This window comes from Taudactylus pleione, unplaced genomic scaffold (assembly GCF_031769625.1).
Source record: "Taudactylus pleione unplaced genomic scaffold, aTauple2 ptg000391l, whole genome shotgun sequence".
Taxonomy (NCBI): Eukaryota; Metazoa; Chordata; class Amphibia; order Anura; family Myobatrachidae; genus Taudactylus; species Taudactylus pleione.
In genome coordinates, this window is record NW_028284792.1 from 16,254,345 (window position 1) to 16,397,148 (window position 142,804).

Genomic DNA, 142,804 nt, shown 5'->3' on the forward strand with positions numbered 1-142,804 from the left:
GGAATCAGAGGCGAGGGGCATGAATGTCCTCATCCACAGAGATTGGACATTGATAAGACCTGATCAAAGGTGCAGAGTCTAACCTGCCGGCAGGTCTTCCCCAGTGACCCCTACCTACGGGATATGGGTTTTGTTGCACCCAGCAAGCAAGTCGCATTCCTTTGACCAGGTGTTCAACTCCTGTGGGAATAGAGACTCACACATATGGTAGCCCGAGGAATGTGTCTCTGGAGAAACATTATGGTGTCAGAAGATGGTACTTGAGGTACCAACAGGTTGTGATAGAGAGCACACTGTATTGCACTATTGCAATACAGAAGAAGTGGCACGGAGTGTACACAGGCTAAGGTGGATTATCGCACTGTTGCACTGAGATGTGGCATGGAGTAGTACACAGGCAGAGGTGGAATGCTGCACCGTTGCACCGAGAAGTGGCATGGAGGTGCACACAGGCAGAGATGGAAAGACGCACTGTTGCACCGAGAAGTGGCACTGAGTTGTACACAGGCAGAGGTGGAATGAAGCACTGTTGCACTGAGAAGTAGCACTGAGTTGTACACAGGCAGAGGTGGAATGATGCACTATTGCACCGAGAAGTGGCACTGAGTTGTACATAGGCAGAGGTGGAATGACTCACTGTTGCACCGAGAAGTGGCACTGAGCTGTACACAGACTCAAGGTAGTCACAAAGGAACCTGGAATGAAGACACCACTAGTATACACTAGGAATGACAAACGTTGTTCAGGCAACTTCCTGGAGTTCTGGAGCCGGATATATACCCATAGGTAGCAGCTAATAGGAGAACAATGTCAGCTGACCAAAACCTTGCTACCATTGGTAGAGATACTGTCACATGAGAAAGGACTGTCATGGTGGCGCCCATGATGGAAACTCCCATCTGCGAACCACAGGGCCTCCCATGGAATCCTATAGCACCTAAGGCAGAATTCTCAGCGTGTCCCCTGCTGCTGCACCAGGCATCTGACCACACGCTGGTGCGAAGGTAAGAGACGGCCAATTCTAGGCTGAACCCTGACTCTTAGTTGCAGACAGACATAAAATTGGCAATATGCCTTTCACCACATGAAGTGGCAAGGAAAGGCTAAGGTCTTGGCCTTTATTTATGACTGGTGGTTCTGCCTCTTATGATGATGTAAGCCCTTCTCCCAGTAGAATTTCAACATTTTTTAAATTATTAAGGCACAGGAACCAACTGTGCGCTAAGAAATGTCACAAATCCATGAGGAGAGTCTAAGTGTGTTAGCGGATGCCATATGTGAGCCTGACCTTTCCAAAACTGTACTCAAAGAGAAGCCTCCTTCCACCACTTGTGTGTCCTCTGCAAATGTGGGGATGAGCAGCACAAGTCAACATGCTGACATATAAATCAAGGATGCTTCTGTGGAAGTGCACCAGGATGAGGAGGATATTTGTGTAGCTGACGCTAATAAGGATGTTGATGATGAGAATGCTGATGATGAGGATGTTGTTGATGAGGATGTTCTTTGTATCAATCAGGCTCCAGTGGAAACAGTTGTTACCCATGATAAGGAAAAGCCCATTGTCATGAAAGGGCATAAAACAAAAAAATCCACTTCTTATGTGTGGAATCATTTCTACCCAAATCCAGACAACAATTGTCAAGCCATCTGTACCCATTGTCATGCCAGAGTAAGTAGAGGTAGGGACCTTAACCATCTAGCAATCTCCTCCCTATTATGTCATCTACAGTGCATCCATCCAAACTGTTTGCAAAATTCAGAAACTTCGTCAAAAAAGTAACAACAAGCAGTCCAGCATCAGCTAGCTCCATTTTCTCTGCTAGATCCAAGCACCTGGCATCTTCACCACCAACACCTTCATCAACAATATCCTCAATCATGATAGGAACTAGTTCTGCATCCAATTTGATATGGCTAATTCAGTCCTCCCTTATCATGTATTCCTCAGAAGAATCCTGCTATGCCTGCTGCTGCTGCCACTGCTTGGAGTGGATCTTCATCCCAGAAGGGGACCAGGAAGACTACTAGTAGTAGTTAAAAAAAAACAATTGACACACAATCCTTTGCAAGGGGGAGCAAGTATGACAGCAGTCACCCAGTTGCACAACGGATCACTGATGCCATAACATATATGCTGGTATTAGATGTGCGTCCGATATTTGCCATTAGTGCAGTGGGTTTTAGACAGTTAATTGAGGTACTGTGTCCCCACTACCAAATCCCATCTAGGTTCCACTTCACTAGAAGAGCAATTCCCAGCCTGTACAGGGACGTTAAAAAAACTTAATTAGTGTCCTCCAAAATGCCGTTTTACCCACTGTCCACGTAACCACAGATAGGTTTACAAATGGAACAGGGCAAATGCAAGATTACGTGACTGTAACAGCCCATTGGGTGGGTGTATTGCCTTCAGCGGCAAAAACAGCAACAGCAGCATCTAAGAAACAGCAGCTCATTCAAAGGCAGCCTTCTCTGTGTATCACCGATTTTACTAAGAGGCATACCGCTGACAACCTTTTAGAAAAACTCAGGGAAGTCATTGCAAAAGGCTTACCCCGCTTGGACTCTTCTTGGAATTTTGTGATTTCTGACGCCACCAATATTATGAGAGCATTACAGCAGGGTGAATTCCAACATGTCCCATGTTTTGCTAACACAACCAACTTGGTGATGCAAATTTGTTTTAAAAATGACAGGGCCATGCAGGAGATGCTCTCTGTGGCCCGCAAAATTTCTGGACATTTTTGCCATTCAGCAGGTGCATGTAGAAGATTGTAACACCTGCAAGAAATGTTGAATTTGCCCTGTCACCAGCTGAAGCAAGAGGCAGTTACAAGGTGGAATTCCACCCTTTATAAGTTTATATGCTGCAGGGGATGGAGGAACAGCAAAAAGCCATCCAAAGGTACACAACTAACTATGACATAGGAAGAGGAGGGGGAATGTATCTTACTCAAGCTCAGTAGAAAATACTTTCCATGTTGTGCAAAGTGCTGAAACCCTTCGAAGTAGTCTCCTGTGAAGTGAGTTCAGACACTGCCAGCTTGAGTCTGGTAATTCCCCTAATTAAACTTTTGGAAAAGCAGCTTGAGAAATTGAAGGAGGAGTTCAAACGAATCAATTCTGCTAAGTATGTCGGACTTGTAGATCAAGTCCTTTGTTCGCTTCGCCAGGATCCAAGGGTTGTCAGGATCTTACAATCGGATCAATACATTTTGGCGACCATGCTGGATCCTAGGTTTAAGTCATGAGTAGTGTATTTCTTCCCAGCGGACACAGATCTGAAGAGATGCAAAGAGCTGTTGGTAAGGAAATTATCAGCTCAAGCGGAACGCAATGAAGCGATGGCTCTTCCTTCAGTTTTTCCAGCAAGTGCGGCTGCCAGGAAAAAAGTAAACTTTCCCAAAAAAACGATCCATTGGTGATGCAGATGAGTCAACACAATCAAGTTTTGACATCTGGTCGGATCTAAAAGAATTGCTTACAATTAATGAGATCTCTACCATGACGCCATCTGATACGATCACCCTTCAAAGAATGATTGAGGACTATTTTAATGATAGTGTCCAAATAGGCATGCTAGACAGTCGGTTTCACTACTGGCAGGAAAAAAAGGCAATTTGGAGGCCCTTGCACAAACTCACTTTGCTTTACTTGAGCTGCCCACCCTCCAGTGTGTACTTTCAGCACAGCCGGGAACCTTGTCAGCGAACAGCGTAGGAGGCTACTTCCTCAAAATATGGAAAAGATGATGATCATCAAAAAATGAACTACAAACTTCCTGAGGAAGACCTTTACCACCAATTGCATCCAAAATTTACAGAGGCACCTGAGGCTGTAATGGTGGATTCCAGCGGGGACGAATTAATATTGTGTGAAGATGATGTGCACACTGATGAGGGTGATGAATCAGATAATGATGTCGACAATATCCTGCCTCTGTAAAGGCAGTTTGTGCATGGAGAGATCATTGCCAGCAATGTCAACTGCCCGTTGGTAGCTTGTTTTGTTGGGACCCAAACAAACCAATCGCTTCAGCCACAATTGGCAGTCCCTGTTGCTGAAGTGAGTGGTTTGATAAACTGTGCATGTCCTGTTTACTATATACAACATAAGGGTGGGTGGAAGGCCCCAAGGATAATTCTATCTTGCACCTCTTTTCTTTGCATTATGTGCTGTTTGGGTCATTGCTGCCTGACATTTTCAATTGCATACTTTATTAAACTGCCATCCTGTCTACCACTACAGTGCCACTCTGTGCCATGTTGGAAGCTGAACTTCCAAGTTAGTGCTGCCCACTGCTGTCGCTTAGCTTATTCAGCCAGCTAGCTCGATGCAACCCTTTGGCCTAAACTGGATTAAATCAATATTGTGAGTTGTGAAGTGGTGAAAATTTACTGGAAATAAATGTTATTGAGTTTAATAGTACCGTAGGAATAAAAACAGGCCCAATTGTGTGATTTCAGATGTTTTTATGATTTTTTAGAAAAAATCCAGATCCAAAACCAAAACCAAAACACAAAGGATGGTTTTGTAAAACCAAATCCAGATCCAAAACTTTGAAGGAGATACAGATCCAAAACCAAAAGTAAAACACGGGGGTAGGCACACATCCCTAGTTTTTTTTAAACTGTTAAAAATATTTTTTCCAAAAAATGTCTGCAAAATGGTTGTTTTTTTTATATTACATTGCATAAAATTGGCTATTTAAACTTCTTTGTCATTTTATTAACAAATCAGCATATTTATTTAAAAAAAAAATTACTCAATCGTTATTCACATAATTTGATACTAAAAAATCAACAATTTTGGGGACATTTTTAGAAAAAAAATATGTCAGTTAAATGGTTAAAAGGGTGGATGCCACTGGATTGCTACACAGCTAATCACTCACTACTTTCAATTAAGAAATTGCTATTTTACTTTATTTGTACAGCATTTTTCCATTACTGATGTCTGTCTTTTCATTTATAAGCCAGTGCAGCCACCTAGTGGTTTATTTGAATAATTACAGATTACGTTTTTTCTGAGTGTGGCAGGGTGGAAATCTCCCTCATTTCAATAAAGAGTTAACCTCCTGTGATTCAGGAGAGAACCAGACCCGTCTTCATTTAAGAGCAGTTAAGGTATATAAACCTGCTTGTGTGGGTCATTCAGGGAGAGAGATAGGAGGATGTGCACCTTTGATGACCCTCAGTGTACTGGATGTTGTATACGCTGACCTACAATATTGCTGTTCTCCTGTGAAGCAATACTGCTGTTTGTACTCCGGTGTAAAGCTGGGTACCCACTTAGAGATTTTTAAACGATTTGCCCGATTCCGACGGATCGGGACGGCAAATCGTTAAAATCGCTAAGTGTGTACCCACTATGTTGTGCGATGTGCGCTCCTGTGGGGTTCGTCAGCCGCATCATCAGATTGGCCGTACATGCAGCTCAACCGGACGATGTGGCTGACGAACCCATGCAGTGGGATGCAGCAGGGGCCAACATAACAGGCGGTCATCTAGTGTGTACCGGCTACCCGATATGTTTGCCCATCAGCAGGGTGGTTGCCAGTTGCATCGCTGGGTATACACATCATTTAGTGTGTACCCAGCTTAAGAAGCTATTGCACTGGCTGTACCTTTCTGCTGGAATAAAAGCCTATTTGTTTTGAAGCATTTCAGTCTCAAGCGGTCACTTGAATCTACCTGCTACATTTTATATATGCTCTCTATTATCTGCATTCTTCTTTATTCAGCTGTACTGTCTTTTTTTATAGGCAGTATGTCATTCCTGTTGATTGGTTTGTGTATGTTTTACTATTGTTGAGTCTCCCAATTATCCTTGTTACTATAGTTTATGAGAAATCTGTGTAAAATATAGCTCACTTTCTTCACTTTCAATATTGCTGATGACTCCACCTAGCAGCCTATTTCTGTGGCAATTCTGACAATTTCTGCTACTTCATTTCATTGGCAGTTTCCTAGTGCTACTTCTACATTCACATTCAATTATGAGGCTTTTTTAAGGCAATGTGGGAGTGTATTCTTTAAGCCTCTTTTTACTATAAATAGAGGCTTAATAACACCCCCACATCAACGTAAAAAGACTAATAATAATTGAAAAATGTTGGCGGCAGATGGGGCATTTTCTATCCTGTTACCAGAGTGTGGACGGGAACCATCCTTAAAAATGTGGTCAAACCTCTGAACTTGTCGTTCTCGGAGGTTTGACCGCATTCCACAAATGCATCAAGCTCCAGAAAACACAACCTCCCTAAGCTTGTTACCGATAGACAACACCATCTCTAGACTGCGTTCCCTAATAGAAGCCTATGGGCTTCTTTTTCTGAGACTTCCTCCGAGATTGATCCAATAGGAGCCTTCCCAGGGTCCCCCACGGCTCACAAATGTGCTGTCCGACGGCATGCACAAAAGGACTCCCAGGTCATAAACCCGAAAGTCCCATTGACGCAAAGGACAGCTCTTATCGGAAGAGCTGCCCTTTGCTTAAATCTTTATGCAGACAGAGTTACTAAATGGTTCTAAATCATCGTCGTATTTTGTTTTTGAAATTGACAAAACCACCCTCAAGCGTTTTGGTTCAATTTCGGATTTCTTTAAAAATTTATAAAAATAGCTAAAACCATGCAACGTGGAGCTGTTTTTGTTCCTATAGTATTAGTAACATCAATAATATTAATTTCCAGTCATTTCCAGTCAGTGGCATAAGTTCATCTCAGTCACCTGGAGGCAAGTTATAGTTTGGCGCCGCCCCAAGAAAAAAAGGGAAAATAAATGTTGTGTATCTGTACAGTATCTATCTATCTATATGCACAAACACATTAAAATAGAATTTGTGGGGGGCGTGGCTTGGATGTGGAGGAAGGAAGACGCAGATAATTTGGCTCTGTCTAGGGAGACTGTTAAGAGGAGAATTTAGGAGGAATTGGGCGGTTTGAATATAGCAATCTCGGGCTGTGATGGCCGCCTGAAGCCTGCTGCACTAGACGAACCATCTCCTGAACTTCCCACCCGCTGTTTAGCGGTAAGGCCTAGCGCTGAGGTCAAAGCCGCGGCCTCAATATTCTCATATTTGCCAATGATCTGGAAGAACATCGCCGGCAAGTAAAGGAGGTTCTTGAACATCTCCGTTCCAATCATCTCTACTGCAAATTGGAGAAGTGTGTCGTCGAGGTCAAGTCTATTCCCTTCCTGGGGTATGTCATTTCAGGTTCTGGTCTCAAACTGGACCCAGAAAAGCTCCATGGAAATTCAGGAATGGCCACTTCCTAATATGCTCAGGACTGTTCAGCCCTTCCTTTGCGAACTACTATCACATATTCTTAAAGAACTTTTCCACCATCATTGCACCTATTACCGCTCTTACCCGGAAAGGTGCCAATCCATTCTGATGGTCAGAGGAAGCAAAGGAAGCCTTCCAAAAAATCAAACAGAAGTTAATTTCAGTTCCTGTTCTTCGTCAACCTGATGTCACACAGCCATTCATCTTGGAAGTTGATGCTTCTTCTGTAGGAGTCAGAGTTGTGCTCTCTCAACGCACTCCTGATTATCTTCTCCACCCCTGTGGATTTTTCGGCAGAAGATTAAATTAAATCTGGCTGAGTGCAACTACTCTATTGGAGATCAAGAACTTCTCGCTATTAAGTTAGTGCCACTCCTCTAAGGCTATCTTTTGGAAGGAGCTGTGTATCCAATTTCCATTCTCACAGACCACAAAAACCTCTTATATCTTAAGACAGCCCATTGTTTGATTGCGAGGCATGCCAGATGGCCTCTCTTCTTCTCACAATTTAATTTCAAATTGTCTTTTCGTCCATGGGTCCAGAACCGAAAGGCTTATGCCCTTTCTCACTCCATGGAGCAAAAAAATTAGACTACATCCACTGAGATGCATCTCATCGTTGATCCAGTAGCTTTCTCTGCAGTCGGAGTAGAATCCTCACCACCTGTTGGGAAAACTCTTGTCAAGCCTGCATTATGCAAGAAACTTCTACATTGAGCTCATGCTTCCTGCTTCATAGGTCATGCAGGCTTACAAAAAACTTTAGAGTTCATTTCCAGGTCTTACTGGTGGCCCTCTCTCAGAAAAGACATTCAAGACTTTATTGCCTCTTGTAACAAGTGCTCCCAGCATAAAATGCTTCGACAGTCTCCAGCTGGACAATTACTTCCTCTCTCTGTTCTGCATCAACCGTGGTCACATCTGTTGAAGGACATCATTACTGACCTCCCAGTTTCAAACAGATTCAACACCATCTAGGTGGTAGTTGACCTGTTCACCAAGATGGCTCACATAATACTCCTCACCGGTCTTCCATCAGCTCCCAAGTTGGCTCAATTATTCATACAAGAAAACTTCAGACTCCATTGACAACCTCTGGAAATCATCTCTGCCAAGTTTTGGCATTCCTTGTGTTCTTCACTTCAAGTCAAGCTCAATTTCTCCACTGCCTACCACCCACAGTCTAATGGCCAGATGGAAATAATCAACCAAGATCTGGGGTCTTTTCTTTGTTTATAGGTATCCTCCTCTCAGAACAACTGCTTCCCTGGGTGGAATTTTGTCACAACAATCAGTAAAGTTCTTCATCTGGTTCCATGCCCTTTTATGCCACTTATGGCCTCCACCCTCAAGTTCCTGAGTTTCAGCCACTTCCTGCCTCACAGGTTCCAGCAGCTGACCGCACCTTGCAGCACTTCTCCAAGATTTGGAGAAAACTTCCGCTGCTCCCTTGTGATGGCTTCTGAGTGGTACAAGACATTTGCTGATAGGAAGAGAAGAGCAGTTCTCAGGACCTCATTCAGAGTTGGTCGTTGCGTCCGCACAGTCGTAAGGTAAAAGGGGCCGGATATGCAAATGATGCACTCGCAAGTTGCGTCGTTAAGATGGGATCGTTAGCTGGACAAGCAAGGGGAGGATGCGGTCGTAAGACTAAAAAAACACCCCCTTCTCGTTCGCATTACACGTCATCTCCGGGCATATAAGGATTAATCGAGACCATCGGAAACCATCGGAGCTGGTCGTAGAGCTTAAGGTTGACCATACCCTCTCTTAAGCACTACGATCATGTCAGTGTAAAAACCGCCCATGTCACGTGTGCTATGACACTACTTTGTTAATTATGCACTCCCATAAAACGCCATTTGCATAGTCAGGCACGCCTGCATTCGGATCTCCACTCCCCGGTCACAAGCACCTTCCCATGTTACCACCCACAAACGCCTCATCCTGTCACTCAAACTAACGACCTGGCCAAGTTCAAGGAGAGAGATATTTCCAATCGTGACAGCTAGTTTGCGCACGCGCATTGCAAATTTTACGCATGCGCAGTTTAGCAAACATCGGTGGCGTACGACCGTGCGGCCGCAGCGACCGACTCTGAATGAGGTCCTCAGTCTCAAGGAAGGTGGCGGAATTTGGCTCTCTACACGAAATCTGCGGTTAAGAGTGCCATCCATGAAATTTGCACCCCACTACATTGGGCCATTCACCATTGAGCATGTAATAAACCCAATTTCATTCAAACTCAAGCTTCCTCCCTTTCTGAGTTATTCTGGACTCTCAAATCCAGTATGGTTGTCTCCAATACTTAATCGACTGGAAGGGCTATGGCCCAGAAGAACGTTCCTGGACTTTTGCCTCTGATGTCCACGCTCCTAAGTTTCATGCCAAGTTTCCACAAAAGCCTAGGAGGTGTCCTGGGACCACCCATCAAGGGAGGGAGTGCTGTCATGCTCCAGACTATTTAAACCACTTTCTTACCACTCCAGTGCCTGTCCAGGATAGCACAGAGGTCCGCTTACGCTGCACATTGCTCCTGGCTGGTGCTGTGGTCTGTCTGTGCTGCTCCTGCCCTATCCGCTCAGTGTCCTGTTACTGAGCATGGAGATGGCTCTCCACAGCCTCTTGCTCACCGCATGTTTGGCACTCTTTCACCTGACGTTCTTCCTCCACTCAAAGTGCTGCTCCCAGACCACCTGATCATAGCATCCAATCCCTGGGGTCCCCCCCCCTATAAATTCCATTTCCAGACTGTCCTCTGTTGCCAGTACAATGTCGCTTCTTACTGAAGTTACAGCTCAGTTCTGAGCTCCCAGGTACTCTGGGTCTGATTCAGACCCAGTCGCTATGACAGAGCGCTCGCTCTGTATCAGGGCCGGATTATTTTTTTTTTAGAACGGCCTCCTGGCTGCTCGCATAGCTGTGGGTGACCACCCACAGCTACAGCGAGCGGCCATGATGATGGTCGAGATGGTCAAGACCATCGCGACCATCGGGCTTGCGATGAGACCCTTGTGGTAGGGTCGCGTGGCCACAAGCCCCAGAGAGAATTGTGGCTCTAAAAACTCGTGATGTCAGTGGGGCCGCCCCCAAACGACAGGCGTTCTCATGGGAACACCTCCGTTTGGGCAGCCACCGCCCTGGCCCGCCCACCAAAGGGGGCGAGCTGTCATTCAACATCAACAGCTCGCCCCCTTTGTTGCGAGACCCGGAGCGACGGAGTGCCCGTTGCTAGCCGGGTCTCGTGCATGCGCACGATGGAGCCGGCTCTGTCGTGCGCATGCGCTGTGGGCCACCATCGACCCGGTTGCGAGCGCTCCGCGCTTGCGACCGGGTCTGAATCAGGCCCTCTGTATCTTAAACAGTCCCAGGGCCTTATTGAACAAGGATCGCAACTGCGAGACCAATGTTGATGATTTCAAGAACTTGATGGATTTGAATCCGATGTTGAAGAATTAATTAACTTAATCGGTTTGAGACCGATGTTGAAGAATTGATTAACTTAATTGATATGAGTCCGATAATGAATTCATGAACTTGAACGGTTGGGACCAATGTTGATGAATTGAAGAACTTATTTAATATGAGTCCAATGTTGGAAGCAATCGGATGAGACCAATGGTTTCAGGTATCAGCCGAAACCGATGGTGGCTGTAAGAACAAGTCTCAGAGGTAAAAGCCAGACTGGTGTGCAAGATGGTATAGGATACTTGTTTACCAGATATAGGAACTGGATATAATGGTCTGGGGGCCTGAATCACTACAGATCGCAACTGCGAATGCAATAGCGATTATGCACGCAGTCTCACTGCAAAGATATGCTAATCCTCTGCGATCACTATGCCATCGCAGCACAACATAAAGATGCCCACCTTACCTTACACACATCTGTAATACTTAACAAGACTGTGAAACCATTGGTAACATCGAGTATAATCGCAGCCTCACACACACTTGCACAAGGTCTGACTTACTCAGGAATTGCTAACCACAATGCACGCAGTGAGTACACAAGCCGCGTATGGCATCGCAGTGGATAATTTATGCACACCCCTGCAACGGCGTGCGAACGCACTGGCACGCCTGCGTTTCTACGACCATCCCCCCATCACCACCCACAAATGGTGCTTCCTGTCAATCAATCTGCGAAGGGTCTGCGTAGCGTCTGCGATCGCAGTCCCAATCCCAATAGCTAGTTTGCGCACTGCGATGCATGTGCACAATACAACAATAGCCCAATTGCATGCATAATCGCAGTTGTGTACGGTAGTGAACCAAGCCCATAGCATACTTGCCTACCCTCCCGATTCGGACGGGAGCCTCCTGAAAATCGGGTGCTGCTCCAGGCTCCCCGGAAAGGCAGGCAAGCCTCCTGTCCCTGGTGACACCATGACCCCCCCTGCAGTTCCACAATAAACCCCGGCAGCAGGGGGACCCGTGACACGTCATCATGGCCCGCCCCCTGCTTCACATTGCCATTAACAGTGGCATTGTGAAAAGGGGGCGGGGCCATAATGATGCAATATCACAGTCACGTCCCATGTCCCGCCCCTTTTGCTGTGACACCCCTGCTGTGAAAGACTGACAGCTAAAAGTCGGTAAGTATGGCCCATAGTCCTTACTTAAAAATAATGTTCAGATTCCTTTTCTGAAGATGTTACTGTTATCCAAAGTCCATAACAGTAGTCGTTAACCAAAGTTACAAAATGTCACCACAAAATGGCTTCCAGTAGCTAGGCATCCTTTATTTAGGACTGTGACCAGCATTGTGACATCACAATGGTTGCAATCAGCAACTAGAGGTGGCAGAAGCTTAGATTAGCTCTGGGTCCAGATGCAATGCAGCCAGAGGTGTATCTAGAGGTCCAAGCACCCCTGAAAAATAAGGGACAGGCACCCCCCCATAAAAGCAAAAAATAAAGGGGCATGGCCGCATGGGAAAGGGGCGTGACCACACATTAGTGCCAATTCAAATCACACCACACAGTAGTGCCCCTAATTCACATTGCACCACGCAGTAGTGTCTGTTATTCACATTATACCAGACAGTAGTCCCATTAATCACGTTATGTCATACAGTAGTATCCCTTATAGACGTAACATCACACAGTAGTACTCCTTATACATGTAATGTCACACATGCTCTGTAGACCCCATATCAGGTGCAGCCCCCTATGATGTGATGCTCTGCAGGCCCCATACCAGGGGCAGCCCTCTCTATGATATGATGCTCTGCAGAATGCATATCAGGTGCAGCCCCCCCTATGATGTGATGCTCTGCAGGCCCCATATCAGGTGCAGCCCCCCCTATGATGTGATGCTCTGTAGACCCCTTTTCAGGTGCAGCCTCCCCCCATGGTGTGATGCTCTGCAGATGCAGGCTCAATTAGTGCCGTGGGGGTCTCACATGCGCAGAGCACACTGAGTCAGCACTGGGCTGCCGGTTCTTATCTTCCTGCCCATTGCTGTTTCCTTCCCCTATTAGCTGTGCACAGAGCCTGGGATGGGCCAGCACTTGCTGGAGGAGGTTGGGGCAGCGCTCACCTTTCACAGGTACAGCCTGGAGACCACTGCCCCTTTCCTGCAGACGGAGCCACATCGCATCCCAGGGCCCATGGGGGGAAAGCACTTCTCCAAGCTTCTGCTGAACATGCGCCTCTGTCAGCAGTGCCAGCTGCCAATTGGTGTGCACCACCTTCAGTCATCAAAAAGAGAGGGGGCTGGATTTGGTGGTGGCTGATTGGCTGTCACTGCCATCATTCAGGCAAGCTGAGAGGGAGAATGGGAGTAGCGATTATTGGCTGGCCCAAGGAGCTGTCACTCAGGAGGCAGGACTGGGGTATCCAAGTCATTGGCCGGTCCAGTGGGAACTGTCCGAGTGGACTACTACTGCATGTGATTCTACTCCCCGGCCGCGGGTGCCAACTCCCTCGGCCGGCACCCCAGGCATGTGCCATCCTGGCCAAGGGGTAGATGCGCCCCTGCCTGCAGCAGCACTCTGGTGCTCACAATGCATGCAGGCAGCACCTGGTGATGAGTGTAGCTTAGATCAGCTCTGGGCTCAGATGTCCTGCTGCAGCACTCTGGTGACAATTGAAAAGCCAGGGCTCAGGAGATGGCAGTTTATCTCAGTGCAGGGAGAGGGCCAAGCCACAGAGCCGGCCTGGCCCTGAAGCAGCCCCACTCTTTGCACCTACTAAAGCTATGCACTTGTCTATGAATGGGAGCTAGTCTGCCAAAGATTGGAAGATTATGGCCCTGATTCAGACCCACTCGCAAGCGGCTGTCCGCTCGCAAGTGGGTTGATGTTGTGCACTGAGCATGCGCACGACGGCGGGAGCTCCGTCGTGCGCATGCGCCAGACGCGACGAGCGAAGGACTTTCCTTCGCTCGTTGTGTCTGATCAAAGGGGGCGTGCTGTCAATGTTGATTGACAGCACACCCCCTTTGGTGGGCGTGCCGGGGGCGTGCCTCCCTGACGGGGGCGTTCCCAAGGGAACGCCTACCATCAGAAGCCGGCCCACTAGTGATGTCAGTGGGAGTGATTTTGGCTCTGATAGAGCCAAAATCACTCCGGGCCTTGCGGTTGAAAAACTCAACCGCAGGCTCCGTCTCGCAGTGGCGATGGTCGCGATGGTCAAGACCATCGTGGCCATCAAACTGCACGCTCGTATAGGCTGTGGGTGGTGACCCACAGCTATACGAGCGTCCAGGAGGACGCTCCATAATTATGGAGGCCGGCCCTCATTCAGAGCGTGCGCTCTGCTCAGAGCGTACGGCTCTGAATGAGAGCCAATGTACGGTGACAAAGGGGTCTCTTTACTAAGCCTTGGATGGAGATAAAGTGAACCGAGATAAGGTGCCAGCCAATCAGCTCCTAACTGCCATGTCACAGGCTGTGTTTAAAAAATGACAGTTAGGAGCTGATTGGCTTATTATCTCCGTTCATCTTATCTCCATCCAAAGCTTAGTAAATCGACCCCAAAATCCTTTTACTATATTATTTTAGCAGATGCAGATCTACTGCAAAGTTATACAGGTGTGGAGAAAAAAGGATTGAGGTGTCTAAAAGGGTAAGGCTGAAGGCAAAAATTTGTTGTATACTGTATTGAGATAGCAAAATGGCTACTGACAGCCATTTCTATTCATGGTTCTTATGTGTGTATCAGACATGAAGTGGTATCAGGCATGAAATGGTACAGGAATGTGGAAAGCAGACAGGCCATAAATCCTTTAGGCGTTGTCTACTGCGATGTACGCTTGCGTTAAGTTTTAGAAGTCCTTATCAGTAGTTAACCAATAAAGTAGTTTGAAGTACGTTTATGCCCATATTAGTAGAGTTAGATGGGTATGACAAGTAGGATACTATATAAGCGAAGAACAATGAAGCTTCCAGTGGCCTGCCCTATGCCTGGACCAGAGACTGCAGCTGGTGGCTATGATATTGTTTGTTCCAGCTCTATTCTGAGAGGAGGCTCCTGGATCATGTAACCATCTTATATTCCGAAGCTAAGTAACTATTATTCTTCCATATCTTGTTATCTGTTGTAATAAATTATATCTTTTTTCAAGATACTGGTTTGTGTGGCTTAATTAACCTTCTGTATCCAAGAACCTTATCTCGTTCCACCGGGAACATTGAAGTGGTGTCAGAAGTGGGATACAGAGAGGTAATAGTCATAAATCTGCTTGGAATGTGTAGTCGATTGTTTTAGCATTGTTGTGCAAACGTAGTGTTGTGCAAATGCAGGGTTGTGCAAACCCATGTAAAAAATCCTCTGTCTCATGAGTAAATGAGGGAGGTGTGACCTGATCAGTCACAGAGTGTATACTGTACATCACAGTATATCTGTATGTTGTCTGTTTACTGTCTTTGTGTTTGTGTTGTTGAAACAAACAAGACTAATGCATTTTAAGATTTTCAAGAAATATGCAAATATGTTGAAAAATGAATTGGGATTTCAGCTGGCTGATTTCCAGAAAAAGCATAATGTTGGGTTTTCACTGCCTGTTATTGATAAAAGTAAAAATAGTGAAATTTTGCGTAGACCAATATATGTTGAAAGAAGTGTAAAATCTGTTGAGAAGAATACAGTGATAACAAAGCCTGTCTCACAGACAGAGAGAGTAAGCCTGAATTCACATTGTCCCAGAAATTCCATAGGGGGGGGGAGTGAATCCCCACAAGTAAGAGCTGAGATGTCAGCTAGCGCAGAAATAAGTGCTGATTTATTACACACAGAAAGTGTAGAAATTAGTGAGTTTGAGATACACAGAGAAGTGTGTCAGAAAGAACTTGAAACAGAAAATTTGATTGATCAGAAAAGTCATTGTGTGATGGAAATGTCTGCTGATTTGACAAAATGTGAACAAAATGTTGAAATCCATGAATTCAGGGAATATGTCCAAAAATCAGAATCAAATTTGAATGCAAATGAGGTTTCTGATAGCATGCCATTGATTTGTTGTGATACTTCTGTGCTGAATGATGGTATGTCTGACTTGTCCAGGAGTGTTCCGCCTGCCATGCAATTTGAACTGATTGAAAAAAAAGATGTGTTTGCATGGCCATTCAGAGGGGTGTCGCTAAGTGAAGGGGTGGTGATGATGCCTTTTGCCTTGCCCAATGAGACAAAATGCAATGGGTGGAAGATAGAAGGTATTTCAGTAAATGACCATGCCCCTGAGACTGAAGACTTCCCCCATGACAACATTAAATTTACATGGCATGATCAACGTGTCATTGTTGAGTTTAACAATGCAAAAAGTGAACAAGATGTGTTTTCTGATGAAACATCCATTGCAAATGATGTTCATGGTCTACTTGCTCATTGTGAAGGAGGGGTTGGTGGGTACACACTGATTAACGACAAGGGGCATACATGCAGTACAGACACACTGATTATGGGTTTGTGTAGTGACAAAGTTGCAGATTTTGTGTTTGGTAATGAAATTCGCATCCCAGTGTATTTCCTTACAAAGCCTTACCAGCCAAAGATTTTGAAGCAGCTGGAAGACACACAGTTGCTAATGACAACGGCACAAATTCTCATGCTAATTGAGGAGATCAAAGCACTACTGGCTGGCCGAGTGAAATTTAAACCAATGTTTGAACTGTCCATATTGGATTCCTTTATGATCGCAGCTCCACGGTGGTGGGAAGATTTCCAAGACAGAGAGCATTATTGGTTCATGGACTATGGTGCTACCTGCACCCATACACGATTGTTGTGGATTTTTGCTGAAGCAAAGCAGCCATCTTTACAAGCTGACAGCCGAAAGCCAGAAGAAGGGGCTAGCGAACTTGTTGCATCTATGACTGTTTTCCAAGTCACTGACAAGACTGGATGCCCTGTAAGTCTTCACACTGAGAAATGGACATTTGACACAAAGTCTACATGGGCTGCTGTCCAAAGCTGGAAGAACGACGTGGGACATGCTGATACACACACTTACAGCTTCAATGGTGTGTGCACAAGTGAACTGAGCACAGAACATGGTGTGCAATTCACCGCAAAGACAGCACTGATGGTGCTAGGAGAACTGTTAAGCCATGACGGAGCTGACGCTGCATTCGAGCATGCTCAAATCAAAGGGATTCCTTATATCCAAACCATGGTCAGAGACATTGCAAAAACCTGTTACATTTGCCAACAGATGGAACTGTGGCCTACCTTGCTTGCTACTGAAAAAGGCCTCATATACTATGAAATGACTGTACAAGTCTGGCTATTTTAATTCATTGTTTGCCACCCTAGAAGATGGAGGACGAGTGTTGTACTGAACAGCTACAGAACACTGTCATTCAGGAGTGAAGTTGTCTTAAGCAGAGTGATACAAGATAAGAGACTTTCCTGAAGATGTGACACAGACTGATTTGTTGATATTATGGGATGTCCAAGAAGATTCAAGCAGACAAAGACACCCTTTTTACAGAAACAACATGGAGTATATTGGGTTTTCTATGCTTCATACCATTCACAAAACTGACATCAGTATGATTGAATGAGTGAATGTGTTGTTTAGGAAACAGGGTGGTAAAAGGTTGAACTTTTAAGTAAGATATGTGATGCTTAGACACAAACAATTATGATAAGGTTGTTGTGAAGAAATGTTTAGTAGGAAGAGAAATAGAGACAGGTAGAAGAGATAATTGCAGCAGGATAAGTAAATGCTTATTTTTCTTTGTTGTTATGGTTTATCTCACACTGTTTCTTTGTTTAAGCCAACAGGTTGGTAGTTGGAGCAGGAGGTGAGAGAACAGCGCTGGAGGTGTTCCTGAGATGGCGATGGCCTGAGAGTGATTTCTTATACAGGAGAGAGAGATCCAGGAGGACAAAAGAGTTATAAGATCTGACAGCACAACCATTACATACATTTATGTGTATTCTGCAAGACTGAACTTGTGCCTTATATTGGTTGGATCCACACTCACCAATATTCTGAAAACTTTTTCAAGATTTCACTGAACTGAGTTTTACTTTGCTGATATTATCTTATAAGTAACTGATATATTTGATATAATCATATGTATCATTCACTGTTTTATTAGAGTACTCACATATAAAAGGGGATTGTTTATGTTTGAGTGCATGGTGGGTAGGAAGATATTTTAAATACGGGATGTAGGAGCTAATTTGGTTAATACTGCCAGGGAATGGTGGGCTCTGTTAAACATTACACGTAATTGTAGTGATACCCCAGACATGATGCAATTAACACCTGATCCTGATAAGAGCAGAGATCTTTTGGCCAATGTATACACTGTGGTGGCTAATATTCCATATATTCTTCCAGATGATTTGTATTACCTTTCTGGGAGAAAAGCCTACAAATGGTGGCCCTATGGGGGATTTGGTAATTGTACATTGGGACGTTTGATACCCACCACATTCTTTACAGATGGGAATCAAGTTATACCAAGCAGATTCCACATCATTTGTTAACCAAGAGAGCAGTGCGGCCTTTAAAACAGTATTATGAGGAAAGTTGGTTACAGTGGTTCAACCCTGTTCAGAAATAGGGGGTTGGTTCACTGGTTTACTGCATATGCTTATTTATGGAATTATGATCATAATATGTATGTATCTTGGGATCAAGGTATTATTTCTTTGTGCAGGGAAACGTTTTAACACGCTGGATTTTGCTACATTGATGCCGATTAGGAGGAAAGATCCCTATGAAATCATGATATACATGTCTTCCACACCATAAGCCCAAGGGTGGATTGTATTGGGATAGCAAAATGGCTACTGACAGCCATTTCTATTCATGGTTCTTATGTGTGTATCAGACATGAAGTGGTATCAGGCATGAAATGGTACAGGAATGTGGAAAGCAGACAGGCCATAAATCCTTTAGGCATTGTCTACTGCGATGTACGCTTGCGTTAAGTTTTATAAGTCCTTATCAGTAGTTAACCAATAAAGTAGTTTGAAGTAGGTTTATGCCCATATTAGTAGAGTTAGATGGGTATGACAAGTAGGATACTATATAAGCGAAGAACAATGAACCTTCCAGTGGCCTGCCCTATGCCTGGACCAGAGACTGCAGCTGGTGGCTATGATATTGTTCGTTCCAGCTCTATTCTGAGAGGAGGCTCCTGGATCATGTAACCATCTTATATTCCGAAGCTAAGTAACTATTATTCTTCCATATCTTGTTATCTGTTGTAATAAATTATATATTTTTTCAAGATACTGGTTTGTGTGGCTTAATTAACCTTCTCTATCCAAGAACCTTCTCTCGTTCCACCGGGAACATATACTTCTTACCTGAAGATGTTATTCAGATTCTTTTTCTGATGATGTTGCTGTTCAGGACCTTATTGGAAGTTGTAATCCAAAGTCTATAGAAGTAGTCAATATCCAATGTTGCTTAAATAAAGCAGGAGCTGGACTTCCGGTGGGTGGGGCATCCAGCATGGCCGCATTTTAATGGGGCTCCCATAGATGGTCTGCTAATCCATCCTAATCCTCCCTTTACAAACCTATTTTGGTGGAACAAAGTGGATAACTCGCCTTCTATCATCTAGGAGAGATGATCGTGACCTATATTGTGTGGCAGTATATCTTTATTCCCCGGAGTCCAGTCATCGGGACTGATGACAATCTTGTTCTGAAACACCCACGTGGAGAGGCTCTGTATGGCAGTGGCAGACTAACTCTATTTGGTATACCACTTACCTTTTGCACTGCAACATGGTGAGCGCCCAGTCTTGGAAACTCACAAAAAACAACCGGCCCTGTTCTCACAGTGAGCTGCGGTCATTTGGCAACCTCTTCTCTGGTCCCCACGAAACCTCCACCCAGCATCTGAGACTTCTGGTGATATCAGTGGCCGTGGTGCAGTCCCTTATGCTCATCTAAGTGTGACTGCACTTCTCCACCCAGTTTCACCTGTATAATCTCCTGGATATTGCTGGCCTGTCAGCAGTGGTGGTCCATCGAGTCCGCTGTGCTGCCGGGTAGTGGTGTCTACTGGTGCCTCCCTGTTTGGATCCGTTGTCTTCCCATCCAGTGTTGCATGCTACAGGGACAGTAGTGATCGCTGGCTTACAGCTTGTTGAAAATCACTCAGGGGGAGCTGCATCTGCAGAGAACTACAGTTCCTGTTCTCCTGTCTGCAAAGGTGGCCAGTGTTGTTCAAGGGGCATTGGAGTGAAGGAGCATTTGCAGCAAAGTGGACTCAGGACTTTTCCACTGCTATTAGTGGAGGGTGCCGACAGAAGAATTTACTTCTGTGTGAGATCCTTAGAGCTGCTGTGTCTCTCCCCTGTTCATGCTCACCCCTTTCTCTACTTATTCTACCTTCCCTTATGTGTCCTACTCCTAACCCTTATGTTTAGTCCCACTAGTCCACTTCCTAACCCTTTCTTTTTTCTACTTTTCTCACTTCCGTGCTTTATACATTTGCTCAACTGCTGAAGGTAGAGAGATCATTTATAGATTTAATATCTGTATCTAGCACTCACTTAATTTTAGTGAGATTCACTATTTAGATTGAATTTTAGTGTAAATGTTCATCACTACTCAGATAGTTATAAAACTAATCAGATAGTTCTAAAACAGTCAGGGGAAGTTTAAGAGAGGAGGGGGCCCGTGTGCAGCCTCCGTTTGGACCCCCTTCTCTCTGTCTAGTCAACAAGACTTAAAATAATGGTTCTCTGGGAGGACGGGGTGGGGGCTGCTGATCTGGTTATGAGGATGTAAAGAGGATGTTGCCTCGGGACGGGACCCTATCTGTGCAGCGGCTGCTCACCTGAAGAACCACCACTGCCGGGAATGATCTGCCATGGTCCGGATCCTGAAGAACTGTCAGCTGCTGCTGGGAAGGACCTACCTACTGAACTGCCGCCGAGTACTGCTGGAAGAGCCGGAGGACCCTAAAGGAAGACGCCATCGGCTGAGGGCTGCCAGGAGGAGTGCCCGCAGAAGAGAAGACCCTCGGAGGAGACGTGTGCTGCCGGAACTTGAAGAGGAGCCTTCCCAGCAAAAAGTTCCCCTTGAGGGATCCCCGTCAAGAGGAAGACCCCACACATAAGACAAACCAGACTGCTGGCCAGCCGCAGGCAATGAAGGGGACAGCCCCAGAAGAGGAGAGAAGATCACCACCCACCGCCGGGAGTGCTGCTGCAGAGAGCCGAGCCTCCCCCGGGATGCAGAGCAGCACTCAGAAGACTGTTGAGAGGTAAGTATAAAATAAATATAGGTGCAGGGTGTGCACCCTGCACCCATTACAAATAAGCCCCTGAAAACAGTAATTATAGCTTTTTATGTGGCCTGCACAATCTTAGAGGAGAAATTCTGTTGCTGACGAATGCTGCCATCTAGTGGTGGTTAATTAAAATTACTACACAGTCTTTGAAGGTTTCTGTAAAGGGGCACACCCACTAGCAGACTTTGAAACGACTGCACGATTACGACACTGTAATTGTGCAGTCGTTTCACAGTCTGTGCTGTGCCTACACTAAATGTTCAGTCGTTCAGTGTAGGCACATCAATCATCCCCTGACATGCTCAACCTGACGTTATCGTCAGGATTACCAGCATGTTCGAGCGATGATTGATGTCAGAAACTACCAGCGGAAGCGCGCATCGCTGGTCATTTCCAACATTAATGTCCCAGATTGATGCACGATTCATGAGCGATTGAATGATAACGATATCGTTATCGTTCAAAGAAATTGGCAAGTGGATGTGCGCCTTAAATATGTATCTTCACAGTATCTATCATTTAGAATTTTTTTGTGCAAATGTGGGGGAATTTATCATTAACTATATAATTGCTGATATCTAGTGGTGATTTGTAGCCTATACCCTTACTGGTGATATAGCTACCTACTGTAATTTTTCCCAGGACTGGGACTAATTTCATACATTGTACTGAGATCATTATGCTAGATGCTCTTTAAACTAAATCTGTAATTGTGTAATTTTACTGGATATTAAGTTCAGAACTTTCTCATGTAACCACATATTTGAATATTTCTTATTCTACACTTTTAATAGAAAAGTTCATCACTAACTATATAATTATATGATTACATTTCTATGTTTTCATAATTGTATGACGGCACTATCTAATCCTGTAACAGTCCATTGCGGACGTCTAGTGGTGGTTGGTTAATATCACACTAGATAAGTGCTGTAATTATTCTCTATTTTCATTGGAGATTGACTCATCCAGGAAATTCTGACAGAACAATGTAATTTGTATTTTCTATAGGGACACTGCCCACGGGGATCACTTATATGATTATATAAGAAATCTAAACACCCCTGCCCAGGAGCCCAATTCTATTTTCAGTAACCATTAGGTAATGCCTTCGCAATATTTTCTGAGTACTTCAGGGCATGGACAATTATATTGCCAAAACCATGCCACCAAAACAGCATAACCCCTCGAATAAACAGGGGAAAACTAAGGCGCCATCCCAAAAATCTGCCCCATCTTCTCCAACACGTTCTGATCTGGGTACCTCAGAATCTTCTAAAGATATAACTTCCACCTTAACTGCTAAAGAGATCTCTGACTTTATGATGCCACTACAGGATAAGAAATTTGCCGACCTCCAGATCCGTTTAGATGCAGGTCTGCTCGAATTGATTCTCATGCCTCTTGCATTACAGCATTAGAATCGAGGGTTAGTGATACAGAAGATCGTTTGCAATCTTGTCAAACGCATGATAGGCTCACACAACAACTTCAGGGATTCCCGAGTCAATCACAGGGTCAAATTTAACCACTTTTCAGACTTGCCCACAGTAATGGGGATCCTGGATGATATCAAAGTTCCACATATTGAGAGAGCTCATAGGATTGGAGCTGAACGCAAAGGCGCTCGTCAAAGATCTCGCCCAATGATTGCACGATATTGAGATTATAGAACCAAGTAAAGTGGAAAATGGTTCTCAACTGTTCTTCACAGATCCAGCTCCTGAAAAATCACAATTCATGACCAATAGGTCGCCTCCTCGTTCCTCAAACAGATGAGACATTTGTAAGATCTATTTTCGAAGTTAATGGTTGATGGGGAATGTCCTCCTGGGCAGGGAATTACAACACTTCTGTTATATCTCCATGTGGGTTAGACTCCCGACAGTTTTTTTTTATTCCTTTTATTCCTTTTTTGTTGTTGTTTATGTGCACCTCTAAACCTAGATGGTGCCCACTACTTTTTTGGTTAATGAGAAAAAATTTGAAAATGGCGTTATGAGGCATTGTAGATTACATTTAATGATTGTACACTGTAACTGCGATTCTATTTATAGTTTCTATTTTCATTTTTTTACTCATCTTGTTATTGTATTGGATAGTTATTATTCAGGTCAAGGAGCCTGGTGGGAAACTGCCATTTATACATGTGCAAATGAATCGAATGAGGACGTTTTTGCATTATGTCTTCTCCTGGTTGGAGAGTGAGTAGCCATGTTGTCTTCTAATACCACTACTTCTACTCCTCTTCCCCCTAGGCCATTGCAAATAATTTCCTGGAGTGTTGATGGACTGAACATGCCTATAAAGTATAAACCCATCTTAAAAGATGAAGGGGTCCGGTTACTAAGCAGTGTTAGGAGACAAAGTGAAAAGTGATAAGGTGCCAGCCAATCCACTCCCAACTGTCATTTTTCAAACACAGCCTGTGAGATGACAGTTGGGAGCTGATTGGCTGGCACCTTATCACTTTTCACTCTGTCTCCTAACACTGCTTAGTAAATAGACCCCTCAATCCAGATGTGATATTTCTTAAAGAGACCCATTGGATCTCTAGTTACGGGCACCTTGGATAGGTTCTTGTATCTCTGCCCCTTTCCATAGAAAAGCTAGAGGTGGTGGCCATACTTTTTAGAAGAGACTTAATGATTTTCATATTATCACAGACAATTGATCCGGATGTACGTTATATTATAATGGATGTTGAGGTATTCCATACAAGATACACCTTGGTTAACCTATATGCCCCTAATACAAATTCCCATGCATATATTCAGAATTTAGGTCACCTCCTTTAGAGTCAAACTAATTACCTGCTTGTTGTAGGGGGAGACTTTAATATGGTAGTGGATCCTTTGGTAGACAAGTCCCCACCTGCACCTAGATTATCTTCTGCACATTGTCAATTACTTTGCTCTTTTGCAATTAATTTAAGTTTAGCAGCCCCTTGGAGATTATTAAATCTGACAGATAGGACATGCACCCATCTTTCCATGGTACATGGATCCCTCTCGCAGATCGACAAAATTCTAATATCGGATGAGTTGATGACTCATATTAATCTGGTAAATATCCATGATATAATTGTGTCGGATCATGCCCCTGTCTCAGTAGCCCTGTCTCATCCACACATGCGCCAGACAGACTGAGTTTGGCGATTCCCATGTTATTTAGCTAATTCGGAAGACTTTAAATCATATCTCACTTATCATTGGACTAACTATGTTGATGACAATTTAGAATATTGGGACCACCCAATTCTTTTTTGGGATGCCCCTAAGGCAGTCATGAGGGGCCATATTAACAGTTATGTGTCGCATAAAAAGAAAGAAGCCAAGGTGGAGTATAACTCCCTTAGATCCGCTACGATTGACTCTTTTCAGGCTTACTCTGCACATCCATCTGAGGAAGCAAAGAATGCCTTTAAGCAAGCACGCCAACTACTAGAGACCAATTTGGTGACACATGCGAAACATTCATTAGACTACATAAAAAATAAATCTTATCGATGGGGGAATAGGGCTTCTAGCTAAAATCATGGTGTTCCGGCTCCAAACTATACTTCATTCTGTTTTAAATGAACACCAATTAGGCTTTATACAAGGTAGACACACATTAAAGGCGTTACGTACAGCAGCGGCAGCAATAGTGGCTGCTCATATTTCTCCCACGCAGCAGAATATGCTATTAAGCCTAGATGCTCACAAGTCTTTTGACACGGAGCAGTGGCCACATTTATTTAAGGTATTGGAGGGGCGGGGCTTTGGGTACAGTTCATAGATCTGATACGCAATTTTTACAACAACTCCTCCACCTCTTTGCTAATTAATGGGATTATAGGATCTCGGTTTTTTTTCTGGAGAGGGGTACCCATCAGTGTTGCCCTCTATCTCTTTTACAATTTAATCTAGCGTGAGACACCCCTACTGAGAACACTCCAAAACTGGGCAGTGTTTCTTGGCATTGGGGTAGGCCGCAAGGAAATTAAAATTTCGGCGTTTGCAGATGATATCCTTCTATATATAGCTAATCCTGATCAGTCTCTTTCTCAAATATTTAATAAGATAGATTTATTTGGCTCCATCTCAGGTTTCCGTGTTAATATGGAAAAATCTACTGCAATGATACTCTATGGTAAGAATATACAGTATGTCCTTCCTGGGCTACTAGGTTTCCTTTACAATGGGACAAAACTCACATACCATATCTGGTAATAGTTCTGCAACGCAATCCCACAGATTTATATAGGCTTAACATAGGTCGGGCTATACGTACCCTTACAAATGATGTAAAGGGTTGGGAACGCTTACCACTGTCCTTCCTAGGGAGAGCTAATTTGCTTAAAATGGAGGCAGTGCCTCGCCTGCTATATCCTCTACAATCACTCTCTATAATCTTGACTAAAGCAGATGTACAACTGATAAATGCCCTGTTTCGTAAATTTATCTGGAAGTGGGACTGTTCACGAATTGCCTTAATAAAACTTTGCCAGCCAAAATCAAATGGAGGCATTAATTTCCCAGACATGGAAACTTACAATCACGCGGCCCTCTTAAGGCATTTGCGTGACTGGCTTCATAAAACTTCTGTTTACACTAACACTTCACTGGAACAGGAATTTGTGGATGACATAGACCTCGTTTGTTTTCTCCATCAACATGACCAGGAAACACCAGATAATCTGAAACTGAATCCTCTTTTGTGGATGACCAGGAAAATTTGGCATATCCTCAGACATAAAGTGGGCTTAATGCTTTCCACTCCCTATACTTACCCTTACTCCGAAACCCTAATTTTCTGGATGGCATGGCTGCTCATCCTTTCACTTTGTGGAGACTAGCTGGGATATACAATATTGGATCTTTGGTATCCACAGAAAACAAACACTTACTAAGCAATACACAGGTTTCTTCAAATTTTGCAATGGTTAGCCCTTATTCTTTTAGCTTTCCTACAAACCCATTTTTACTAGGGATGAGCGGGTTCGGATTTCTGAAATCCGAACCCCCCCGAGCCCCCCCGATCCGAGTCGTATCCGAGTCAGGCTCGACTTTTCCCGCCTGACTCGGATCTGAAATCGAGGCAAAATGTCATCATCCCGCCTTCTGGATCTTGCGGGTTTTGTATTCTATAAAAGGTCCCCACGTCGGCACCATTTCTCACTCCTGCTGTGGACAGTGAAGAGGGAGGGTGGGAGCTAGGGCTGGCTGGGCTGTGTTGTGCTGCTGTTGTCCATAGCGGCTGACTGGGCTGTGTTGTGCTGCTGTTGTCCATAGGGGCTGGCTGGGCTGTGTTGTGCAGTCAGTTGCAGTCATAGGGGCTCCACTCCAAAGTCTATAGGGACTGGCTGGACTGTGTTGTGCAGTGTCCCATAAAGGCTGTAGTCCTAGAGGGGTGCTGTAGTGTTGTCCAGGGGGTGATCTGTGCATCAGGGATGCTCCCCCAAAGTGCACTCCAAAAAAAATTAATTTTTTTTTGTGTTTGTGAATTGTGTGCGCAGTAGCCGCACGTGCATCAACAAAGTAACGCCAAGCATGCGCCTGTGTCATAAGTATAGGGCCGGCTGGCTTGACCATTAAAGGGTGCTGTAACCCCCATAGTGCACTCCAAACAAAATAAAAAATTATTTTCTGTGTTTGTGAATTGTGTGCACTGTAGCCGTACGTGCATCAACAAAGTAGCGCCAAGCGTGTGCCTGTGTCATAAGTAAAGGGCCGACTGGCTCATCTGTTAAAGGGTGGTGTAACCTCCAAAGTGCACTCCAAACAAAATAAAAAAATATTTTCTGTGTTTGTGAATTGTGTACACTGTGGCTGCACGTGCATCAACAAAGGAGCAGTGCCAAGCATGCGCCTGTGTACCCTAAGTAAGGGGCCGGCTGGCTTGTCCGTTAAAGGGTGCTGTAACCCCCAAAGTGCACTCCAAAAAAAAAATATATATATATTTTTTTGTGTTTGTGAATTGTGTGCACAGTAGCCGCAGGTGTATCAAAAAAGTAGACGTTAACCACCTAGGAACATCCTCCCTTATACGTCACCTGCAGCGCGTTCATAAAAAGTTACTGTCAAGTTCAGAAACTTTGGCTAAGACCGTAAGCAGTCCAGGGACACCTAAATCCCTTTGTCCTGTTGTATCCAAGCGCCTGCAAACCACACCGTCAACTCCCTCCTTGTCAATTTCCTCCTTAGTCAGGATCGGAAGTAGTCCTGCAGGCCATGTCACTGGCATGACTGACTCTCCTATCCGGGATTCCTCCGGAGGATCCTGCATTGCTACGCCTACTGCTGCCGCTGTTGCTGTTGCTGCTGGGAGTCGTTCATCATCCCAGAGAGGAAGTAGGAACACCACTACTTTTACTAAACAATTGACCCTCCAACAGTCCCTAGCGATGAGGATGAAGTACGACAGCAGTCATCCTGAAGCAAAATGTATAACTGAGGCCTTGACTGCTATGTTGGTGTTAGACGTGCGTCCGGTATGCGCCATTAGTGCAGTGGGATTTAGACAATTGATGGAGGTAGTGTGTCCCCGGTTCCAAATCCCGTCTAGATTCCACTTCACTAGACAGGCGATACCGAGACTGTACAGAAACGTCAGAAAGTGTTCTCAGTGTCCTGAAAAATGCGGTTGTACCCAATGTCCACTTAACCACAGACATGTGGACAAGTGGAACAGGGCAGGCTAAGGACTATATGACTGTGACAGCCCACTGGGTAGATGTATCACCTTATGCAGCAACAACAGCAGCGTCACCAGTAGCAGCATCTCAGAAACGCCAGCTCGTTCCAAGGCAGGCTACGCTGTGTATCACCGGTTTCAGTAAGAGGCACACCACCGACAACCTCTTAAAAAGGGGAATCATCGCCCAGTGGCTTACCCCACTTAGACTCTCCTGGGGATTTGTGATATCTGACAACGCCACCAATATTGTGCGGGCATTACATCTGGGCAAATTCCAGCATGTCCCATGTTTTGCTCACACAATAAACTTGGTGGTGCAGAATTTTCTGAAAAGTGACAGGGGCGTGCAGGAGACGCTAAGGGTGACCCGAAAAATTTCTGGCCACTTTCGCCATTCAGCGACTGCGTGCCAAAGACTGGAGTGCCAGCAAACACTCTTGAACCTGCCCCGCCATCACCTGAAGCAAGAGGTTGTGACGCGGTGCAACTCAACCTTCTATATGCTTCAGAGGATGGAGGAGCAGCAAAAGGCCATTCAAGCCTATACATCCACCTATGACATAGGCAAAGGAAGGGGTATGCACCTGACTCAAGCGCAGTGGAGAATGATTTCCGTGTTGTGCAAGGTTCTCCAGCCCTTCAAACTTGCCACACATGAAGTCAGTTCAGACACTGCCAGCTTGAGTCAGGTCATTTCCCTCATCAGGCTTTTGCAGAAGCAGCTGGAGAAAGTGAAGGAGGAGCTAAGACGGAGCGATTCCCCTCAGCATGTGGGACTTGTGGATGAAGCCCTTCATTCGCTTTGCCAGGATTCCAGGGTGGTCAATCTGTTTAAATCAGACCACTACATTTTGGCCACCGTGCTCGATCCTAGGATTAAAGCCTATGTGGTGTCTCTCTTTCTGGCCAACACAAGCCTGCAGAGGTGCAAAGACCTGCTGGTGAAAACACTGTCAGCTGAAGCGGAACGTGACACGTCAATAGCTCCTTCTTCATGTTCTCCAGCAACTGGGGCTGCCAGGAAAAAACTTAGGTATCCTAAGCAATCCGCTGGTGGTGATGCAGGGCAGGTAGGACCAAGTTTGGACATCTGGTCCGGACTGAAGGACCTGGCAACAATTTCTGACATGTCTACTGTCACTGCATATGATACTTTCACCATTGACAGAATGGTGGAGGATTACATCGGTGACAGCATCCAAGTAGGCATGTCAGACAGTCCGTACCTGTACTGGCAGGAAAAAGAGGCAATTTGGAGGCCCTTGTACAAACTGGCTCTATTTTACCTGAGTTGCCCCCCCTCCAGTGTGTACTCCGAATGAGTGTTTAGTGCAGCCGGGAACCTTGTCAGCGAAAGGCATAGGAGGTTGCTTCCACAAAATGTGGAGATGATGTTCATAAAAATTAATTATCAACTCTTCCAGGGAGACCAGCCTCCAGAACGTACAGAGGGACCTGTGGTGGTGGATTCCAGCGGGGACGAATTCATACTCTGTGAGGATGAGGATGTACACAACACTGAAGAGGGTGAGGAATCGGTGAATAAGGAAGATGAGGATGACATCTTGCCTCTGTAGAGCCAGTTTGTGCAGAGACAGATTAATTGCCAGCTTGTTTTGTGGGGGCCCAAACGAACCAATCATTTCAGCCACAGTCGTGTGGCAGACCCTGGCGCTGAAATGATTGGTTTGTTGAAGTGTGCATGTCCTGTTTATACAACATAAGGGTGGGTGGGAGGGCACAAGGACAATTCCATCTTGCACCTCTTTTTTTTCTTTGCATTATGTACTGTTTGGAGCCTAGTTTTTCAAACTGCCATCCTGTCTGCAACTGCAGTGTCACTCCTAGATGGGCCACGTGTTTGTGCTACCCACTCGTGTCGCTTAGCATAGTCATCCAGCTACCTCGGTGCAACCTTTTGGACATAAAAACACTATTGTGAGGTGTTCAGAATAGACTGGAAATGAGTGGAAATTAAGGTTATTGAGGTTAATAATAGCATAGGAGCAGAAAAACCCACAAATTCTGTGATTTTAGCTGTTTTTATGCTTTTTTTAAAAAAGATACAGATCCAAAACACAAAACCCAGAACCCAAAACACGGAAGGGTGGTTTTGGCAAAACCAATCCAGATCGAAAACACGAAGAAAGATCCAGATCCAAAACCAAAACACAAAACACGAAAAGTGGCCGGTGCACACCCCTAATTTTCACATAACACATGTTATTGGTCATTTTTCAAATGGAGATTGAGATAGTACTTTGGATTGCTTTTTAAAGCAACCTGTACCTAACCACAAGGTGATATCTGTCCATTATACATTTTTGATTGACATTTTGGACCATACTAAGATAACTGGGGTTATGGCTGGATGGTTGACCCACTTCCCTACTTTAACTATGTCAACACTGGAAAAGGCCTTTTTGTTTTCCAGGAAAACACTACCATCCATCATGTACACTGAACTCTTTCTCAATATATATCATAATACCTATCTATCCCCACTCCAACGTTTCTGAATGGGGACCTCGGAAAGTTGTGCTTGTCCAAAATGTCATCAGGAAGGGGCTGATACATACAGAGGAGTAGCGTGAACCATGCCGCCTGGAGAAAGTGCATGTGGGGTATGGCCAGCCTGCGGGGGAATATTGAAGTGAAGAGAAAACAGCAAACAGTGGCAGCATCACACTGTGCATCGAGGTCCCATTGGGGGAATGGAATGCTTCGGTGATGCACTATCTGACGTAGCTGCTTTGGCGCTGCTTTATTTATGTATAGCACCTAGGATCTGACTTTTATCTCCTTTGAATCATTGTTATTAGTTAATGGAGGAGATTGTATTTTATATTCTGATCATTTTACTTAAATTGACAGAGTACATGTGCTAGAGTGAGATTCCACAGGGTGCACAGCTTATGACTGCAATTACTGCCCCAAACAGCTTTCACTGGAGTGGGAACATCTATGGGAAGCTCCCTTCTCAGCTATGCTCCTGCTTAGCAAATATACATTGCACATATATTAATGTGAGTACTACTAACCATGTCATGTTCTGTCTACCACCATTATTATTATTCCAGGTTGCCTAATATTTTTTAAAAGACCTTTCAAATAACACTTTGTGGTTATGCTTGCTTGGGAACACCTCCATTACTTTAAATATAAAAGCTATGACTTTTTTTAAACTCATACCTTATACTTGAAGTTTAGGACTTTACCTCAGATATTTCACTTAAGTCCATTGAAGCACAATGAATAAATGAGAGGAGGGAGGGGATCAAAAAGGAGAGGGGAGAGGAAAGTGCTGATCATAGAGGGGATGTGACAAAGGCCAATAAGAAAGAAGGGGGGAGGGGAAAAGCCAATCAGAGAGGGGCAGTGCCAGAAGCCAATAAAAAAAGGAGAGGAGAGGGGTGGTGACAGAAGCCAATAAGAAAGGAGAGTAGATCAGAGAGGGGTGGTGACAGAAGCCAATAAGAAAGGAGAGGGGAGGGGTAAAGAGTCGATCAGAGAGGGGTGGTGACAGAAGCCAATAAGAAAAGAGTGGACAGGGAGAGCCGATTGCAGGGTAGAGAGGGGAGGGAATTAAAGAGGTGAGAAGTGAATGTAATCAATCTGACAAGAAACTGGAGGTGACAGAAGATGACCACAGAAGAGGTAGGGCCGGAGGGGAGGCAATCTGGGCAGCTTGAGGGAGCATGAAATGTAGAAATGGATCTCAGATCCGTAACTTATTTAGGATATAGAGAAAAACAAACCTAGATAAAACTAACAGGCAGCCATCATACTGTGCAGCGCCCCATGAATTTGGAAACCCTGGATGGTGCCCTCTGTCCATGTTGGCACCCAAAGCTCATACTCCACTGGAAACACCCTCGCTACACCCCTGGATACATGTCATTGCCTCTGGGCCTGCCCCATAATCCAATATTTTTGGCACCTTATTCACCGCTATGTAGAAGCGAAACCTGTAAATTTTGTGCCTTTTACCCCGGAATGGGCAATCTTAGGTTTATTTGATTCTAATATAAGAATGACTATGGCAAGTAGGAAACTTTTATTAGCTATCAGTGCTGGAAAGAAACCAATTTTGCAGGGCTGGATAGGCAGTACATCTCCTCAAATACCTCTAATCCTGAACAAACTTTATTTTCTGTTCAGGATGGACTGGATGGAAACACATCTATATAAAGAAAAATACGTGGAACGTTTCTTTATGGTATGGGAGTTGTACATAGGGAATCAGTATGATTTACCGCCTGCTGCAAATCCCGACAACAGCAGCCAGGCAAGGGTGGAAATCCTGATGGTTAATTAAGGTGACTATCGCCAACTTTCTCCCCCCCTAACCCTAACCCTCCCTTAGGGGTGCCTAACCCTAACCTACCCCCCAAGTGCCTAACCCTAATCCCCTCTAAGTGCCTAAACCTAACCCCCCCTTCTCCGCACCTGGCTTACCTTCGATTTGGATGCCGGGCATCGGGCTCCCGTCGTAGGTAAAATAACAGGCGTCAGGATTTCGACACCTGTCATTAAACCCGTGCCGGGTTTAGACAGTCGGGATGCCGACGGTCGGCATTCAGACCGTCGGCATCCCGACTACATACCGTATATAGGTAGTCTCCCACTCCAACTAGGAAATAAATCCATTATAGCTTTGATAATACCATGTGGTATCTTTCCAGGTTAGTGGCACAAGACAAGACCCACATATTTTTTTAATTTAATCGATAAGGAATTCAATAGGTTCCTTCCCAAGACTTCTATTATAGTGTTGCAGAATCGCGGCTGCAGTTGCTCCTGATTACTGTTTATATTTGTTTTTTTCCTTTTTCGTTTGTTTAATTTATTTTATTTATGTTGACAGTCTGTATGTTACAATGTCACGTGAGTTATGCTGCCCATCCACTAGGCGATTAAACCTAGCGATGGAGCGATCGCTTGGTAATCGTCCGCAAATCGGGCAGTAAAAGGTTAAAAACAACCAGCGATGCGCGCGCCCGCTGGTCGTTTTTAACATCAATCATCGCCCGAACATGACGGTCAACCTGACGACCGCTGTCAGGTTGCCATGTTCGGGGATGATTGATCTGCATACACTGAATGTCTGAACGTGTAATGGATGGGCAGCTTTATTCTTACACTATCAATATTATATATTTTTGTCTATGTATGATTTTCTAATGTGCCCACATTTATTCAGACTCTATTGTATATTGTATTTATTATATATATTTTGCGATACCATATTTGTTAATATTTGTTCTATGATGTCTCAATAAAAAATTGTTTAAAAAAATAAATAAAGCAGGAATGCATGTAAGAAACATTGTAACTACAAAATGGCTGCCAGTAGCTGGGCATCCTTTATATAGGGCTGTGACTTGCACTGTGACATCACAATGCATGCAGCAGCAGCAGCAGCTAGAGATGGCTGTAGCTCTAGACCCAGATGCCCTGCAGCAACACTCTGGTGAGAATTGAAAAGCCGGGGCACAAGAGATGGCAGTGTAACTTGGTGCAGGGAGAGGGCCAGGCCCCAGAGCAGCCCCATTCGCTACATCTATTATAGCTAAGTCCTATGAGTGGGATCTGGTCTGTCTAAGATTGGAAGAGTGTTTATGGTGACAAAATTCTTTTAGCAGCTTGTTCTAGCAGCTTGTTCTAGCAGATTGTTTTAGCAGATTGTTTTAGCAGATGCAGATCTGATATCTACTGCAAAATTAGACCAGTGTGGAGATAAAATGGAGGGAGGTGTCTGAAAGGGTAAGGGTGATAGACCAATATTTGTTATAATGATCGCTTTTGCAACGCAATTAGGGCATGCCAGTAACGCCAAGAGACTCCGGATAGCTGCCGGCCAGTGCAGTGGGTGCTGCGCATGCGCAGTCCCGCGAACTGCACATGCACATCCGCCATAGCCGGGGAGAATTCCGGTGAATCCCTCCGCCAGCTAATTATGCGCGGTGTAGCCCATGGGCTACAGCGGCTAACGTCATCTTCAGATGGCGTTAGCTGAGGGGGCCAATATCAGGATTGCATTGCATTCCTGATATTGGTAAATTTGGCAGGATCGCAGCCCCCATAGAAACCTATGGGGGATGTGGCTGTAATGGAGGGATCACAGCAGTTTCGGAGATACAGTATCTGCTGCGGCCCCTCCTTAATACATATGGGGGATACTTAATATTTGAGGTAAATGCCCGAAAACTGGTGTTTTCGGGGATTATACCTCAAATATACTTTGATAAATGGGCCCCATAGTCCTTACCTAAAGATGTTATTCAGATTCTTTTCTGAAGATGTAGCTGTTCACAGAGCCGTAACTAGACTTTTTGGTGCCCTGTGCCAGAAAGAGCATTGGCGCCCCCCTCATTTTCAAAGGGACATATTGCACCCAAAAAAGGGCCATGGCTTCATGGGGAAGGGCCAGGGAAGAGATAGGGAAGGCCAGGAGATGCTGGGGATGAAATAAGAGGAAGCTACAAGCAAGAATGATAATAAATAGAAATTTGACAGGCCCAAACAGCGCCCCCTGACCTGTGGTGCCCTATGCGATGACACCGGCCGCACTACCCTAGCTACGGCCTGGCTGTTCAGGACCTTATTGAAGTTGTAATCCAAAGTCTATATCTGTAGTCGTTATCCAATGTACCTTAAATGAAGCAAGAACTACTCAGAGATGATCAATGTAGGACAAAATGTCCCCAGAAGTGGCCTAGGCCTCATAGCAGCCCCATTCTCTGCACCTACTATAGCTATGCCCTTACCTGTGCCTGGCATCTGGTCTGCCAAAGATTGGATGAGTGTGTATAGTGACACAATCCTTTTAGCAGAATGTTTTAGCAGATGCAGATCTGAGATCTGCTGCAAAATTAGAAAGGTGTGTAGGCATATATTGGGTGTTGAATTTGTGTCCAGGTCTCCAGTAGGATTGAGTCAAGAGTCTGGTCTGGATTTGGGTCTGCAGAGGATTGGACAGGTGTGTACCCATCTTAAGTAATGCAGTGTCATATCAGATGAATAAAATTGCTTTATCCATTGTTTCTAAATGAATAACTGCAGATAAAGGACCTCATTCAGAGTCGGTCGTTGCGGCCGCACGGTCGCACGCCACCGATGTTCGCTAAACTGCGAATGCGTAACGTTCGCAATATGCGTGTGCAAACTAGCTGTTACGATCAGAAATTTCTCTCTCCTTGAACACAGCCAGGTCGTTAGTTTGAATGACAGAATGAACCGTTTGTGGGTGGTAACTGGGGAAGGTGCTTGAAAACGGGGAGTGGAGATCCGAACGCAGGCGTGCCTAATTATGCGAACGGCGTTTAATGGGAGTGCATAATTAACAAAGTAGTGTCATAGCACACGTGACATTGGAGGTTTTTACACTGACATGATCGTAGTGCTTAAGAGAGGGTATGGTCAACCTTAAGCTCTACGACCAGTTTCGATGGTTGCCGATGGTCTCAATTAGTACTTATATGCCCTGACATGACGTGTAATGCGTACGAGAAGGGAGCGTATTTTTTTGTCTTACGGCCGCATCCTCCCCTTGGTCGTCCAGCTACCGATCCGATCTTGAGGACGCAACTTACAAGTGCATCATTTGCATATCCGGCCCCTTTTCCCTTACGACTGTGCGGCCGCAACGACCAAATCTGAATGAGGTCCAAAATGTGTACAGTGACACAATCCTTTTAGTAGATTTTTTAGCAGATGCAGATCTGATATCTACTGCAAAATTAGACCAGTGTGGAGATAAAATGGAGGGAGGTGTATGAAAGGGTAAGGGTGACAGGCCAAAATTTGTTATAATGATCGCTTTTGCAACGCAATTAGGGCATGCCAGTAACGCCAAGAGACTCCGGATAGCTGCCGGCCAGTGCAGTGGGTGACAGGCCAAAATTTGCTATATAGTCCTTACCTGACGATGTTATTTAGATTCTTTTTCTGAAGATCTTATTGGAAGATGTAATCCAAAATCCATATTAGTAGTTGTCACCAAAAGTTGCTTAAGTAAAGCAGGAACTACTGAAAGAGTATCAATGTAGGACAAAATGTCACCACAAAATGGCTGCCAGTAGCTGGACATCCTTTATATAGTGACATCACAATGCATGCAGGCAGCAGCTAGAGATGGCTGTAGCTTAGATCAGCTCTGGGCCCATATAACCTCAAACACATTCATGTCACGCTCATTCACACTAATGCAATCACACACCCCTTCAGCCGCCAGATCTTGCAACAATGGGCATCGTCTCTGTAGCTAGTATGCACCGGCTGCTTCTACACACTGCAGCACGAACCAGACACCTCTTTCCAATCCATAAGGTATTCACAGGCCTATTCATCATCAGAGGCCATATGGCCTCCGATGACGAAGTATTGAACTCGCTGTGAGGGATACTTAAGTATCCAACTCGCAGCAGGGAAAGCGTGACACCAAAGCAATTCATCATTGCTCCGGTGCGGGGACAGCTGCTCCGTAAAACCTCGGTTAGTATCGCAGCTACAGAAGTAGCTGCGTTACTTACCTCTTCCCCGTCATCACGGCTACGCATGCGTTACCTGAGGTCACGCATTCACAAAGCCGCCGGGGAGGTAGTGAGGAGGCGGCGGATCCCTCTTCGCACCCCCAGAACTCCTTCCCATAGGAAGGAGCGGGGATTCGAGAACAAGCGCCATCTGAAGATGACGCTTGTCCTCGGCAGCAAACTGAATATCAGGCGGCCCATTTGGGACCCCTAATGATGAATAGCCGGGTAACCTAAATATGCAGAAACTAGTATTTCTGCATGGTTACCAGGCCATTTATCGGTTGATGAATAGGCCCCTCAGTCTTCACCCCTTGTTATAAGGGTTATCAGACCACTGACTTTTCTATTCAGATCCAGCGCTGTCAGTTTGTTTGCTATTGTAGGAGGACACTTTGCCCCCTCTAGGCAGCCCCAAATGGACAATCAGGGGCTTCTAGGTGCGACACGGAAGTAAATTCATGGTTGTACCATTAAGACTTGACTCAGGTTTTCTACCCCGGGCAAAATTCCCGGGAAAAACCCTGGTCAATAGCAGGGATGCCGACCAGAGACTGTGATCCTGGGTTGGTGCGATTCAGACATAAGCGAGTCCCAGGTACTTTGGCCAAGCCCCAGCAAAAAGCCGGGAGCCTCGATATGTCTGAAAGGAGTTTTATTTGCCTTGATCTAGTGTGATGTGAATCAGTGAAAGAGTTTCATAGGTTGCTTGTATCAAGTATGGTCTGGAAAACATTCTCTTTAACACAATCAGGCAAATAGGGGTCATGTCTGTGCTCAGTAAGTGAAGAATGTAAGAGATGAACACATTTAGGCTGTGTCTGTTTGATAAGAAGCAATCATGTGTCTGTGAGACTAGTACATTGGTCACGTTCTAATCTTAATGTTCTGATTTAACCTATTGGCAATGTTTTAATAATGTATTCAGTATTTTAAATGAATAGATATAACACAATGGGGGATACGTATCAACAGATTTTTCAGAAAAAAAAGTGATAAAAAGGGGAATGTAAGAAAGTCTATCGCTATAAATGTCGCTATTTTTTTCGTTAAACTTTGATTCTCGCTTTTTTTTCTATTGAAAATGGATGAGACCCTTATGTATCATTAAACAAAAACAAATATGTATGATAATACTCAGTCCTTTATAATATTTCAGAGTGTATATTCCTTCATGAAGTTTGTTGTAGCTGTTGAAATCCCTTGTATAAGATTCAGACCATCCTGATATCCTCCATGGTGTATATAGGAAATAAACACATAAAAACAAGAATGTTCTTGGGGATTGTTCATATATTGAAATAGTGTTTAGACAGATTATACTTTAAATCCTACAGTAGTCTCCAGGTATTATAAAGCTAGCGTACCCCAACTCACACAATAGCGTGTGGGAGCAGGGGCGCCGAGAGGGGGGGGTCGGGTACAGATTACCGGGGCCCGGGCTTCCTGAGGGGCCCGGCGGGGGCCCGGATCCTGCACCGCTCCCCCTCCCTCACAGCAGCCCAGCACACAGCGTGTGCTGAGCTGCAGTGGGAGACTGCTCATGGTTGCTGAGCATCAGCCACAGCAGTCTCCTATGCCTGTGGGGGGGAGCGATCACACTGATCACGCCCCCCCTGGCTTTGAGCAGGGCAGAGGAGGCCCAGAGCGCCCCCCTCCAGCGGCGCTGCAAATCTTTTTTTGTTTTTTTTTTCAGGAAGGGGGCGTGGCCACGCCTCCCGCGATTAGGCCACGCCACCTATTACCCAGGCCCGCCGCGGCACTCAGCGGGCCTGTGTGGGAGTAATCAATTTTTTTATCGGAATATGAAAAAATCAGCTATGCAACTTTTTTCCCATTATCTAATTCGAAAACTAAAATGTGAAAATGATCACAATTCAGGGGGTTTATCACATTCCCATTTTTGCCCAAAAATACATGATACATAAGATGATAAAAAAAGCGAAAAGATGGTGATAAATACACGATGTCTGACGGAAAGAAACAGGATCTTTTCAAATTTTTTGGTACATCAGCCCCAATGTGATCTAATATAAATAGCATCATGTAACATTTAAATATAGATTTGGCATACTACCCCACATGACAAGTTTTGTGTGCTGCTACTGATGACTCTTTAGATCAGCTCTGTGTCCTACCTCCCATATAATGGGCTTGAGTTAGCTAATGCAATCGCAGCTGTGATCCCACATCCAGCTTGCTTTGCGAAAATATGCAAATGCTTTAGCCGCCAGGTTATATTTTGAGACACCCACTAGGGCCATCGCAAATCCAAGCAACTGCATACAGATACGCAGCCATCATCGGATCCACTTTATCTGCGTACGGGATCGCAGATGTGGAAATGGCCGGGACACGCCTGCATTTTTAGCCACTACCATTACTGCTCCCAAACGGTCCCTGACTGTCAATCAATCACATTGCGAGTAAATCCTCACTTTGAGCAGCTTCACTAAGGTACCTTGGTGCAAGCATAGTGCGACCGTGATGCATGCGCAGTCGACCAATATTGGCAACTGCGTAAATATCGGCATTGCGTCCACATCTGAATCAGGCCCAATCATCTTCTCACAAGTGTAAAACAGTTAACAATTTGTGAAGGCAGTGGGAAATTACATGGTCGTGGCAATTATTGATATCGCACCAATAACTTGTTTTGCAGATCTACTGATTATCATCTCAGTCCAGCTGTTGTGCCCAGACATTTCACCAGTCATCTAAGTTCCTCCATTGGTGATCTCCACAACCTTCCTGGTGGTAGCAGCAGCTGCTGCCATAACCTCTGCAATAAGGGGAAACAAGTGTTATGCTGCTGTATCCATCAGTGAGCATGATTCCCAATACATATAACAGGTACAAGCTATTGCAAGCTGGCAGATAAGAGGGCCTGATTCTGAGTTGGACGCAGCGGCGTCCCTGTGTAAATTTTTTGCCGGTCGCACATCTGTGACTTTATACTAATACCTCTACAAGCCCTTCCCTTGTGTACATTTGTGTGTATGAATGTGCAAGGACTGAGACGCACACTTCCAGCATCTCCAAATGCTGCAAACGTGCTTGGTGTGTCTTTGGCCACCATTAGTATCACCATCAAAACTTGCACCAGCCCCACGGTACGTGTATAATGCTCAATCTGGATATGGCCTCCAATGTGACACAAACACTTTACACTCCCATAACACACCGCTAGATGGACCATCTCTGTGCAGCTAGATAGCCAGCCCCCATTTACCGCTCAGGAAAGCACAATATACTTTCAATACACTTCTCCGTGCGTATGTCTGAAATCGCGACTGCGATTCTGTACAAACACAATCGGGACTCATGCACAGTGCAACTTAGACGCCTACGCAGTAGAAAACAAATGCTCAGTTACGTTTGACAACAACATAGCGTGCAATTCAGAATCAGACCCAACAGATCACGGAACATCGATGGCTGCTGGTCAGCATTTCCAACTGGGGGATCAGCGTTTCCGATCCCACCGCAGGATCCGGCAATCTGTCGGTTAGTGTATAGGCCCCCAGACTCAAAATTAGGCCCACTGTCCAAAGACTTCACCAATGCAGAGAGGGGACTTTGAAAGAAAACATTGGTAGACCAATGTTTTTAACAATGGTCATACAACATTGTTCATTCCTAAACATTGGTTCAGGAACATTGATGGTTTCTGATGTTAGCTGTTGTTTCTACTTGTTTGAAGTAAGCTAGCCACTTAACAACACTCTAAGCAAGGAATTTGAACACAAAGGGGTTATATAATAGCCTGCGAGATGAAGGCATCAGCTCGATTCCGGCAACTTTCCCAAAGTTTTAAAACTTGATTCATTTATAGAGCATCATATTCATACACTTATCTTGTGAGCTATCAGTAATAGTGCAATTTATGTGCAACTTAAATCCCTCTGTAATTAAAACACACAATGCTCAGCATGCCATGCAGGAGACTTGAGCACCCAACTTCATGTACTACAGTCAGACACTTAACACATGCCATTTAATCCTATATATTAAGCCATACTTGCCTACCCTCCCGATTTGGTCGGGAGCCTCCCGAAAATCGGGTGCCGCTCCCGACCTCCCGGGAAGGCAGGCATTCCTCCCGGCCCCGGCGATGTGCCCGCACCCCCCCGCACTTTTAGGTAAAAACACCGGCAGCAGGGGGGCCGGTGACGCGATTCGCGCTGAATCGCGTCATCGTGGCTCCGTCCCCGGCTGCACAATGCCATTAATCATGGCATTGTGCAGAGGGGGCGGGGCCACGATGAAGCGATCGTGCTGTCACGCCCCATGCTCCGCCCCCAACAACAAGTCAGGTGCCGGGCCCCGCCCCCTTTTGCCACGTCACGCCCCCAGCCCTGTAAGCCCGACAGCTCCCTCCCGGAAGGAGCGAGCTAAAGGTCGGCAAGCCTGTATTAAGCTAGTTATAATTGTTCATTTAAACCACTGCAGCTAAACTGGTCTATTTAGCGTGCAGCCACACACGCATAGCTGTTGAGAGTAGGGATGGATATCAGAGGCCAATGGTTAGCAACCATCGATCTTTCTCATTAGATGGAAATACTTTTTCCATCGAATACCGGGAATTCATGGTTGCCAGCCATCGGATGCAGCTTTCTGATGCTCATCCGATGGCTGGCTGTTGGGGGGGAGCAGCAGGAGAATAGATGCCGTGCGCATGCACACGAGATCTATTCACAATGTAGGGGGAGCCTGGGGGAAGCCCAGCATCTCGGAGAGTGCTGGGCATGACCCCACAGTGACGTGGATAGGGGAGCATTTTGCGTGCCAGTATTACCATCATGATAGTTATACTATTGAATTGTTGCGATGTGATGGCTACTTGCCATTGCATCGCATGATTTGATAAAAGCTCGGCAACTATTCGATGCTAGGCTTCCGATGTCCATACCTAGTTGAGAGCTCAGGCAGATCCGGGTATGGGTGCGGGGTCAAATCTAAGAAGTGTGAGGAGCATTGCGAAAGGAGCCGTGCCTCAGCATCCTGCATGCTGCCCCCATGTTCTAATAACGTTTTTTATTTGTCAAGAATGGAGCGGGTGCCATGGGGAATTCTGACGGGCACATGTTCAGATTCACTGCAAGCGCCGGTCAGAAGCCGAAAGAGGGAGAGTGCACTTCAGCAGACAGGTAATTTACCACTCTCCCTCTTCTGCTAGATGTTAATACATTCTGCCATTGCAGGGACCTGCTTTGTCATGCTCTATAGCCAAAGCAGTCCTTCCAAATAACAGGAGATAGGGGGGTAATGGTACATCGCCCCCTTTATGCCCAATACCTGCTTGAGCCAGGCTATATACAAATTGTTTTATGTAAGTGACCCTTTCTGACATTTGTTGCTGCATGTCATTTGTGTGCACCATGATTTCCTCAATCTACAACACTAAATAATAAGTTGGAGCTTTCTATAGAGAATATTATTATTATTATTATTATTATTAGTAGTAGTAGTAGTAGTAGTAATAATAATTTACACTGTCGTATTATGGGCCCAAAAACTGTAGTAAATTTTTCAAATTGGTAAAAATACTCTCTCTACTTGGTAACATGATTTGACAGATACACTCTTCTGGGCTAGATTAAAAGCAAGTGAGTTACCTGTGTAGACCCTTTGCCGCCTGACACATACACCCCTTTCATACTACAAGCAATAACCCGTGTTATTGCACTTGAACGCGCAGCAACCCGGGTCACTGTGAAAAGGACAGTTTGAAACAAGCCGGGTCCAGAGACCCGTCATTTCGACCCTGGTCAGGAGAAGGGTTGAAGACCCGTCATTTCGACCCTGGTCAGGAGAAGGGTTGAACGCATTTTCAACCGGCTCGCGGTGCAGTGTGAATCGGTAATCCAGATTGATATGACCCGGGTCCTGTTCACTGCATAGGAAGAACCGGCGCTTGGAGATATGACCATTTCCAAGCACCAGCTCACCACGTGATGGTGGTGACGTCATCGACCCGGCATTAGTCCAGGTCGGGCCACCAGACTGATAGGGGTCTCAGCCAGGCCACACCTGGGATGTGCGTGAACAAAATCCCAGGTGCGACACGGCATACCGATGTGAAATGGGTAATAATGATAACATATAGGGGGTATTCAATTAGGAGCAAGGTTTTCTCCGCAAAAAATCATTTGGACCTCGGGCCCAATTTTGGAATACCGTGGGTATGCGCAGTCCCTACACCCGCGGTATTTAATTAAAATATGCATGCAGGGTATTCAGCACTGAAAAGCTTGCGGTGCGAGAAAAACAAGGAAAAACTACTTACCTCTCCGGTGGTCTCCTCGGCTCCCGGATATCTCCCCTCCATCTTTGCACTGGGGAGGGGGCTGCTGGGAGGGGAGGTGGCTGCTGGGAAATGTAGGTCTCCCTGCTGTTACCTCCGCAAGGGGGGCTCACACACACACGGGGGTCACACAGACACTCACACACAATCACACATACTTACACACACTGCTGCTGCAGAAGACTGGGTCCCGACACTGGAGGGAGAAGTTACCGCCTTCGGAAGGTGAGTACTGACTAATTAAGCTATTTGGAAACTTCCAGTTGCTTAATTAGTCATTAGTTGGGGTGCCACGGGGGTCCTAGAGCAAGTCCTGACCTTTTTTCATAAAAATATGGATTTTAGGAGAAATTGGTCGTGCTCTGGAGATGCGTAAAGAAAAACTCCCGCCGCTCAAAAAATGAAACACTTCACACCTAATTGAATAGCAGGTGTGGGATTTTTGCTATTCTCACACCTAATTGAAAATCCCCCATAGCGGCACTAAGCTAAATAAAAGTGGATAGTATGTAAGGGACTCACCTCTGTGGGTTTCCACTGTCAAATAGCTGCTCCCAGTTGTTTAAAGCCACATATCTACTACACGACTTATGAATGATTGAACGATAACGACATAGTTATCGTTCGTTATATTGTGCAGTGGACATTGAGGGTCTGATTCAGAGCCGGACTCTCTGACCAGAGCGACCATCGGGCTTGCGACGAGACCCTACGGTAGGGTCTCGCTGCCGCAAGCCCAGGAGTGATTTGGCCAAAATAACTCCCACTGACATCACTACTGATGTCAGTGGGGACGGACTCAGATGGTAGGCGTTTCCGTGGGAACGCCTCCTTCTGGATAGTATGTAAGGGACTCACCTCTGTGGGTTTCCACTGTCAAATAGCTGCTCCCAGTTGTTTAAAGCCACATATCTACTACACGACTTATGAATGATTGAACGATAACGACATAGTTATCGTTCGTTATATTGTGCAGTGGACATTGAGGGCCTGATTCAGAGCCGGACTCTCAAGACCATCGCGACCATCGGGCTTGCGACGAGACCCTACGGTAGGGTCTCGCTGCCGCAAGCCCAGGAGTGATTTGGCCAAAATAACTCCCACTGACATCACTACTGATGTCAGTGGGGACGGACTCAGATGGTAGGCGTTTCCGTGGGAACGCCTCCTTCTGACAGCCACGCCCCCGGCACGCCCACCAAAGGGGGCGTGCTGTCACTCACCATCGACAGCACGCCCCCTTTGGTGCGAGACCCATAACAACGGCTTGGCCGTCGTTATTCGGGTCTCGCGCATGCGCACGACGGAGCTCCCTCCGTCGTGCGCATGCGCATTCGGGCACCATCGACCCGCTTGCGAGCGTCCTGCGCTCACGAGCGGGTCTGAATCAGCCCCTGAGCCCACACTGAACGATATATCGTTCAGTGTGGGCACCCTCCATCATCCCCGAACCTGCACAATTTGACGATATCGTCAAGTTGGACAGCAGGTTCAGGCATGTCCCTTCATGACAGATGCCGACAACGACCAGCGGGAGCGTGCATCACTGGTCGTTGGCGGCATATTCACTGCACGATTAATGATTGATTGATTGAATGATAACAATGTCATTATCGTTCAATCGTTCATTTATATTGTGTAGTGGATATGCACCTTAAGGCCGTATCCATCAGGCGATTTGTTGGGTGATATATCGTCCTGAAGCAGATCGGAACGATATATCACTGTGTACCCTTAATTGCACATTCACATGTGTCATTAGCATAGTGGTTCCATCTGATGTGCTGCACGTCAGAAGGGCTGCCCACATGCAGGTCATCGTGGTGTGTGCACGGTTTCTTATATAATGTGCGTACCAGGGGCGTTTCTAGAGAGGAGGGGCCCGTGTGCAGTCTCCGACATGGGCCCCCTCCTCTCTGCCCAGCAGCTGGCAGCGCACTGAGCTGTGTGCAGCCAGCGCCGGAGTTATAGACTCTGGGCACTAGAGTGCGCCCAGAGTCTATAGACTATGCGCAGGTGACCGGAAAAATGGGCGTGGCAGCCATTTTCCCTGTACTGCGCATGTGCAAACGACGGGAAAATGTCCGCCGCGGCAATTTTCCAGTTTTTTTCTCAGCGCCGGACCCCCTCGCCGACGTGAGACTCCGGAGAGGTAAGTAACCTTATGGGTGCAGGGTGTGCACACCTTGCACCCATTATAGATACGCCCCTGGTGCATACACACGATACAATTAAAATGCACAATATGAATAATAACGATATCAATCATATCGTTATCGTTCATAACTTGCATTTTTCGGTACCTCCAACCCACCAACGACCTGCGACGCGCGGGCATGTATGGACAATAATGATATTGTCCATAGCCCATGCACGCAGGCCAACCTGGTCGATATATCGACCAGGTCACTATAAGGACCCGCGATCGTTGAACGCAGGTCGTTGGCCATCGTTGGTGGGTTGGTGGTGTGCTGGATGATAGCTCGTCCCGTGTGTATGCACCAATAGCCTTCCATCCAGTGGCGTAAGTTCATCCCAGACACCCGGAGGCAAGTTATAATTTGGTGCCCACCCCCTCCCCCTCCCCCCCCTAAGAAGAGGGGAAAATAAATATGGTGCATATCTATCTATCTATATGCACAAAAATAATATAGAATATGTGAATTTGTTTCTATTATTATTTACTCAGTTGCTGGAGCCCCAGGACCCTGCCTCCTGTGCCCTTTTACTCGCAGCTCCATCTGGTGCATCCTTGTTGACATCCAGCTCCTGGAAGATCTGCAGCCGCACTTAGGCTTGGGCCTGCCGCACAGGTCCGCAGCTAGAGCTGCCACCAGGGAGGAGTGGGATGGGGAGTTGTGGGTGAGGGGGGGTGCCAGAGTCACACTGGCATGAGAAGATGTTGAGGAGCAGTGACATCGATGAGCGGGAACAGGCTATAGACGGAAGTGGCATCTGATGGTCTGACACGGAGCCCTCCACTAGTATATGGTTATGGTAGCTTCTCAGATGCCGGGATGAGGTGCCATGTATAGAGCGGCTGTGACGGTACACTTCGGGTACATATTTAATGCCCTAAGTGGGGTGAATATATTGTAGGCAATGAAGGAGTTGCCCCTTCAGTGCTGGCACCCGGTGGCAGGCGCCTCCATTTTCTCCCATAGTTCTGCCCCTGCTTGCATCGGGTGTCAGGTCAGCTAGGATACACGCCGTACTGATTCGTACCCAAGCCTAAGCTGTGGATAAATCATTTTAATTAACTGTTTAAATTGGTCATAAATGAATCTTGTGTCACCTTCACCATGTTACATCATGTGCCAAGCCCCTGTAGCTCCAGGATAAATACGTACTGTCCTGACAACATTACAAAATAAGTAAAATATAAATAGACTACAATAAGTAACTAGAGCACCAATAAGAACAGAATAAACAGGTAATTGCTGCCGCAGATGTCCTCAGCCACCAGTGTAGTAGTTATAGGTAGCGAGTTACAGCTGATGCTAGGACGCGGCTGGGCGTTTGCGAGTGACACTGACACCGCCTGCTGTGGGCGGGGGTCTGAGGGTGACGTTAAAGTGGGCATGTCATGGTGTTGGCAGGCGGCTTCTGGGCTAGGGCAGGAGCTGCGGTAGCGGCAGGGCTAGGTGCTAGTGGGCACGATGTGGCACGTCCTGGTCGCCGGATCGCTCCTGTTCCCGACGCTTTATTTTCTGTGCAGCCGCTGTGCCCGGAAAGCGCTGCCAGGGTGGTCAGAGGCGGACTGCTCGCTCATCAGCGTCAGGTAACTGGCTGTCCCGGGACATCTGCTTCCTCACTAACATCTGGTGGAGAGTGTCCTGCACAGAGCGGGGTATGTGAGGGATGGGAGGCCTGGCACACACGCTGCAGGGCGCCCCCTGTCTTATGTCACATCTGTATCCTGCAAATATATGACAGTCTGTGCTGCACACGCACAGAGATGCTCTGTCTGCATCTTACATAGACTACATCCAGCACATACACTACTATAGATATACTCGTGCCTGCATTTCACGTACATAGTCTACACTATTTTATTTATTACCAGTTATTTATAGAGTGCACACATATTCCGCAGACCGTTACCGATCTATCTATCTATCTATCTATCTATCTATCTATCTATCTATCTATCTATCTATCTATCTATCTATCTATCTATCCCCTGCTTTGCATGCACCTATAAGTTAAAAGTACGTATCATATGCAGAGATGGGTACCTTTAGTTCAGTCATCATTATGGGCCTGATTCAGAGTAGAACGCTAATGCCGCTGGTGCTGTGTTTGTGTACGTAGTGGATGTGTGAAAATATGCAAATGTCACAGACGCCGAGGATCGTATGGAGACACCCACCTGCGGCTTTGTAAATGCAAGTATATGCGTACAGAGGCAGCATTGGTTGCAGATACTTAGATTATAGGTCTTGAGTCCCTATGGTCGCGCAGAATGGCCACGGGAACTGAGAAGCCAGAGACATTTTTCTTTCGTATGGGACCGCAAACGCAGGATGTGACAAGGGCCCGAAATGGATGCGACACGCCTGCGTTCTTTGCCGCCACTCCCCGCAATCGCTCCCTGACTGTCAATCACCCTGCGAGCAAATAGTCACCGTTATAGATTACTGTAATGTACTTTGGCGCATGTGCCATGTGACTCAGGTGCATGTGCAAATTGCCAACTATCACTCGGCTGCGTAAACTTCGGTATAGCGTACAACTCTGAATCAGGCCCAATGTCCACAGTTTTAATGCTACTTAGAGCATTTGTAACATGTGAGTCTTATCATTTTAAACATACCAGTAAGCGTCATGTTTAAAGTTATAAGACACGCAAAATATTCCAATAGTGACAATGATCAAAGTAACATTAGAAGCGTGTAGGGATCCTGATGCCAGCATTCTCATGTGGACATAAGTTGCCTTTAATATTGTCCTTCATGATATTCCATGATATGTAATGTACAAAATACACTTTCTTCCTTTTCATAGCAATAACCTGGTAGTCAGTACACCTAAAAATATTGCATGCTCTTTATATTTGTGAGTCATTTCTGTTGTGGTTAATGAATGTAAATCTTGACTAACGCCTTAAAATATCTTTGTCCATCCCTGTGCTATTTTATAGAATTTACCCTCTGCTATAGCCTGTGTTTATATAATGAACCCATACTGCCTGATTACTGTACATCGGAATCCTCTCCATAAATTAAGAAAAAACTAACTCTTACCTTGATTTTGCCACTGTATCTTGGTAATAAACTAGAGGGTAAAGGGCAGCATTTTGTTCTAAAATATGGAGTTACTTTAATTACAGTTTCAGCTGCACCTTCCGCTATAGAATACCCCAAATAGACTCTTCATGTATCCCACTTATGCTAATACTATAGTAATGTTGATGCTGCTACCATAGGCGTGAGTAGCACATTTTATTTGGGTGTGCACCGCCGGAAGAGTGTGTCTAGCACCGCCGGAAGGGTGTGTCTAGCACCGCCGGGAGGGTGTGTCTAGCACCGCCTATTTGGGCGTGTCTAGCACTTTTTTACAGGTGTGAGAGAGAGAAAGAATGCGAAAAAGAGGGGGGAGCTCTGAATGGGATGGGTACGTGGGATCTACAGTGACTATGTCGATCCCACAATGTAGGAGCTGGCATGTGAACAAGGTCAAACTATTAATTAGAACATGTTAATCGGAACGGCACTACAACTGTAAACACGCCATATATATATATATATATATATATATATATATAAAAGATGCAGTAGAAAAGGTTTAACAAAAAAGTAAACACTTTAATAAAAAAAAGATACTATAAGAACACTTTAATATTCTCAATTAAATAATTATATTGGTGGCTTGCTATTAGATTTTAAAAATGGCAAACTATATGATCTAGTTTGCTATTTTAAACTATAAGGAATAACAAGCTACCAATATATTTATATAATTGAGAATATAGGTCTTCCTTTTTTTTTTTTATAGAACCATATTTATTAAAAGTCTCACCACCATCACTGTTCTCGTGGCTGTGATGTCCTCCTCAGTCCTGAACGGTGGTGCTGTGCGCTGCTGCTCCTCTCTCTATTCCTGTCCCTGACATAACGCCATGACGTCAGGTTACAGCTTTATACTGCCCGCTGAGGGGCGGACCTCCAGCCGTGAGGATTATTATGATGATCCATAGGCTGCGGCTGCCTATCTATGAACAGAAGACGCTCCGTGCAGCTGTATACACGGCAAGTGTCTGCCTGTAGCCCCCAAAGAGACCTGCGCTCTGTGATGCGGCATTGATCGCACACCCCTAGTTGGAAGATGCAGATCCTGACCCCGGCACTCTCAGACCGGAGGCTGACATTGCCCCACCCTGTCCCCAAACGGCTGCAGCCTATCAATCAGGCTGCAGTTTGGGAGCACTGCATGTGATGCAGGACCCGTTTTGCACATGTGCAGATTGGGTCCTGTGCATGTGCACCACCATTAGAGATGTATACAAACCATCGGGCTTGCCTACATATCTGAATTAGGCCCTAAATGTCTTCATAAGATGTGTATACATTTTGTAACCAAAGTACAAGGTTAAGTATTTGCTTCTAATTAATAGAAAATTAAATTTTCTTCTAAACACTACATGGCAACCTTTACAATTTGTTAAGCCCATTCTCGATAGGGAAAGGTAGGTACTTAGAAAAAAAAACATGCCTCCAAATGGTGTATATGGAGCCCTTCCTCATCCTCAGGGTCTTTGAGTGACAGCTGTCTTTAAAAACTTCATAAAAACACATATTGGATATCTGGTCTGCCATTAAATAACAAGTAAAAGAATTCCCATAGAGTATACTTTTGATGTTTACTCATTTAATGCTTGCATGTACCCCAGCATTACAGTAGGAAGAACTATAAAATACTAAGCCACATACCCTGCATTAATCAAATGTTTTTTCAAGGGGCTGTGTGGAGCACATCTCCCAAACTGATAGTGGTCCTTCCTGACACATCTCACCTCGCCCAAAAAGGAACAATAATTATGACTTCTTTTTGTTTTCTTCTTTTTTATCAACATGAGCAAAATTATAGGAAAAGGAGGCTATGTATATGTTAACTCCGGTTTTAATGTGTCTTTACATATATTTCTTGTGACACTCGCAATAGGGTGATGCACTTAAACCATCAAAATATGCATTCTCGTGTACTGTGTTTAATGGTATAGTACTGTGTGGAGATGTACTATATAACTAACGGGATTTACTGTAGTCAGCATCCCGGCATGCGGGAAGCCGATGGTCTAAATACCAGCGTCGGGATCCTGGCTCCAGAATCCCGACCCCTTGGCATCCCGAAGGTAAGTATCAGGGATTAGGTTTAGGGTACGGGGTTAGGGTTAGGCACTAGGGGGAGGGTTAGGCATTAAGGGGGAGGGTTAGGTTTTGAGTGCGGGGATGGAGAGGTTAGGTTTAGGCGCTAGGGGGAAGGTTAGGTTCAGGCATCGGGGAGGAAGGGTTAGGGGAGGAGTACAGGTTAGCGTTAGGAGTACTTACCTATGGGTATCTGGATTCTGACTATTGGCATGTCACTGTCGGTATTCTGACCGGCGGCATCCCGACCGGCGGGAACTCATACCCAACCCTAACTAACCCATATATGTATTTACTAGTATTTGTGACCTGTTTTCTGACTGGTTGCAAGTGTCTCGCTCTCTCCCTTCCTTAATTGTGGCAAATTGTATACTGCTGCATTGGGTGGATGCATGTGTCATCTATTGTGCACGCCTGGCTGTAGCGCTGGACCAGGTGCTGAACAATGAATGGTGATGCTTGCACACGCTGTGCACATCAGACCCGATGTGCACAAGCGCGCCAGCATGATGACATAATTTTTTTTAGCAGTATTCAGTTTATAGAATAGATATGTAGTTGAATTCCAGGAGATACACTGGGGGAGTTTATTTTATAGGAATGTGGGGGGGTGCTTATATTGTTATTATGTTGCCAGATGCAGATGGGACTAAGCATACTTTATTTGGGGCACTGTGTTTCATCTATCCCCTTCTGTTATGGTACACCAGAAATCATAGAAAGTCACAAACAATTGGGATTGGGTTTCATAACTATAGTATTCATACTGTATTTATATTGTTCCTTCGAAAGGCACAGTACTGTTATGCGGATCATTCTGTGACAAGGTGTTATATTGTTTCCATTTGATGTAATGCTGGTTATTTGTGTATATTGGGTTCGCATATGTGTAATTTCTGTGATAATTGAGATATATATGGCTACTATCAGCATGTATCATGGGTGATTGCTATTGGTATTATATGAAGGATTGTATAAGAGTGTTGTGCATTGTGTAATGTTTGTGTGTGTATATACTGTATATACAGTGCCTTGCAAAAGTATTCACCCCCTTGGCTTTTTACCTTTTTTGTTACATTACAACCTGTAATTTATTTATTTTTTTTAATCTGAATTTTATGTGATGGATCTGCACAAAATAGTCTAATTTGGTGAAGTGAAATGAGAAAAAAATATATATAAAAATAATATTTATAACCCCCTTTGCTATGAAGCCCCTCAAAAGTTCTGGTGCAACCAATTACCTTCAGAAGTCACATAATTAGTGAAATGAAGTCCACCTGTGTGAAATCTAAGAGTCACATGATCTGTCAGTATAAACACACCTTTTCTGAAAGGCCCCAGAGACTGCAACACCACTAATCAAGAGGCATCACACCATGAAGACCAAGAAGCTGTCCAAACAAGTCAGGGACAAAGTTTTTGAGAAGTACAATTCTGGGTTGGGTTATAAAAAAAATATCCAAATCTTTGATGATCCCCCAGAGCACCATCAAATCCATCATCATCAAATGGAAAGAACATGGCACCACAACAAACCTGCCAAGAGAGGGCCGCCCACCAAAACTCACAGACCGGGCAAGGAAGGCATTAATCAGAGAGGCAGCACAGAGACCAAAGGTAACCCTGAAGGAGCTGCAGAGTTCCACAGCAGAGACTGGTGTATCTGTGCATGTGACCACAATAAGCCGTACACTCCATAGAGATGGGCTTTATGGAAGAGTGTCCAGAAAAAAGCCATTACTTAGTGATAAAAATAAAAAGACACGATTTGAGTTTGCATTGACAAACATCATCATTCCTGGACAAAAGTCCATAAATGATGATGTCTGTCCATGAAAGATGACGTTTTGCCTCTTTCTGAGACCCGATTTTTGGCAGGGAAAATTTGAACTAATCCGAGCCTGCACATCCCTAAAAAAAAAAAAAAAAAAAAAAAAAAATATATATATATATATATATATATATATATATGTGTAGCGGGAGATTACAGAGCCAATTAGGTACAGATCCTCGTGAACAGTATTTAAATGTACTTTATCACATATTTATATATTCCTTAACCATATAGAGGTGTAGAGCTAGGTATCAGGCACTCCCCAAAAATATGGGTGTCAGCTCAACCAATAGGAAATGTATCAGTGGTAATTTGTTACATATACAAAAATGCAAATATTGGAACTGGAATAGAGCGCCTCGTGCTTATGTACATTATATATATATATATATATATATATATATATATTTATATATATATATATATATATATATATATAGTGGTTTTATAATTTAAAGTGCTTGGTGACATACACAGATAAAGTGCTTGATGCTAAAAGTTCATAAGGAAATATCTCCAAATTGTTAATATTCAAAACATGAAAGAAATATGAATAGCAGCAATATATAAACAAGATTGCATCAATGTTTGCAGCAGTACGTTAATAATTGAATTATGAAAGTGCAAAAATACTCATTTAAAAATAAAAAGCAACTTTTAATCAAAAACAACAATAATATCCTTACACATGTAGGATAAAATACATAAAATCCACCAATAAATATAAGTATATATAAAACAATGCTGTAAAAATATCTAAATAAGGATAAAAAATAGCTTATCTAATTATAAAAAATGGCAAGTACATGAATGGGTAGAGAATAGGAGCCCCCAACGCGTTTCGTCTGTATCTTGGACTTCTTCAAGGGATACCTGAGCTCCTGTGGGGTATCCAGTATTTAGGGAAAAGAAAGAAGTCACATAGTGCTAGGTCTGGTGAGTATGGAGGGTGTTCTAGCACTGCAATCTTTTTCTCAGTGTGGGCTGGAGCGTTGCCCTGATGGAGGATGAAACCATTATTCCACAACTATGGCCACTTTCTTCTGATTCTTCCCCACAAAGTTGCTAGAACATTTTTGTAGTAATATTGATTCACTGTTCCCCCTTCTGGTACCCAGTCTTCCAAAATAACAGCCTTGATATTACAGAAGACAATTAACATGGCTTTGAATTTGGATTTGCTTTGACATGCTTTCTTCATTCTTGGTGAGGATGGTGTTTTAAAGTGCATGCACTGGCGTTTTGTCTCAGGATCAGATTGGAAATCCATGTTTCACCACAGATAATTTTATCTAAAAAATGCACAATCCGCTTGAATCTGTTCCAAAATGTCTACAGATTTGCTTTCGATTTTCTTACTGCTGAGCAATGAGAAGCCTTGGATCTATCTTAGCACAAACTGTTGTCATGTTAAGATCTTTATGCAAAACTTTCCTAACAGTTTCTTTGTTATTGTTTACCATTTCTGCTATCATTCGACTGTCAGTTCGAACACTTTTCTCAAATTTTTCCACATGTTCATTTGAGTTTGATATGCAAGGCCTTCGGGGACGTTCATCATCTTCGACATTCTCACGACTGTCACTAAATCTTTTATGCCCTTTTTATGAGCATGTGACATACAATCTGCCCCATAAGCCTGGGTTCTCATATGGAAAGATTCTGTGGGCATTTTGTTAAATTTAACAAAAAATTTTAAGTGAACACGTTGCTCTACTTTTCAACTAAGCATTTTTAGGATGTGTGGGAAAGCACAACTTCTTAAAGCACTGTGTGATAGCAAATTATCTGTGCGGGAGGGGTGAAACTTACAAAACTGTTTTGGGATAGCCCAAGGTCAGTGTTCCCCCACTCCCTTTTAACTCCTGCAGTATGGTTTATTTTTTACAAGTACAGTCTCGTTATTTAATAGACGCACCTCGTATCTACTGTCCAAGCAATACATCCGTGTAAGTTGAAAATATACTAAATGCATGGATGTATATTTTATCCCTTATGAAAATATACATCTAGTGTCCACCCCATATATAAATACTGTCAATGATAATGAGGAAATATGCCTTCTTGAGTTCTGAAGACCCTCCTTCTGCATGTCCCTCTGACTTAACTCTCCATTTTCAATTGCATAATATTTATACCCCATACCTCACCAACTCAGCTGGCATCTTCTCATGGGGTGTTCAATACAATATATAATTATAGTTTTGCCTCAAGGAAGATTCCAGAGTATCATAAAAACAGTGTGGTCCTTTTGCCCCAAGGTGGCAAACAGACAGGGGATCATAAACTGGAATTTCTTTTAATCTAACATTCTCTTTTGAACACTTTTGATTTGTAAATAATGTTTTTCCTGAGGTCCCTGGCAGTTTTATCAGATCTAGTTTTATCAATAGATGTGACCTCTTGTTGGCAGATGACCCCTGGCCTGGCTTACACTGTCCAAATGTCAAAACAAGTTTATAGGTATTTGTCAATGACCCGGTTCCAAGATACTATAATCACTGTCCGGAACTTTGTCAAGATCAGCAATAACTTGAACCTGCGTGATGTGGGTCTGACACAGAGTTAATTAAAAACAACCACCCTGTCTGTCTACAGAAATGATTACACTCCTTAGTGTCTCTCCCACTCACTATTAACTTGTCTGCCACTATTTAAGGTTGTTTTAGGAACTACTCACGCCAAATAGGAAGCCTGCAGACCTTCCTTCAACTACAATTAAGTCCCAGTTCTTATTACACAAATAATAACCAGTGTAGTACAGATGTGCATCATGGATTAGCCAAATCCACAGGCAAAATGGATCCGATAAGATAACAGAGACCAAACTAATTAAATTAATTTTAATATGAGAAATATACTCAAAATGGTTAAAATATATACAAATCAATTTATAACAATAACATACAAAGATAGTCTTAGGCAAATTAAGGGCCTGATTCAGAGCCGGACGCTATTTGCGGACGCTCGTTCAGAAAAAGGGGCTGGCTATTTAAATATAGCGCTCGCTCTTTGCGGTCTGTTGGCGCCTCTATGTCTGAGCAAGCGTCCGAAACATGCGCTCGCTATTTTGTAAAGACGCCCCTTGGCCGCTCGCATCATACGTCATCTCCGCTATTTATTTGATTAATCGAGTACATCGAAAGGCGTATGAACTGCTTGCTATTCTTGTGGTAGCATTTTCCTACCGCAATCATGCGAGCAGTTCAGGCTAAAAGACGACCAACTGACATGGTCGATGACGCTGCTTTGTTAATTATGCACTCCCATTAAACGCCCGTTTTGACCGTTTGGCACGCCTGTGTTCGGATCTCCACTCCCCATTTTCAAGCACCTTCCCCTGTTACCACCCACAAACGCCTCTTTCTGTCACTCAAATTAGCAGGCACTCGCTATTTTGCGAGCACACGATTTCCGACCGCACTGACCTCTTTGGCGCATGCGCATTACAACCCATACGCATGCGCAGATGTGCGAACATCGCTCAGAGCGAAAGAGCGTCCGCTTACGAGCGGCTCTGAATCAGGCCCTAAGTTTCTTATAAACAAAAAGGAAAAAATTAAAGTCTTCCATGAATCTGTTTGCAGAGAGACGCAAGAAGATGGAGTAATTGGCTCCCAAGAATTGTACAAAGTTTCAGAGTACTATAGTGTAGTTTATGCCTCCCTGGGCTGTCACACAGCCCCCCTTCCATTGGTTCACTGGCTTGTGTAGATGCTAGTTAGGTTTTATGGCCTTTTGTCCAGAGTATGCTGTCACTCAGGCATGGAGGGGTGACAATCCCTTGGGCAACCTCATGTTGGTGAGAAAGGCAAGCCTGGAATGTATAGGACCGCAGAATTTTACCATAATCTGTCTGTTGGCTCTGTTGTTGGCAGTCCTAATGGGCTATATATAAATTTGCCAGCCTTACCCTCACATGGCATATTCTCAGACAAATAATTACCCTGCAGCTGGACATACACATCAAGGTTCATTCACAGGTCACCATGCTGGTAATTAAAATAAATACAGTTAACAAACATACAGAGTTCTAGTGGTCACTCTAAGTCCAGCGATGGGTTGGGCGCCATACATAGAGAAAGGGCACTCCAGCGAACGTCCAAAAGGGGGTGTGGCCTAGAGAAAAGGGGTGTGTCTTTGAGACATGACCTCCTTTCGTCACTCTTGGTGACGTGCCTGGCACTTATGAACATGCCAGGCTGCCCCCAAGCTCTCCCTTCTCTGTGAATAGATGCCAGGCGCATGCAATTTTTCCTACCCACAGGGAATCGGGCAGGGAGTGGCGCCCCACTAAAACAGCCTAGCGGGAAACACTAGAGTTCCATGTTGCCTACTATCTTGTGATCCATATCATAATCCATATCATAATCATGACAGTATTATGCATACATCTTACTTGATGTTCTAAGCAGGATAAACCATACCTCTTAGCGGTCATTAATATATATACAAATAAACTTGATTATTTAACCAATTACTTGTTCAAGTACACTGCACAACAATGAAAATGTTTCCGATGTGAAAATAGTTACTTCTGATTCATTTCAGCATTCAAAGAATGAATATGATATTTAAAACTCTCAGTTAGCTCTGAGTTCCAAGATATAGCCCATTTATGAAGATGTAGGGGTATTCCTAGTGAAGTGGGCAGAATGAAGAGAATCTTACCAGCAATCTGCGTTCCGCACAGAGGCGACGGGGCTTAATGACCCAATTAAATGAATCAGTTATTTGTCCCCTCACCTATTCAAATATATGTGATTCACAGGATTACCCACACAAGATAACTGTGGTGCACTGAGTGACAAGCATAGTGAGCTATTCCACCAAGACATTTCAGCAATGGAACAAAGATATCAGGGGAGGTGAATCACTACTGTTGGACAGTGACAAGAGATGCCCCAGAAGAGGAGTACAAGCGACAAGCAAAGAGAAAGCACCCCCATGAATAGGCCACTATATTAGATAGTACTTTCGTATGTTGTATGTTTGTTTCTTTTTGTGCTCTTATTTGTGATTGATTGATTTAAAACAACTGTTATTTATTTTCTATCAAGAAAATATCAGATTATTTTAAAATAGCTTTTCACTATGACTATATTACTAATGTACATACAGTATAGTGCAAGTAAAAACATTCTGAAATCATTTTAGTTTTTCTCGACCTCAAATTAGTAATGTATGACTATTTTTAGAAAGGAAACAAATTAAAAGTATTAATTTGTTGTACAGTGTTTTTGTTATACACTCAAACTTTTCATTGTAACCTATCTACCCCTCACTACAAAATAATATAAATAATTAGCTATGGTTAAAATCACATTCAATTCTTAGTCATATTTTAATTAACAAGTTTTCTACCGTTACAGTTGTCATGTTGATTTTAAAAACGTTGCAAGGTGAATTATTATTCATTTTAACTTTTAACAGTGCAATTTGCAATGATATGTTGATATGTTTAAAATGTTTCGATGTGATTGTTAAATCTCTTCTTTTTAAAAAAAAAAATATTTTTATTGAAGCCCTGCATTACATTACAATGAAACATAGTAACAAAATCATACCAAAATTCTGAAAAAAGTTTAATAAAGTCTAGAAGTACAATAATTCAACTGATACATTCAGTTGAAGAACATTAAATAACCTCTAAGCTAGAAAATCAGCCTTGAATTAATCCTCTCCGATAGCATAATAAATGTGATAACATGAAAAGTTGAAGAGTGAGGAGCCCTTTGGTATAACAGCAAAAGGGTTCCTCACTCATAACAGCCATCAGATGGGAAGGAAAGCATCCACATCGGGTGTCCCCTTGCTAAGATTGCAGTAATACAAGAGGATGTGACCCTTGTGGCATCATATAAATAAAGGATAATAATAATAATAATACCATAAAGTGTCTTTATCCAGTGTGGTCTACAACCAATCTATATTGAATGCGTGGTACAGGTTTTCCTTAAAATTGCCAAGGGGAGATTCAGTTAGCTACGCGGCTAATTATCCGTGTAGGCCGACCCAATTAGCGGAGTTTACCCCGCGTGTTAAGACCCAGAGGTGGACTTTTTCTCGCAGCTTCAGGAAAAATCTGCGATAAAAAGCACCCTGATGGGGTTTAATGCATGAGGAAACCGACTGATCCCACAATTTACTCGGAATCAATGGGTTAACGCACATTAACGCAGGGTTTACCAGTGAAAAGGCAGTTTTACTGAATAGCTCTGGGAGTGAAACCCGGAGCTTTTTCCCACATGGCAAACCCAGCAGCTAATTGTATTTACCCTCAAAAGTATGTTGAGCAGGGTGCACCCATGTTTGCAATACAGCTTTCCATGCCACAGCACCGATGGCGAAAAGTAACTTACTACAGCCCTTAGAAACTCTCTGCTGGCTTGGAAGGATTCCAAATATTGCCCATTTGCCATATAGTGGTAAATACTTGAATAGATTATTGAGTGCAAATTGCCTAACCTGGAGCCAGAACTTTAGAAGGAGTGGGCAGCTCCAAAAGTAGTGTATCGGATCCGCCTGCAGTGCCTGTTTCATAGAAATGAATGTGATTTGGATATTCCAGCCACAAATTATCTTTACCGAGATAAACAAGCCTTGTGAAACAGTTTGAGAAACTGATGTTGAGTCGGAGATAGAGTTTTGATGGATATGTTAAGAGTTTTTACCAACATATCACAGGAAAGTGCTAGAAAGGATTGTATCCATTGGTTCATTCCAGAGCACATCTGTGAATGGACAATCACCAGCCTTCGAGCAGCATCATGTATGGAAATATCCCATTGAGGAGCAGGAGGAGAAAGGAGCAGCAGGTCAAATGGATTCTGCCAGTTTTGAGCAGAAGACCATTTGATAGAGGAACTTACATAATGTTGTTCTTGAAAAAAAAATATCAGAGAGAATCGTCAGATGGTTGGATATTTATCCACAGCCTGAGTAAATGTCAATGGGCTCCTGGACAATGTCTTGTCCAGATAGCCAATGGCACATACTCCATCCCATTGCCATATAGTAAAAGGAAAGGCTGCCTCTCCGACTTCAAACTCAGGATTATCCATAGATGGCAGAAATATTGACCTATGGGCATTAAGATCATATCTATGCCTCAATGGGATCGGTATGAAATACCGACAGTCGGGATCCTGGCGGTCAGAATCCCGAAGCCAGGATCCCGACAAGGTTAACATACGGACACTTGTTGGTTGTTACCTAATCCTCCCCCTCACCTTACCCTATATATACCCTAAGTAGATGATGTTCATCCTTGCCCAATTCAGGGACCGGTTACTGCACCAGGCTGGCTTGGTGACCCTAAGATGTAAATAGAGGCCAAATGTCATGACACTGACAAATTTATGTAATTTTTGTAAAATCAAAGATAGTAATTCTTTAGGATCTGTGATTTTATAATGAAACATCATCAGCAAAGGCCGAGAGTTTGTCTTCAGCAGTGCCCACAGGTATGCCCCGAAACGATGCCAGAATTGTAGTATTGGTTGGTATTTTTCTGAACTACAGCCAAGTGACTCTTGTAGGGCAGCAGTGAAATCTATTGTCTAGGAAAAAAGGAATACTAGTACTGTGACTGAGTTGGATTATAAACGGATTGTCTAGCCAGTAAAATGTAGTTTAAATGGACAAAATGCATTCTTTTGTACTGAGTTTATACTGATTATACTGAAATTGTAATGAGCTCTATACCTACAATAGGGTGTAGCTGCCAAAACATTACTACCATGTGTATGTGTGTATATATATATATATATATATATATATATATATATATTACTGTACATTTATATGTCCTTGAATGTTAGGAGGTACATAGGGAAAGCTGTGTAGAGTTTATCTTGTTGGCATACTGTAAGGTGTATATTTGCACTATGATTGTTATGTTGCCATGTGGATTAGAGGTAATGGTCTGGAATTTACAGATCAGATGATCTGAAAGGGTTGCTGTTTCCTGTATGCCACTAGGGCAGGAAGTACATCTTTTGGCAGTGTATTGATTTTCCTAGTGCCCTGAGCTCTTTAAGCTCTTTAAGGAAGCTAGGAACATCTGGACCCACTGTAACATAAGAAAAGCATGTAAGAGGTTAAAAATGGGAGCTTCACTCCATCTTGGAAGTTGAACCTGTTCATGAACAAGATGCATTGAACATTGTTTCCGGAAGGACTTTGTTAGAGTCTTTGGCACTAACCAAACTGGGGGTATGGAGAAAACCCCATATTATATTATACATACCCAAAACAGTCCCTTCATTCAGGTCACCTAAAAGCAACACTCAGGATTTGTACACCTACCCATGGGGTAGCACCCTTGCCCATGGGAATTTGACAGCTGTTAAATATAGTGAGCTTTGAACGTTCAACATTGGGGTGAACGTGGTGCTAGATTCTCTGCTTCTACTAGTTTCAGTTATGACATCGATCCCTAAACATCTTTGTTAATGGACTGTTAGGAATTGGAGCTGTCATCTTCATTGCTACAATAATTGCTCCATCGGAAGAAAAATACAGTTTGGAGACTCCAGTTGTGCTATTGGTATCCATTCCCTAACACACTGCTAGAGAGTATATTGGCCCAGCGGCTGGGGACATAAAGATTCTACACTCCTCTCCAAGTCGTCTGCAGAGATACTGCGACTATAACCTGTGAAGCAAGCTCTCACATAGGACACGGAGACTGGACATGTGCTGTCATTGCAAAGGAAATACATGAACTGTTCTGTGGTTGAGGGTTGTCTTCAAACACATAAATGGTAACACCACTAGCTATTATTTACTGTTTATACACATAGTTTTCATTACTGCATTACACTGCTTGCTGTGTAATACAATATCTTTATCTTCTGCTTCTGTTGTCCTTATCTGTGATTTGTGACCCCAAAGAAAGCGGGTGTGAGCCCCCGCTCTAGTATCCTATATACTGACACTTGATAACTTGGTGTTTTGATGCAGAGAAGTCTTCTTGTGATCTCACAGCATTAGGAGTTCTAGCTGAAGATTGTGCATGTGCCATCTTGCCCAGGGCTCTACTTCTGTGGTGGAGTAAAATATTCTCCGCAGTTTGCAGCCATTCCTTACAGTAGAGGTTCCCAAACGCAGTCCTCAAGGCACCCCAACAGTTCAGGTTTTCAAGATATCCATGGTTGAGCACAGGTGGTTAAATCAAATTGACTGAGGAACTAATTAAGTTACCTGTGGTCAAGCATGGATATCCTTAAAACCTGGACTGTTAGGGTGTCTTGAGGACCGAGTTTGGGAACCTCTGCCTTGATATGCCAAACACAGCATCTTGAGTCATTTCAGTTGACAAAGTTACTTTTTTGCATAGTATTTTATTATTACTCCTCTTAAAACGTAATTGTTGTGGAGGAAATCTCCTCTACGTTGCCAATCCTGCAGCTGCATATGACCCTTCCCCCTGGGTCCTCCCAAAGGCTGATGTCATAAAGTCCTGCCAGCAAAGGATTTTACTGCCCTGCTTGCTAAAAGCCATTAGCGCAGGGGTGGCCAACCTCGGTCCTCGAGTGCTACCAACAGTTCACGTTTTCAAGATCACCCACCAGGTGCACAGGTGTATTCATTACTCACTAACACATTTGAAAAGATCCACAGGTGAAGCTAATTATTTCACTTGTGATTCTGTGAGGAGACCTGGACAATATGCACTGTTGGTAGCTCATGAGGACCAGGGTTGGTTACCCCTGCATTAGCGGATATGGGGGCGGGGATGTGATCAGGGCACATAAAACACAGACATGGAGGAGGTGGTCAGCATCAGGGGAGTGTCTAGATTAGCACTGATTACGCAATCAGCGTGACCCTCCATAAAAGAGTAGGGTGCATATTTCCATCTACAAGATGCACAGCGCACTGTGCCCTGATAAAACAGCTTAGCGGGAATACTACTGTTTGTTTTGACTTTCCCAAAAATAAGATGCTTCCCAGGTATGGCTCCATCTTGACACTCAAGTTCCTTAATTCCACTATTAATGTCACTAGTGCCTTTGTGAAGGTTCTTGGAGATGTTGCCAGGTCAAAATGCAGGCAAGTGGAATGGTAGGAATTGGAAGTGTTGTCCCAGGATCCAGTGCCTTAGAAATTTTCAGTCTTGAACAAACACAGGAATTTTGTAGTAAGCATTATGGAGATCTATGGACATGATAAAATACCCTTCCTTGACAGAGAATAGGATACTGTTCACTGATTCCATGTGAAATTGTATGGTATTGAAAACCTGTTGAGTCTGCTCAACTACACCACTCCCCTCCACCAATTCATGGTTCAAACTGCCACTTATACCTACTTCCAGAGCCAGACTTTGTGTTAGATCCAGCTACCCACTGCTCCCAGATCTGTAGCTCCTGCTCAAATGACACAAATCAGAGAGCAGCACCAATGTCCAAGATCACAAATATTTATGAACTCAGCGGCTATGGAGAGACATTCTACTAAACTTATCAGTAAGTCCAACCTTTACAACATGTGGAACGTTACTTTCTGACTTTGTAACACTTTCACACACTAGGAATTCCCATATATATATATATATATATATATATATATATATACTGTATATATACAGTATATATATATATATATATATATATATATATATAGTATTCTGACAACGTGAAAAAATTATAAACATAATGGGTATCCAAAAAAGCCTCAGTGGTCAGGCAATATTCAAAAAGTAAAATCAAGGGTTTAAAAAGATATTAGACAGGAAAATGAGAAGGAAAAGGTTCCTTCATGTAAAATGTAAAAAATACTCAGTAAGGTTGGGTTAAATTCATTTTATCCAGATATACAAGTAGCAAAAATTCAGGATAAATGTGCACTTGAATTTGCATTTGTAATGTTAAATAGGATTAGTCATCTGTTGTACAGCCAATGTTATTGTACAAGAGTTAAACACATAAGCCGATGGAGCAAATTCCATGAAGGGGTCAGAACCGCATGTTGTTAATAAACAAGGCTGTCAGTCCTGCAGTGACTGACAGTTCTCCCAGGACCGTTGTAGTGGTAGGTAAGTACCGGGCTAGCGCTCCTTTAAACTGCGGTGGCAGACAGTAAGAGAGCGACCCCTAAGGTTGCAGCTTGAGGGGTCTGATAGTGTGCAGAGTACATGGGCGGAAAGCACAAGAAGCGGGTTCACCGCTACCACTGAGCTTACCGCTTGTGTCCGGCACCATCAGCTGGCTGAAACGTGTTGGACAGGACACCACCGCTCATCACACCAACACTACGTAATCATTGGCAGAACCCAGCCCCAGGAAAAAAAGTTTAAACACTGTTGCAGGATCCACAGTAAAAAAGTCATAAGCATGAAAAAGAGATAATTTCATTAAGTCCAAATAGAGTTACAGTATTCAAGTTGTGAATCCAGCGGGTCTCCAACTGTAGTAGACAGTAGACTCTTTGTCCCCACCTCTCTTGGATGTCGGCACATGATCTATCACTTTGTACATGAGGGTCGCTAGTGAGTGGCAAAACTTTTTGAAGTGCCGAGCAACCGGCAAGTCTGTGTCCTTTCCTGCAATGGCTTGTCTAATGGCCATGCGGTGTTGTGCCATTCTTCTCTCGGAATAGCCGTGTGGTTTTGCTGATGTATACCAGACTGCATGGACATCTGATCATGTAAATGACATATTTACTCATACATGTGAGAATATGCCTAAACTGAATGCGTTTTCCAGAATTAGGTTGAACCACATAGCTACCAGGTTCCATATAGCTGCAGGTGGTGTAACCAGTGCACCGATAGCATCCTGGTTTCCAGGCTAAGAAGTGTGTATCTGATAGGGGGTTTAGTCGTGAAATATCATTATGTACAAGCTAGTCTTTGAGATTCTTGCCCCTCCTGTGGCACATCATAACAGTTGAATCGTTCAGAGATTTGATGCCAGTGTCTGTACTGAAAATCTGCGACAATTTTTTGTTTGTGCGGTTGATGACGTTGCTGTTAATATTAACATATTGGTGTGTTCTTGATAAAAGTCTTTGGGACTGAAACGTTGAACGGGACGTGACACAGTTTGTCAGAGTGGATTCTTTGTTTCAAAGATTTGCGAGTGCCGCCTTCTATTTCATTTGTATTTATACAGTGCCTTGCAAAAGTATTTACCCCCATTGGCTTTTTACCGTTTTTGTTACATTACAACCTGTAATTTATTTATTTTTTTAATCTGAATTTTATGTGATGGATCTGCACAAAATAAAAAAAGTGAAAAAGATCTCTGCGCTAATTCTTTAACAAAAGGATTGATATAAATGAATTGACAATCCCCACACTGTTATATAAAATATAAATCTTTACTAATAATATAACAATTACAAATTGACCGGTCAAGAATATAGCATGTTAAAAATATCAATAACACATTGATTCAATTGTTAAATACAATATCACGAAAATATATTACTGAGAGGTGAATCCCAAAAAATTAGTAAAAAACATGTAATATATAGATGGTGTCTAAATATACATATCTCTTATAAATGTTCTCAATATGAAAGAAAATTATATGTAATAAAAATAACATCCAGTTCACAGGGATAGTTCTAAGATGTATCACACTAAACGTGTGTTCCTGAAACAATGATCTCACCAAAATGTTAGCTGTATATTATAACAGACATCCGGCTCCGTGCAGTTGAAAATCCTGTAGGATGTCTAATTTACAACTCCATAGGCAGATGGATGTTGTCCATATCCAGGTAAGTATGAAAAGGTAAAGGTCGGAGGAGGCTGCATGCACGGAGAGACAGTGTGTAAGCGGCTCACCTGGCAATGCACTAGACTGACTGATTCATCCTTCAATCTTTTTGAGGCAAAATAACGTTTCCTACACAAATCACGTGTAAAATAATTTAGCTCTACAAAAAGATCAAATAAATTGGGGTTTGTGGGCGCGAAATTTTATCTGTCCCTACAATAGGATGCTATAGATGTGGGAAAACTAGATGTTTGACATGCACCTATATTTCTAATAGGACTATGGAGATTACATCATACAGTAATAGAGAAACGTTTCCTAAACGAAAATTTATTAACTGTGATACAACATATTGGGCCAAATGTAATAGGTAGTCAGTTTTAGTAACAGTACAAACTCGCACTTTCTCGCACTTTTAGAAAGTGCGAGTTTGTACTGAAACTCGCAAATTCAATAGCCTGCGAACTTTTCAGCTCGAGGCTACTGCATTTGCGAGTGCAGGCGAGTTTAGGACTATGTAAACTGACACCTTACATAGTGTTTCTCAACATTTTTCCCTTAAGCATAATAGTGATCCGAGTGGCCTGAAGGTGGTGGGACTACAACATGTGGTTAACACTTCCAGGGGTGGTGACCGATTTAGACATCTTTGTTCTAAAGAAGCATGGTGGATATTCAGATTGGGAACAGAGGGCCTGATTCAGACCCGGTCGCAAGCGCTGTGCGCTCGCAACCGGGTCGATGGTGGGCCAGTGCGCATGCGCACGACGGAGCCGGCTCCGTCGTGCGCATGCGCGAGACCCGGGTCTCGCAACAAAGGGGGCGAGCTGTCGATGTTGAGTGACAGCACACCCCCTTTGGTGGGCGGGCCGGGGGAGTGGCTGCTAAAACGGAGACGTTCCCATGTGAAAGCCTCCATTTGGGGGCGGCCCCACTGACATCACGAGTGATGTCAGTGGGAGAGATTTCGGCTCTGTTAGAGCCGAAATCTCTCTGGGGCTTGTGTCCACGAGACCCTACCACAAGGGTCTCATCGCAAGCCCGATGGTCGCGATGGTCTTGACCATCGCGACCATCTTCCTGGCCGCTCGCTATAGCTGTCAGTGATCACCCACAGCTATGCGAGCGGCCAGGAGGCCGTTCTAAAAAAAAAAAAAGACCGGCCCTGATTCAGCGCGAGCGCTCTGTTAGAGCTTCCGGCTCTGAATCAGGGCCAATGTTCCCATCTGGATTAAATGACAACATAGAGTTCGAGTCCTTTGCGTAGTGTTATAGTTATGATGGTATGCAACCTATTCAGTTCAATTCATGGTCAATCATAGTGTAGGTCCACTCATTTTTTACTTTTCAGACTAACTGGTATAGGCGATTTTGAGGTAGCTATATATGCTTCTATTGTCTCCACTGTTAGTAGTATAATTGTGATACCATTTCTTTCCATTTTTATTATACATTTACCCCTGCATGGTTATATATAGGGGACAACGATGTGGGCATCATAGTATGTGGTTCAACATCATTGTCTTAGTTCCTGTTTGAACAAATCAAATTAAGAACATATGGCCCACATTTATTGTAGTAGATATGGGTGTATGTTAAGGGTATTTTAGATTACACCTTTAATTGGGATACACACCATTACATGTATGAATGGATATTTATATATTCATTCATTCTCTCCTTCTGACTATGAGATATGAAGATATGAAGAACTCCTTACGTCTATTTTAGTAAGAACTTATAGAATTATATGACATGCTCTATATTTAGTAACACTATAGATGTGATGAATAAAATGGTAATTTATCAGATTAAAAGCTATTTTATCATGGGAGCAGTAGGTTATTATGTATGAGTGTTACACACCCTATCCATCCATGTATGAGGCACTATAGAATAGAATAACAGATAGAATAGGATGGGAGAGTTAGTGTAGTGGTTAGAGCAACCGACTAGGATGCACAAGACCATGGGTTCTAGACACATGTTACCCATAATAGAGATGGGGGTATTTGTTTATAATTTTGTAAACACATTTTATTTTACTGAATATGATTGATACGTCACTTGACAACATTTTTGCGTTTTCATATGATATGTCAAAAGTAGAAATATTTATAGGTTTATTATGTTCTCAATTTTCATATATAATGATAAATTTATTATCGTGCCATTTTTTATATGGCATGATTAACACAGCATTTTTTGATTACTGAGGGAGGTGAATGAGAGGTGGATTCCAACAGGTGTCAATTATTTTTTTGATTGGTATACCAAAATGACCTATTTGGATGCATATAAAAGGGGCTGATATGTAGCCTCTAGTCACTCTTTGACAAAGCCCCAGTATTGTGGAGCGAAACGCGTCAGTGTTATCTTCCAGGACACATTGGGACTCATTCATACTTATTGATACTATTCATGGCACCAAGCGACCCCGGAGGACATCAGCTGGCAGTCGGAGTAGAGGCTGGGATTGAGACGCGGCTGGAGTAACATCACTGCATCGCCAGGTGAGCCGCTTACACACTGTCTCTCCATGCATGCATCCTCCTCCGACCTTTACCTTTTCATACTTACCTAGATATGGACAACATCCATCTGCCTATGGAGTTGTAAATTAGACGTCCTCCAGGATTTTCAACTGCACGGAGCCGGATGTCTGTTATAATATACGGCTAACTTATTGGTGAGATCATTGTATCAGGAACACACGTTTAGTGTGATACATCTTAGAACTATCCCTGTGAACTGGGGGCCTGATTTAGACCCGGACGCTATTTGCGGCCGCTCGTTCTCAAAAAGGGGCGGGATATTTAAGTTGAGCACTCGCTCTTTGTGGTGTGAGGACGCCTCTATGTCTGTGCGAGCGTCCGCTAAATGTGCTCGCTATTTTTTCAAGACGCCCCTTTGCCGTTCGCAAATCACGTCATCTATTTTTATTAGATTAATCGGGAACATCGAACGGCATCTGAACTGCTCGCAGCGCTTGAGGTAGGAATTACTTCCCGTAATCACTGCGAGCAGTTCCAGCTAAAAGACAACCAAGTGACGTGATCGATGACGCTCCTTTGCTAATTATGCATTCCCATTAAACCCCGTTTTGACCGTTGGGCACGCCTGCGTTCGCACAACCACTCCCCTGTTTTCAAGCACCATCCCCTGTTACCACCCACAAACGGCACATTCTGTCACTTAAAATAGCAGCCCCTCTGTGTTTTACGAGCGCGCAATTTCTGACCGCAGGGGGCGGAGCGCAGATGTCGGGCTATACACTGTGAGATTTCTCTCACAGTGTATGCCGGCGACATCTGCGGCTGGCAGCCGGCCAGATAAAATGTCTGTCGATCTGACAGACATTTTATCTGGCTGTGTATGCCCAGCATAAGCAATAACAAATAAAATATTCTAATATAGATGACATTACTGTGTTATGACATTAATGCATTTTTTAAAAACAGTACACCATTTTTATAAAACTAAATGGCCCCTGAAATACAAAATGGCCCCTGAAAACAAGAAATGGAAGAACTAAAAAGACAGACAAGGCCACCATCACATATATGTACATAGCAGCAAGCAAAAGAATGCACACAAGGTGCACACATACAGTATATGTGCAATGTGCATGCACATTGCAAGGCATACTTACTCCGGCCATTGAGTTCCTGCAAGCTGGCTAGGTCAGTTGTGCGGCGCCTTAGGTCAGACCACCGTCTCTCCAGCTGCACAGTGGTGCGACGGCATCCAATCCTGCGCAGGTGCCTCTGCACTTCTATATATATACTCAATTTTGCCATGCACCAAACAATCCAAACCAGCATGGGGGAGCAAACCTCCGTTCTAAGGGAACTCAAGCAAGATCTTAGGGAGATAAAAGATCGACTTGCCCAAGTGGGTGCTCGAATGAGGTGGACCAGTGCCCTGCCCTAGTAGGAACCAGCTATGGCCAGGGTACACAACGGTAAACCCAGATCCGGGATTTTGCATCTCCTGAGTCGGCTGTGAAGCGTCAGTGCCCAGAATGACTTTTGTTGCAATTTTCAAACCAGATCTTTCCATGAGCTTTTGGAATGTTTGCCTACTAGGACATTTGGTTATTGCCTCTGTAATGCATATCCATCTTACTAATACCTGTACTTTGAGCTTGTATCTTGCCATTGTGTGTGTGTGTGTGTGTGTGTGCGTGCGTGCGTGCGTGCGTGCGTGCGTGCTTAAGTTGAGGCAGACACAATTTGAGGTGATTTTTGTTTTGGAAGAAGTGAAGTAGAGACATTTGTGTACCCCTTCCAAATTCTTCCATTATTATTTACATATATTTTGATTGTTTCTGAACTCTTATTTTGTGGACATTATGTGTGATTTTTATTGATAAAAAATTATTTAAAACCTAAGAAAACAATTATATGTCTGTGATTGTTATTCTCTATCACACACAAAAAAATAATAATATATATATATATATATATAATATATATATATATATATATATATGCATTACAAACAATCTCTAATAATTCAATACTGTATTTATTAAGAGTGGCCCTACAGCTGCTGTGGAACTACACATCCAAACATGGGCTGCCACAGTATTGCTATTAAGGCATGATATTACTGTAGAACGGCATGCTGGGATGTGCAGTTCCACAGCAGCAGGAGGGGAGCACATTTGATGCAAAAAACTATTCCTGAGTTTTCAATTACACTCTTGTATTGCACAATTTGGAATGTTTTTATAAAAGAAACAAGATGGAAACTTTTAGTGCACTTATATTTCTTTGCAAATTGTAAACACATAACAGTATGAAGAACATTAGTGTACATAAAGTAAAATATCATTGCAATCATGCCTTTGAAACAAACTTGCAATGTGCGAATATACACACCTATACTGCACTGTGCAATCAATCAGTGTAATGGAGAGCACCTGCTACTTAATTGTGTGTTTGCATCAGTACCATCGACAACCATCGGAACCATATGCACAATTAGTGGTTGACCTGACCCTCCCGCAGACTTTGCTACATCTCCTGCATGAAGTGAGGGCTCAGGCATGCGTAGGGTCTCGCAATAGCTAATTTATGCACGCCCCCGCAACGGCGGTAAAACGCACTGACACGCCTGCGTTCGCACGACCACACCCCGTCACCACCCACAAACGGCACTTCCTGTCAATCACTATTGGAAGGGTCTGCATACACTCTGCGTGTAGTCTGCGTACCCTTACCTGATCGCACTGGCTAGTTTGCGCACGTGCAGTGTGCTGCTTATGCATAGGCAGTGCGAAAACATTGGCTGAGTGCTGGGGGGGGGGGGGCTGGGGAGCTTGTTAGACAAACTTGCTCCTCTCGCTTAGGGGCTGGCAATGCCAGGCAAGTAAATCAGTTCCTGACTGGTCGGCCACGGACATAAATAAAATTTGAATTCAGCTGGATCGCTGATCTGGCTAATGGGTGGTCCAGTCCACCCCCAGACCACCCCTTAGTTTTGCCTATACCTGCCAGGCCCGCCCATGACAATGCTGTGCTGGCTGCCTCAGCCTGCTTGTCGTACAGTTTGACAGGTGCAGCGAGTGCAGGTAAACAGTAAAGTCACTCAGAAAGCAAGCAGCGAGGAGGGCGCATCTCCAGCATGGTAGACAGATAAATAGGCAGCACAGACTAATGGTTAGCATTACTGACTCACAGCACTAAGGTCGTGGGTTCGACTCCCACTATGGCCCTAGTGTGTGGAGTGTGTATATTCTCCCTGTGCTTGTGTGGGTTTCCTCCCACACTCCAAAAATATACTGGTAGGTTAATTGACTCCCAACAAAAACAGAGTGTAAGTATGTGCGTGTACATGTGGTAGGGAATATGGATTGTAAACTCCATGGGGGCAGGGACAGATGTGAATGGACAAATATTCTCTGTAAAGCGCTGCGGAATATGTGTGCGCTATATAAACAACTAGTAATAATAATGTGGAAATAATAACTGGTATGTAGAAAGGCAGTTAAATAGAACAGATAAGCAAATAAAAATAGACTAGGACAGCCATGTACAGAGAAATGAAAACCAGATGCACAGAGATAAATTAAACACAAGTATAGAACAACCAGAGCCTGTAACAATTTATCTCACATACTGACACTTTGCCTTGTGCTGCCTATAATAATTGAACTTCCTTTCGTACAGATAACTGGCTTGGGGTCAGGAACAAGTTACAGAAAGAGCTAGTTAGACTGTTACAGGGACCTGTTATCTGCTACACTTTGTAGTGGGAGAAAAGAAGACTCTTTGGCCCGTATTCAATTAGCCACGAAACGTCGGAATCCGACTTATCTCCGTATTCAATTGCAAACTCTTTTTGCGTACATGAAAACGCAATGCAATGTAATAGGTGAAAAAGATTCGCCTATGAATTGGTGTCGAAAAAAAGTGCAAAATCGCTATTTTGGGGTGCAAAGGTGGGGAAACCACTCAGCACCCTTGGGACAGCCCCCCCAAAGGATAACTGCGTCAAAAAAATCCCCAAAAAGTGAGGAACACCCCCAAAAAGCACTTTGAAAATGGGGACGAAAAAGTGCAAAGTGGGTGTACAAACTTTAAAATTAGCAAAATAGACTTTTGGGGGGTCTGCAAGTATGGGGGAGGTGTTTTTTGATTGCAGGTGTTTGCTTGAGGTGCGGTTTTTAAAACTTTACTTTAGCGTCTTTAAACTATGCTTGCACCCATTTTAATGTACCCCAAATTTGACAGGACTACTTATTTTATAAATAAAAAAACCCTGCTTAATGCTATTCTTCACCACTAGTGCAAATACGCTAATTAGAAGACATTGAAACACCTTAAGTACTCCAAATAGATTTAGTAGGGCTATTCGGGGGCATGTACATTGATCCCTAATGTTATACCGCTTTTACCCCGGAGCTAAAACCCGGGTTTTTTAAGGGTTAACCCGGGCAGCTCCCTGGTGTAAAAGGGCAGGGGGTTGGATCGCCGGGTCGAGTGACCCTGCAATCCAACCCAGGTAACTAGCAGGGTTTAACACGGGCGTAGCCCGTGAAACCCTGCTATGGGAACAGCGCACTCCGGGTCACGATGACCTGGAGTGCGCTGCTAGCCGGCCAATTGGTCCGGCTTCAGTGGCGCTTGGAGATGACGTCATCTCCAAGCGTCCATTTTCACTCCGCAAAAGCCGGTTCTATGCAGACCCGACTGCGGTGTGAGCGGCGCTGACTCGGGAATATCCCGAGTCAGCGCCGGCAAAATTCCGGGTCTGATCCGGATAGGAACTTTGTTCCAACTCCGGGTCAGACCCGGAATTTAGGTGGAAAAGGGGTATAAGTGCATCTCTTAGGGGTGTCAAGCTGATTTCCCCAATTCTGACAGTACTTTTCGCCTGGTTTGCATTTGCCGGGTTGCGTTTTTGTCTGTTTTGGAATTGAATCCGACAAATAGCGGGTACGCGCACGATAAGTTTCTGCAGCTAAAATAGGCAAGGTTGGTGAAAACTCCGGCATGCGAAAAAGTATCGCGGGTGCGAAACTTTGTTGGGTGCACTCACTACGGGCTGGTGTATAGCACAAGAAATTTGCAGTGTTTTTGATGATTATTCATAAGAATCACTGTTATACTAATTGGACAATTACTGTTAAGAGTAATTGTTATACTAATTGAAGTATTCTACTTCTGTTAAGAAGTGTAGGCTAATGTGTACTTATTAGTACATTTAAGTGTTATTTGTTGTATGTATTGCATTCTGTATCATCCTTTTTATGCTACTACCAATAAAAATAAAATTTTATAAGTTTATACAACATAACTATACCAGAAGAGTGCCCCCAACAAAGGGCCGTATTCAATTAGCAGCGAAAAGCCGTTTTCAGCATTAAAGTTTCGCCGGTGACATAATTTCGCCAGCAGAAACTTATCATCCCCGTATTCAATTGTGGAGACATTTCAGAAACTCAATGCATTATAACCGGCGAAAAAGTTTCGCCTATGAATAGGTGGCGAAAAAAAGTGCAGAATTGGGGTTTTGGGATGCAAACTTCAGAAAACTCCCCTGCACCCTTGGGACAGTCCCCCAAAGGTAACCTGCGTCAAAAAAAGTTTAAAAATTACTTAAGATCACCAGAAAAAAGTACTTTCATTTTGGGGGAGAAAAAGTCCAAAGTTGGGGGCAAATTTTAAAAACTAGCTAAATAGACTCCAGGGGGGTCCCCAAGTATGCCCCAGGTGTTTTTAAGTTTGCAGGTGGTTGCGACAGGTGGATTTCTAAAGTTTTTTTAAAACTTCACTTCAGCAACTTTAAGATATGCTAGGACCTATTTTCGTGTACCCCAAATTTGCTGGGACTAGTTATATTCTGCATACAAAAACGGCTAAATGCTATTCTTCACCACTTCTGCAAAGATGCTAATTAGCAGCTAATGAGAGCATTTAAGTACCACAAATGCCTTCAGCAGGCCGATTCGGGGGTATCTATAGTGATCCCCAATCTCAGTGCATCTTTTGGGGGGTGTCAGGCTGATTTCCCCAAATCTGACTGCACTTTTCGCCTGTTGCGTTTCACCGGGTGCCGTTTTTTTGCAGATTTCTAATTGAATACTGGGATAAGCTGGGACGCGTGCGATACTTTTCCACATGGAAAACCAGCGATGATGGCGAAAAGTCCGGCATGCGAAAAGTACTGGACTTTTTGCACGTAATTGAATATGCCCCAAAGAGTCTTCTTTTCTCTCTCTCTACAAATTTGCATCTTTTCTGACTCTGGAAAGCACTGCCAACTCTAACAATTCAGCACTAGCGTCACAAGGGGGTGCGGGGGTGCGGGCCGCACCGGGTGTCACTAGCGGAGAAGTGACACCAAAGTGCTGGCTCCCTTTCAGTGACAGGGAGAAGTGACACCAAAGTGCTGGCTCCCTTTCAGTGACAGGAGCCGGGTGCTGCATTAAGTGCAGCACTCGGATCCTAGCACAGTGAGGGAGCCGGCACTCAAACAGGCTTGTCCCCAGGGGCAGCCTGCACCTCCAGCACCCCCGGTGTACCAAAAAACGGGGGTTCGGCCCGCTGGACCACGCCCCCACCCACGAGGCCATGCCCTTTCATTTTCCGGAAGGGTACCTGTCCTCCAAACCCGCGCCAGGTGCGATGTCAGGTAAGGACGCCACTGCAATTAGTGTCAATACTCAACTTGGTTGGCATCTTTTCATCTGGCACCACCCCACTCCTGTCATTTCTAACAAATAGGGATGGTGTATTCTGTCCTTATCCTGTGCAAGCTCTAAACTCTGTGTTTCTATCTGCTACACTTTGTCAAGTGACATTAGAGTTCCTCTTCATTATATACACAAAATAGGTAGCTTAATCAGAAGAAACATATATAATTAATATATTATATAATATATTAATATATATATATAATTAATTAATTAATGTGAATGAAGTGGAAACACAAGGGAACCACCATTGATAACTACAGTTAGTGCAATCAGCAGCACAGTCCCTGTAGGTATAATCTGTGTTTATTTCTTCTCATTGGCTCGAACTGTCACATAGCAGATTTTCCTGCATGTTGTATTGAATTTATATAATTAGGCCAGGTACACACTCCAATGATATCTTCATGATTTGTCATTCCAGGCAAATTGGGACGACAAATCGTGCAGTGTGTACGCACAATTGCGCTCTTCCTTCGGGTTGTACACGATATCTTTTGGTCGGATGTGCTGCACGGCCAATCAGAAGATATTATGTACAAGGTGGTGCAGTTTAATGAACAAAACAAAATATCATTCCGTTGTTCATTAAATTGCACAGTGTATGGGCAATCACGGATGGTCCGAAACAAAGGGAATATGTCCCAGCCAATGTCCCGATTGCCCGTTGTGGTAGTGTGTACCCAACCTTACAACCATGTTTATTCCGTACCAGGACATAATAGCAATGAATTGCTACTTATGCATTCCTTTCAGTAATAACAAGTAAATGTAAGAGTCTCTACTTTGCCATTGCACCTTGGTTGAAAGGTTAGCAGTCCTTTGCTGCTGCTTTGTAGCACTCTCAGAGGCACTGAAATGGTATGTAGTCATGTAGCCGCCGGTCACAATCCCGACAGCGGAATGCCGGCTAGGGATTTATGATAGGCGGCGAAATACCAACGCCTATTATAATCCTGATGCCGGAACGCCGAGGACGCCATCCCGAACAAAGGTAAGTCCGGGGCGCCCTTAGCGTTAGCTGGGGGGGGGAGGGTTAGGATTAGGAAGTCTAGCGGGTTTAGGGTTAGGTTTTGGGTGGGGGGGAGATTAGGGTTAGGCCCCCCCAGGAGAGGTTAGGGTTAGGCACCCCCCCGGAGGGTTAGGTTTAGAGATCGGTAAGGGGGGTTAGGGTTAGGCACTAGGGGGGAAGTTAGGGTTAGGCACCACTAAGGGAGGGTTAGGAGGGGGGACAGGGGAGGTTAGAGTACTTACCTGCCCCTGTCGGGATCTTGCTCCTGTCGGGTATCCGCCGTCGGCATTTTAATCCCATTCCACAGAAACAACCCTATAATATAATCATCTTAAACGTCCACTAGCACTAGAGCTGAGGGTAAGTCCCTGCAGCGCTGGGCATAATAACTAGCTACCCGGCCAATAATGGATCCTATTTTCAAAGATGTATAAAGACCCGAGGTACAAAAAATTGTGTGGAGTATTGTTTTAATAAGATCCATTATCACACATACTGCTATAAATGCTGCCATGTTCTATAGAAATCAGCAGTCTACATTTTATTTACCATGTCACTTCTAATTTCTTCCAATTTAATCTAGCTGAAGTGCATGGAAAAGAATGTGAAGGTAGTGAAGAAAACAATGCAGTCATTGAACATAATAACAAAATAGAACATTAATAGTACATGTATTAATACACTTACTGTTATTGAGAAAATTCAACTATAAAGTAACATAGATGGTATATGCATTGTTTTAATTAGTTGGTGATCTTACATGACACATTTAGAACCAGTGTGTCTAAAGCTGGTAGCATAATTGTGCACTATATGTAGGGCCATCTTAACATATAGGCACACTGGGTAGCTGACCGGGGCCCCATGATCTAGGGGCCTTGAGTAGGGGCAGGCTAGGGGGTTTCTACATGGGGTGTGCCGCCGATCGCTCCGTTCATAGGGTAGCCACCTCAGAGGTAGGCAGAGAAAGATGCTCCCCACCTGCTCTAATCATGAATTACACACAGTCAAAGCAGCCAGACAGCATTATCTACCTGTCTCTCAACCTGCAGCCATAGTGCCAGATTTAGAGGGGGTACATGATACCCTTGGCCCCCTCTCTCAGGGGTCCCCCATACTTTAATCACAGCTGCAGTGAAGAGCAGGACAGAACTCAAGAATCAGGACAGAACTCAAGGAAAGTCCAGTTCATCATAAGGAACTCAGCAGAAAGGAAAACAGTCCTGAACAACTCCATGCCAGTAGACAAACAATCCACATAATGGACATGTCATCCGCCTTGGAGAGCTTGTGGAGCATGTCGGCTGTACTTCAGGGACAGCTGGATCTGTTCAACAACAGATTCTTGTATCAAGGATGAATCATACGAAGAAGATATGTCATAGACCTTGCCCGGTCTCCCCCACAATGTTTTTTCACAATAGACCTGTTCACAGACAGGTCAGTGTCAAACCTTGAGTGTAGAAATCCAGACTTTGCTTTCCTCTGATGTCTTACTGAGGTCATTCTGAATCAGAGAGGGTTGAGATTTCATTCCAACCTCTTTCTGGTTCAATTTGAAATTAGGTCAGTAGTAAATGGAATGCAGAAAAGTATTTATGTCTACATGTCCCAATCTGGGAGGCATATGAATATCTCATATATTCAATACAGACACAAGAATTCCAATTCAGAGCCCTTCCCTTTGGCCTATCCACACAACTAAGCGTGTTTATCCCAATCTCCAGGAGGGAGGTGCAGGCGCTTGGTGCCATCATTGTGGCCACACTCCTGGTCATATGAAGCTGTGCTTTGTTGCATTGTAAAATGGGGAGTGAGACCATAATTACTCCATTCTATGTAATTCATGTCATCAAGCCCATGGGAGTATGTATATGAATATATATATATATATATATATATATATATATCTTATATATCTGTAGATGTATATATGTATATACAAATAAGAAAAGTAAGTAGTTTTAATGGGTGCACTGGGACCTACGTTGGTAAATTAAAATGTTATATTTTTAATAGGTACCCATTAAATTATCTCACTGTATTAAATTTGTTAAGATGGTGAAATATAAAAAGAATTGTGCAAAAGAGACGAAAATTAACATGTACAATAAAATATGCAAAACAAAACCGTTGTCAGTTTGTCATTCTTTCAATATGATCAGTGTTTAGTAACAGTGGTTCATTACTTATTATAGTTTATTCTGTTATTTATGTTGCAAATAATTATTTCTTAAGGCTAAATGCCTTCATCAGCTCCTAGAAGGAAGTAGCAAATTATATCAAACAATACAGTAACTAATATTGTGTATAGTCCGTATTCCAAACTGATAGTGTCTTCTCTTCCTATGCTTAGATGTCTTATCCTTATGTATTGCCATGCAATGCTTATAGTAAATATTTTAGCTATGCAGTATTATTATTATTACATTTTATTTATAGGGCGCCACAACAGGTCCGCAGCACCGTACATACAGTAAAGGGTACACAGAACATTACAATACAGTAACCAACTTATAAACAGAGCACAAGTAACAATTAGCAACACAATTCTCCATACACAATACAGCTGGGAAGGTGAAGGCTGTCATAGAAGTGCTAGAGAAGAAGGCTGTGAGACAGTGGGGAGGAGGACCCTGCTCCTAGGAGCTTACAATCTAGGGAGTAGTATACACAAATATATGTTGTAGTTCTGAGTCTCTTAGCTATAATGTTTAATCCCACACAGGTATATTATGTTAGTATATAGTTGGTCAACACACCTAGTATTAATGGGTCTCCACTACATGTGATATACAGTCAGGTGCATAAATATTGGGACATTGACAGAATTTTCATATTTTGGCCTCTATTCACCACCACAATGGCTTTGAAATGAAACAAACAAGATGTGCTTTAACTGCACACTTTCAGATTTAATTTGAGGGTCAATTACATCCAAATCATGTGAACGGCGTAGGAATTACAACGGTTTCTATATGTGCCTCTCACTTTTTAAGGGGCCAAAAGTAATGGGACTATCAACTCAAAAACTATTTCATGGACAGGTGTGGGCTATTCCCTCGTTATTTCATTATTAATTAAGCAGGTAAAAGGTCTGGAGTTGATTCTAGGTGTGACATTTGCATTTGGAATCAGTTGCTGTCGACTCTCAATATGAGATCCAAAGAGCTGCCACTATCAGTGAAGCAAGCCATCATTAGGCTGAAAAATCAAAACAACCCATCAGAGAGATAGCAAAAACATTAGGTGTGGCCAAATCAACTGTTTGTAACATTCTTAAAAAGAAAGAACGCACCGAAGAGCTCAGCAACACCAAAAGACCCGGAAGACCATGGAAAACAACTGTGATGGATGACCGAAGAATTATTTCCCTGGTGAAGAAAAACCCCTTCACAACAGTTGGCCAAATCAAGAACACTCTCCAGGAGGTAGGTGTATATGTGTCAAAGTCCACAATCAAGAGAAGACTTCACAAGAGTGAATATAGAGGGATCACCACAAGATGTAAACCATTGGTGAGCCACAAAAACAGGAAGACCAGATTAGAGTTTGCAAAACAACATCTAAAAAAGCCATTACAGTTCTGGAACAACATCCTATGGACAGATGAGACAAAGATCAACTTGTACCAGAGTGATGGGAAGAGAAGAGTATGGAGAAGGAAAGGAACTGCTCATGATCCAAAACATACCACCTTATCAGTGAAGAATGGTGGTGGTAGTGTCATGGCGTGGGCATGTATGCCTGCCAATGGAACTGGTTCTCTTGTATTTATTGATGATGTGACTGCTGACAAAAGCAGCAGAATTAATTCTGAAGTGTTTCGGGCAATATTATATGCTCATATTCTGTCAAATGCTTCAGAACTCATTGGATGGCGCTTCACAGTGCAGATGGACAATGACCCGAAGCATACTGCAAAAGCAACCAAAGAGTTGTTTAAGGCTAAAAAGTGGAGTGTTATGCAATGGCCAAGTCAATCCCCTGACCTGAATCCGATTGAGCATGCATTTCACTTGATGAAGATAAAACTGAAGGGAAAATGCCCCAAGAACAAGCAGGAACTGAAGACATTTGCAGTAGAGGCCTGGCAGAGCATCACCAGGGATGAAACCCAGCGTCTGGTGATGTCTATGCGTTCCAGACTTCAGGCTGTAATTGCCTGTAAAGGATTTGCAAGAAAGTATTAAAAAGTGAAAGTTAGATGTAGGATTGTGTAGTTTGTCCCATTAGTTTTGGCCTCTTAAAAAGTGTGAGGCACATATAGAAACTGTTGTAATTCCTACACCGTTCACCTGATTTGGATGTAATTACCCTCAAATTAAATCTGAAAGTCTGCAGTTAAAGCACATCTTGTTTGTTTAATTTCAAAGCCATTATGGTGGTGAATAGAGGCCAAAATATGAAAATTCTGTCAATGTCACCTGACTATATATTAGTAGTTATCTCTGTTGCACAATTCTATCTTTTTATATTTCACCATCTTAACAAATTTAATACAGTGAGATATTTTAATGCATACCTATTAAAAATGTTAAATTACCAACATGGGTGCCAGTGCACCCATTAAAACTACTTACTTCTTTGTATATGTGATTTCTATAATGTTTAAGTAGTCGGTAGCACCTCAGCAAGCTTCATATTTAATCTGTAGATACAGATGAACTGAGTAACAGCTAATTGGAGAGAGGACAAACGAAACTGTAAACTATAAGTTACATAATAGATGGCTGGTGCGGGATTGGTGCTCTATTTGTAACTAATGTATATATGTATTTATGTGTGTGCGTGTGTGTATATACATATATATATATATATCTATATTCCTTTAAAAAAATATTTTAAATGTACAATGTACCGTAGTAGAAATATTTTCCCCATCATTCCTGGATGGAGTGAGGAGAGTTCTGGTAGCTCTCCTAGGCTGCTACTTTATTTTATTGTTTAAATTTTGGGGATTTAGGGTCTGATTCAGCAGCGGATGCAATAGCGATATTTATGCAGATCAAATGATTATTTGCCATTGCGCATGCGTGTAATTCGCACTGCGCACGTGTCGCGATTGCTTTGCAATTACGTAAGCACAGAGGATCCATACGCAAAGTGAGTGTCATGTAGTCAGCATTTGGGGGAAGTAACGGGGGGCTAATCAGATAAACGGAGGCATGTCTGACCGTTTAAATGCCGTTTCATGGGCGTGCATAAATTAGCCATAGCGATTGCATTTGCAGCATTTGGGGGAAGTAACGGGGGGCTAATCAGATAAACGGAGGCATGTCTGACCGTTTAAATGCCGTTTCATGGGCGTGCATAAATTAGCCATAGCGATTGCATTTGCAGCATGAGAGCTCTCTGTGTGTGAGGAGATCTGCAGTGTTTGCTGCTGGTCAGACTTGCCATACATGCTGCGTGGCTTCTTGGTGTGCGTCAATGGTACTGATGCTTAAGCAGGAGTGCGACATTGGACGGATATGAGAAGGCCGCAGTGGCAGTGGACGTCTTTGTGCCGGCTGAGCTTAGGCAGGCATTAGTATATTTTTGCAGCTACATTCTGTGTGAAATCGCAGCTGCCATCACATTAGCGTCGGCAGCTGAAACAGGTTCTTAGTTCCAATTTAGTATATGAAAATGATCAAGATATTTCTTTGTAGATGTCTCTCTGGTTAGTGTGCACATATTATTTTAAAGAGGTTATGTTCTGTTTCATTTCAAGGAGTTAAAAGGATTATTTGCACTTGGAATTTTTATCGCTTCATTCAAGTGCAGTACAAATATCTGCAGTCATTGTAAGGTCAAATGTTTCTTAACTGCAAGTCCTTGTCTTGGAGTTTCTTAACTGCATCCCACCTGGAGGACTTTTGTGAAACTTACAGATGTATTATTTTGTTGTGATTAAAAAGTAAGGAAAATATATGGGTCTGACAAATAAGATATAAAATACACACAGAACATGACTTTGTAATAAAGGAGAATGACTAGCTCAGTGATTAAGTACACTGACTGTATAACAATGACAACAATAGACGTATTTTAGTCTTGGATCAAATATTGGCTCCTTCTAAACTTGAACAAATAACCTTGTATCTGTCCCAGGCAACAGAAAATAGATTGTAGGATTTTTCAGGCCTAATCAAGCTTACAAAGTGCTGCGTCTGACTGTATCCTATGTTAATAGTAAAAAAATGTAGAAGAATAAAACCCATTCATGTCAACCATAAAATAGAGAGATCATGTAGGTGTTCAGCAGTATGTTATCTGCACTATATATATATAGGGGCCCATTTATCAATCTATATTTGCAGCTATATCCCTGAAAACGGGGATTAACCGCAAATATTAAGTTTTCCCCGGATTTATGAAGGATACCTACTGTGATACCTATATTCCCACTGGCAGCCGAATCCCCCCTAGAAACCCATGGTGCTGCCAAATTTACTAACATCCAGAATGTGATACATTCTGGCGGATTGAACGACATATCGTCCACATCGGCTAGTTTGTACCAGCTATGTTGATGATGTGCGCTCCCGTGCATGCAGGTCCCACGGGCGGTATCGTCAGCGGGGGCCATGCTACCGAATGCAGCACTCCCGGCATTGGCAAGTGTGTATGAGATTGTGTTGGGTACATATCGTTTATTGTGTACCCAGCATAAGTGCAACTCTGGCAGGGGCTGATATGAATGACTGAGATATTCTCTGCATAATATGTGTGCACTATATAAATAACTGTTAATAAATAAGTCTCCAGGCTACCCTGCTCTTATAGAGAATAAACACATTAGTATGCAAGAGAGTAGCGCTTAGGCCCTGATTCAGAGCTGCATATTATTACACAGCTACTGTGCAATAATATGCTAATGCCACAGCCATCTGATCACTTGTGTGACCATTTCAGGTTCACAGAGTTGGAGCCAGTGAAGCTACATCGGAAGAGGCAGACACTGGCCTCGGCACGCATCTCTTTTCTGGGGTGCTGGTTGTCGTTTTCTGGGATGCTGGCTGTCACTGGCCTCCCACTCCCTCAAATGACTGCAGCATGACTACCGTCGTCACAGACACTGATTAGCACATGCGCCGACCAGGAACCATCGGAGCTGTACGCAAACCCGATGGTTTGCGTACAACTCAGAATCACGCCCTAAGACTCCTGTGCTTCCCTCCTGTACATATACACTCCTATTTGTCAAGAGAGCTCACAAAGAGGAAGGGTGGGGCATCACAAATATGATATGATTAGGCATTTTGCAGTCTCATTATAAAACTTGTTTTATTTATAAGAAATAGTGATCTTTCAAAAAAATAATCCTATTCCCTGGTGACAAGTCCACTTTAAAAGGGTGCACCACCTGCATTTCACAGCAGATCTCCATATTTACTATGCTCAGTGGGCATATATAACATTCTGGCTTAGCTCAGTAATATATGTTAAACTACTTAATAAAGCAGTTTTTACAGGAGGTGATACCACTTGCCAAACTAATTTTTAAAGTGTTCCATAAAAGAATGTATATAATTTAAGGCAAACATATGAATATCAGCTTGTTTTATTTAAAAAAAACGTAAGTGTGTATATTATCTGAAATAATAATGTGCCTTTATTTGATCACACAATAGCTCCTTGACTTCTAACATCTTTTCATTTCACAGAGGAGGATCATTATATCCTGTAAATATTATCTGTATACATTTCAGTGTTCATTTGGGAAACTTGTATATTTTATGGGCTAACCTGTTTCCTACTGTAAATTATTATGAATATTAGAAGTTATCTCAGAGAGCCGTGACCTTTATATGAGCTCTTTAGTGACGGTAATTTACAGTAGGGGGTACATTATTCCATATATACATCACATAAGCATTACTGTTAGTCATAATGCAGAAGTGGAAAGTAAACATGAAATGTAAGCTCATTTTACTTCAATTACTGTTTTCTATATTTCAGGATAGTCTCTTCTGTTCAGGGAGTTCTTGCTACCGTGTCTGGGCTTATTGTTATAACTTCCTGCAAAGATGTGAAATCTGACAGGTGAGACGATCATTTTGAATGCTCAATATATGTCCTGTTAATAATCAATTTTACAGATGATTGTATAATTTTAACCTTTGAGACCCATTTTATTTATATGGCATGGAAACCAGGGCTGGCCCTGGGCATAGGCGTCCAAGGCAATTGGGAGTTGCAGGTGGGGGTGGGGGAGGGCACAGACACAATGATGCACACGCTGACTTTATCCCAGGGAGCCTGTTTGGACACGGGGAGCCTGTTCTGGACTTTCCACTGGATGGATTTGGATGAAACTTCACAGAGGGTGGCAATTTGTCTGGGATGCCTAATGGAGTGGCTGGGGTCCCGGTCGGACCTCACGGCAGAGTGAGCCTGGCAAAACTTTGACCCTGAGAGCCTGTTCTGGGCCTTCCACTGGATGGATTTGGATGATATCACATAATAAAACGTAATAACTTGAAGATACACCGCTGCACCGATTGGGATGACATCATTGTGAGGTGGCCCGGTGGGATCCTAGCTAGGTTTTAGTGGGGTTAGAGGCCCGGTCGTACCACCCGTTGGTTTACACTAGGCAGAACTTTGACCCGGGGAGCCTGTTCTGGACCTTCCACTGAATAGATTGGATGAAAACTTCACAGAAGGGTGACAATTGGTCTGGGATGCCTAATGGAGTGGTTGGGGTCCCGGTCGGACCTCACGGCGGAGTGCACCAGGAAGAACTGTGACTCAGGGAGCCTGTTCTGGGCCTTTCACTGGATCGATTTGGACAACATCACATAATAAAACTTAATAACTTGAAGATTTAAACCCGGGCACCGCCGGGTACTTCAGCTAGTGTATAATATACTGCAGTGCCAAAAGTCATGGGATAACAGTATGTAAAGGTAATGGTAGATGGTGCCACTGTACTGTCATGTCTTGGAAATGCCCAGACCTGCATCATTTGTAATCTGACATCTCGTGAGTAAGTTTGAAAACCACCTAGGCTGCCCATGGCAAGGCAGCGTGAATTATTGGAGTTCGAATGGTGCATGATAGTGGGTGCCCGATGAATGGGACATTCTATTTCCGAAGTTGTGCAGACATTCAACATTCCTCAGTCTACGGTGTCCTGTGTACCGAGAATACCTCATGGAAGGCATTACCGCGCATTGTGGACAGTGCAGTGTTGCTTAAAGTCCATGACCATCAGCGTCTGGCCTGAATTGTCTGTGATAACAAACAAGTGACACTGACTCAAATCACATCCACATTCAATGCAGGGGGTAGCAGATGCATATCCAGCAGGTCACTGTAGCGTTTTTTAGCTTCCATGAGATTTGGGAGCAGAAGACCCACCAGAGTTCCCCTATTAACACAACAACAGGAGACACAGTGCCTCACTTGGGCTTGTCCCTAATTGGACCCTGGAGGACTGGCAACATGTTGCATGGGCCGACAAGTCACGGTTCCAGTTGTTTCGAGCTGATGGTTTGGTGATGGTTTGGTTCTGGTGTTGTGCAGACCCCAGTTGTCAACAAGACACATGGCTGGTGGTGGTTCCATAATGGTGTGGGGTGTGTTCACGTGGCATGAGATGGGTCCCCTTGAACATGTGTTTTACCGATAACTGTTATGTTGCATTGCTTGATGACAATTTGCAGCCCTTAATGGACTTCATGTACCACCACAACGATGGAATGTTCCACCAGCATGATGCACTGTGTCATTGGTCCCAAGTTGTCCAGAACTGTTTTGAGGAGCATTCTGGAGTGTTTCGATGAATGGTGTGGTCACCACGTTTGCCTGACATTAACCTAATCAAGCATTTATGGGATTCGCACCCAAATATCAGGGAGCTGTGGGAAGCTATACAGACGGCATGGGTCTCTCCAGTGTTCTTTCATCCACTTGTGGAATTGCTGCCACATCGAGGTGCTGCACTTCACCAGGCTGGATGGGGTCCTACACGATTCTAGGCATCTATCCTATGAATTTTGGCACTTCGGTGTGTGTATATGTACTGTGTGGTGTGTGTGTATGTGTGTGTGTGTATATATATATATATGTATATATATATATATATATATATATATTGTGATGACTTGGGGTATTTAGCTCGGCAGTGGGTGGATGGGTGCAGTATTTAGGTGCTTATTGAGGGTCCACACACGGTTTTCAAGTAAACAAACGATGCTTTTACTTCCAGCTTGTGAATTCAGGATACAGAAAATAACAAATAGAAAATAACAAAACAACCTAGCCCCTGTTTAGGGCATCTAGCTCACTTCTTGAGCCCTCTCTAGTGTGACGCAGCTAGTCTGCCAACAAAGTCCCAGCCTGGCTTGGCTGCCACAGCTACACAAACACAATCCTGGTGGCCTTCCCTGTATCACACAGATATAGGCCCTGGCTTTCTCAGCCCGCAGCTTTACTGCTTCAATGTCCCACGGTCAGAGAGTTTTGTAGTCCCCCCTTGCCTCCCGCAAGGTCTAGACACCGGCCTCCTGGCCCCCAATGGCTCGCTCAGCTTTACTGGGCTCTCTGGCAGTTACAGTCCCAACTAGACTGTCTCTACCGGCCTGACTGCTCGGCCTTCTCATTAGCTCACACCTGAGCTCTCTCCACCCGGCAGGTGTATCACCACTCAGTATTTCAACCCTGTGTGGGAGGATCTCTCCAATCCCACACAGAATCTGCTGCTCACCAACACCATCTCTGGTGATACTGCCACAATATATATATATATATATATATATATATATATATATATAATAAGACTAAATATGTGTAGGTTGTACATGCTACTGGTGAACATGTTCCCGAGATATTCTCTCACATCACCTTTGTATCACCTTACGAAGTAACACACGGTTAGATTTTGTATTCTAGTTCTAGATAATTGGACTAGTCTACGCATGGGTAATTCCAGATGACATTCTGAACATGCTTGGACACGTTTAGGTCTTTTTGTACATAAGGGATTACCCATCCAATTAGACATTAAACTACTAAGCCATATCAGCTACAAACAAAACGATGCAACTATATCCTCAGCGCAATGAGACCATGTCATAAATTCACCAATAATACAGTATGAACTGTTAATTATATACAATGGTAGATTCAAAGCAGATTGCAAACAATATAGTAGTGTTAGATCTTTATAAGATAATGTGCATAAGCCTAAGAAATAGGCAGCACTAAAATCCATCTAAAATGCTAATCAACTATTTATTTATAGAGGAAATCGGTATAAGAAAGCATAAGTATTCCCATTTATTGTGCCAGAGATAAAAACATATTATATGATGTAAAATCCAATCTACAGTAAATGTATACTGTCAGTGACATGCGGTGAGGTCAATGGTTGGAGAGGCACACATGGAGATGGGTCTGAGGAGCTCACCGACTCGATGTTGCCCCACAGCGCATGCGCACGAAGGAGCCGGCTCCGTCGTGCGCATGCACGAGACCCGGCTAACGACGGGTGATCCGTCGTTAGGGGTCTCTTCGTAGACGGGGCGAGCTGTCGATGTTGAGTGACAGCTCGCCCCGTTTGCTGGGCGGGCCGGGGGCGTGCCTGACCAAACGGAGGAGTTCCTGTCGGAACACTTGCCGTTTGGGGGCGGCCCCACTGACATCATCAGTCATGTCAGTGGGGAGCTTCCTGCTCGATCAGAGCAGGAAGCTCCCTGGGGCTTAAGGTTGACGAGACCCTACCTTAGGGTCTTGTCGTAAGCCCCAACCATCACCCTTGTCGGTCGTTAGAGCTGTGTTAACCCACAGCCTAACGACCGACATGGAGGCGGCCTTTCAGGTTGCAAGCGGCCGCCCTGTTTCAGAACGACCACTTGCATCCTACGACCGCCTCTGAATGAGGCCCTGAGTGCTGGGAGCCCGTCTCACCCCCTACTCACTGTAACTCTCCCCTCACTACATTAAGCTGCAGTGTCCATTGATTCTCCTACCTGCATCCCTGTGTCTTCTCTTGCTGCTGAGCTCTGATCTCTAAACACTGCAGTGCACTTCCCGATCACATGATACATCCAAGGTGTCAGTGCTCAAGACATGCCCCCCATTCTCAGAGGCATGCCTCAATTAGATCTCTTTCTGTGTGGCTCACTACCTGTGGTGTGGCCCCACCCCCACCTATGCAAGCAGTGTCTGAGTATACAGAAGCAAGGCTGAGCTGTTGTTGCCTCATCTCTCGTCTCCCTGCAGTCCCAGGGAGCTCCACAAAGCTGTGAGTGTTAACTATAAAAATTATTACAATAAACAAAGAAGATGTTTATAAGTTATAAATAACTTCTTTGTATTATTCTAATAATTTTTATATCAAATCTCAGGAGTATGACACCTACCCTGACTGCACATCCCTGCTGTTAGACTCAGCCAATGCACATGCATGTAAAAACTCAGCCACAATACAGTATATCCTATAAGCTCCATGTAGAGAGATATGCAAGGGCTCTTAGAGCTGATAGCTGTTTAGAGTAGGAATACTTGTGGCATATATAATCCGCCTCTCTGGTAAGAAGTAAGAAAATTTCCACACTTTTTGAAATAGAATATTCCTGTCAGTAGTTGTGTGAGTGTTATATTGGCAGTGGAATGTGCGGGGTTCATTTGTCTGATTTCTGGTATGACACTGTTTTCTAAAGGTGCAGAGACTAATAGGGCACTGTTCTTCATGTGGGACACCCGCAAGCAGGTTGGGCGCTGCAGCAGATACCCCCAGGTCTCGCCCTCCTGGGCGCTCACTAGACGTGACACTCCCATCCATGTGTGCTTTCATGGATGCATCGGTCTTACCCAGTATCAAAAGTTTGGTAGTTGCATCCCGTGGACCGATTTGTGGCAGGGCTATGTCAGAGGAGTGTCAGTCTCAGTGTGTTAGGACGCAGTTCCTACGTCACCATAGATTTGCGGCTAGCTACCTGGTGGTGCGAGGAAAAACTATGCATTTCCAAGCTTAGTAAATTGGCCAATTTCACAGCTATGGGGACTACTTTTGTGACCGAAAATAGAGGGTGTACACAAATATCTCTGTGAAGTCAAATGGGCCAGATACTAAATAATGCAGCAATTTTCTGAGAACAGTTGTTTTTGAAGGATCAACCACAATTTTTACATTAATAGTTACCTTTATTTTTCCACTGAAACAACAAACAATGTTAGACTGACGTTAATACTGTCAAGTCAGAATTTCGCACTGTGCATGTTCAGAATATGCGCCTCTGCAGAAATGCACTCCTTGTGCACATATTAAACATTATGGGGTCTATTTACTAAGCAGTGATAAGAGACAGAGTGAAAAGTGATAAGGTGCCAGCCAATCAGCTCCCAACTGTCATTTTCCAAACACAGCCTGTGAGATGGCAGTTGGGAGCTGATTGGCTGGCACCTTATCACTTTTCACTCTGTCTCCTAACACTGCTTAGTAAATATACTCCTATGACTGAAAAGGCAGAATTGGGATTGAAAGGGGCATGCTTGCGCAAATGCAGTCCAGCAGTTATGTGCATACTATATATGCCTTTTAAGAGGTGTATCTTTTGTGTCTACTACAGGCCAGGTGCAAGTATAAACAGGTGATGACATACCATAAACTGTGTGCATATTCCTGCATTACGTACCTTGACATGTGTACAGCTCTGCAGAAAACTTTTTGCGTGCACTTCCCCCCTCCAATGTAATTTACGTCTGTTTTGTTGTATACCCTGCAGCAGCCCTACTTTGGGTATAGGATTAAGTAAAAAATATACTGTATAAAGGGTATTACCTGTACAAATTGGCAATGCCAGGTGCTGGTATTTTATGATAGGACTCCAGAGTAATAATATCTGTAAATATCAATTTATGTATTTATTAACCATTATTTATATAGCGCCAGCATATTTCGTTGCACTTTATATTAAAATTGACTTTTAATGGAAATATTATTGTAATGAAGCAACAGTTCATTATACAGTATGTACATGTAAACGTACTACTAAATGACTTAAGAACAGACAAATCATTCCATTGAAAGTGACTACATATACACTGCTCACATATCTTTCAAACTAAAGAAATGAACTAGGTATGAGAGCTGCAATCACATGGTGTAGTCTGAGATAGTCTGTCCCTGATCAGTAACATGGAAATGCAAATGCCAGTCTCAGCCTTTCCATTGTGTAAGTACCAGCACTGGAGATTGCACGCCGCAAAACTGAAGTCCTCCAACATTGGCGCAACATTGCAGTGCCCATAAACATTTACAACACCTAGTAGCTGGCGCAGTGTCTCCTTCCGAACTTGCTCTAAACATGGCCTCTTGAGCTGCGTTTGAGTATGGTCGCTGACACACCCTGTTCACTCCTATAATACGCCCATGAGATGCCCTTTTTTATTTTCAGTTCAGGCCATCTCCCTGACACCTCCCAGGAATGCCCATGGCTGTCTACCGCCAGCTCTATTACAAGCGACTCTTGGCCTGATTCAGACCCACTCACGAGCACTGAGCGCTCGCAAGCGGGTCGATGTTGGCCCAGTGCGCATGCGCACGACGGAGGCGGCTCCGTCGTGAGCATGCGCGAGACCCGGATAGCGACGGGCAAACCGTCGCTCCAGGTCTCGCACCAAAGGGGGCGTGCTGTCGATGTTGAGTGACAGCACGCCCCCCTTGGTGGGCGTGCCTGCCCAGACGGAGGCGTTCCCATGGGAACGCCTACCATCTGGGGCCGGCCCCACTGACATCACAAGTGATGTCAGTGGGAGTGCCTTCGGCTCTGATAGAGCCAAAAGCACTCCAGGGCTTGCGGCAACGAGACCCTACCACAAGGGTCTCGTCGCAAGCCCGATGGTCGCGATGGTCTTGACCATCGCGATCATCTTCCTGGCCGCTCGGTATAGCTGTGGGTGGTCACCCACAGCTATACGAGCGGCCAGGAGGCCGCTCTAAAAATGAAGAAGGACGGCCCTGATTCAGAGCGAGCGCTCTGTCAGAGCGTCTGGCTCTGAATCAGGGCCTCTGGGCCTGATTCAGAGCCGCTCGTAAGCGGCCGCTCGTTCGCTCCGAGCGATGTTCGCACATCTGCGCATGCGTATGGGTTGTAATGCGCATGCGCCAACCAGTCAGTGCGGTCGGAAATCGTGTGCTCGCAAAATAGCAAATGCTTGCTAATTTGAGTGACAGGATGAGGCGTTTGTGGGTGGTAACAGGGGAAGGTGCTTGAAAACGGGGAGTGGAGATCCGAACGCAGGCGTGCCAAACGGTCAAAACGGGCGTTTTAAGGGTGTGCATAATTAATAAAGCAGCGTCATCGACCACGTCACTTGGTAGTCTTTTAGCCTGAACTGCTCGCATGATTGCGGTAGGAAAATGCTACCACAAGAATAGTGAGCAGTTCATACGCCTTTCGATGTACTCGATTAATCTAATAAATAGTGGAGATGACGTATGATGCGAGCGGCCAAGGGGCGTCTTTACAAAATAGCGAGCGCATGTTTCGTTCGCTCGCTCAGACCTAGAGGCATCAACAGACCGCAAAGAGCGAGCGCTCAATTTAAATAGCCAGCCCCTTTTTCTGAACGAGCGTCCGCAAATAGCGTCCGGCTCTGAATCAGGCCCTCTGTTCGTAACAGCGGCCTCTGCATACACTCTGTTGTACGCATGCACAATAAGGGTTTCTAGGACTTTTTGCGCATGCGAAGTAGCAAAAAATCGCTTAACTACACAAACATCGACACTATGTCCACCTTCTAATCTGGTCCATTGTATCTATGCATTAAAGAATTCCTCTGACATGCTGATCAGTGTCATACTCAGATAACAGAAGTATGAGAATCAGATTATAGACCTCATTCAGAGTCTCTCGCTAGATGCGATTGCTCGCCCCCAGCATATGCAAATTTGTCAAAGTGACGCCACGGGAAGCGATCGCTCGCCAAGGCATAAGCACACCCACCATGTTTATCGAGCGGCCAGCGTACGCCGAATCACACAGGCAGAGCCGCCCACTAGCGCACGTCATCTCCAGGAAGTGTATTAAAACATTGGTACATCGAGGACAATCGGAAGCGATCGCAGCGCTTGTGGTTGCCTTATCCTACCGCAAGCACTGCAAGGACTTCAGTGTAAAAAACAGGCATGTCACGTGTACTATGACGCTGCGTGTTAATTATGCATGCCTCTAAAACGGCATTGAAACACTCAGGCACGCCTGCGTTCTCACCTCCACTCCCCCGTTATTAGCGTCCTGCCCCTGTTACCACCCACAAATGGCCTCTCCTGTCACTCATTTCACTGGGCTGTCTTTGCTGGGTGAGCGAGCGGCCTGCGATCGCACAGGGTAGTTTGCGCATGCGCAGAATGAAGCGTGCGCATGCACGTACGCAAACCATCGGGCCGCTTGCGAACGCACAGCGCTAGCGAGAGACTCTAAATGAGGTCCTATATTCCACAGAAACATGCTGTTTCAGGTATAGGTGAAGCTTTGCTACTAATTTATCCTAACTTTTCCCCTGTAAATCGAAGCTACAGTAATATTTTAGTTATTGTAGTATTCAACAAAAAACAAAGCACACAAATAAAAAAAGTAAATGTGCAGATAAGGAAATGATAAATATATTCCAGGTGAAACTGAAGCTTTGGAAACCTGAAAATGTGTCTGTTTACTGCCATATATTAATGTACCAAAAAGTATCATGTGGCTTTTCTGGTTCTCTCTTTGACCTATATCGTCATGACTAAGTAAAAATAGCATAAGAAAATATAATTATTCACTCCCGAAGAGAGGAGTACTTGTGAAGACTCTGCATGCACCTCATGGGATAAAAATCCAATAATGTAGTGTGTGTGTATATTCTGGACTCCTTTGTGTAAATTTACTAAAGTGAGAGTTTTTAGAAGTGGAGATATTGCCCATAGTAACCAATCAGATTATAGCTATTATCTTCTAGAAGGTGCTATTTATATGTTAAGTAGAATCTGATTGGTTGCTATGGGCAACATCTCCACTTCTAAAAACTCTCACTATAGTAAATGTACCCCCTTGTGTGCAAGTAGATCAGAGATTAATCTAATTTTGGCCCTGTCAATTTGCCATACTGTTGCTTATGTCTTGTCATAAAAGAGATTTTTAGTGTTTTAATAGAGGTTTTGGGTTATATTTACTAAAGTGCAGGTTTTTAGAAATGGAGATGTTGCCCATAGCAACCAATCAGATTCTACTTATATCTGTTTTTTGGCCAAGTATACAAACATATACAAGGATTAATTCCGGTTAACCACTCTTCCCATGAACTTTCATAAACCCCACAATACAATAATACTGGCAAGCCACCTTATAATAGACTATCAGCAAGTAATCAAAACTACTAGCTACTTTCTAAAATGTAAAAAAGTTACAGCATCCTACTGCATACTATCCATCCCCCAATCCCATCTAATTTATTTAGCAAAATAACGGGCTGAGGGAAAAAATATATTCAAGTATTTTGAAGTTGTTACACACTGTGATCTACAATATTACCATAAGGAAGCAATTGCAATAGATCATAACCAGGATGTGTTCTATCTACAACAATATTACTTGCCTGCTTACTAACTCTGGACAAATATATTTCCCCGAAGAGGGGGAAGGTCAGCGCCAATAATTCTTTCAGCAGCCCTTACCACCATTTGTAGTCTATCCCTATCCTGTTTCGTAATTGATCGTTATCTCACAATGATCGATGTATAGACTGAATTGTTGCAAAATAAAAAAGACTCAGCAACTACTGTGGCAAATTAAACTTTCTAAACTTGCCCTAAGAACTACAATCTCTGCTGGGCCTTCTTCATGATGGCATCTATGTTGGACTCCACTTCAAGTCCCGAGAAATCACAGAACCCAAAAATCTAAGGTATCCACCACAGACACCACATTGCTGTTGATAGTAATGGGTGACACCACCGGTGGATGCCTCATAAAGTCCACTATCACCTCTACCATTTTTAATGGATTTAACTCCAATTATTCTGACTACACCACAGGGTCAACTGTTCAACCTCCCTTCTATAAGCGGACTTCTCACCACCCTTGATGAGGCCAATGATTGTAGTACTGCAAATTTCAGGAGTTTCACAGATGGATCACTAGAGGTGCAGTCATTTGTGTTTAAAGAAAAAAGCAAAGGGGAAAGAACACATCCTTGAGGAGCATCTGTACTAATTGTCCGGCCACTGGATGTAAAACTCCTCAACAATACAGTAACAAGTAGGAACTGGGACCCCAAAACTTATAAGTTTATGAAAAAGTATTACTGGAACAATTGTGTTGAATGCCGAGCTGAAGTCCACAAGCAGGACTCGTGCATATGTACCTGGCAAGTCAAGATGTTGTAGGATATAATGCATCCCCAGATTGACTGCATAATCCACCGATTTATTTGCTTGGAAAGCAAACTGCATGGGGTCCAAAAGGGGGCCTGCAGTGTTCTTCAGGTGGGTCTACACCAATTGTTCAAACATTTTCATGGCCACAGACGTCAAAGCAACCAGTCTGTAATCATTTAAACCAGCAATGGAGGATTTCTTATGCACCTGAATAATTGTTGAACATTTAAAACAAGAAGGGATCAGGGTCGTATCTATAATGGGTGCAGGGTGTGTGGTGCACACGGGCCTCTGGGTCCAGGGGTGCCTGCACCCATTTAGTCATTATACCTACCCGTCCGTAGTTTTCAGACTGCTGCTCTGCAGTGCCGGGCCAGTGCTGCAGAGCAGCAAAAATCACAAGGAAAATTGCGGCTGCCATTTTTCCAGTGTCTCGCGCATGTGCAGTACTGATGTCCCCGGGAAAACTGCGCGGGCGCCATTTTCCCGGAGACCGGCTGCATCGCTAGAGAGAAGAGGGGAATCACACTGAGGCTGCACACGGGCCCCCTCCTCTCTTACAACGCCTCTGGAAGGAACTACACATAATTCCAAATATCTATTAAAGATCTTTGTAAAAATGGGGGCCAACTGTTCAGCACAGATCTTCAGGCTAAATGGCGACACACCATCTGGACCTGAAATCCGTCTGTACCCCATAAAAAGTGTGACATAGAGAATCAATATAGAAATTTATTAATAGCCCTAATAAAATTAGTTTGGGTTCTTAAATTGTGTCAAATGACTGTTATATGCATGTTTGTATAAGTGTTGAAAAATTATAAAAAGCAATACTTTTGGAGAAAATAATTGCTGAAGTTAAATTGGGGGTATATTAAAATGGGTGCTAGTAAATATTTGTGTCTATAAAGTGCAGTTTCAAACAAATTTTAAAATACACCTGCTGCAATCCTAAAAACACCCGTCCCATCCATACAGTCCCCATAATATATGACCCAGTACTTTAAACTAATTTTTACATATTCACCCCAAAAATGACATGTCATTATTAGGGGGAATTAAGCTAATTTAAATATTATCTTTGCCTAATTAGTCATTATGGGGGATGTCCAAAGGGTTCTGAACCAAGTCCCCACATTTTTAGACAAAAATAGGGATTTTGCTAATTTTTTCACCTACTCTGAGATGGTGAAAACTTTTTGCCGGTTTCTGTCAATGTAGTTTTCGCACATGCGAACATTTTGGGAATTAGCGCAATACGCACTTATGTGCAAAAAGTTTGCTCCCATGAACTCTTTTCACCAAACGCGACTTTTCACACTTAATTGAATACGGCCCTTAGCCTCCTTAGTCCATCTCCTCACAGTCTTAATCACAGGCTTGAGAGATCTCAATTACTGCTTATAAGTCGGTAATAATTGAGCCAAACAATGTTCCGAAAGACCCAAAGCAGCACGAGAGATAGAACGATATGGATCATTTAAGATGATATAACAGTGATCAAATGTATTTGCATCCCTGGTCGGACACTTAATGCGGTGCCTATAACTTGGTAATTCCCGACTGAGATTTGCTTTATTGAAATCTCCCAAAACAGTAAGCAGGGAGTCTGGATGTACTTGCTCCATATCAGTTATAGTCAGAGTTGTCTTAACAGCAGTGTGGGCCCTGGGCAAAACAATGCACTGGGACCCACCCATTCACGGAAAAAAATTTAAATGGTCAATAAAATTAAAACCTCCAGCATGCCCATCAGACGTTCCACACATGCAGAGAGACTCTGTCTGACTGGTCTGAAGCCAGCGGATGAAGTGAAACTGGGACTGTGGTGAGTACTCGTCACCGTGGGGGGGGATGGTGTGGGGGAGGTTAGATCAGAACACAGTGCACCGGCGGCCGGCTTACAAAAATATCACAAATGTACAAACTGGCCGCGGCTGCAGGGAGGCGGGTTGGCGGGCCCCTACAAGCTTCGGGCCCTTGGGCAACTGCACAACAAGCCCAATGGAAGAGATGGCCCTGGTTATAGTAGCAGCCAGATGTTGTAGTGCTTCAAATCCAAAATAAATGAGGCAAACTCCCGTTGTGAATAAAATGGCTTACAATTAATAAAGAATCTCCAAATGAGGACTGCATGACCTACTGTAACATCCATGCACCATCCTTCATTAATATAAAAGCAAATCCCCCCTCCCCTAGTTTTCCCTGACAGCTCCATAACACGGTCCCCTCTATGCAGGCAAAAACCCAGCAGATGCAGCAACTCGTCAGGGACATAGGGCCTCATTCAGAGGTGGTCGGAGGATGCAAGCGGTCGCTCAGAAACTGGGCGGCCACTTGTATCCTGACCGCCCGCCTCTGTTGCGGTCGTTAGGCTGTGGGTTAACACCCACAGCTCTAACGACCGCTCCGGTGATGGACGCGATGGTCAGAGACCATCGCGACCATCGGGGCTTACGACGAGATTCTAAGGTAGGGTCTCCCTTGTCGTAAGCCCCGGAGAGCTTCTGGCTCTGTCAGAGCCGGAAGCTCTCAACTGACATCACTAGTGATGTCAGCGGGGCCGCCCCCAAACGGTAGGCGTTCCCATGGGAACGCCTCCGTTTGGGCTGCCACCCCCCGGCCCGCCTTCCAAATGGGGTGAGCTGTCAATCAACATCGACAGCTCGCCCCCTTTGGATCGAGACCCGCTACGACCGGCGCTGTCGGTCGTAGCGGGTCTCACGCATGCGCACGATGGCACCGGCGCCATCGTGCGCATGCTCTGTGGGGGGCCATCGACCCGGTCCGAGCGCATCGGCGCTAACGACTGGGTCTGAATGACCCCCCTACTCTCTGAGCCAGGTCTCTGTGAAGCACAGAACAGCAGATCCCAAAATGCACCCACTTGCCCTGCCAAGGAGCACCAGCAGTTCATCCATCTTATTGGCCAAGGAGCGAACATTCGCCAACACCACAGTCAGTAGCGCAGAGCGATGCCCTCTCCTTCTCCACCTTATCAGTGTGCACCAGCACGCCTCACCCGCTGGCGCTTCCTCCTGAGGCCACCAGGAGCCCTCTACCTCCAGGCTCCTCGATCTTACCAGGAGTGCAGACAGCAGCCACCTTCACCACACCTCCGGCCCCAGACTCCATCTCACCCACCAGCACCCCCTGCTAAACCCACAGGAAGCAGCTGCACCTCCAGTCCTGCAAGGAGCTGCCATACCTCTATCTCTGGGTATATATGTGGACAAAAAGAAGTGCAGCCCTGCCACTCACTACCTAAGGGTGAATTATAAGCACAATTTACTCCATTTCATTTTTGCTGAATTTCTCAATAAGAAAATTTAGGCCCATAGAAAAAATGCTGATAAACCTGGGTGCCGTGATTCGGAAAAGTTTGGTAGCCATTGAAGTACAATAACGCCTTAATAGTTAGTTTTTACTGACCCACCATCTCGCTTGCATTTCTACTAATCTTTTGACTGCTATTTAAGTGAACCAATGATCCATATGACAATTTGCATGCCTTTGTTTTAAAACCATTGAGATTTTAAATTTGCATATTAATTAATTACAGCCTGTATACCTAATATAGTTCCATTCATACTCTCAATGGATTCACACCATAATACATTGAATGAAACTATGACCAAAAGTAAAAGTAAATGGGACTACTCTCGTCTGCATACCTGATATCTCCCAACATATATGCATGTGTAATTATGACCAAATGTCCACCTCCATTCCACCCAAACCCACCCAGTCCAAACAGAAAAACACTTTCATGCATGGCATAATACTTTTGAGACCCGCAGATTGGCATTTGTTAGTGGTGAGGTTTTACTGCCTTGTCCTTATAGGAAAAATGCATCATAGATGGAACTGCCAACAATGGCTAGAGGGATGACAAATATCACTTAATAAAAACATCCGCAAAAGATGAACTGAACATGATATATTGCATTAGGAAAAAAAGTCATAGTTTGATTACAGTATATTCAGTATTTTGTTTTAATACTCTAGTATGGTCACTCCACCACAGTGTACTGTCACCTTGATATGGCTTTCTGAATACTCAGCAGAGAGCTGAAGACATGTTGATGCAGCATTAAAAGACAGCACCTTACTACATGGCACCTGCCCCATGAAGTTCCACCCTCAGTCATAATGCCTATGGCTAGACTTTTTCTGGTTGGAATTCTCCAAAACCACCGTTCATCCCATTAGTTTGTGCAGGAATAAGGATCTAGAATTCAGGACACAAATGGGACTGGTGAAGAGGTGGACGCTAATGCAGACGCAACTGCAACTTTTTACACAGCATGACTATGCCTTTATGCTAATGCTGCAGCCTATAGGATTCATGCAGAGAGAACCTACCAGCTGCAGTGCTAACCGCCACTTTGCTTATTAAGACACACCATAAGTCGCACATTGCTCGTACCATCGAACAGTGCACCAGTCCTATGAAGGCACAGAATGTCTGTGTGAACATGGCAGCCAAAATTAATGCAACTACATAAACAGTCGCAGTCGCTGACAGCAACACGCCTGTGCGACTTGGATACATGCGCAGAATGAAAACCTTGTCCGCTTGTGTCCAACATCGGCACTGCGTCCAACTATGAATCAGGCCCAAAGTCTATTTTGTCTTTTTTTCGCAGCTACTGAAAGACTTCATGGCAATATAACATTTGAGTCCTAGTTCCCGTGCTTCATGTGCTGTGTCGTATTGCCATATACAGCCATTGCATTTCAGTTTCAAGTTGTGCTCCTGCAACAAGCTCAATTGTTTTGAAATATGATGTGTAGAATGAAATATAAATTGCCTTAGAAATGATTACATAATGGCTTCCTATATTTAGAAGGATTACGGTAGTAAAATATACATTGCAATATGTATTATGGAAATAATTAGCTTATGTATGAGCTTCAATTCCCTACTCTACAGTTCCTCTGCCATTATATGAAGCTCACTAATGACTTTCTGCTGCCATATTTCCAAGCATTCAAACTGCATTCCTGACGGGTGTTGTGTAGTGATTATCTACATCACTCTGCGTGCTAACACTCTTACCTGAAATAGTACAGGTTCCAGCATGCATGTATATGTTATTGTGTCATCCAGCAATTCTAGATACGTTATTAAAATGTTGTAAAAATGTCAAATTGAATCATATGTTTATGCAGTACTGTGATGTAGGGGATGGATTCAAGGGCAGCACCCAACGTGGGATGTTATTTATCAAGAGCTGCTGCGTACCACAAGTATACCTTGTTTAGTCGAGCAGTGGAAGAAGAAGACTTCATTTTGCGGAAATAAAATAAATGAGCAGGGAGGAATTATTCCTAGAAGCACGGCCACTCCGCTTCTGCAAGAGGATATGAATTCTGCTCACACTCAGGAATGGTGAAAATCAGGTTACATGGTATATTTTTATTGATATAAAACACTTCCCATACACATTCCACGGTAATAAAATAAATAATTAAAACATGTTTTTTTTCTGAACTCTCTGGATAATGGGTTTCTGGGAAAAAAAAAAGATCCTGAACCTATACGTAATTTTAACATGTTAAAAATAAAGAAAACTGAACCTGGATAAGTGTATGTAGGTAGCTGAGTTTGTGGTAATTCACACATAATAAACCTCCCATATATGTCTGTCACCATTGTGGTACGCCAGATTTATGTTTAGCTCTTTTACTATGCCAGCTGGTAAGATGTTCATGAAGTCAACCTCATACACAATTATTTTGTTCAAGGAACAAGACAGGGGGTTTATCCCACCAAACATACAATTATATCTGTGATCACCCTCTCCTAGAGCACTGATCCTGCTGCTGAGCCTCGATGTCCCCACTCGCCTGCCGCTAAGGGACCAAGCTCGATGTCACCTGCTTTTGTCATGCATACTAGAGAGCAAAGGCCTTATGTAATTGCCTTGGCAGGAACGGACTCGATTCCTTTGAGTTAGCCCATATTTTATAGCAGCAATAATTTAAATAATTTAAAAGGCAAATCCGCAAAACCAACCTGGTTTTACTTTTCAAATATGGGTTAACTTGCTGGAACTGAACTATGCATGTATCTCCTAGGCTATTACATGAGGACCAAAGTTTGCATACTGTATATAATAATAATGCAACCAAAATAAGTATTGGCTAGAGGGGATGACAAGCGGTTTTAACTTTTATTCTTAGAAGCCTGCCACCCTGCTCTCGTCACACCTATCACACGTTACATAGCCGTGGATTAAACTTTGTAGATCATTTAATTTAAAAAAATCACCTAATCTCCCCTCTGATATTTTCTCTGGTAATTGAATCTTTGGCTAACAGAAATCTTGCAATAGTATTGGATCTCAGTAGCCCTTCATGTCCTTTACTTTTTTTTTTTTTATTGTGTCAGGGAATAAGTACAGTGTCAGGCTAAATCACCTTTTAACACATTTCTCCTCTGTGTAAAATAGCAGTTTCATCAGAGGAATGAGGAATCCATTGTTTGGTAGTTCACTTAAAACAGCTTTCAATCAATACATATGTGATATGAAGCAGAATATTAAGAAATAATGCAGTCAATAGATACCATGCTTTGTTGGCTAACACAATCAGTTCCCATTCAAACATTTTGGGAATAACTATAAATCCACAGTATAAATTAGCTCTCTTTGCAGATGTCATCCTATTAAGTCTTATCAAACCCCTCAGCTCATTACCTGTCCTATTTAAAAAATTCTCCAAAGCTTCTGGATATAATGTAAATCAGGAGCTCTCCTCTTCTACCTTCCATATCACCTATAAAAAAAAAATTAAAATTGATTTTCAATGAAAAATGGATTCACTAAAATATCCAGCAGTCAATATAATTAAATTTCATAGACTTTATAAAGCTGACTACATAACCTTGCTTAACAAAATTTAGCACAATGTAATATAAAGAATATTTTCCCAAGGGTCCTACTCATATTACAGGTCTTGCCAACTGTAGTACCAAGTAACATAGGGGCCTATTCTTCATCGAAGGCCGTATGGCCTCCGATGATGAAGTTTAGAACTCGCTGCGAGGGATACTTTAGTATCCAACTTGCAGCGGGGGAAGCCTGACACCGGAGCAATTAATCATTGCTCCGGTGAGGGGACAACTGCTCCGAAAAGCAGTTGTCCTCGTGGAAAGTATCGCAGCTACATTAGTAGCTGCGTTACTTACCTGCTCCCCATCATCCCGGCATCGCATGCATGACCTCGGGTCACGCATGCGCAAAGCCGCTGGGAGTTGCTGTGGCGGGGGGCGTCTGGCGGTGGTGCTGATGCTTGGCGGGGAGCATTGGCTGTGCGTGGACCTGTTTGGGCATATTGTCACTCTGTGCTGGGTAGGCCTGGCGGTGCTTCCGTTCTGCTCCATCATGGGTGCCGCCATCTTGCTTTCGGCCATGTGACCTAGTCGGCCAATCCTGGCGTGTCACATGCTCACGCTCTGACCTGTCACGGCTTAGCACTGGGTATTTAGGGGAGTTCAGAGCTCCCTTGCATTGCCAGTGCAACGTGTTTCTCAGCGCAAGCTGAGAGAGAGTTCCTGAGCTTGTCCACCTGCCTGTTGGATCTCTGCCTAAGCCTGCTTTACCTGACCTGCTCCACACCCTGCTGGAATCCCCTGCCTCCTCCTATTGCCTCTCCCTTGCCTGAGTACCTGTGTCAGCTGTACCCTGCACCCTGCTGCTCTTATATTTCCTCTGGACATTATTCACTTGAGCCTGCAATTCACCTCAGCCTGCCAATTCACTTCAGCCTGCAATTCACAGCCTGCAATTCACTTCAGCCTGCAATTCACTTCAGCCTGCAATTCACTTCAGCCTCACAAAACCTGGAATACTGGACTGCCTTCTATTATCACTACCTGGAATTTTTTTTTCCTTTGCATCACTAAAGTTCCCAAGTGCACTTTAGTGCTAAACCCGGACTTTCTGTTTTGCCACATTCATGTCTGTTAAGCCACTCATTAAAAGCTCCACGTTTATTTTTAAATCTGTATCAGTGTTTGCTCCTATTACCACCCCGGGTCCACAACAAAACCAGAACCTCACAGTGAGGAGGCGGCGGAGGGATCCGCTTGGATCCCTCTTCGGATTCCCGGAACTCCTTCCCATTGGAAGGAGCGGGGATCGGAGAACAAGCACCGTCTAATTAGCACTTTAAAAATAAAACAGCTGGCAATAAATTAGAACATAGTAATAAAAATAAAAAAGCAATCCTGACCAGGGTATTTGTCATAAGTGGTTTAGGACTTCCACTGCTCCAATGATACCTAAGTAAATTGTGTGCTGGCATATCCCGCAAATATCAAGTTCTGGATGGATATAAAAAACTATTTATTAGGAGAAATCTCCCTTGAATCCTTGGCTCAAAAACAAGACAATGCTCTTTATCCCCACTGATGGTGAGTTTGTGAGCAGAATCAATAGACATATACATCTGTAATTTATATGGTATCTGTGTGGAAAGCAGCTGGCATAGTGGACTTTTCGCCACTATTATTGTTGGGTACAGGAAAAACGTCCCCTCCCTAAACTCAGAGTTTCATATAATAATACCTACAAATGCACTGTTTTCTCCGCACCGGCCTTAAATAATCTTTTGCTAGGAAGCTAACAAAATTTGAATGCACCTGTTTGTATACACCTAAAAAAAAGGCACAATTGTGTGGAATAGAATCCTCTTCTATTCCACATAGGTGGTTACCTCCAGAATAACCAATGTTCAAGGTTCATAGTAAACTGACACAGGGACATGTGAAACACAGCTGCAACTGCTGCATCGTAGCACTTTGCATACTGATTGAGAGACTCAGGCGCACACAGATATACAAGTGTCGCATCAAATTAATCAGCACAGTCACCCGGTGCGTCCATCAAATTACGACTTTTTTTCCGGCAAAAAAAACAACAACGGGTTTTAGCAGAGTCTCACAGACCCAGGTGCGCCTTCTTACCCCAAGTTATGCCCTATCAACTCCCATTCACTAACTCAACAAAACATCTATTAGATAATGCTCCCTTTGTCCGTCTATTGAAGACTCTGTAAACGGCAGCAGAGAGGCCCCATCTAGAAAAAAATCTCACTTCATCCCCAGCCAATGGCTGGAACAGGTGCCCCTCTCACCACAATAGCCCATCCCTCTACTTGTGGTCTCCCTGATTACCCCTCCTTCTGCTTGCCCCCCCCACACACACACAAACACACAATCCCCTTAACTCATGGGCTCCCTGCAATCCCCCCCCCCCTTCCACTCACAGGTCCCTGCGATCACCAACTCATCCTGCTCGCCCCACTCGTAGACCCCTGCGCACCAAATGAGCTCCGAAAAATATGTAAATAATACAAATTTGCAAAAACCTGCATATTGATGCATATTTGGCACACAATATTGGTGTACATCTCTAAATGAGGCCCTTGGTGTTGCAGTTTGCTTTATCATGCATAAAGATATATCAAATGTGACACAGACTTGTTTGTGGGGATGAAAGGCATTTGTAACTAAAGGTATAGAGGTGTCATACCACCATTTGCTTTGTTTTTGTTTGTTTTTTCCCTTCCCCAGGTGCTTTCCTATCCTCATACAATTAGCTGTTGTTTATATTATTGTATTTACAGTTACACTAACTGAAACAACATTTACTTTCAGAGACGGTACTGGTCCTATTTTTATGTACAGGGTGTGGATCTTTGTTAGCTTGTACATAAAGGTTGGCCAGAATGTATTTATATTAATCATTGGACTTCATATCTCATTGTACATTTGATTTTAGAATGAGGAGATGGTGATACTGTATATCTCTTCCCCAGGCATTGGTTGGCTACGTCATATGTTTGGTTCGTAACCCCGTACATGGTGTACGACACCTATGCTATGTATATTCGTCACTGGTACAAGTGTCAAGAAAAAAGAATCGTTAATGGGAAAGATCACTTTTCTGCTGCAATGAACCGCTTCCTGCAAAAAGACTTTCTTATGCTAGTTCACCACGTAGTCATCCTGACCATCCTCGTGCCCATTGCACTGGTGAGTCTTATAACCGAATATGAGTGGAATTAGACCTAAACATGTTTTCCTTTGTACAGAATGAACTATGTTGCTTTACATTTCCAGGAATACGAGGTCAGATATTCCTTCTTCGAAAATTATTTATAATGTGATCATTTGATACTGCAATGTTTTAGTCCATCCCATATCCCTGACTTGATTAAATAAATACAATTATTTGTTTGTAATAACACACTACCCCAGATTTTTTTGTTTGTTTGACTGTTTATATTATATATTTAACAACATTCTGTAAATGATTAAACAATTGGGTGTGAAATAGATAGATCAACAATATTTAGATCAACAGTCAATAGGTTGACACCAGATGGTCGACAGGTAATAGGTCAACATGATCAAAGGTCAACTGACAAAAGGTCAACAATGCAGAAGGTCGACAGGATTAAAAGGTTGACAGGTTCAAATGGTCAACACAAAAAAAGGTTGAAACATATTTTATTTTTAAATTTAACCTTAACCCTCCCCCAATGCCTAAATATAATCCGATGAACATGCCGGCACAGGAATCCCAACACCAGTCAGAATCCTGGCGCCGGCATCTCGACCACCTATATCCCGACAGTAAGTATTGGGGTTAGGGGGAAGGTTAGGCATTAGGGGGAGGGTTTAGGTTGCAGGGGAGGAAGTTCGGTTTAGGCACTGGTGCGGAGAGTTAGGTTTAGGCTGCTGGGAGGTAGGGGAAGGAGAATATACTCACCTTTTGTCTGTCAGGATTGTGACCCTGTTGGGATGCCGGCGTTGGAATTCTGACCACCGGGATCCTGAGCGCCAGCATCCTGTACCCAATCCCAATTGACCAAAGCTGTGTACACACTATACGATGCAACGGCACAACACGTTGGAACTATATATTGTAACGGCTGTACACACTACATGATCGTGTATACCACTACGCAATATATCGTTCCATGCTGCATTCAGCACTATGGTGTCATTCACTGCATCGTTCTATCTGCTATGCAGCACAGCAGATGGGACGATGCGATGAACGATTGCCATGCACGTGCGATAGGGCGTACACACTATACAATCTGCTTGATATAGTGTTCTGATCTGCATCAGAACACAATATTGTAACACAGATCACATAGTGTGTACCCAGCTTTACTGCAGTAATCAGATGCAGTCTTACTATATAATTTCCCGTTTTAGTGGAGCAAGCACCAACCTCACAAGTTATTATTAAAATTCCACTGAGGCAGTTGATGACTTGTTAACATCAGCCATTTATCATTGTTATAATTTGAACACCATAACCGGGAGATTCACAGCATAAAACTTCCTCATAGACAGGCTCAGAGGGAACATGTAGTTTATTTCCAACAGATTACCAATGGTGGATTGAAAGATCTACAGTAAAAAGGTAGACAATGTCTAGATAGACAGTCAATAGGTCGATATGGCAAAAGGTCGAGAGGGACAAAAGGTCGACGTGAAAATGGTCGACATGTTTTTTTTTTTCTAACCCTAATCTTCACCCTAACCCTCCCCTTGGTGCATAACCCTAACCCTCCCTCCTGGTGCCTAACCCTAACTGTCGTGGTAGGTGCCTGACCCTAACTGTCCCTTCTATTGCCTAATCCTAACTCTCCGGTAAGTGCCTAACCCTCCCTCCTGGTGCCTAACCCTAACCGTCAGGGTAAGTGCCTAACTCTAATTATTGGTGTAAGTGCCTAACCCTAGCCCTTAAAAAAATAATAATAATAATAATGTGTCGACCATTTTTGCGCCAACCATTTGTACAGGTTGACCTTCTTCCCTGTCGGCAATTAGTGTGTTGACCTTTTGTCCCTGTCGACCTATTGAGCTAACATCTAGTGTCTATCTAGACATTATCTACCTTTTTACTGCTTATATTTAGACCGGATCCCTTCTTTTTGAAGTGGCATAAGAAAACTCCTGATCCACTAGTTTCTGGGAGAGGTATCCTAAGGGGTGCTTTCAACCATCAACTGCTATCTGTTTAAGTACTGCTCCTAGTCCACAACCCAATACATCAATCTGAACTAAGAATCGTCATAGGAAGTTAGGGGTGGCCAAAGCAGGGGCTTGGGATAGGGCAGAATTCAGCAGGTTGAAAGTCTGTTCACACACGGAGGACCAAGTCTAGTCTGTTTTATGGACATCAAGTCTGAGGGGCCTAGCGATGGAGCTATACTGGGGCACAAACTTGCAGTAGTATCTGGACTTTCTATGGAAGGCTTGGACTTTCTTTTGTTTCAAGGGTCAAGGCCATGTCAGGATATCCAGATCTATTGTCTGGCAATGGCTGAATCTCGACCCTCCAATTTGATGCCCCAGGTATAGCACCTCTGTCATCCCTATTTATCATGAAGAATAGTCGGGCCTGCTTCACTGAAGCACCTAAGGACTTGTCTAGATAGGCCTGGACAAACTTCTGCCACCCTTTCAAGAGGTGATCTAACATCCTCAATTGTTGCCTGGTTGTTCTTTATTCTAAAGTGTGGAACAGTGAACTCAGGCAGGAGATATCTGCTGTTATTCTTACTAGGGTCTATGGTGGAAACACAGTGGGCTTCCTCCACTAGGCTGTATAGTAGCTTGTCAAAATGGTGTATAGGGTAGGCATCTGCACTGTTACCAAGTAGAACCAGGTATACAGGTACATTTTGGGTATCAGTAATACACTTGCTGCCCAGGTACTGCATGAAGACATAATTGGCCCCATATCCAACATCCCTTCCACCTCCTTATTATCCATATTGAGGATATTGGGCTCATCCAATATGTGTTTGTCATATAGGCTGAGCCTTCACTCAGTGTGGTGGAACACTTAAGTGTGCCCAGGCTAGATGGTAAATTACTTTCTGGTGAAATGGGACTTTTGTTCCTCCAAAACTTCCACCCATTTGCCTGCTCTGCTCCTCTGTGAGCAACATTCCTATCTCTACTGAGTATACCCTTGGCATGGACTTGCAGTTCGGGCAAGAGATCATTTCCCCAACTTACCCTTCCATATATGTTTTTATCCAGTTGATGTGGTATGTCCGTAGCTGGATGTCTTTAGGTCTAGTCAGTCTCCCCAGAGAATAGGTGCTGGCCAAGTTAACCTTTAACTTATTCTTATTAACCAGCACTAATATCACTCACTACTGTGGCTAGGATGCACTGCTGGATTGCCTGTTAAAGTAATGCTTCTGTCGCCCCTACCATACTAGCAGAATGGAGCGAGTCAACTACATTAACTGGTTAAATTACTTCTGCAACTTTTCAGCATACTCGACGATAGGTGGCATTTCCCAGAATATGAGCAGCAGTGAATTCTCCCAGTCTCCCCCTCCCTAAAAGCATGCCAGCCACAATTGCTAGAGGGTACCATTGAACCTCTCACTTAACCCTTTGGTGTAGAAGTGCTTACTGGTTTGACCTCAAGTTTTTCCAAACAAGTTCTTCAACACATCTTCATGGAATTGGGGCTCTTGGTCACTGATCACCACTGAGGGAATCTAAGAACGTCCTACAGCCATATCTATTAATGGGCATCTGGAAAGTTAGCACCGCAAGTGGTCAGTTGGGGTGACTGGGTATTTAGAAACCCCCTGCGTGCACTACTGAGGTGCACATTAATTGATACTCTTGGGGGAGGTTCTGTCTCTTAAAGGCCATGAGCTAGTAGACCTAAACTCATAATAACAGCATTGATTTTGTATAAAGTCTGTGTGATACCTAGTGGCAAAGGTTTTTGCGAGTCAGTATAGGGACTGGCCAGAAGGGGAGACTTTGATGTAGTTGGCCAGCTTGACAACTTTCCCTGAATGTAAATGAAATACAGTTTAGAGTGTACTTAGGTGAGTGCAGAGAACATATGATTTTTTTAAAGTTTAAATTGAGTTTATCTTATCTATCTATCTTTGTTTCTTGGCTAGAGTGTTGGATCCCCCATAAGTAGGGAGATACAAAAAAACGCAAGCAGGAGGCACAGAAAGTGATTAGGAGTCTTATTCTGTAACAAATATTAGACATTTCAATCTACAGCTAGACCCTTATCGAGCTGATTCTAAGTTGGACGCAAAGTAGCTGTTTTTGCCTGATGCCACAGAAGCCAGCTTTACTACCTTATACTAATGGCAGTTTCCATAAAGCTAAAGCAAGTACCCATGCAGCTCCAAACGGGAAGCTGCTCCGCCAACTGTGTTTCCATCCACAGCCACAACCGTCATCCTTAGTATCGGCACTTGCACCTACCCTGTGCTGCGGTAGAGATCTGTCTATAAGAGGCTTCCCTTTTCCATACCCATGACCTCAGAATAGCACAGAACTTTGTCTACACGCCCACGACACACCCACAAGACAGAACACTTCCATGCATTGTTGCCACCAATTCCCATGCAAGGTATCTTGATAAAGTGGATCAGGAAATGCACATTAATTTTTTTTTTCTAAGTGACAGTTTTGGTATGTATAGCTTTTCTTCTTAAGATTTGTGATCTGTTGATATGTATTGATATGTATATATTATTGAATTATGGGCCAGAGTCAGAGATGGTTGGTAATGCAGCTGCGGGGCACAGCCTCTCTTGCAATAGTGCTTGGAGGAATATGCAAATGCTAATCTCAGCCTTCCTTTTGTGCTTGACGGTGTGATGAAGTGTACTAGCGGGGAGACTCTCACTTTCAGGCTCTGTTGTCTGTGTATTTGCAATGGAGATTGTAAACACTCCAACATCGGTTGCACCATTGGCATTTGCGGCAGCCTAGCTACTCTCCTCAAATCCAACTCCACATGGCCTCCGAAGCTGTGTTTTGCGATTGAGAACGCAGCAGCATTTCCAGACATGCCCGTGACATTCCCATAACATCCATGAAACAGCCCCTTTTTGCAATCACTTTAGGTCACCTCCCAGTCTGATCGGCCAGGGATCGCAAACCTCTTCTCAACGGCATAGGACACTTGGTTTTGCGCATGCTCAGTAAGGGATTTCTGGACTTTTTTGCACATGTGCAGCAAAACATCAGCACTGTGCCCATCTCTGAATCATGACCTATGTTGTTTTATTAATTATAACAACAAATGTTTTTAGGTCTAAGTAAATTTATTAAATATTGTCCTACCACAACGCAACAATTGTGTACATTCTAAGACTTCCAGTTACACTAAGGGTAGATTATATTATTTGTGGGTTGTGTTACCCGGTCTCTTCTCCCGGTTAAAGTGCCCAGGGCTATATAATTAGGGACCAGCGAGCAGCGAGGCAGCAATTAACAATAATTTCTGCTCACACCTGAGACACAACCGTTGGCGAATTGAATTTGCCCTATATATGATTCTGGTACCTGTACCAACATGATGTACATAACATACCAACCACTTCCCTCTTCCGTTCTTATGGAGTAAGTATGCTGCGCTTAGTGATTGTTTGTTTTTATTTGCAGTATGTTAGAGGAGATATTGGAGATTTCTTTGTTGGCTGTCTCTTTGTGGCAGAAATGAGCACGCCATTTGTATCACTTGGAAAAGTTTTAATACAGGTATGTGTCAGTGTTCAATGATTTTAATGTTGAATTTCCTTGAATTGATTTACCTGTAAAGTAGGAATGTTTAAACCAATGTACCTAAAATCATAGTTCCAAAAAATGCGTAATATAATTTCCAGCCACATATGTATCCATGTTGGGAGGCTCTAGTCATTGGCGCACATTGTGTGAGATGTAACTAGTAATCGGCGCTATCAGTTTCAGGTCAGTTGCTATGTGGCCACACAGTTTCACAAAGCATTTCTGAAAAATGCCTCTTGAATGTTCAACTGTCTCTGTAGATTGGTGCTAATGAAAGGAATAACCAAAAACACCTATATACCCCTTTTACACCGACTTGAAAATCCTGGGTTGTTGCTCGTGAATGCGCATCAAGACGGGATTTTTGTCAGTGTAAATGGATCCACCCGGGTCCAGGGACACGGGGATCCAACTCGGGTAGCTTGCAGGCTTAGTCTTGGGTCAGTCCCGTGTGTCCCTGCAGTGTAAACGGGGCGATCCGGGTCGCGGTGACCCGGATCGTGCCACATGCTGCCTGATTGGGTGACTTAAGTGGTGCTTGGAAATTACATCATCTCCAAGTGTCCACTGCAATCCCGAAAGAGCCGGGTCTGCAGTGTGAGCTGTGCTGACCCGGCCATACCATGGGTTGGCGCCGTAGTAGGCAAGTGTCTTCCCAGGTCTGATCTGGGTTGGAAACATGTTCCAAATCCCAGTTCAGACCTGGGACTTCGGTGTAAAAGATTGCAGAATTATACAATAGAGTCTTAAGCCACACCTTTCACAGGACCCAAGCAGCCACGACTCCCCCTCTGCCTGCGCATCAGCCAGGAACCATTAGAAGTGACTATCATTGCTTGGTGCAGTACTTTATCTCTCGGCACTTTACAGATGTATCCACATCCATCTTCCTGGCGAGTTAAACAGCCCTTCTAGTCGCGCCATGCCATTGCGTGATTCATGCAACATTTTACCTTCAAATGCAGTCTTATTCGCAAAGCAATGCGAATAGGGTGCACAAGCAGCTATGCGGCATGCCTATATTCTGTGTGCAACTGCGGGTGTATCTACATGCAAATCACTATGGGGGTCATTCAGACCCACTCGCGAGCGGCAGTACGCTCGCAAGTGGGTCGATGGTCCCCACTGCGCATGCGCACGACAGAGGGAGCTCCGTCGTGCGCATGCGTGAGACCCCGCGAGCAAAGGACTTTCCATTCGCTCCGGATCTCGCACCAAAGGGGGCGTGCTGTCGGTGTTGATTGACAGCACGCCCCCTTTGGTGGGCGTGCCTGCCAGACGGAGGCGTTCCCATGGGAACGCCTACCGTCTCAAGCCGGCCCCACTGACATCACTAGTGATGTCAGTGGGAGTGATGTCAGTGATGTCAGTGGGAGTGGGAGTGATGACTAGTGATGTCAGTGGGAGTGATTTTGGCTCTGATAGAGCCAAAATCACTCCAGGGCTTGTGGTTGAGAAACCCGACCACAGGGTTTCACTCGCAAGTCCGATGGTCGCGATGGTCAAGACCATCGCGACCATCTTGTTGGACGCTCGTATATGCTGTGGGTGCTGACTCTGTAACGTAGGGTGCATCTACATGCAAAATACTATGTTACAGTGTCACAGCCGCTGACTCTGTAACGTTGGGTGCATCTACATGCAAAATACTATGTTACAGTGTCACAGCCGCTGACTCTGTAACGTAGGGTGCATCTACATGCAAAATACTATGTTACAGTGTCACAGCCGCTGACTCTGTAACGTAGGGTGTAAGTGCATGTGAAATACTGTTACAGTGTCACAGCCGCTGACTCTGTAACGTAGAGTGTACTTGCATGTGAAATACTGTTACAGTGTCACAGCCGCTGACTCTGTAATGTAGAGTGTACCTGTATGTGAAATACTATGTTACAGTGTCACAGCCGCTGACTCTGTAACGTAGGGTGTAAGTGCATGTGAATACTATGTTACAGTGTCACAGCCGCTGACTCTGTAACGTAGGGTGTAAGTGCATGTGAATACTATGTTACAGTGTCACAGCCGCTGACTCTGTAACGTAGAGTGTACTTGCATGTAAAATACTGTTACAGTGTCACAGCCGCTGACTCTGTAATGTAGAGTGTACCTGTATGTGAAATACTATGTTACAGTGTCACAGCCGCTGACTCTGTAACGTAGGGTGTAAGTGCATGTGAATACTATGTTACAGTGTCACAGCTGCTGACTCTGTAACGTAGAGTGTACCTGCATGTGACATACTATGTTACAGTGTCACAACCACTGACTGTAACGTAGAGTGTACCTGCATGTGAAATACTATGTTACAGTGTCACAGCCACTGACTCTGTAACGTAGAGTGTACCTGCATGTGAAATACTATGTTACAGTGTCACAGCCGCTGACTGTAACGTAGAGTGTACCTGCATGTGAAATACTATGTTACAGTGTCACAGCCGCTGACTCTAACGTAGAGTGTAACTGCATGTGAAATACTATGTTACAGTGTCACAGCCGCTGACTGTAACGTAGAGTGTACCTGCATGTGAAATACTATGTTACAGTGTCACAGCCGCTGACTGTAACGTAGAGTGTACCTGCATGTGAAATACTATGTTACAGTGTCACAGCCGCTGACTCTGTAACGTAGAGTGTACCTGCATGTGAAATACTTATACAGTGGCTGTGACACTAATGGAGCACACAGAATATAGGCATGCTGTATATCATTTTAATTAGCAGAAGCTACTTGTGCATCCTATTCACATTTCTTTGCGAATGAGTCACATTTGAATGTAACAAGTTGCACGGCGCTCATGCATTTAACGCGACTTGTAGCGCACGGAGGTAAGATATGTGGACACATCTGTATCTCTACAAGGTTTCATAAATCTCCCCTTAATGTTCTGTATAGAACACTTTTTTAGTGCAGCTTACCCAAGTGATGCAATCACCTGAATATACCTGAGGAAGAAACATTACTTACCACACTTTGCCACTAGTAATAAAGCTAGATGTCTCTGACATCTAAGTTAATGTTAACAAATATTCATGCAATAATAATAAATATGTTTGGCTCCAGACAAGAAAAAAAACCAAAGCTCCACACTTATATGACTATAATGTATTCTGCCCTATGTACAGGCATGTGAAGAAGACAGTACTCACATACAGTATCTGGCAACAATTAGCAAATATCTTGTCCACAACAAGTGCTGGCATTCGATTCATCTAATCTCATGTGATAAATAACCCATAACAGATTTTACTTGTCATTATTTACTCAGCATAAAGTAAACCAATATGAAGTGAACATACGTAAAAAGCTACATAGTTGCTACTCCCATATCAAAAAAGAGGCTAATTTGAGCCATTAGCTGATAATCAAGAGCCCTTCTTTATATGCTAATCAAGAAGTGCTATCCCATCCTTATAAAGCAGAAACTAGAACAGGTTGGTCTGCCGCATTAAGGGGTATATTTACTAAAGTGCGGGTTTTTAAAAGTAGAGATGTTGCCCATAGCAACCAATCAGATTCTACTTTACATTTATCTAGCACCTTTTAGAAGATAATAGCTAGAATCTGATTGGTTGCTATGGGCAACATCTCCACTTCTAAAAACCCGCACTTTAGTAAATATACCCCTTAGGTTTCTCTTAACAACAAGCATGCTATGCTTGATCTCAGAGAAGCCACAATTGCTGTTCATCAGTGTGGACAGGGTTATAAGATTATTCATAAACAATTGGTCCATCATACTACAGATCATTGGCCTATCTATAATAGGTACTGAGTGTGTGGTGCACGCGGGTACCGGGGGACCCACTCCGCACCCTCTGCACCCATAATTATACTTACCTCTTCAGAGTCCTGCATCGGTCGGCACTGCAGAACAGCAGAAATCACTGGGAAAATGGCACAGCAGCGATTTTCCCGGTGTTATTATTATTATTATTATTATTATTATCATTTATTTATATGGCGCCACAAATGTTCCGCAGTGCCTTACAAAGCACATAAACAAGTTGTAGACAAGCGACTTACAGAACAATACAATACAGGACCAGGACATGGATAATATATATTGCTACATTAGTAACCATAACACCCAGATAAGCAACAGAGCATAAGCAGCCAAGTGTTAGGTGCCCTAGTGGTGAGTAAGAAGTAGATGAAACTAAAGTTCCCGGAGACCTGCGCATCTGTGGTAGACTCTGGTACAAAGCCAGAGCCCCGCTACCAGAGAGGAGGGGGCCTGCATGGAGCCTGCACAGGGGCCCTCTCCTCTCTTAAACCTCCTCTGCTACAGTTATACCCCTTTTCCACTAAAATTCCGGGTCTGACCCGTAGTTGGAACAGTGTTCCTATCCGGATCAGACCTGGAATTTAGCCAGCGCCGACTCGGGATATTACCAAGTCGGCGCCGCTCACACCGCAGTCGGGTCTGCATAGACCCGGCTTTTCCGGCGTGAAAATGGACGCTTGGAGATGACGTCATCTCCAAGCGCCACTGAAACCGGACCAATCGGCCGGCTTGCGGCGCACTGCAGGTCATCAAGACCCGGAGTGCTCCGTACACACAGCAGGGTTTCACGGGTTACGCCCGTGTTAAACCCTGCTATTTACCTGGGTTGGATTGCCGGGTCACTCGACCCGGCGATCCAACCCTCACCCCTTTTACACCAAGGAGCTGCCCGGGTTAACCCTGCAATAACCTGGATTTTAGCTCCGGTGTAAAAGGGGTATTACAAAGTTATTACCCAGTGAAGAGGGTCGTTTATCTCAGGAAAGGTTGTGCCAGCTAATTCTTCCATTTGTTTGATGCTCTGTGAAATAGTAAAGAACGGAATTGCCAAATCTGGCAATCTACTGGCCTCTGTCATGGCTCTACCATCAGAAACAAGAAAGTTTCAGAAAAGGGATAGATGGGCTCTAAAGGCAAACAGATTGAAGAGGCTGCCAAATATAACAGAGAGACAAAGAGTGACAAGGCCCCAGCTGCTGACTCTCACTGATCTTTCATCAGTGAGAGAATCATTCATCAGTGCCAATGCTGCTCACACAGGGGCTGCTTTAGAGTTGCACACAAGTCCGTTTTGCGGACAGATCTTGCAGTTTTTTGGCGCTGTGATGCTTCGCAGCTGAACATACACAACTTTGAGCAACTACAGCCATGGCCAAAAGTTTTGAGAATGACACAAGTATTGGTTTTCACAAAGTTTGCTGCTTCAGTGTTTTTAGACCTTTTTGTCAGATGTTACTATGGTGTACTGAAGTAAAATTAAAAGCATTTCATAACTGTCAAAGGCTTTTATTGACAATTATATTAAGTGTATGCAAAGAGTCAATATTTGCAGTGTTGACCCCTTTTCGAGACCTCTGCAATTCCCCCTGGCATGCTGTCAATCAACTTCTGGGCCACATACTGACTGATGGCCGCCTATTCTTACCTAATCAATGCTTGGAGTTTGTCAGAATTTGTGGGTTTTTGTTTGTCCACCTGCCTCTTGAGGATTGACCACAAGTTCTCAATGGGATTAAGGTCTGGGGAGTTTCCTGGCCATGGACCCAAAATTTGGATGTTTTGTTCCCCGAGCCACTTAGTTATCACTTTTGCCTTATGGCAAGGTGCTCCATCTTGCTGGAAAAGGCATTGTTCGTCACCAAACTGTTCTTGGATGGTTGGGAGATGTTGCTCTTGGAGAATGTTTTGGTACCATTCTTTATTCATGGCTGTGTTCTTAGGCAAATTTGTGAGTGAGCCCTCTCCCTTGGCTGAGAAGCAACCCCACACATGAATGGTCTCAGGATGCTTTATTGTTGGCTTGACACTGGATCGAAGACTTTTGGAGGATGGCCTGGTGTCAAGAAGGGCAGCAAAGAAGCTTTCTCTACAGGAAGAACATCATGGACAGACTGATTTTCTTCAAAAGTTACAGGGATTGGACTGCTGAAGACAGGGTTAAAGTTATTTTCTCTGATGAATCCCCTTTCAGATTGTTTGGGGCATCTGGAAGAACACTTGTCTGGAGAAGGAAAGGTGAGCACTACCATCAGTCCTGTGTCATGCCAACAGTAAAGAATCCTGAGACCATTCATGTGTGGGGTTGCTTCTCAGCCAAGGGAGTGGGCTCACTCACAATTTTGCCTAAGAACACAGCCATGAATAAAGAATGGTACCAAAACATCCACCAAGAGCAACTTCTCCCAACCTGTGAGTGACTGTGTAATGCCATTAGTGCCTAGTGATTTCATAGTCTGATTGCTGCAAATTGATTCAATCGACAAAACGTCTGTCACTACTGTGTGTAGATGACAGTTGCACATTAAAAGAGTTAAAGGGGTATATTTAATAAAGTGAGAGTTTTTAGAAATGGAGATATTGCCCATAGCAACCAACTAGATTCTAGCAATTATCTTCTAGAAGGTACTAGATAAATGTTAAGTAGAATCTGATTGGTTGCTATGGGCATCTCCACTTCTCAAAACCCGCCGTTTAGTAAATAAACCCCAAAGAGTAAGTGAATAATACAAAACAAGACAAATACATCATGACAGTATGTCTAAAAATGTATAATATAGGGCATTTGCTTGCAGCAATGTGTATAAGGGCTATATAAAGTGTGAAGTGTCGCTATATGGGAACTTCTATAATATATATGAATATGTCACTATATGACTTTGCATATTATCAGTTTGTTGTGTAGGTTTAGTTACCATTATGTGATCATTTATTTAAAGAGAATGCAATTAAAATGCCGATTTTTATTTCTTTTTTTTCTACAGATGAATTTGCAAAACTCCATCTTGCACAAAGTGAACGGTGCGTTTGTGATACTGACGTTTTTTGTCTGCCGCATCCTGCTTTTTCCTTTTATGTACAACGCCTACGGGAAGCAGTACGGGATCCCGCTGTACAAAGTGCCTTTCTATATTCCTCTGCACTGCAACATTACTAATGCCTCTCTTATAGCCCCACAGATATATTGGTTTTGGCTCATTTGCAGAAAAGCCTCAAGACTATATACCAATTCCATCTCCAACAAAGACAGATAATGATTTGGTATGATATATAGCTATGTTATCATTTGAAGAAGTTAAGTCCTAGTAATCAGTAGGGACAGGCAGTACTTTTCTCACTTTTAGTTCATATCAGGTCTATTAGTACAGCTCAGGGCCGTAGCTAGGGTAGTGCGGCCGGTGCCATCGCACAGGGCACCGCAGGGCAGGGGGCGCTGTTTGGGCCTGTCAAATTTCTGTTTATTATCATTCTCACTTGTAGCTTCCTCTTTTTTCATCCCCAGCATCTCCTGGCCTCTCCTATCTCTTCCTTGGCCCTTCCCCATGAGGCCATTCCCCTTTTTTGGGTGTATTATGTCCCTTTGAAAAATGAGGGGGGCGCCAATGCTCTTTCTGGCACAGGACACCAAAAAGTCTAGCTACGGCTCTGGTACAGCTGTGTTCCAGTTAATGGACTTTGATGTCATACAGATTATTTCATATATATTAATAGAAAAAGATTATGGAGTCTTATTATAAGCTTCCAAGCTATAAAAACAAAACATTTCTATTTATACTTAGGTACGAAATGGTTTTTTTTATAAGATTTTCTACATCAGTATTGCACTATGGGGGTCATTCAGACCCACTCGCGAGCGGCAGTACGCTCGCAAGTGGGTCGATGGTCCCCACTGCGCATGCGCACGACGGAGGGAGCTCGGTCGTGCGCATGCGCGAGACCCGGCGAGCGACGGGCTTCCCCATCGCTCCAGGTCTCGCACCAAAAGGGGCGTGCTGTCGATGTTGATTGACAGCACGCCCCCTTTGGTGGGCGTGCCAGGGGCGTGCCTGATCGACGGAGGCGTCTGAAGCCGGCCCCACTGACATCACTAGTGATGTCAGTGGGAGTGATTTTGGCTCTGATAGAGCCAAAATCACTCCAGGGCTTGTGGCTGGGAAACCCGACCGCAGGGTTTCCCTCGCAAGTCCATCTTTTTGGATGCTCGTATATGCTGTGGGTGGTGACCCACAGCTATACGAGCGTCCAGGAGGACGCTCCATTTTAATGGAGGAGGGCCCTGATTCAGAGCGAGCGATCTGGTCAGAGCGTCCAGCTCTGAATCAGGCCCTATATTTGGTATGTGTAATCTGACAAGTGTTTCTGCATTATTTCTGATACTTAACTAAGTCGTCCAATTTCCGATTGTCTTAGAAATGTGTTTGAATAAAATAGACCTGTGTTTTAATGAACAGAGAAGTAGCAAAATAGTATATTTAACAACTAGCTGTACTTTAAATTTCCTGTAAACAGCATATGAAATTTTAGAGATGACTGTAGGAAATGGTATGCAGTCGGGAAGCCGGCGTACGTGATCCCGACGGCCGGCTTCCCGACTGCTTTATCCCGGCGAGGGTTAAATGACAGGCGTCTAAATCTAGACGCCTGTCATTTTACCGATGACAGGAGACCAGCGCCCGGCATCCCGATCGAAGTGATGGCGGGCGCCGAGCGCGGACAGCTGCGGGGGGGGTTAGGTTTAGGGCTCCCGGGGGGACTTAGGGTTAGGCACCCCCCGCGAGGTTAGGGTTAGGCTAGGGGGAGGGAGGCTTAGGGTTAGGCACCCCCCTAGGGGACTTAGGTTTAAGCGGCGGGGAAGGGGGGTTAGGTTTAGGCACTTAGAGGGGGGATTAGGGTTAGGCACTGGGGGGAAGGTTAGGGTTAGGCACCCCTAAGGAGGGTTAGGGGAGGGAATTAGGTTAGTGAATACTTACCTTAGGGACGATCAGGATTTTCACCCATGTCGGGCTGCCGCTGTCGGGATTCCGTAGGAAATGCAACATTTTATAGTAGGTATGCTAGGGCGTCGGATCGGGGGAGGGGGGCAAGGGGATGGCTTGCCCCCCACATTTGAAAGGCGCCAGGGAGGAGACTGGCGCAGTAGCCGAGGACGGTGGGGTGCTGCTGGCAACAGGGGACTGGGGCTATGACAGCGGTTCCTCCTGTGCGCTCTGCACTGTCTGCAGCATCCATCGCCGACAGCCCTGAGCTCCAACACTCAGGGCAGGAGCAGCAGCAGCCTCCGGTCAATCAGAGAGCAGTGTCAGCAATAGGCGGAGTCTCATTGTGGGCTGCTGGGACTCCTCAACGGCCATGACACCAGAGGGTGTTTAAGACTGCATCACGACGCGGACACAGCTCAGCTGCTGGTCGGGTTGCATCGTCCACCCGGTAGGGGCTGCGGCACCCCAGCAACAGTAAGTTGGAGGGAGGGGAGCAGATTGGAGGGGGGGGGTGTCGGAACGATTTGATTGCCCTCCCCCCCAACATAAAATCGTTCCGGCGCCCCTGTAGGTATGTACAACTTCAATCCTTAAGGATAGTTAATTGGGGGTGATAAAAAATACTTTACCACGTCACTGTAGAAAGCATGTTTGCACACCTGTGGTATTTGTACATAGATGTATTACAAACTGTGCAGGTCATTGTTTATCCTTTGAACCTTTAATTAAAGAGCTAAATAGTAGAAGCTCAACCTACAGTTGTAAAAATATACAATGCGGGCATTAATTCAGTGGCTTTCTTAATATGTGACGATATTTAACTAGTCAATTTAACTTAAAATTTATTTTTTACAGCTACACATGTGTGTGATACAACAGATGTCCTTGTGCATGGTAATTACAGGGGGGCTATCAATAGTTTTATTTCTTTATACACTAGTCCAGCGGTGGCCAACCTGTGGCTCTTCTGTTGTTCTGATTTGGCTCCTCTGACTGACTGCCCCCTCTGATAGGCACACAGCTGTTTAGAGGAAGCTCATCCTATGATGCAGCATTCTGCTCCGCTCCAGAGGCATGTATAGGCGATGTGGTGATGTCACGCTGCAAACAGGATGCGGAGCTCAACTTGTGACTGTACCTGCAGCCACGAGGAGGATGTGGTCGCAGACGCCGGAGCCTACCTACGTGACACAGTCGCATCAGGGTAAGGGCTGTGGGTTTTTTTTATTTGTTTTTTTTCATTTCACTGTATTTGTGACATGTGGGGGGAGCTGGAGTGCCCCAGGGATTGGGAGGGAGTATGGGTGAATGTGGCTAGACTGAAGTGGCCCGGGGAGAGAGGGGTGGGGGGCTAGAGTGGCACAAGAGGGTCTGCTGTTGTGACACATGAGAGTCTGCTGGAGTGACATATGGGGGGATGGAGTGACACATGAGGGGGACTGGAGTGACAAATGGAAGGCTGGAGTGACACCAGGGTTTTTTGTTTTTCAATATATTTTTTTTTGTGGATGTGGCTTTTTTAGTGTATTATTTGTATATGTGGCTTTTTCAGTGTATTTTATGTGGATCTGGCTTGTTTCGGTGTATTTTTTGTTTTTTTTCAATGTTTTTTTTATATTGTGCTGGTTTTTCCTTTACCTTTAATAGTTACCTCCATGGTGATTGTGTGCATGAGCTTTCACATGCGCCTTCAAACATCATACATTGAAAAAGCCACATTCATTAAAAATACATTGTGTCACCCCAGTCCCCCATTTGTCACTCCAGCAGCAGCAGTCCCTCCAACAATTCCCCATGTCACTCCAGCAGACCCTCATGTGATACTCCAGACCCCTCTCTCTCCCCAGGCCACGCCAGTCCAGCCATTTTCCCCTACACTCCCTCCCACTCCAGCCCACCCCCACATGTCACAAGTGTTAACAAAAAAAAACACAGCTCTTACCCTGTTGCGACTGTCTGTATCATGTAGGTAGGCTCCGGCATCTGCGACCGAGTCCACCCTTTTTTGCATGTGTGCCTTCGGCGTGCACATAATCTTGGCTCTTTAACATACTTACAGATATTTTTGGACTCTTTGCCTCTGACTTGTTGGCCACCCCTGCTCTAGTCACTAACAACTAATTCATATCTACCCACCTGGCTCCTTCACAATTTAATTATAGGGCAGTGCGAGATGGAGTTTTTGGAATGCCTGCATAAATCTAATAAAGAAAGCATTGTTTTCTAAAGTCAGGCCATACAGTCAGCATAACATTACAGTGAATTGGGAGCGCTATTGCCGTCCCTTCATAATGATTCCACATTCAAAATGCTACATGCAGGTCCGGCATTCTAACATACTTGTCTGACTCTTGTACTGCTAGTTCTTTCTAGTTGCAATAACTACCAGATTTAGTTCATGTTAAAACAGATACATTTAACACCAGTTAGTTTATTGGGCACCTGTCATTGTGACATGGGGTAGTCCATTAATGGGCTGGTAATATATTTATGTCTCCAATGCTTTATTTTATGTTCTGATCTGGTAAATTTATCATTGGTGAATGTATTCTATAACCAAGAGTGTATTTCCAGGTGAATTGTAGCAATGTACTGGGTGTAAGGTAATGATGCACTCTTATTGTGCAATATGTAATAAAAGCACACCCCTGTCTCTTAGGGTCATTGCTATGTATACGCATTAAAGCAGTCCTAACCCTAACAGGCAAGTTGCCATATGTAACGACATGAGAAGAGAAAACGGTTATTTACATTCAGAACTAGATATGCAGATGTTTCAGGCACTTTACACCAAACTCTCTGCCCACCTTTCAGAGTCTGTCACGTCCTATTATGCTTTGGGAAGGTTACATATACATTTGAGAATGTAATATTACATACTATTATATTGTATACATTTTTATATGAAATGTGATCTTATGTGGCTTGTTCACATATACATTTGCCCACTGTACAAAGTACATTGTTGGCTGAGAGGTGGCTATTAATGCGTGCAAACATGGTCTTACTCGAGGTCGTGTTATGGGAGTGTCGCTAAAGTGTATGTATACATAGATGCTTTATCACTCACAGGCCATACTCAGATGGAAAATCGCCACCTGCCATAGTAAGTAATGTGGGTGTCTAAGACCACGCACACTCATACGCATGGATGTACTCAAGGCAAGGCAGACACACACATATATATATCTATATCTAATATATAGGGCTATTTTTCTCAAAAAACAGGTTCAGGAACTGTGGGTGGAGCTATAGAAAAACAAATAAATACTAAATGATAATTATATATATATATATATATATATATTTATATTTAGAAAAGAAGGCACTCCAACGGGACTTTACATTGAAACCTATCTTAGGTACATTATGGCCCAAGACATCATGTCATAGTTAAAGAGAAGTTCCTGCTGAAAAATAGCACTGTGTGTATATATATATATATATATATATATCACATACATACATATATACATATAATATATATACATAAATATACAAATATACATATATATATAACACATATATCACAGTACCAATAAATTTGAGCAAACTAATCTTGACAGCCATTCAGGTGGTGGACTTGTCCACCCTGGTGTAAGCAGTGGCTTGTGGGATCAGTGGTAAACATACCCCTGTAGTCCCGTGGCAGGTGACATTGACAATACATTAAGTGATTGTAAGGAATAGAATTTGTAAAGAATGTACCGCTAATTATTACACCTCATTATTTATCATTGTGGTGTAATGCAGTTAATCCTCATTCCATTAAGTAACTATAGTCTCTTTGATGCTGAGGACCAAATTCAGAGGTGGATGTTGCAGCATTCACTGGTGCGCCAGCTTGCAGAGTCACGGCCCGATAATATGTAACTGCTAGTTTTAGCCTACCCTGGTGTAATACCCAGCGTCTGATGGTGCACTCCCTGATATGCCCACTTTCAGCATCTCTGCATGCTGTAACACCTCCGGTGATTGTGACATCACCATCGGTGTACGAACGCCTGCGCCATCGACACTTGCACCAGCCCAATGGCAGATGCAGTTTCTCCGTCTGAACATGGTCTCTGTGGCTCTGCGTCTTAGAATGCAGCAGCTTTCGCTGACACGCCCGTGACACTCCCATTACATGCCCATGAGACGTAGGAGGAGGATGTCTGGTGCCTCAATAGCTCTGCAAAGTGAATATTCCACCAGCCATTCTGTTACCTATCTTAGGGGTCTATTCATCATTAATTATTTGTGGCATATTCCCACAAAAACACCCGTTTTGGGGGGCTACCCTCAAATATTAAGTGTCACCCATAAGTATTATGAAGGGATCGCAACAAATATCTTTGATATCTGCTGCGGTACCTCCTTTTTGCACAGTAGCCGCAACCCCAAAGGTTTCTATGGGCGATGCTGTCAGATTTACCAAGCTCTTTTGGAGTTTGGCTCTCCATAGCTTATGGCATCTGAAGATGGGGTTAGCTGCTGTAGCCTATGGGCTACACTTAGTAAAATGTACCGGGTCACGCACATGCATTGTCAGTAGACTGCACATGCGCAGTAGTCCCGAGAGAGGAGTGAAGAGGCTGTTGATACTGTCACTTCACTCCAAGCACATAACAGGACAGGCAGCTTTCAGAGGCCCAGTCCCTGCATGTACTATCTAATACATTCCGCTGCTATTATCACATACTGCAATGCAATCATGGGCGCTAATATCTCCCCCAGATCACATTGCAGTATGTGATTATTGATTAATTGGGCCCCTTATTATTAATGTGTATGCAGTGAAACATAGCTGCAAACTGTAAGTAGACATCATTTAAAGAGTTGATACATTTCTAGGCATGATTTGACTTCATTCTAGTTATGACTATTGGAAAAATCCATCCATACCACTATTATTTTTAAATGTAAGTTAGGAAAACTACATCTTACCAGATTTAAAAGCAAATGATAGAGAAATTAAGTCATGTAGACATGTCTAGATGCTAATTTGTAATGTTAAAGGAAAAGTTGTACACACTGATTTTTATAAAGCTATGTGGCACCAATACATTTTTAATTAACATGTCTCCAGCCTTGTTAGAATACCCATAATGCAACTACTTTGTTACTCATATACTGTACTGTACTGTTCTAATGCAGTCACTACATTTCAAAAGTCTCAGCATTAAGAGTTTCTATGGTGGGGCTTCAAAATGTAGGGATGTCAGCTAAACAAACTTTAAGGGTCTCTCAAAGGGTGAATCTCCATTATACAGGAACAAACTGTACATTAGAAAAGTGAGATATGAAAATGTACATCTTTCACATATAATAATTTCAATATTTACATATTGGAAAAGAAGATAACTAATAATGTTCCCATGGAATAGAGTAGATTGAATGATGGTGTTTAAAATACTTTTTATTCCTAAGAAAGAAAATCGGTCACATTAAGTCTGATTATAACAATGTAAATAAATACTCATGTATTTTTCTCAGAATGTGGTTTACACAACAATGATTAATCAAATACATTTTATAGTACTTTAAAATCTCACAAAGTTTCATCTATAAAAATATTCAACCAAATCTGTATTATGAAAGGTAAATTGTACATTTCCGATCTGCTAAACTCACTGAAGCTTTATTAATGTTGTCAATGTTGTGATAATACTAAAATATACGTCATTCCACTGTTGTGTTTTAGTTGCTTGTTACGGTTAGGAACTATAAACACTAAGCAGTTTGCACTAATGTATCACTACTTACTTTACTTTTCCATTGTTCAGAAACAATAAATGCATTTTTAAGAACTATTTGTACTTTTTTTTTCTTCCACTGTAAATATGCTCAAACAGGCAACAGAGTATGTTACAGAAACATTATTTGGACTGTTCAAAATCACCTGTCAATGGCAGCAGCCTTGGATTACCCGAGAGGTGAACAGCAAATATTTATGTCCAGTACTAAACATTACATAAAATCTGTTGCAGTATTATTTCTTTTGGCATACAATGTACAACAGGAGGAGGGGGTAGTAATGTAATTGTGTGTTCATGATTCTTTGTGTATACAAGTTTACATGGGGCAGCCCTCACATAAGAAAAGAGAAAATGGCACTGATCACCTTTGTGAATACTGGACTAGAAAATATGGTTGTTGGTAACTTCGCATTATTACTTTTTATTTGCTGAACATAAATGAGAATATCCTAGCTGCTGTGACTATTATTGCAAAACCGTATACCATGAAGAAACTTTAAATAAAGGGGACTATGGGCCTGATTCAGACCCGGTCGCTAGATGCGCATGCTCGTTCTCAGCGTATGCACATTCGGAACACACCCAGCAAGGCAGGCGATCACACGGCAAGGCATAAGCACGCCCACTATGTCTTGGCATGCGTTCACTTGGTGTATGCAGACGCCCACCAGCCTGTCTTAAGATGCCCACTTGCGCACGTCATGTCTAGGAAAAGTATGCAACCATCAGTACATCAGGTACCATCGGGAGCATTCGCATCGCTTGAGGTTGACTTTACACTACCACAAGCACTGAGAGCACTTCAGTGTAAAAACCAGCCAGGTGACGTGTACTATGACGCTGCCTGTTAATTATGCACGCCTCTGAAACGGCGTTAGGACGCTCAGACACGCCTGCTTTCGTACCTCCACTCCCCCGTTTCTAGTGACCTGCCCCTGTTACCACCCATAACGGCTTGACCTGTCCCTCATTCAGCTGGGCTGTCTATGCTGGGCGAGCGACCGCTTCCAGATCTTTCGCAGTGGTTCGCGCACTGCGATGCATACGCACAATGCGAACCATCGGCAGCTACTAGCGAACGCTTCTTAGCATCCGGGTCTGAATCAGGCCCTATGATCTATTCCACTGTATTATTTATTTTTTGCTTTACTTTCCCCCCAAAACCTCAGAAAAATATTAATCATTTTTATTTGTAAAACATTGAGATAAGTTTTTTTTATTTCAACTGTCAAGATCACAATTACTGCAAAACCTGTTTTTACATGTCAGGGCATAATTAATAAACATCAAGTCCTACCATATCATAGATGTAATCTCATTTGGAAAATAACAGGTTTTACTTTGTCATTATAGTGCTTCTTGAGAGTATGTAAATGCTTTAACATTCTCAGATAAAAATCTGAATATTTATGCAGAAACTAAGTCATAAAAATAGATGAAGGAAGTCCAATAATAAAATTGTTGATTGGTAAGACTCAGCGACACTGGACAATGAAGAACACAGGGCATACATAAAACAGCATACAATTAGATAGAAGGAGCACAATAATTAAATTGTTGATTTGTAAGGCTCTGTGGTGCTCTGCAGCACTGTAGCGTGTAGAATACAGCACATGCATAAAACAGGGACTTATGAGATAGACAAAATAAATGCAACCAGTGTAGGGGGGCTTTGCAGAGTGAAGTGACAAGGGAGGAAGCTCAGACTTGTTGCAGTATTTAAGATGGATTGAAGTGGGGATAGATGGGTGAGGATTATCCTAAATAGGAGATTCGAGGCTGGAGATGATGAGAGAGTACATAAAATGCTTAGTAACATACTGGGTAAGAAAAGCGCTTGTTCTGGCAATATTTCTATGATGGAGGTGACAGAACTAAGAGAGATATTGGATGTAAGGAAGAAAGTGGACAGAGGCCCTGATTCAGACCCGCTCGCTGCCGGAGGCAGCTCGCAGGTCTGAAGGGCATTTTTTTTGTTGTCCGGCCTTCTGGCCGCTCGCTAAGCTGTGGGTGACAAGTGGCCAGGTGATGGTCGTGACCATCGCGGCTTGCGACGAGACCCTTGTGGTAGGGTCTCGTCTGCCGCAAGCTCCAGTGAGCTTCCGGCAATAGAGCCGGAAGCTCACTAATGACATCACTCGTGATGTCAATAGGGCCACCCCCAAATGGCAGGCGTTCCTTCAGGAACGTCTCAGTTTGGCCAGCCACCCCCCCCGACCCGCCTACAAAACAGGGCGAGCTGTTGATCAACATCGACAGCCGCCCCATTTGTAGCGAGCCCCGGAGAGAATATCCCTCTCGCTCCGGGGCTTGCGCACGCAGTGCGTGCGCTCTGGCCGGCCGTCAACCCGCATGCGAGCGCGTCTCAATCAGGCCCGAGTCAAGTGTGACACCATGTCAGCAGGTTTGGGAGATAAAGAATATTGTTGGGTTACTGACAAGGTGATTTAAGGGCTGATGGTGAGTAATTTGGACTGGAGGGAGGAGGGTAGATAAGCTGCTTTTGGGACATCCATGTGAAGATAACAGAGTTGCTTACCTAAGATAGTACAGACAAGGAGTTTAGGGGAGCATAAGTAGAATGAGTGTTTTACCAGTGTAGAGGTGCTACAGGAGGCCAAATGAGTGAATTAGAAATCTAAGAAAAGAGTTGTACAGTAAGAAAAGCAGACGTCCAGGGACAGAACCTTGTGGGAACCCAAAAGATAGTTGTGGTAGAAGAGAGGATGAGTCTAACAATATTAGAAATGAACCTCTATATACCCCTGCCTATACCTTCTTAAATCCTTCCTATAAACCTCTAAGAATAACGCTAATTTGCGTACGTAATCTGACCGTAAATAAAGACAGGAGTGGAATCTGTGGTTCCAACGCACAAGTATTATTCAGGTAAAAGTACAGTCAGTTACACGCTATGATCTGTTTACAATAAGCGCAAATAAATACAATGAGAGAGACAAAGAGAGACACAGAGAGAGAGAGAGACAAAGAGAGAGGCAAAAGGAAATTATACAGACCCCAAGTAACAGTATACATACGCTGCGCCTCTGGACCCAGAGATAGACCTCAGACTAGAGACCCTCAGTTCATACAACCTTCAGCATGGACTCCTAAACCAGTATATGGGCACATGTATTTATTCCCCCCAGACTAAAGCAGGACAAAGGGAAATTTCCTGCTGATATCATTGGTTCCCAGAGGAGAAGCATATGTTACGGCACATTTAACAGGTTGTTTCAAATAGACTTTCCCTGCCTCTAACAGCCGGAGTCTTTCTGGTAACGCCTCCTGTAACATTTCATCAGCTAAACATTTTGGTGCTTGTAAGTTCTGCGATCCGTAACTTGAGTTTGCATGATGCGATCTCTCCACCGATAACACCGGGATGCTGTAAAAAGTGTATGCATCAGAACGAGACCAAACACACCTTGCTTATCATGTATAATACCTTAGTTATCAAAAACCTTTATTTCTTAGCATTTAAACTAACTTAACCAACTTGAATCATACATTTTGATGCTTATGGAACCTTATGTGTGAATATGAAATGTGTATTCGGGGTTTGATATAAAGACATATTTAATGTGTGTGTGAGGATAAGTGCCTTGTCTCTAACATTTTAGCATGCTGGGCCAGATAGTTCTACATCTCCTGTCAGCAGGCCCTCCCACCTTTCCTGTGTCATTGCAGGAAGCTTGCTTATTTATTCTAGCCAGACCACCCGTAGTGAACAAACACTATGCAGGAAACTTATCTACCCAAGCCAGTTGTCACCTGGCCACTTGCTTCATATGATAATGGTCACAGATGCCTTCGCATGATGCTAATGGTATTATCACCACCTGTACTAAAATGTGAGTTTATCTAAAATGTGGCTTAGGCAGCCATTCGCAAAATGGAGTCTTGCGGCCAGTCGCAAGATGGCGTCGCTGTGATTGAATTTTAAACTGAACTTGTCTTACTCAATTATTCAGCTTCGACAGTCCACCCTTTGATAGCAAACAACATGCTATCACAATCTGTTATATTAATTTATTTTAGGCTTACATTTACATATTATTTAGTGTTATTCTGGGATGGCACAAGGTGTTCCTTAATCCATCAATAATGTGTCTCTGGGTGGGGACATAAAACTACTATTATACGCACACCGCGGATCTTGGGAGATCATGTGACAGGTGTGGGAATGCACCAGTCTTATAACAGCAGTCTTGAAGGGGAATTTGAGACTTTACATTATCTGAGGTGTTCTATAAATAACATTTCAATAATATCTTCTATGCATGTCTAAATATTATACATTTAAATGATGGTACTTCCTAGCTCAGGGTTGTAATGCAGTTCTGTATCTACCTCGGTATACATATTATCATTTCTGACCACCATCATAATTTCATTCTTTCGTTTTACTCTATTTTTACATTTTCCACACTTCAACACAATAGGAACACACCGGACGCATATGCCAATTATTATGATGACAATCAGTATAAGGATCAAGAATTTGCCTATGCTGGCGATCACTTCCTGGACCCATTCCCCTAGACCCGAGAACCATTTAACTGGGTTCAGCCATGACACCCATCCTTCTATCTTTTCCCCTGCTTCAGCCACTGATGCGTTATGGTTCTTACGAAATTCCCACTTTAGCTGCAGAATCTCATCCATCTTCTGGTCTATCACCTCCTTAGGGTCGCTGGTATCATTGGTGACATAAGTGCAACATTTTACTCCAAATTGGGTGGCTAACGTTACGCAATACCCTCCAGTAACAGCGGTTAAATAATTCAACACTAGCTTGTGTTGCACTAGTTCTTTCTTGTACACTTGCAATTCTCTCCCCGTGTACCTGAATGTGTCATCGTACATCTCGGTGATATTATCTATTAATTTAGCAAGTTCCTGGATATATCTAAAATTTAATGTACCCCTAGCAATTCTGGTGGGATCCAGGGCAACTAAAACTTGGAAGCCAGTTGTCTCACTGATTAACTGAGCTGCTTTATGCATATCACCAGGTATCATATTTCTCTTGCCTCTGTGTTCATATTGCGTGTGAAGATATGGTGACGGTGTGTTTTTATGTATTCCCAACATTTCAACATGTGTGAGGGTCATAACTTCTGGGACTACTCTTCCCAGATAACACAAACCTTCGGAACTCGGGGAGAGCCATTTATACGCTTTTCTTCCACATATAAAATATACATTATCAGGGAGAATATAAGGAATAGTATGCATCATTATCATTAAACACATTTCTCTTGCAAACAATCCTATCTCAGGCTCTTCCATTTGGTATATGCAAGTTTCGGGTTGTATTATTTTAGCACAATAACAATCTGGTACTTTACCAATCATTTCTTTGGTGGAACTCAATGTATACCGGTACCTAAAATGTTTCCCACTTGATTTAATTGAGCGTAACAGATCATAGTTTATGGACTCATTATCAGCTCTTTGTGAGGTCATTGTCTGATTATTCCCCGTCACTTCCCAACCTCCGGGTTTATTGGGGTTGGTTATGTTCAAACATAAAAGTGATCTATCTACTTGGAATTGATAGAGTTTGAAATGAGGTGGTTTGGATGAGAGGAATTTTCCATCCAAAGTTTTCCCTTTTTGTAAATCTAAAATTTCCGTGATATTCAGCGGAAATGGCACCAACCCTACATTATGCTGTCCCTGTGGCACATGTGAACACACCCAGCGATCAGTTTGATTTAACACTTTGCCTACCATGCTGTGATAATCCTCTAAAGGATACCCTCCCCAGTACGGGTTATATTTAGGTTGGCACCGTTGGATACAGTTCTCATCAACTAGGGACCCACAAAACTCACAAATACAGGAATCTTCAGACGATAAACCTCCACACCTTCCCCGAGTATCCGGAATGACAGCTCTCTTAACAATAACAGTACTAAGATTGGTCAGACACTCCCCTGATTGGCATTGCACTCCTCCTTTCTCCACTCCATCAGCACTGCCATCAGCTCCTGTTTCCTCAATCGGTCCCCCATCACAGACACTGGATATTCCCGAACTGACCAGGATGGTGAACACTCTAAAAGAGAATATGAGAATGAACACAGCAGGCCTGTCCATTTTAACAACAAGTCCTGCAAAATTTCTTTCGGTTCAGGTATCTCACTACGACCTTTTCAATCCTCCCGGAACAAGTTCGCGAGCGACAGGTCCACACTATCAGACTTGTCTCCGCCTTGTTTCTCCACCGGTTGATTGACCTTTTTGTAGTGAGTGGAATGGACCCAGGTATCTCTCTCGGCCACCTTCAAAGATGTAGTACTCGTCAGCAGCACCTGGTATGGACCTTCCCACCGATCAGTCAAACAACCTGAACGCAAGAAATTTCTGATCATTACATATTCTCCTGGTTCAACATCATGACAGTTAGTTTCAGGGATATCATTAGACAACAATTTCAATTTCTGCTGCTGTTGCTTTAACTGCCTACTCATTGATATAAGATACTTTACAGTTACCTCGTTATTACCCTTCAAGTCTTCCTGGGGACTTATAATCAAATGAGGTTGTCTGCCGAATAGTATTTCAAATGGGGACAGATTCAGAGGAAACCTAGGAGTGGTCCTTATGCTATGTAGGACCAAAGGTAACTCTTCTGGCCATCCTAGTCCAGTCTCTGCCATGATTTTACTTAGCTTATTTTTAATAGTTCCGTTCATCCTCTCTACCTTGGCACTGGCCTGCGGTCGGTAGGGGGTGTGAAGTCGGCTATTAATACCCATCAGCTTACACATATTTTGAAAATCATCACCTGTGAAATGGGTACCCCTATCATTCTCAATGATTCTAGGGATACCGTACCTGCATACAAATTCCTGAACTATTTTCTTGGCAGTAAACGCAGCAGTATTAGTGGCCGCTGGGTACGCCTCAACCCAGTTAGAAAATACGTCTGTGCACACTAGTACATACTTAAGGTTCCTGCAGGGTGGTAATTGGATGAAATCAATTTGTATCACCTGGAAAGGTCCATCAGTCGGTGGAATGTGGGACGGTTCGGTAGGGATCGCTTTCCCTATGTTCTTTCTCAAGCAGGTCAAACAGGACATTGCTATCTTCTCAGCTTGTGAAGAAAAACCTGGTGCGCACCAGTAAGCCCTCACCAACTTGCACATACCCTGTTTGCCCAGGTGAGTCAGACCGTGTGCTGCCTCAGCCAGGCTGGGGTAATATGCCTTGGGGGCTACTGGCTTACCATGTCCGTCCCTCCAGAGCCCAGAGGACTCTTGCCCACACCCTTGGACTTCCATATGGATTTTTCCTGAATTGAACACAAATTTTGCATCTCAATTAATTTCAGCATATCATTGGTTTGGAATGACAATTGTTTCAATCAGGGAAGACATTTTTAACCCTGCTGCCCATTTTGCAGCTTCATCAGCTCTGTTGTTGCCCTGTGACACCGGGTCATCCTCACATGTGTGGGCTTTGCATTTAATTACTGCCACTGCCTTGGGCAGTTGGATTGCTTCTAAGAGATGTTTTATGTGTCGGGAGTGTGCAACTGGTGTGCCTGCTGCTGTCATAAAATTTCTCAGACGCTATAGAGCGCCAAAATCGTGCACCACCCCGAACGCGTTACCTCGAGTCAGTGTAAATGTTAGCAGATTTGCCTGCTGCTAGTTCACATGCTCTAGTCAGTGCTACTAACTCTGCCACCTGGGCTGAGTGAGGAGGACCGAGAGGTTTAGCTTCCACGATGTCTGTGTCATTTACAACAGCATAACCTGTACATAATTCACCTGTGTCTGTTTGTCTATGACAACTCCCATCCGTATAGAAAGTCACATCCACATTCTCTAAAGATGTGTCATGTATGTCAGGTCTAGCAGTAAATTTTCAGATATGTCATACAATCGTGAGTGTCATCATGTCTGCTGAACTCACCTCCCGCCAGAAACTCCTCTCCTTACACCCTTTGTACATCATGGTGTACATATGGTAGGTATGTTGGTGGATTCAGCGTACTGCAACGTTTAACAGTAATATTTGCAGGAGCGATTAGGGCTAGTTCCCATTTGGTGAACCTAGCCGAGGAGACGTGTCTGGTTTGAGCTGAGTTCAACAGAGCAGATACAGCATGGGGAGTGTAGACAATCATATCATGGCCCAATACTACGTCCTCACTTTTACTCACCAATAAAGCGGTAGCTGCTACACTTCTCAAACAGGTGGGGAGTGATCTTGCTACCGTGTCCAATTGGGCACTGTAGTATGCTACGGGCCTACTGGCATCACCATGTTTTTGTGTAAGGACACCTGCAGCACAACCATCGGCTTTCGTACAATATAAATCAAAATGTTTTTCATAATCGGGTATTCCCAATGCAGGAGCTTTTGTCAGGCTATCCTTAAGATTAAGAAAAGCCTGTTCTGATTCCTCAGTGTGTGTGACGCCATCGGGCTTTGAGGAAGAGACCAGTTCCTGTAAAGGCAAGGCAAAAATAGAAAAACCTGGGATCCACATTCGGCAATATCCACACATTCCCAAGAAGGTACGAATTTGCTGTTGATTCTGCGGCAGTGTCATGTTTTGTATGGCCTGGATTCTATCATTTGTGAGATGTCGTAACCCCTGGGTTAGGCAGTGTCCCAAATATTTTACTCTAGGCTGGCACGGCTGTAACTTGTCCTTAGCCACTTTGTGTCCTGTATGCGAGAGATGAAGTAACAAAAGTTTAGTATCATTCACACATGACATAAAAGAGTCAGAACATAGCAATAAATCGTCCACATATTGAATTAGAACTGATCCATTGGCAGGTTGAAAAGCTTGTAAACAGTCATGCAATGCCTGGGAGAAAATACTGGGGCTGTCTATGAAACCTTGGGGAAATCGTGTCCATGTATATTGCACACCTCTGTATGTGAATGCGAATAGGTACTGACAGTCAGGGTGGAGAGGCACAGAGAAGAAAGCAGAACAGAGGTCAATGACAGTGAAATGGGTTGCATTTGGTGGGATCTGCATCAGGATGATAGCTGGATTCGGCACTACAGGGAATTGACTCTCTACTACCTTATTAACACCTCTAAGGTCTTGCACCAGCCTATAACCCCTCCCACCACTCTTCTTTACTGGAAAGATGGGACTGTTGGCTACACTAGCTGTACGAACTAAAATTCCCTGTTGCAATAATCGCTCGATTATTGGAAACACCCCTAGTTCTACTTCCTGTTTTAGTGGGTACTGGGGAATTTTTGGAGCTTGCCTACCGCTTTTTAAGTTTACCATTACCGGGCTTACGTTTGCCATTAATCCAGTGTCTTGTCCATCTTTTGTCCAAAGGGAATCTGGAATTTGGGACAACATTTCATCTACTTGTGATGGATTTTCTTTTAAAACGGTAGAGTGATACATTATCCTTTGAGGAGTGTCTAACATATCCCGCACCTCATATACCATTCTCTCTGGGATATCTAAATATACACCATCAGGGGTGCAATATATGACATCCCATTTTACATAACAAGTCTCTGCCCAGCAGGTTAGTAGGAGCCGCGGCAGCCAGGAGAAAAGAATGTCTGGTATGCAACGGCCCAATACTAACCTCTGCGGACTTTGTTAAAGGATAACGTTCCACTCTACCTGTCACACCCATTGTTGGTATTGTCTCGTTGGTCACCTGTAATTAACGGGAGATTTCATCACTGACTTGGTCGCCCCTGTGTCTACAAGAAAAGGATATTCAGTACCAGCTACATCAACCATCAAGATCGGTTCTTCCCTAGTACTTCCCGTTAACCTGACTATCTGTAGACTACAGGTATGACCTGACCCCTATCGTTGGCTACCATTCTCCAATAAAGCATTTACGGCTACAATTGGAGCTGGTGCTTGCTGAATATTTGCTGATCTCTGTGCATATCCCTTATGGGGATATCCAGGTTTCCCTTGGTGTGGGGTCCATACTCTTTTTACTGTGCAGTTTCTACTAAAGTGTCCTGTTTGTTTGCAATTAAAACATGTCCGTGATTCAGGTGAAAGCATGTGTTGTTGTGGAGTTTGAGCAGAGGATAAAGGTGGTGGATATGGGTAAGGATAGGGAGGGTAAGGGTATTGTGGGGGATAAGACGTAGGTGGATATCCTGGGACATGTGGTTGCATTGGGTTAGTAGGATAGAGTTGTGTTTGTTGTTGAGTGGGGTTAGTGAGAGCAACTTGTTCTGACATGAGTGTGTGTGCAAGTGCAAGCGTGTCTGTTGGCTGTGGTGTTGCCGTCATTCCCTCCAGAGCTTGTATACTGACAGCCATTAATTTTTCGCTCTGGGTCTCCCTCTTTTTTGAGATGTTTTTGTCATGTTCTATGGCAGACTCTATGAGGTTATCTATTGTAAGTCCCCTCCAGCCAGGCTGTGAGGTCTGAACCAGAGTTTTTAAATTCTATTTTAAACCGTCCATTAATATCGTGACTATCATTCCCCTGTGGTGAATGCTATCTTTAATATCTTCTATACCAGTGCACTGGGTGATAGCCTGCAGAGCACAATCGCAATAGTCTTCTGCAGTTTCACTCTCCTTTTGTTTGATTGTGAAGATTTTGTTCCAGTTAACTACTACCGGAAAATAAATACCCAATTGAGTCACAATGCGGGAAATGTTACCTTGGTTTACTTGGTCTGTTAAGGGAACGTCACCATCCAATACACAATCCGTGATAAATTTTGTCACGTCGGTATTGCGTGGTAGACAGGCCCTTAACACTACACGCCAATCTTTATTAGTGGGCTCATGAGAACTACCCAAATTTCTCAAAAATCTTTGAGATTTGGCTAATTCCTTTTTTGGATCAGGGAAATCATTTATGATGGAATTTAGTTCTGCCCTTGTCCATGGACAATGCATTACTACTTCCCTAGTGGGCACTACACCGTTTGCATCCGCATTTCCATTCGGAACAGTTATTGTCCGAATGGGATGCAGACCGGCAGCGTTGCTACCTCTGACCTGGTTACCTGGCTGGGGGTTTAATCTGCTGCTGCTACGTATGGTATTAACAACTTCCTCAATGGGTGCAGAGTGTATTAACACTTCCCTTGCTGTTACCGATGGAGATGGCGGCACCACCCGTGATTGTGGTGATGCAGCATCTATCATTTGCACAGCATGGGAAATGGCAGACATTACAATAGGCTCATCATCTAATGATACGCATACACAATTATGCGACTACCACACAACCGTATAATGACTTTTTAACTGCGTACACAATACTGCGGCACCCCTCTAAACACAAGGTTCTATCAACAGAGGAAAACAAACTTTTTCCTCTCTTGTCCCTGGATTCTAGTCAGCTTCCTTAATTCACACGGAGACAGATAGCGATCTTTCAGCACAAAGCGGTTGCAGGCAAACCCAGCATGTGGCCACTCCACCCTTTGCTGAAATATCGATGACCGTATGTACTGTGTGAGCAGGTAAGTGACTTCTTCACGAGCCCCCAACTAACAATATTAGAAATTAACCTCTATATACCCCTGCCTATACCTTCTTAAATCCTTCCTATAAACCTCTAAGAATAACGCTAATTTGCGTACGCAGTCTGACCGTAAATAAAGACAGGAGTGGAATCTGTGGTTCCAACGCACAAGTATTATTCAGGTTAAAGTACTGTCAGTTACACGCTATGATCTGTTTACAATAAGCGCAAATAAATACAATGAGAGAGACAGAGAGACAAAGAGAGACAGAGAGAGAGACACACTTTAGGCGCAAAAGGAAATTATACAGACCCCAAGTAACAGTATACATACACTGCGCCTCTGGACCCAGAGATAGACCTCAGACTAGAGACCCTCAGTTCATACAACCTTCAGCATGGACTCCTAAACCAGTATATGGGCACATGTATTTATTCCCCCCCAGACTAAAGCAGGACAAAGGGAAATTTCCTGCTGATATCATTGGTTCCCAGAGGAGAAGCATATGTTACGACACATTTAACAGGTTGTTTCAAATTGACTTTCCCTGCCTCTAACAGCCGGAGTCTTTCTGGTAACGCCTCCTGTAACATTTCATCAGCTAAACATTTTGGTGCTTGTAAGTTCTGCGATCCGTAACTTGAGTTTGCATGATGCGATCTCTCCACCGATAACACCGGGATGCTGTAAAAAGCGTATGCATCAGAACGAGACCAAACACACCTTGCTTATCATGTATAATACCTTAGTTATCAAAAACCTTTATTTCTTAGCATTTAAACTAACTTAACCAACTTGAATCATACATTTTGATGCTTATGGAACCTTATGTGTGAATATGAAATGTGTGAGTATTCGGGGTTTGATATAAAGACATATTTAAATGTGTGTGTGAGGATAAGTGCCTTGTCTCTAACATTTTAGCATGCTGGGCCAGATAGTTCTACATCTCCTGTCAGCAGGCCCTCCCACCTTTCCTGTGTCATTGCAGGAAGCTTGCTTATTTATTCTAGCCAGACCACCCGTAGTGAACAAACACTATGCAGGAAACTTATCTACCCAAGCCAGTTGTCACCTGGCCACTTGCTTCATATGATAATGGTCACAGATGCCTTCGCATGATGCTAATGGTATTATCACCACATGTACTAAAATGTGAGTTTATCTAAAATGTGGCTTAGGCGGCCATTCGCAAAATGGCGTCTTGCGATCGCATTTCTAAAATGGAGTCTTGCGGCCAGTCGCAAGATGGCGTCGCTGTGATTGAATTTTAAACTGAACTTGTCTTACTCAATTATTCAGCTTCGACAAGTCAGAGGTAGAAACACTAAATGAGCAGTTTAATAGGTAGGAAGTAAACCAGGAATGGACTAAAGGCCATTGGAGTGAGTCTGTGCAGAAGAAGAGGGTGGCCAATAGTAGCAAGTATGGAGAAGGGACCCTCAGACTTTGTTGTAAGTAGATCACTTATGTGAGAGCACTCATTCATATTTTATATTTATGGTGTTAACTTGTATTATAGCACATAATCTAAAACACCAGAGTGTGGTGACATTGAGATGAAAATAACTGACATCACTTATATTAAAAAGCAAATCTTGTATTTGTTCGCTAGTATTAACATATTTTCCATAATGAAAGACCAATACCACATAAAAAGCAATAATTAACAAATTAATTTTTAAAACATTGTAAAATGCTAAATTTAATAAAGCAATTTAACATCCATAGAAGAAAATAGCAGGATAAATGTATTGCTGGAAGGTACAGTACATGTACAAGATACATGTGGGGAAAGAACTATGTTAAGCTTTATGAAATATCAGTAGTGACTGATCAATCACACAGAAAATGTTATTTAGTGATGAATTGGGCTAAATATTCTCTAGTGATAACAGCATCACAATATTTAGTGGAACTGTTGAAACATTTTAATTTGGAAGTTTCCCCTTTTAGCTAAAGGTATTACATTATATTCATCTATATGCTGTATATATATAGCAAATGTTCAAAAATTTTAATTTTAACATTTTTATATAACATTTAGTTTAAAAGAAGCGTATCTTAAATGCTATATAAGCAAAAACAGAACTGTTCTACGCTCAAGCAGTGACTTTTATATCAAACTATAATTACATAAAAGGCCGCTTATGATGTCAGCCTTGTCAGTTGGCAAAATTATATATTTAAGTCATTATGTGGCTAAAGCAGTATTTTAGCAGGAGGAAGATTAAACTACTAATAAAATTTATTGTACAAGTAGAGACTAAAATTAGAAATATCTATGGTGTTAAAATTCAGTGGTGGGAATGGCATCATTGACTCTTATTTGTCCTTAAAGCATTTATTAAAGAGAAAAGCGCAAACACCGATAGGTGTGACCAAGCATTGAAAGTAATTATTGCCAGAAGAGGCAGATATCTTTGTTTGTAATTCTTTTTATTGTGCATAAACAGTAATGGGAATACAAAAAAGGAGCGGTACAGAGACATATAACCATAAATGATATGATCAACAAATACATAGATTAACAGTCATTTATAAAAATTCTATGCAACATACTTATGCAAAGGAAACAATTAACTGATAGCAAATCGACAGAAACATGCAAGTCATCCATGGCCCTCAACCAATAGGTTACATCGCAAAGTCAGAATATTAACAATTATATATTGCACTAATTTTCCAGAAATCGTAAAACTAAACATCCAGAAAAAGGGAGATAATAGTCCAAAGGAGAGCAGCTGGGACAGAGGAGTTAGTCTGGGAAGGGGGGTGATCCCTACAATATGAACCCACCACTAGAGGGGCTCAGTATAGTCTTGGTGTCGGGAAACCTGACATGCTGGGGAACTAGGGGGGAATGTACAGGAAGTACCATTAGCTTGAACAGGCCGGTAACTGTATTGAAAAGAAAAAAAAAATTAATCAAGAAAGTGTTGGGGGGGGGGGGGGAGATCTTACATTTTCTCTCCTCTTTGTTGGAGGGGTTGCAGGAATCGCGGTACATTTATTCACATTTGGCGGACCTGCCCAAAAATAGTTCTATTCTGGCATTCGATTGTGGGCCTTTTGAGTACTATATTATATTCTACCATAATCATTGACCCAAAGTCCTTTCTCTTAGGTCTCCCATTTGAGTCCTTAGATAAATATAAGTACAAATTGGCGACCAAAATCCTTAATGTTGCCAGATGTCTTGTAGCCTCCCACTGGAAAAATCCTGCCCCTCCATCTCGCTGCAGTTTTCGACCTTACTGGGTTTCGATGGAGAAAAATCACAGCTTATCTCAACTCCAAGTCACCACAATTCCTTTTGTTTTGGGACCCTTGGTATACTTACGCTAGACCACTCTCCAACCACCGCTCCACATACAGCCTGTCAGATTTTTAGTTTTGACCCCTCGCTTCTGTTTCTCTGTCCCTCTTTGCTTCTAGTTTTATACTTTCTGGCAACCAACCCCCCCCCCCCTTTTTTTTCCCTTCTCTTCTCTCTCATTTCTTTTATACATTTTTTTATGTGTACCTGGCTGTACTAAGTAGGTATAATTATTCTGCAAATATTACTTTGGATAGCATATTGCAATTGTTCTATTTGCTGTTAACTGTGCTGATTTGCTCCTTTACTATGTACTGTTTTAAACTGTTGATGTGTACCTTTGAAACTATAAATAAAAAAATATATATATTATATATATATATATATATATATATATATATATATATATATATACACACATACATACATATATATACACACACACACACATATTGTTACAAAAAAAAATTAAAAAAAATATGGCGGCACTTTAGTGTGAAAGAGGGAAGTGCTCTCTTTCAAGCTACGTGCCCCCGAAGACATTTATGTTCAGTGTGATAACCAGGCATTGCCTCCTGAAAAATCATGGAGTCCAGGGATCGGGAAAGGTCCCCCCCCCCCCAACCTGGCATCCATAAAATCAGGGGCACCCATATTTGAAAGAGGGGTCCTCTCTTTTAAATGATGCAGCCCCCTAGTAGTTGCGTGTGCAGCAATTTTACCTGAGCTACGGAAAGTTTTCTGTGTATGGATGGAAGGACACTCAGGGTCTATCCCCTCCATGATGACACCGGCACACATAATGGCACCCTTAGTAGTTATTGTCTGATCACCAATTTTACCGGAGCTACGGAAAGTTTTCCGTATATGGGTGGGAGGACACTCCGTGCCCTATACCCACCATGACGACACAGACACACATAATGGCACCCTTAGTAGTTATTGTCTGGTGATCACCAGACAATGACTTAAACGGTGATTGCAATTTTAGAAAAAAGAATCAATGTCAAAGCAAGACCCACAAAGTATCTGTGGTGTTTATGGAAAGAAAAAAAAAACGCATTAGCTTTTGGTTCACTTTCTTGAAATTCAAATTGAAAAAAGTGCCCATTTTAGATAAATCATTTATTAGTATTTGATGTGTTACAATTAGCTAAAAGACTTTTTGGTATTGGGTATTAGGGTGGGTGATTTAGTTATTTATCTCCTGCACCCTAGTACCTGCAAAGCTGGGAGCACCCTCTTTCAAACTAGATGCCCCTATAGAAGTCAATGTCTGGTGATCATGACACATTCATTTCCTACACTGCAGTAAAAACATGTACAGGGATGGCAGGAAACCTCCACCCTGGTTTCCATTAATTCAGGGGCACTGACATTTGAAAGATGGGAGTTCCCTTTTATAAATTATGTAGACCCCTTGTAGATTTTGTCTGATAATTACATGCGATAAGACAATAGTATACAAAAAATACATCTTCTGAAGATGGGGAGATCTTGCCAATCTTGGGGTATATTTACTAGAAGTTGATTTTTGGTTGATTTTGTATTTCAGGGTCTAAATCATACATTTACTAACATGATTTTTTTTTTTTTTTTTTAAATGTCAAAAATCATCTGATAGGAAATGTGTGATTTAGGGGTATATTTACTGAAAGTCGATTTGAGTAGATTTTTGGTAGATTTTGTGTTTCAGGGTCTCAAGCACACCTTTACGTAGAGATGATTCTTGACCTTGTTTAAAAAAAAAGATATAAAAAAAATCATGTTACTAAATGTGTGATTTAGACCACAGGTTCTCAAACTCGGTCCTCAGGACCCCAAACAGTGCATGTTTTCCCATGTTTCCTTACAGAATCACAAGTGAAATAATTGGCTCCACCTGTGGATCTTTTAAAATGTGTCAGCGAGTAATAAATACACCTGTGCACCTGCTAGGTGACCTGGAAAACGTGACCTGTTTGGGGTCCTGAGGACAGAGTTTGAGAACCACTGATTTAGACAATGACCAAATGTGCGATTTAGACCATGACCAAATGTGTGAAATATACCATCATCATGTTTTAAATGTGCGATTTAGACCATGAAACACAAAATCGACCAAACATCAATCAAAATCGACTTAGTAAATATACCCCCTTGTGTCAAATTTCAGTGGTCATCTCATATAATGCAGTAGATGTACAGTCCAAAAAAATGATATGACTCGTTGGACTGCCATATTACTCCTCAGTGGCAAATGTTGGATTTTGAAAGGGGGGTTTCCAAATAATTGATTACAGAACCAATGACAAAAAAAAGTCTACCCAGAATAAGCCTGCAACATTCACTTTGTGTACTTCAAGTGTTTTAATATAAATAACAATAAAATAATATAAATAACAAGGCATCTGGGCATAAAACTTGCTTATGAACAATGTGTAACAGTATGTACGAACAAAATTTAAACTACCAGTGCAATTTACGCCACCAAAGTAGTGCCCCTTTTACACATTGCCCACATTAGTGCCCCTTTTACACAATGCCCACAGCAGTGGTCCCTATGCAGTGCCCCCTATGCAATGTCCCCAGTAGTAAAGCTCCCAGTGGTAGTGCCTCTAAAAAAAAAAAAAAAAAAAAAATACAATTAAAAACACAATCGCAACACTTACCTTAAGCCCGCTCCTGCGTCTGCTGCCTTCCAGTCCAACCGCTGTTTGGATCTATGGGAGAGATGTCATGACGTCTCTCCCATAGTGCTCACTGCGGGAGCCGGAGCTCAGGAGTGAGCTCCAGCCTCTGGCTGCGGGGAAGGAGCCGGGTGCCCGCTGGTAACAAAATCTCAGTGGGTGCCTGGCAAATGGAGCCTCCATGCGGCGGCTGGAGGGGGGTGCAGGTAGATGGAGCAACAGGCAGGGGGGGTTTCTAGGTACTCAGAAACACCAGCTGAGTACTCGCATGCTCCTAAACATTGTAAATGTGTTGAGTTTAAGATATTAAAAATTAGGGAAAAAATGCATTATTTCCAAGCACATATTTTATTCTGAAAACATCTGCATACGATCCTCATTTTGCGGTTTTGAAAAGGTGGAATTAATGCTGAATGCAAGAACTATAACATTTATTTTGTGGTGTGTGTATAATGTATATTCTGTATAATACATACACACAATGTTTTCTTTTTATTTAAATTGCAATAAACTGAAATAAAAAAACTTTTATGGCCACTTTGGTTAAATTTTGACGAAGTCAAAGAAGCAAAAAGACATAATATTTTATGCAAAGTCTTCAGTAAAACCACAAGGTATAATTTGTGTGGGTACTGCATACTAAATTACTTTTATTTATGTTGGAATGTGAGGAATGCAAAAGTGGAATGCTCAGCAGTGTGAGAAAATCCTCAGCAGCAAAGGGGTTAAGAATGCCTATTGTAAGCATAGATTCATTTAATTTATGACCTAATGTTACTTGAACAATAATAAAAAAAAAACTTGTTATGAAGGGTATACTTAAAAGAAGGCTATAATTAAGTTTTTGTTCTTTGTTTTTGTAAACCATAGATATAACAATATACATTTCCTACTGAATATTGGATGCTGCATCCTTGACAAACAACTCATTGGTTCAGTGCATATAGAGGCCCCTTTATGTTTCAGCAAGCCTACGGTCAGAGAACCAGTGTGACTACAGCACCAGCCACAGGTCGGCATCATAACACAGCTTGGAAATGCCCTCTGATATGGGACGTCTCAGTGTCTCATAACAAGTAACAAAACTGAACTTGTGAATGCTTGCGGCAGCACGGTGACGCAGTGGTTATGCTGGGTACAAACTAGGCCGCCGACCCGATGATGCATACATACCCACTAAAGAGCTCGCAATATATGGGACGTTCAATTGAACAGCCAATATATTGCCCACTGTGTACCCAGCTTTAGCCTTGCTGGCTCATAGCCCTGGGGTCATTGATTCGATTTTAACCAGGGACCTATCTATATGTTCTCCCAGTGTTTGCACAGGTTTCCTCCAAGTTTTCCAGTTTACTCCCAGGCTCCTAAAACATACTGCAAGGTTTATTGGCTTCTGGATAATATTAACCCCAGTGTGTAGAGGTGGTAGGGAATATTAATTGTAAATTCCACTGGGGCAGGGATTGACGTAGATGACTAAAATAGAATCTCTGTAAACTGCTGCAGAGTATGTGTGCACTATAGAAATATCGGTAAAATAAATAATATGGTTCCACAAGTTCATTTAACATCCATTACTGATAAAGACTCTCTGGTCAGACATACTAATCCCTCTGATAAACTGTAACACAGTATTTTGCCAGGAAGTGAAATATTGATCTAATATAGTAAGCTGATATAACAGCTTTCAATACATCTTATGGACCAGAGCTAGGCAACCTGTGGCACTCCAACTGCCGTTGTACCACACATCCCAGCATTCTCTGCCACAATTTTGCTGTTGGTGTGTAGTTTTATAAAATATACTGGGCTTGTGTATTTCCACAGCAGCTGGAGTGCCACACGTTGCCTCACCCTGTTATGGACCATGGTATATTTTATTGAAACATTATACAGGTTGAGTCTCCCATATCCAAATATTCCGAAATACGGAATATTCCGAATTACGGAATATTTTTGGTATGACTGAGAATGTGAAACCTTTGCTTTCTGATGGTTCAATGTACACAAACTTGCTTTAAAGCACAATTTCATTAAAATACAGTATACAATAACCTTCAGGCTGTGTGTATAAGGTGTATATGAAACATAAATTAATTTCATGTATGTACACAAACTTTTTTTGATGCTCAAAATTATAAAAAATATTGTATAAAATGAGCTGCAGACTGTGTGTATAAGGTGTATATAGAACATAAAT

The 142,804-nt window shown here is 43.5% G+C and overlaps 1 protein-coding gene across 1 annotated transcript; it reads left to right on the forward strand.

The window, feature by feature from the left end:
- Positions 1-46,086: 46,086 nt before the first annotated feature.
- TLCD3A (TLC domain containing 3A) lies at positions 46,087-115,864 on the forward strand. Its single transcript, XM_088445877.1, has 5 exons — positions 46,087-46,312; positions 82,634-82,717; positions 102,870-103,086; positions 108,523-108,618; positions 115,412-115,864. The coding sequence occupies exons 1-5, from the start codon at positions 46,191-46,193 to the stop codon at positions 115,679-115,681; spliced, it is 789 nt and encodes a 262-aa protein (XP_088302003.1). The 5' UTR covers positions 46,087-46,190; the 3' UTR covers positions 115,682-115,864.
- Positions 115,865-142,804: the final 26,940 nt, after the last annotated feature.

Excerpts from the sequence above, each read along its gene's own strand:
- TLCD3A (XM_088445877.1), top strand. The coding sequence starts at position 46,191 with ATGTGGCACGTCCTGGTCGCCGGATCGCTCCTGTTCCCGACGCTTTAT. Across the intron at positions 103,087-108,522 it reads TCCTCGTGCCCATTGCACTG|TATGTTAGAGGAGATATTGG; the intron begins GTGAGTCTTATA and ends TTTTATTTGCAG. Across the intron at positions 108,619-115,411 it reads TTGGAAAAGTTTTAATACAG|ATGAATTTGCAAAACTCCAT; the intron begins GTATGTGTCAGT and ends TTTTTTCTACAG.